Source organism: Urocitellus parryii, chromosome 10 (genome assembly GCF_045843805.1).
Source record: "Urocitellus parryii isolate mUroPar1 chromosome 10, mUroPar1.hap1, whole genome shotgun sequence".
NCBI lineage: Eukaryota > Metazoa > Chordata > Mammalia > Rodentia > Sciuridae > Urocitellus > Urocitellus parryii.
This window is the reverse complement of record NC_135540.1, coordinates 78,419,605-78,563,783: the sequence shown is the minus strand read 5'-3', so window position 1 is coordinate 78,563,783 and position 144,179 is coordinate 78,419,605. Positions and strand designations below refer to the sequence as shown.

General features: G+C 37.3%; 2 protein-coding genes and 1 pseudogene across 5 annotated transcripts; 1 reads left to right on the top strand and 2 right to left on the bottom strand.

Moving 5' to 3' along the window:
* Positions 1 to 11,504: 11,504 nt before the first annotated feature.
* Positions 11,505 to 12,251, bottom strand: LOC113177245 (tricarboxylate transport protein, mitochondrial pseudogene; annotated as a pseudogene).
* A 16,471-nt stretch (positions 12,252 to 28,722) lies between these two features.
* LOC113177246 (ALF transcription elongation factor 1) lies at positions 28,723 to 83,978 on the top strand. The gene is made up of 17 exons (XM_026381788.2): positions 28,723 to 28,763; positions 33,823 to 33,909; positions 34,982 to 35,018; positions 38,355 to 38,406; positions 49,644 to 49,698; positions 49,823 to 49,860; positions 51,931 to 52,087; positions 57,564 to 58,496; positions 68,128 to 68,234; positions 69,188 to 69,434; positions 70,102 to 70,193; positions 70,408 to 70,468; positions 73,610 to 73,746; positions 74,390 to 74,461; positions 74,862 to 74,999; positions 77,347 to 77,570; positions 78,586 to 83,978. The coding sequence occupies exons 2-17, from the start codon at positions 33,826 to 33,828 to the stop codon at positions 78,705 to 78,707; spliced, it is 2,556 nt and encodes an 851-aa protein (XP_026237573.2). The 5' UTR covers positions 28,723 to 28,763; positions 33,823 to 33,825; the 3' UTR covers positions 78,708 to 83,978.
* Positions 83,979 to 95,811: 11,833 nt separating this feature from the next.
* On the bottom strand, positions 95,812 to 141,371 carry Klhl8 (kelch like family member 8). Of its 4 annotated transcripts, none has more exons than XM_077803178.1 (11): positions 141,164 to 141,370; positions 126,545 to 126,893; positions 116,346 to 116,894; positions 114,506 to 114,692; positions 110,003 to 110,146; positions 108,992 to 109,103; positions 104,824 to 104,992; positions 104,443 to 104,602; positions 101,294 to 101,495; positions 100,247 to 100,362; positions 95,812 to 95,882 (listed from the first exon to the last, which is right to left on the bottom strand). In XM_077803178.1, the coding sequence occupies exons 2-11, from the start codon at positions 126,755 to 126,757 to the stop codon at positions 95,842 to 95,844; spliced, it is 1,893 nt and encodes a 630-aa protein (XP_077659304.1). In that variant the 5' UTR covers positions 126,758 to 126,893; positions 141,164 to 141,370; the 3' UTR covers positions 95,812 to 95,841. The 4 variants fall into 4 exon arrangements, with proteins under 4 accessions (XP_077659304.1, XP_077659306.1, XP_077659307.1 ...); XM_077803180.1 differs by having other exon boundaries at positions 116,496 to 116,894; positions 141,164 to 141,369; XM_077803179.1 differs by lacking the exon at positions 95,812 to 95,882 and having other exon boundaries at positions 99,060 to 100,362; positions 141,164 to 141,368.
* Between the last annotated feature and the right edge of the window lie 2,808 nt (positions 141,372 to 144,179).

Genomic DNA, 144,179 nt, shown 5'->3' with positions numbered 1-144,179 from the left:
GTTGCAGTGGACAAGGAGGAAGTGGACACACTGGATACATTTGTCAGGAAACTGGTAAGGTTTTGTGATTGATTGGAGGTGGGAGTAGCCTGAAGTGAGAGGAAATGAAGACTGGTGACACTTTTGTGAACCACCAGCCTAACACTGTGAATTAACTCATGGTGGAAAACAGTGACAGTGATTCGCTTTGCATTCTCATGTGCAGGCATTCTTTCCTACTTCCATATTTAGCTCTTCAATTTTTGAACTTCAGAGAGACTTCCCTATTATGAAATGATTTAAAGGTGGTTTCCTTTTGGGTATGCATGTCCCTGCTATATACTGCCTATCCTACTGGTTCCCCACTCAGAATAGAGTTAAGCAGCTCATCTTTTGCATGTATATCAACATTGCAGCAGCTTTTAACTACAACATGTTGAGCTTCTGCTGTATGCCAGTCCTAGTACTGCCAATGGGGTGAGCACATCCAGATGGTCCTCCTGGACCTTAATTCTCCAGTTAATTCTCATGTTCTTCAAATGGCCACTCAGATCATTTTGTATATGCAGATATTCTAAAATCAAAACAAACAAACAAAAAACAATAACAAACTTAAGTATCTGAAACAGGACTGGTCCTAAGCATTTTGTATAAGGGATCCTGAACCTATATAACAAATCTAGATTTGATTCCATGAGCTAGAGCTCAGTGAGCTTGATCAGACCCACATGACCTAAATGTTTACCTTAGGAAATGGAGGACAAAGCAGGAAGCTTATCCCTGTGCAGTATTTCCTGGGGTTGTTGTATGCTGGAGCATAAGACATCCACATCATGTTCAGGAGAGAACCAAGATGATCTGGATCTATGTAGAGCCTTTAGTTTTAGACCACCAAGTATCTACATATAGAAGTTAAAAGTTAGTAGTAAGTAATAGACTTTTTGAGCACAAACTAGCAGCAGGTATCCTGAAAATTTAATTGGGCCAGAGGGCTGTTTTGTTTTGCCTGTAGTGTGTGTGTGTGTGTGTGTGTGTGTGTGTGTGTGTGTGTGTGTCTATGTCTATCTGTCGATCTGTCTAACCAACCCCAGCCCCCCACCCTCACCCTCTCTACCCTAAGCCAGTGTTTACAAACTAAAGAACCTAAGTGACAAATCAGATTTTTAGTCACCTTCCCCCACACCCAAATGTTAGTACTGAGTAGAGGCTTCCACTTTTAATTTCTAGAACCTGGCAAGTTTTTGAAAAACACTTTTAAACTCTGAAGGAAACATTTTAAGTAATGTAGGAAAATATTTCAGAAAAAATTGCTTCAAATGAGTACAAAGAATAGAATTGCTTGTAGTAGTAGCCCATGAGGAAAGCATAAAATTGAAACTGGAAGATCTTTTTGGGTAGTATTAATTGGAATTGTTTTCTACTTTCTGTTCCTTCTCGAAAATGCCAGAAGTACATTTGGTACCAGGATAAGAAATTCCTGTTCCTCCTTGTTGTTTTCACACTTGAGATGTTTGTGGATGGATATTGGATCTCCCCTGGGTCTCTCAAGAACAGACTCTGCCAAGACAGAGACGTGCAACTCTTGGACTCTGCCTGGACTGCATGCTCTCCCAGGCTCTCCCAGAGCCACCCAGTCATTTTAGCTCTTTCCTAGGTTGTGTTTTATTTTGAGCCAGCTGATAGTCTTCAGAGACAGAAAAGAAGATATTCTAAGTAGAATGCTGTTGAAGATTGAGTTAGTGGTTTGACTTTGGCTGTTTGGTGGGGTGTCCAGTACTTATGAGACATTTGAACAGAATTCCTCCTGAGAGAGGATCCTAGTTCATGTTATCATAACAAGCTTATTTTTTGGCCTTGTATTTCTCCTCTTCAGTTGCCAAAAGCTACAGTATTTGAAAATCATTATTTTCCAAGGGTAATTTTGCTGCATGTTCACATTTTCCAAGAACTCTTTAAGCAGATATTTTTATACTAATTTTGTTCTTTTCTTTAATTGTTGAAATCACAGATTGGCGTTTTTTTCCCCCAAAGAAATTCAGGTACACACACACCATTAGTTTTCTCTTGAACTTCATTTCATTCCCGTTTAAGCTTGGCCTACTTTCTGCATTTTTCCCCCAGCCCCGTGGTAATTTGTCAAGCCCACTCTAATCTGCTTAATCCCTTTGGCTGAAGGGTTTTGAGGCTTAATGGTTTAATCTAGGGTGCCTCAGTATTTAAGTAATTAGAGGTCCTATTTCTAGCTCTATCCTTCAGATAAATCACCTTTTTTTTTAATTCCAATTTGCAAATAATAGAATTCTAAGAAATTAGAAGAATTTGAACTTTGAATTGAACTGCATGCATTTAGAAAGGAGCATATCCTATGATGTTTATTTCTTGCAGTCATCCCTACAGCTTCAAGCTTTATGGATTCTCTTTTTCCTTGGAACTCAATCTTTAAATTGTTTTGTAAAATTATTACTTTATGCATATTTATAGGGTACAGTGTGATCATTTAAATATGTATACAGTATGTAATAATCAAATTGGGTTAGTTTGCATTTCCATCTCCTTAAACATTTAAAATTTTTTTATTAACATGATTTTACATATTAATGAGGTTAATACATGTATGTAAACAGCATGTACTGATCAAATCAAAGCAAATAACATTTCCATTATTTGTGTTTGGAGCTTCTCACGAGAGCTCAATATTTATTTATACATACATACATACACACATACTGAGGATTGAACCCAGGGGTGCTTTACCACTGAAGGACATCCTCAGCTCTTCTTTTATGAGACAGTTTCTTGCTAAGTTGCTGAGACTTGCCTCAAACTTGTGATCTTCCTGCCTCAGCCTCCTGAGTCATTAGGATTATAGGCTTTTGCCCCTGTGCCTGGTTTGGGGCTCAATTTTTAAAAATACCTCAGAGCAAATATTTGCTATTGCAATTTACAAGTGTTTTTCTTTTTTTTTTTTTAAATAAAATTCTATGGTATACTTAGAATTTTTTTATGATGCTTCCAACATTTTTTCATGCTTGAGAGCATGTGAATTTTTGAAAGAGTTCTTTTGCCTTTCATCAAATAATGTGAACATTCTTACAAAATGTTACAAAAATTGGTTCAGGTGAGGAACAATTTAGTTATAGAAGAATTCACATTTTAGCATTCTGTGTTTCTGCCTTTTCAGTTCAACCAATATTCGAACCCCAGTAGGTATAAAGGGAGCTTCCAGGAGATACATGCACAATAAATTTATTATGACACAGCATTAAAAATGCAAAGTGTAGTGAGTATGCAAAGGTAGTTTGGAACTGTTAATACTAGCCCTATAATGCTGGCCCTGTCCCACCCCCACCACTTTTGCTTTATGATGGGAACTGTTCTGAATGCTATGTATGGACTCACTTTATCCTCACATTGATCAATGTGGTAGATGCTTTCTCCATCCTGTTTTATTGAGATGCTTACAGAGGCACAGGGATTCGTTTCTCCAAGCTTCCTGATGCTTCAATGGGAAATCTGGAATCCAGTCCCAAGTAGTCTGGTTCCATAGTTCACACCCTTAGATGCAGTACCTACATTATGGTACCTTTGAGAAGTAGAAGCTGTACTTTTTTTTTTCCTTTTTTTTTTTTTCCCCCAGAGTTGACTTTTGAAGCACTTTTGTATTGATGAAAATACTTTTCAGGCTAAAGGTTTAGGGAGAAAAAAGACAGAAGCAAGTCAGGAAGAGGAGTCTACTAGGAGGAGTGGGGCTGATGGTTCCAGGAGGTTGGGGTACAGGCAAAGCTGAGTCATGGGGAGATAAGCCTGCAGGGAGCCAGTTTCAAAGTTATTTGGTTGCATGTTGAGTAATTCAGACAAGAACAACAGTCATTAATGGGAAGGAGGAATTATTTCGGCTTCAAGGCAGACAGCATAGCCTGGGGTTACAATTCTGTGAGAAGGGGGCAAGAAACTTAGCCTCTCTATGTCTCAGTTTATTCATCTGTGAGCAGGTCTGTTAGACTGAGGTAATCCACAGACAGTGCTTAGAACTCCACGTAGGCAGAGTGCAGGAGGGGTATTGGGACTGATTAGAATTGAACTTTGAAAGAAAAAGAGAATTTGGACAGAGGGTTATCAAGATGAAGAATTTGTGATGTTGGAGAGATGGGAAGACTGAGCATATTGCTAATTTTAGTATTGGCGTATGTTTTAGAAATATAGTGGGATTAGCTCAAGAGGACCATAAATTCCCACTTAAGATTTGTACATGAAAAAAGGCCCCCCCAAATTTTATTTAAAAAAAATGTAAAGTTTTTTTTTCCTCTTTACACATTTTTTTTTTATTGGTACATTATATTTGTGCATAATGATGGGGATTTTATTGCATATTTACACATACACATAACATAACAATATAATTGAGCCAACACTTCCTAGTCCCCCAGATTTTAAGGCATCAAAAGTGAACATGAAGCCCAGGAAAAGAAAGCATTTGATTTGGGGTTACCAGGCGTTCCCCTTCCCTGCCGTCTCATGTCCTGGGGCCAGACAGACTCCTTCCTGAAGAAGCATTCCCAGTCTTGGTAGTCTCTGGGGTAAATATTTCACTTTATAAAAACTATGCATTCTGAAATATTTTACTGCCTCTTTTAACTTCCAAAACACGGGCTTATTTGTTTCCTTCTCAATTGTCACAGCAACCCTGTGAGTTGGGCAGGGCAGTTGCATGAATCACCATTTTACATGCCATGGAACTAAGTCTCTAAGGAGTTTAATGATTTCAGATAGTAAGTGGCAAAATGCAGCAAGAAACCCAGACCTCTGGCTCCTAGTCACCATGCTCCATCTATCACAAGACATGTTTCTGTGGAGTGTGACGATTCATGAAAAACTTGCCTTTAGAGCGTTGAGAGTTCTCTGATTTTCTGTGTGGCTCTGCCGTCGTGTTGACACCCGGTGAGTCATACAAATATGGGATTCGATGGATGATTCAAATGAAAGGATGATTAAAACTAAGTTTTGGTGTTGGTGGTTCTGTGCCTTCCACTGAAGCTTTTAAACGTTGCTTTCTACCTTTCAGAGGTGATAGCCATCAGGTTTAGATTCTTTCAGTTCTTTCTACCTAAAGTGACTCAAAAACAGACCTACGCCTAAACTCACCATTTACCTTTTCCCTTTGATCTCACAGAAGCGGGTGTTTTTCCCTGCTTCCAACTACACCCCCACTCACCACCTCTTTTGGTTACCTTTGCCCATTGCTCATCATCTGTGGTTACTCTTAGGCCTTTCCCAGCATACAGAGCAAAACAAACCCTTCTCCACTCCTGTGTCCTGCTCTCATCACTACTTTTTGTTCCTGTACCGCTAGGGCTCTGGAGACAGAAGTAAGTAAACACTCACATCCACTTCCTCTGGCAATTCTGTCTTGTGCTCTCCACAGTCTCTGCTGGTAGGAGCCACCAGCAGCCTCCTGCTGGATGAATTCAAGAACCTCCCTAGGCCTTATCCTGCTTGACATCTCTGTGGCATCTGACACTGGTCACCACCATCACCTGAAACACTCCTTTGTTGCCACTTCTCCCCCAGCTCTTCTTACAAGCCTTGATCTCCTCCCCTTCCCCAGGGCTCTGCCCTCAGCACCCTCTCTGACTCTGTAGCCTTTCCCCATGACCTCTCTTCTGTGTTAAAGTTTGCACTGCTGAAATACAGAGGGCCAACCAAAGGTTTTTTCCTAACCCAAAGTGCTAAGAAGTCCCCTGAGCTCTAGATCCTTTTGCTCATCTGACCCTGGGACTTCACTCGGAGTTTGCCCGGGCATCTCAGGTTCAACCAGTATAACATGGATTTATTTCATTGTATTTCCCTTTCTCTGTACCTCTTTACACATCCAAAATGTTCTGCTTCGTTTTGATCATCAATCTCAATTTCTGTTACCTACTTCATACATTTGGCAACTGAAGTCCATCTGGAACTTCAGTTCCGTAGAGCGCATCCCCTTTTCTTTCTCCCTCACTGCCCCATCTTTAGTTCAGATTTTTATCATTTTCTTGAACTTCCTTCTAACCTGTCTTCCTACTTTTTTCCATCTTTTCAAAACTGCTACACTAGCTGGGGGCAATAGCATAGTAATCCCACATCCTTGGGAGGCTAAGGTAGGAAGACCACAAGTTGGAGGCCACCCTGGGCAACTCAGCTAGACCTTTCTCAAAATAAAAGTAAAAAGGACTGGGACTGTGGTAAAGTGCCTCTGGGTTCAATCCCCAGTAACCCTCACCCTCACCTCTGCTAACACAAAAAATAGCCATACTATTCTACACAATAGTGATTGAAGATTGATCAGTTTATCTTAAGATCTTTTAGCACCTCTCTCTTGCCTTCAGGATAAAAATCCAAATGTCTTCATTTGACTCCTCCACTCTTTTTTTTTTTTTTTTTTTTTAAGAAATGGAGTCTTTGGGTTAGAGATACAGTTTAGTAGTAGAGCACTTGCCTAGCATGAAGGAGGTCCTGGGTTCAATCCCCAGCACTGGGTGGGGTGAGGTGGGGCATATAGAGACAGGGTCTCACTGTGTTGTCAAACTCCCTGGTCAAGTGGGCCTCCTGTCTCAACCTCCCAAGTAGCTGGGATTACAGGTTTGTACCACCATTCCTGGCTCCGTTTGCCTTCTTAATGGCACTTGTCCTTGTCCTGTCTTCTTGTAGCCCTTCTACTCATACTGCCTTGTTCCCTGGCAGCCTGTTAAGCCTTTAGAGCTGGCTTTCTCCTTTGTGCTCTGCTTCTTGGTCCTCTAGCATCAGCTCTTCTTCCTGTGATGTACTCTGTCTGGGTCTTTCTCCACATGGGAAACATTTTGAGGGCAGAAATCAGTTGTCTGTCCTTCGTGTTTAGCACAAATAAGGCCTGAGGCAAAACCAGAATTTTTGCCACTCTCTGCTCAGCTTGAAGATTTCTTAACTCAATTCATTGTTGGTCTGGAGTGTGAAAGTTAACCTCTTTTTAATATTTGGCTGAATGGTACAGGGGGAACAGTGGCATGTGGGACTGAATTTTCTACTTAGAACAGTTGACTGGGAAACTGTGACAGTAAGTTCAATAATTTTTTAAAGAAACTGTTTTACCATTTTCAGCCTAAGTATTTCTTACGTTGTTGTAGACATTCCTACATGTGAGCTTGAAAATAGGCAGCCTAAGCCATTCATTAGCAGTTCTTAATTGAAATCCAGCCTCATAATTGCTGTACTTCTCAATAGTGAGTCTAGAGATTAATCAGATGGTTTTATGTACTATAAAAATTAGAAAGCAATGGATTTTATGTATATGACACATATATAAGTGCTTTCCTCTGTGTTAAATGAAACACAGGATTTCCTTTAGTCTATTTTTTTTAAAATAAGTGATGCATATAATAGAATCTAGGAAAACATTCAGTCTTAAATATTTTGCCATTGAGTGAGTCACTTTTTTCTGGGAATGAGCCAACAAAATTGGGTGGGGCATTTACTCTTCTCCACCACAAAGGTATCATTAGCTGGTATCCTAGTAACTTAAGAATCATTGACCCTGAAAATGTCTGACTGCAACCTGGGCTTAATTTTCTAGTAAGATTAATGATCTTGCAGTAAAAGGTAAAACAGAGCCCAGGGTCTTTTATCTTCCTTACATTCTGTCAAGATCCCAGTGAACTATTGCTAAGACGGGGAAAACACTGGTCTATTGTTCTGAATCTAATTGAGTCTTTTTATTATGTTATGACTCACCTATATTTCACAGATTTATTCCATACAAGTCATGTAAAGTAATACACTGTGGTTTGTTTTCCCTGCTTGGTTGGTGTTCCTAGTGATCTATCAGGCTGCCTGTGCCAATCCACTGAAGCAGACTTTGGCAAGAGCTTGTGCCAACCTTAGAGGACCATAGGAGTTAGCAGTGAGGTTGCTTCATGCTTTGTCCTTAGAATGAAGTGTCTGTTCAGAATCTTCTTTGGACCCATGGAAGATACCCATAAAGTATCTCCTGTGTAAAGCTGGGGCCATGTTTAGCATAAAAAGAACTTCTTATAAAAATGAACACATCTTTTGATTTCTTACTTCCCCAGCCCTGTCTTGTGAGAGAAGGAAGGATTAAAGCCAAGATTGAAGAGTGGTTTCCCATAAGAGGGGGTGGTACCTTGAATGGTGTATTTAGTTGCCAACATCTAAAAATTAGTATAGTTCACATTGGAATCTGAATTTTGCTGTTTTTCACTAAAAATTGGAAGCTTTGGAAACAAAGGTCTTGCCTTCTTACAAAGCAGTGATTGGTTGACCTCTAAGAGCACATGCCTTGTCTTGCATAGACCTCACAGGGGCCTTCCAATCAGCTTCTTGACCCCTGTGAGTATTGCTATTCTCATCCTATGAATTGAAATATTTGGTGCTGGGGTTGTGGCTCAGTGGTAGAGTGCTCACCTAGCATGTTCGAGGCCCTGGGTTCCATCCTCAACACCACATAAAAATAAGTAAATAAAATAAAGCTATTGTGTCCAACTACAACTAAAAAATAAATATATTTTTAAAAAATTGTCTCCATGTGACTTCTCCTCACTTTGAAGACTTAAGAAATGAGAACCTAGATATGCAAAGAATATGTCTTTTCAGGAAGATGTCTGTTAAAATGTCCATAATGTTATCTAGTTAAAGTAAAATGTGATTACATTGAAAAGAAATTATTATTTAAAGTATGGCCTGGTTTGCTTCTTTTGACTCTGTATCCAAATATGTAGGTGTTTTCCTGTAATCCTTTAAATGTATGATTTAGGTACTTGTTCATATCTTAGTTAAAAAACAAAACACCTACAGTGTTATCCTATTTGATAACTTTACATTTAGAGGGCTTTGTGAAAAATCACGGAATATGGTTTGCTGGCCTCCATCAAGTAGGATTAATTTTTCTATATATGTAGTGAGGAAGTGGATTGTTGTTAGTCTGTGCATCTGTAACAAAATATCTTAGGCTAGGTAATTTATAAATAATAGAAATATATTTCTCATAATTCTAGAGGCTGGGAGATCCAAGATGAAGGCACAAATAGATTTCTGTGAATGGTAACGGGTTCCTTGCTTGTTACAAGGTGTTGTCTCTTGTTGCCATCCTCACGTGGTAGAAGAGGCCAAGTGGGTGAAAATGAATGATTGCTGTCTTCATGTGAAGGAAGAGTTGGGACAAAGAAATGAACTTCCTTCCTCAAGCCCTTTTATTTTTAATTAATTGATTTATTTGAGGGAAGGGGTACTGGGGATTGAACCCAGGGGCACTTGGCCACTGAACCACAACCCCAGCCCTTTGTATTTAGAGACAGGGTTTCACTGAGTTGCTTATCGCCTTGCTATTGCTGAGGCTGGCTTTGAACTTGTGATCTTCCTGCCTCGGCCTCTCAACCACTGGGATTACAGGCGAGTGCCACTGTGCCTGGCATCAAGCCCTTTTATGATGACACTAATCCCATCCATCAGGTAGAGCCCTTAGATTTGATCATCTCCCAGTGATTTTAATACTTCACCTTGGGGTTTAATTCTAACATAGGAATGGGGAGGGGGCACATACATTAGTAAGCTTTTTCGGCTCTTTTTAAAGTTTGATTTCTAGCAGTCATAATCTGATCCTGTTTCCTATACCAAATGCAGCAGTGTATCCTTGAATACTTATATTTTAAATTACTTCTTAAATTTTGTAGTCAAGAATAGAAAGTTTATTTTCAATACTCATTCAGCATTTGAGCTTCTTTCTTCCCTTTGATCTTAGTAATATTGATCCTTTAGGTATATAGATAGCCCGTGTTTAAGTTTCTACAGGTACAGTGGGCATTTATTGTTTAAGGACTGGGTTATAACTAGAAAATCTCCAAACTGTTCTTCCTTGTTGGATGCCATTTGTCCTCTAGAGTTATGACTCTGGAGAATTTCAATGTCCTAATATTTATTTATTATATACTTATGTTTTATTATACACTTATTATTTATAAATAATATCTGTTGAACACTACAGGCTATTTGTATATTGTTGAAGAAGGGATAGTTGGATTCTTTGGCTTACTATTTTTCTTTTCCTTTTTTCTTCTTAGGTAATTACATTGGGTTTCTAGTCACTTTACATAGATAATGGTTAAGAACAGGGAGTTGGGATTAAAGAAGACTTGGGTTTGAATCTTATCTTTTTTTTGTTAGCTGTTATAAAACACATGAATTAATATATTCAACTTTCAATTTCTTATCTGTAAATAGAAATGATAGTATCTTGTTCATAAGGTAGTTGTCAGTTTTAAGTAAGAAAATGTATGTGAAACCCTTAGATTGACATCTGGCATATAGTAAGTACTTAAGAAATAACCAATGTGTGAATATCATTATTATCATAGTTATCTTAACATAGTTTGAACGTGTAAGTGTAGTAGATTCACTTATTTAACTCAGTTTAGAATATGAAGTTTAGAGAATTTAATACAGTTTTGAATATTAATGCTTTAACAAAATACAAGTGAGAAGTAATGTCTCCAGGGGCTGGAGTTATGGACTCAGAAAACATGGATTCATTTTCCTGCACATTTAAATGCTACAGTACTACCTGAACTACAGGACTGTTCTGAAAATTAAATGGGATATATGTGGCTGCTTGTAGTAGACTGTAGGAGGTACCACCTTCCCTTGACATATGAAACAAAAGGAAATTTATACTGTAACAAAAATTTATATTATACATCTTCAAATTGTCTTTATTGACCTTACAGCTATGCTTAGAAGTCACCAGAATCCCCAAAAGTATCCTAATTTTTTGGCTTGGTGTGATGGTGTTTCTCAGTATTTGGTGAAGTAATGAAATTCTATGTCATGGATTTAATTTTAGTTGATTTTTATTTTATCTATCTATCTATTTATTTATTTATTGAGACAGGATCTGGCTTATTATGCCTTGGCAGGGTGGTCCTGACAGTGGTGGGTATCACCCTGTCCTGGGTGGAGGGAAGGTCCAAGAGCTAGTTAAGGCCAATGGCGAGAGAAGTAGGGGGCACACAGCTGCTGGAATGCAGTGAGGCCAGGTGGAGGGCTAGAGGCAGCTGTGGTAGGCCTGGGCAGGGTGCCCCTGCTGCCCAGGGTTGAAGGCATCCAACTGTGATGGGGCCATGGCCTACAAGATTGGGGACCCAGGCCACACCAGTACCCTGGGAAGCAGGTGAAGGATCACATGACACAGAACATAAAACACAGGCACAGAGCTGATAAGTAAGCACATGGACTAATGGGCACAGATTCACAAGCCAGAGGGACACTCACCCCTGGCCAAGCTGGACACAAACACAATGGTAGTGCCACATAAATATCAGGGAGACATGGCACTATGGAATACGTGATGGCTACCATGAATGAACCAAGCCATGGAGTTCAAGGGAAGAGGGAAATGGGCCTTGTGGCATGACTGCACTGGAATTGTGTGAAACATGGGTTGGGGGCTGGTCTGGAGGTGCCTAGGGCAGCCCATCCCGCCTCCCCCACCCCCCAACTTTCTGGGCTTAGTCTGTCTTCCACACTTTGTTGAGCGCTTTACCACCTCATGGTAGATGAGAAGCACAATGGCCACATGCAGGCGGATCCAGCCCAGGCCGGGGACAGTGCCCTTGTAGAAAGCTTTCAGCTCCTCCTTCCTCAGAATTTGCAAGCCACAGTCCCAAGTGTTCCCCGGTATTTGTGTGACTCCAGGCCCTACGTCCGAGTCTTAATCACACCCAGAGGCATGTTTCCGAAGACACTGGCTGCACCAGCAATAGCTCCAAAGACCCTGGTGACCGTCAGTGGGTTCCTGGGCTTGTTGTGGATGTCCCCTCTGTACCAGTTGTGCAGGGAGGTTATCACAAAGAAGCGGATGGCTAGGTTTGAGCCCGTTTTCAGCATAGTGGCAGTGAGGCCCTGGTAGGTCCCCTTCACTCCTTGTTCCTGTACAATCTCCCCAACCCTGTGGAAGAGTCCTTTGTACGTTGGGGGAGGTCTGGTCATGGATGAACTTAACCTTGATGGCCTCCATGGGGCACATGACCACCCCCGCGTGCTGTCCTCCTTCCCTGGGCGTCACGTTTGTGATTGCTGAAGAACTCATTCCGAACCTTGGCCGCCTTGGGGATGGAGCCGTAGAGCAGAGAGCTGAGGCCGAGGTACAGGCCCAGGACCATCTGCGGCACGCAGTTCCCCGGTGTCCCAGTACCATATCGCGGGTGAGCCCCATCCAGCTGTAGCTGTGGATTCACGTACTCCCTTAGGAACATTGTTGTCGTACAGATCTCGATGTCATCTGCCAGGATTGCCTTCCTGGGGTGTGTCAGCTTGGCTTTTCTGGGTGCAGGGTGCAGCTGCCCCCGGAGCTTGGGTTGGGAGGGTGGGAGGTGGGCAGCCTATGGGGCATGGCCATGGTGGGCGGGAGGTGGGCAGCCCAGTGTGGGCCACGTGTCCCAGCCTCCCACACTGGGCAGTAGGTCCGTGGAGTCAGCAGGGGTGACCAGTTATGGCCCCAGGAGTGGGGTGGCCACTTTAGTCAATTTTTTAAACTTGTTTTTTTAATAAAAAAAGACTTAAATATTTTGTATCACTAGTAAGATATATTAGTTGGAGAATTATATTTGGCAGATTCCAGCTAGTAGAGGACTTTCACTTGTATTTGGGCATGATGACAAACAATAAGTGCTAATTTTGCTTTTGGTTCTTATGCTATTGATCAGTACACTATCTTCTCTAAAAGAGATTGGAGATAACAATCTTTTTGACTCTTTAATATAAATTAGAAAAAAATTATACTAGCATATTCAGCCTAGGTAAAAGTAAAAAGATGAGTTGACCATAAACTATTAAAAAATATGTAACACTATGATATGGTGTAATTATCAAAGCAGTGTGGCAACCACTGAAGTATGTTCTGGACTATTCTCTCTAGTGGTAGAACTTCATACATGAAGTATGAAGTTCCAGTTAGAGATGGGAGAGTGTTATAGAAGAAAAATAAACTTGTCTTCACCAGTGAAGGTTTTCCTTATGCTTAAAGAACTTAAATCAGTACAAAATAAAATTTTGCTTATTATTTTCTTCCCTCTTCTTCTCCCCGACCACCTGTTAATAAATGTTTTTACTATTGACAGCTGCTGCTGAAATACGTTACTGAAAAACTTTTTTCTTGAGTGAGGAATATTTTCATGATATCAGCTACTTTAAATGTGTTTTTGACTATGCCATCGATTGTCCTGAAGGTTGTTAGTTTTACTGGACTCAAAGGAGACTGGGTTTAAGAGTCTATTTGAACATTTTCAGAGGTGAAGACAATATAAGGGCCATAAATATTTTCTTTCAGGATATCAGAATAGGGTAGAGTGCTATCATATCACTACGTGGTAATAAAAACATAGATGATTTTTTTTTCTTGTGGTACTGAGGATTGAACCCAGGAGTGTTCTACCACTGAGCTACATACATATCCAACTCTCTTCAGCCCCCTGTAGTTTTTATTTTGAGACAGGGTCTCCCTAAGTAGCCCAGTCTGGCCTTGATCTTGTGATCCTCTTGCCTCAGTCTCCTGAGTAGCTGGGATTACAGGCTTGCACCACCACACCCAGCAAATTGAGAAGATTTTTATAAAAAGGTGTTATATTCTGTGTTTTATTTGCCTTATTGGCCTATAATTTTTAAATTATTGATTAGCAACATGGGATAAATTCCTGGCATTTTTTCCTAAAGAGTAGGACTCATGTCCAAAGCTACAGTATGGAGATTTACTCCAGTAATTGGTTAAATTCCAGTGTTTGGTTTCTATTGGCTCATCACTGCCCTGCAGACTCTGTAAAGGGACAGTCAAGGAGAAAGGTGATACTGACATGGCTAGCCTTGCTTTCTTCTCCCAGCCCCAGGGCTCTTCATAGGCACAGCTGTTTTGTTCTTCTCTTTGTCCAATAAATGGCCAGGCTTGAGGGGTGCCTTGTAGGCATTCTCACCCCAGCCTGCAACGTATATCAGCACTTGTGTGCTGGACAGCGCCACAGCACCTGCCCTGGCTCCCTTTATCCTCCTCACCCCACAAAACCCAGGATCCCAGCCTCTAAGGATATGATGTTTCCCTTACATCAGTTAATTCAGAATTCATTAGGAATGTGTCGCAGATGCAGGTGTCAAGTAGGTGATGGCTTCTTCAGAGCTGAAGGGTCTCTGGTGGTTTCATAGAGGAGGAGGAGAAAAGGGAATATAGCAGAATGAAAGAAAGGAAAGGAATGAGGCTTTCATATCACTGGAAGATAGTGGTAAAAATGATCACATCTATATTTTATTAGGAGTGTCCTTGGTGCCCAAGCACTATGTTCAAGCCATTCCCAAACAGTGCGCTAAATTGTCCGTCTATGGTAGAGCTGTGGCTGGAAGCTCATGTGTCTGACCAAGAATCTTCCTCATAAGCACTACCCTGCATAGCCAGAAAGTAGATGACCTTGGCGAATATCTGAGATTTCTGAGTCCCCCAGTTTTCAAAGTCTGCACATGTTTCTACTATAACATGCAATAAAGGATAACTTAACAAGAAGTACTGTTTGTATTCAGCAAGTAGAGAGTGATGGCCTGTGGCGAGACGTGGATTCTAGAGTGTTGAATGGATGTTTTACTAAAATTCATACATGTTGTGGGGTTTCAGGGACATTGTTAAATGCACAGGGTAAAGGACCTGCTGGATGTATTTTTAATGTCAACAGGTATCACTCAGTCTTTTCTGCTTCTGTAAGCATTCAGATAGAGACTTGATGAGAACAAAAAGGTTAGCCTGCCCTTTATAGTTGGAAGGAACTCAGTTCCGGTAGAATTTCTTTGAAAACATGTGTTTCTAATACGTCAGAATTGGTTTGGCTTAAGCTAAAAGGAAAATTGTAGTCTGATTTGTTTAAAGGAACAAAAAATGTCCACATGCCAAAGTTTGAATGCACAGAGCATAGTTCAGTTCTTAATGGACTTTTATGCTTTTTCTCACTCTGATTTTATTTCCCCATCAATGTGCTAGTAAAATCATATGTAGAACTAGAATACCACCAATAAAAGTTTTAATTTTTGTGTTTTTTTCCCTTATGTATAAAATTATATTGTTATGAGCAACTTTAGTGTTAATGAGTAACCTACATAAAATACTAGGATGACTATGTTGAGAATAAATAATAAACTTAGGAAATTTAGGATATTTTGTTTTGAAATCCATAATATTGAAGTTACATGATTTTTTTCTTCCATGCAATTATGAATTTCCTTTATCAGTGTGCTCTGTGTGTGTGCCTTTACATTTTTGTTTCTGAAGTATGGTTATAATATGAGCCTGAAAATTGTTGTGCCATGAGCTGGGTGTGCAGTCCAGTGGTAGAGAGCTTAGCTAGCACACTTTGGTTCCACGTGTGGACACTTGGGTTCGCTCCCCAACCCCCCAAAAAAGAAAGAAAAAAAATTGTCTGTATCTACTCTGTGAATTTCCTTTGTATCTTAACTAATGATACATTTATCACATAATGCCTTGTGATAGAATTAGTTCTGAAGGAAATTGTTAACTAAATGGGATTTTTATTTCAGACACGTTCTCAGGTGTAATTGTGTAGACACAGTACTTATTAGTTGGAGTTTAATAGGAACTCCCACTGGTGGCCTAAATATTTTGCTTATAGGCTACCAGCTGCCTTAAATCCTGTAGATTGTTCTATTGGCCTTGAAAGCAAACTAAAGAGTAAACCATTTTGGAGTCTTTACGTCCCTGGTTTTGCAGAAAGGCAGGAGGAGTTGAGGGAGCTGCCCATTTCGTAAAGCTGTATGTTTTTAAACTATACACATGGTGCTTTGCACAAGTCAAAATTGCCAAAGGGACAGATGTTGCCAATTTCAAATGTACAGGGGGAAGGCAAATATTGCTAAGCAACGGTATACTTGAGAGAGCATTTTTAGGAGCAGAGCCAGGGGAGTTGTGCCTGGGAGCAATCGCTGCTTCTTATGGCTCAGTACCAGGGAAGACATGCAAAGTTCTCTGTGTCAGGGCCGCCATCACAGTCGCCAGCACAAATGACAGTGGCCTAGTAGCATTGAGTAGGGTTAGCAAGGGGATGTGTGAAACCAGGAAAGCTTTTTTGCCATGTAGGAAGTCAAAAAGGCATGCTCACAGAGGTAAGTGTTTAGCCTCTCCACAGTAAGTACGCAACCTGAGGTTCAGGTGGGGCCACTGGGCATAATGAAATCCGGCAAGAGTGTGAGGCCTTAGAATCTGTGGGTGTGTCTGTCTCCTTTTCTCACCTTCTTCTTTGCTTGCTCTGTTAGTGGTTAACATCAGAGAGGCATCAGAGGATCCTCTGTGGTTTAGTGTGCTGTGTATGAGTTTATAAACAAGGTAAATAGCTTTCCAGCCATAGGTATTTGGCCCCTCCCATGTTCCCTCCTTTTGTACAAACTTGATAGGTAGCACACAGGTGCGGTGGGGTGGCTTTTTTTGGTCAGCCTCTGGAGGTTTGTAATACCTCTTGAGATTTGATGGTTGTTGGTTTGAATTATGGATTCTCCTTGTTTCCCTTCTTCTTGCCTTCTTTCATCCCTCCCTTATGAAATAAAATGGGAGCAACAGTAGAGAAAATATAGTTTTGTATTTGTAGAAAATTATAAGATATTTTTGGCAATGTATTTTAAAGAAATTAAGAAGATAAACATTTAATAATTCCTTACCACTTGATTTTTTTCTTCATCTTTCAAGTTCTGGTCTTAAATTTCTGAATGAGTTGACAAATGTTGATGACTTTTTTTTTTAAAAAGAAGATATATATAATTTAAGTCTGATTTAAAAGATTGAGGAGCCTTCCACCCATGTTTTAACATACAAGTAGTACCAGCTTTCATCAGTATAGGAAAATTTCAAAGTAATCTCACTTGGATGCAGGCAGGTATGCTCGAGAAACTTCAGTGTACTTTAAGCTTTTTGTTCTTACTGACTTATTTGGCGGAGTTTGTGATCACATAGTCTGCATCGGTCAGGGGTGTAAATTTATGTGATGAAAAAGCTAATAAAAGATGACAGTGTTTCCATTTTTCCCTCTTAGAAGACAGATCTTGTTTATTTTATGGTTTAGCTATGGTGAAATCAGCCAAAAAGCAATGAAAAAGGAGAGAGAACCCCCAAATAATTATGGTTTAAATACTTCCTTGATTGAATGTAGTTTAAACTTTCTTTTGGCTTTTTTGAGTAGAGACTATGTCATAAAATGAATTGGAGGACCTATTGTAAGCAGATTTAAGATGCAACAGAGAGTTTTCTAGTGACTTTAAGTTTGCCGCAAGTAATTTCTTTTAAAGACAGGGTTGTTCTTGTGAAGTCCAGAAAACTCGTGTATTTCATTCTACAAAACACTTGAAAGAAATTTTTATTAAAGAAATAAGTATTTGACTTTGAGATGCCTGTATAAAGTAGAACTAAAAGAAATGAGAAAACAGGTAAGACACAGCTATTCAGAAGCCAATCTAAATCTTTTCAGGTTCACTTACTGTATTCAGGCCGGTGCAGCTTGGTAGACAGCATGATTGTGGTTATTTAAAATGATACAGCTCACTTTATGGAGGATGTTACTATATACTTGTAAGAAATTTAATTCAAAAGAACCTCAAAAACATTTTTTTAAAAGGGCATGTGTCCATCTCTGTCCCCCCAGCTGGCCATGTGATTATGATGTCAGGAAGGAAATGCAGTGGACTTCACAAGCATTTTCCCATGGACTGTGTGCCAGGTGTATGAAATATTCAGGAGGGCCAGAGTTGGAGTCATGTACCACTAAGACATAATTTACCTCTGTTGTTTTAAAGGCAGTTTTCAAGGGAGTTGCTTTTGTTATTACTATGAGAGTGGTTGCCTGTTTTCCATATCATCTCTTCTCTGGCATCTAGGTTCTGTATTCTAGAAGAGTATAGGAGGAAAGGTAGAAAATGGGAAAGATAGTAAATGTAAGAATTTTGAAGTTTAGAAGAATGGGATCGAGTTATGTTGTGCCTTGAAATACTCAGGAGGTTGGAGTTCAGAGTCAAGTGCTCTGAGTTACTTTTTAAACTTCTTCATTGCATGTGCCCATATATGAGCCCATATGGGAAGTGAGAAACAGATGGTGAGAGAATTATATTAAAATGGAGAAAGATTTGAGAAGAGTGACAGACTGCTTCATATTTCAAAATGGGGACAAACCCTATTGTTCCCTAACTTTTAGAATCATGATAGCTTTAAATTCAGGAAGAATAGAGTACATTTATTTTATAAGCAATTTTCTCTTTGTCATATATTTGTCTAGTTAGAAAATTAAAAATAATTCTTACTTATATATCTACTCTGCCTTCTGGGTTTATTAAAAAGAACAAGGTGGACGTGGTGGTACATACCTATAATCTCAACTACTTGGGAGGCTGAGGCAGGAGGACCCCAAGTTCTAGACCTACCCTGGCAACTTAGCAAGATTCTTTCTCCAAATAGAAAGAGCTGGGGATGTAGCTCTGTGGTTAGAGCCCTTCCATAATGTGCACAAGGTTCTGGGTTCAATTCCCACTACTGCCACATAAATAAGTAACTGGATGGATAGATAGATAAATCTTGGTGCTCCTTGAGCAACTATTTGTTCAAAACTTTGTTATTAAATATATTTTCACTTTTCACCAATTCGTTAATGCACCAGATAAACTTTGTGGGAAGTCTGATGCAGTTTGTCTATACTCCCAGAACAAATTTACATATAAACATAATGCAGGAAAAGATTATTAATTCTTATTTGGGATTCAGTGAAATTACCAAGTTTTTTTTTTGTTGTTGTTGTTTAATGACTGAATCTGATTTTTAATGGGTTATAGAAAAGCAAAATAGACCCTTAAGTTTAGATGTTCTTTGATAGGATCATATGAATGATCATAACCACTTATAATGTTCTGATAGTAAATGAGTTGTACAATTCTAGAATACATTTTTGTAAACACTAGCAGTTAACCTGGTTGTTTGTTACTCAACATTAAAGTTTGTTTTTGTTTTTTAAAGAGGAACTTGTTGAAATAGTTTAGATTTAAGATAGAAGGGCCAGTCATCTCTATTTGCATTCTCTCTTCTGTTTGTCATAGTATCAGTAATCCCCCTGGGCAATGTAAGCTTGGTTGGTTTCCTCAGAGTATTCTTGCCTCTTGCCTACCACTACAGTAATTTTTTCTTTTCTTTTCTACTGGATTTTGGTTTTTGTTTTTCAAAACAATCCATGCCAGGAGACAGACAACCAACACCTAACCCAGAGGAGGCTGCTGATATTGCTGCTGGGATAAGCCCAGGATAAAATCTTTATGTCCTTTCAGACAAAGCATGGATTAAACGGTTTATTATATTCCTATGACTTCACTTTCTTTCAACCTCCTCCAGAAACTGATGGAAAGTTTTCGGTTTTTTCCTTTCCTGGTACCTCTGAAATCTTAGCTTATGCTCGGCTATGAAAAAAATGTCCAGGCCCCCCTGTGAAACGGAATTAGACATGGCTCCTAAACAGTGTTAACCACTTAAATTTGATAGACACATACACTTTAAAGAGGGAGCAGTAATACAGGTTTATGTATCTATAAATCCTGTCATGGTTGACTAAGTAATTTAGTAGTGTTGTTTTAGACCTAGAACCATCCGTTAATATGATTTGTGAGAGTGAGTGCGTGTGTGCGTGTGCAGGGCAGGCTGGAGGTAGAGAGCATACAGAAGGCATATCCCACTGCAGTTTCACACTCTGCCGTAATGAGGAATTGCAGTTGGAAGGCTGCTTGTACTTCCCACCATTGATGTTTCCACTCTAAAATTAAAAAATCCTTCCTCCAAGTACTTTGAAGGCTGTTTTAATAAGTAGAATTGGTCGTGGATGGGGAAGATCCGATAGTTTAGGCCATTTGAAAGACCTTGTCAGTTTATTACCACTGGGATGGAATGTCTAGACTTGTTCTTTGTGGGGGCTTTTTTCTTTTTTTTTTTTTTTAAATGGTGCCTTTTTAGCCCTGCTTACTAAATCATTCATGGCTGCTATGCCTACAATGGGCTTCATGGGGCCTCATGTGATTTTTCATCAAAGACACAGTGTTTTAGAGCCTGAGACCACTGGGGGATTCCTGATTCCTCCTATTATAAAGTGAATGTAATAGTTCACATCAATAGTTAGGAAGTTGGCGAGTAACTGAGATTAGACACATTTATTCTCAAACAGTGGTAAGAGTTTTTTTTTTTTAAAAAAAAAAAAAAAACAAAAAAACAAAAACAAACAAACCATTTTCCAGTCAAGTACTTGGTTTTTAGTGAATTTAAACCTATCCCAGGTATGTACCCCAACTTCTTAACTTTTGCACTGTGAAGTTAGTTGACATATTGTCATAAATAATAAGTGATGAAAATATTTTTCCATATGATGCATTATCACTAAATAGTATTTTAAAAATGGGTACTGTTTTATGTGACTGTACTTGAAAGCTTGCATACATTTAAAATTGCAAACTCACATATGGTCTTAGGATATGTAGTAGTTTTATTAGCAGTAAAACTGGTGAAACCAGCACTTTTATTACTCTCTCATTATTTGCATATTTGTATCTAGGGAGTGTTCAAGACAGTTCTATATGTAGAGAACGCTACTCCTGGTTTTCAGTTATTTAAACCAGATCCCAAGAACTAGAATCCTTAGGTTTTATAATGATAAATAATGTCTCTTAATAGAGCTCAAAACAGAATTACCAGAATATTTCAAGTAACTCACTTAATACAAATTGAGCTTTTACAAATTTTTACATGCTTTAGAAAAATAAATTATCTTTATGACATTAATTAGAGCAAATATTTCACTGTTATAATCAAAGTAACTAGAAATGAACAACAAATTATCTAATTGTTCATATTGACCCCCCTTCTCTCCTCAAGTACTGAAGATTGAACCCAGGGGTGCTTCTACTACTGAGCTGTGTCCCCAGCCCTTCTTATTTTTTTTAATGTTGAGACAAGTCTCACTAAGTTGTAGAGGTTTCTCCTTGAATTTGAGATCCTCCTTCATCAGCCTTCCCAGTAGCTGGAGTTATAGTTGTGTGCCACTGCACTCAGCCATCATATTGATCTTGAAAGACTAATACTTCAAAAGACTTCTTCCTATAAGGTTTTGTTTGTAAGTTTCAGTAACATTTTAGGTTTTTTTTTTTTTTCCATTTTGAGCCTATTTTTACCTCAGCTGGTGAAAGATAAGGAAATATTGTAGTTTGCTTATAAAATAGCATTTTACTTATACTTTAAAAAATTGGGGCTATAGGCTCTCACTTATTAAATGAATTGGGGTGCTAGTACATCTTTCAAACTTCCAGTATTCTCTCTTAGTGTTTATCTTGGAGTATTTCTTTATCTCCTGTCTCAGGGAGAGACACACCCTTCCTTCACCCTACCTAAGTATACTGCTTGATTTTCCCAACCAGAGATCTGCTGTTACTCTTACATGTGAAAATTTGCTTTATGAGAAATTTACATCCTTAAACTACATTTGGGCAACTACTGTAAGTGAAAACATCTGATTGCAATAGTGGTGGTAATTGATGAATTGTAATTAAAATATTACTTTCTTTTTAAATTGATGATTTCTGTATCTTAAAAAATACCTTTGTTCTCTGAAGTTGCAAATATGAGTACATATATACTGCTTCCCAGGAAAAAATTGAGAGTTCACTATAAAATAACTCTGTAATTCCTTTTTGGTTGGCTTAGTTTCTGAGTTTCATTTGTAATGAGATGAGATGACAAAAATCAAATTCATTCACTTCCCAGATAGTGTTTATCTACGTTAGTCAAGAATTATGCTAAGCCTTGGAGAATATGGAGCTGACTAAAATCCCAGCTTCTGCCTTTAGGAAGCTAGTCTTAGTTATATCTGGGGAGGGATAAAGTGAGATTAATAATTTTAAGGGAGAATTTAATAGTTCAATTTACTTTTGCATATAATAATGGATTCCACCATCGTGTATAATTATAATGCACCAGAAAAGGAAAAAATAAAGTTGATTTTACAATTTAAATGACAACACAGTCTAAGGTGACTTATTCCTTGTTTTCTAGTTTAATATCCCTCCTTCCATATTAATAATCTGTAGCACAGTTGTTGTTGTTGTTGTTGTTCTTGTTTTAATTTGGTCTATAAGCATGCCTGTATATCTGTCCAGGGATCTTAAAAACTCTTATCCTAAAATTCTGGGTGTGGAGGTAAGGCATTTACACAGTTGCCCAAAGGGCATGTTGCTTCTGAAGAAGCAGTACTGCTAGTCCTTTTATACCTGTTCCAGCCGAAGTAGGCACACCCAGCACTTAGGAGCATATTCTTGGAACAGGCTTAGTGTTCAGGGAATTTATTGCATATTCGCAGAATACAATTAATTTTATGTCAAACCTTGCTCAGCCAAGATTTTTGGTCTCTCCCTCTAATCTGTCTCTTAGAAATGATGATTATAGTATCTCCATGTAAACTCATGAATTTATTTGCATAACACTAACTTTAACATGCCTTAATTTTATTTCTTCCTCTTAACAATACTACAAGGCTTTGTGTGTTTCAGATATGTCTGGAGTATTTAAGTTTGGTTTAAAAAAAAAAAGGAGAACCAAAACGTGCTCTCCTTGTTGGTAGTCTAGTTTGGGGAGCAAGAATGATTTAGCAAGCAAGCTTGGGGCCAGGCATTGACCACAAATCAAGTCTACTGGGTAAGGCTGCCTGTGAATATGTAACCGGCAATTCTGGGTGGAAGGTATTAGATGGGACAAGCCCAGAGCACAGAGGAGTGAGCTGGGGAGATTGAGTAGCTACAGAAGTAGCTGAGGATATGCAACTGTCCTTTGAGAAAAAGATTTTTAATCTCTATTTCAAGCTAATATTTGTGTTTTTATTTATGAATAACTAATACATTTTAATGGATATGTAGTGGAAATCTTCCACTTACTCCATTCCTCAGCCACCCTTTTTTTTCTTTCTAGAAGAAATTGATGTTATGAATTTCTTGTGCATTATTCTCAATGGTATGTTATACATAATCAGCCATTCTGCATACATTGTTCTTATCTCACTGACACTTTTTCATTTATACAAATGCTGGCATATAATGACCCTTATTTGGTTTTTTTCCTGCTTAACAATATCGGTTAGAGATTACCTCCTTAAATCAGTATGCAAAGAGTCTCTTCGTTGTTTGTCATAGATGCATAGTATTTCTTTGAAAGTGGTGTGTGCCATAGTTTTTTTTAGTTACCTACAAATAGACATTTAGATTGTTTCTAGTGTCTTATTCTTTGCAAGTTGAAATTACGTGTTGTACTACGTATAGAAGTCAGCAGAGTAAGTCAAAGAGAATATGTAATTAGAACTTGGTAGCTACTGCCAAACTGGTGTCTTTGGAGTTCATACCACTTTGCCCTCCCACCAGTCCCAGTGTTCAAGTGCCTGTTTCCCCACATCTCTCTCATAGGTACAGTATTGTCAATCTTTTGGTTGTTTGCCAGTCTGATCTGGGAGTTTCTTGGTGTAATTTAAATATTCTTGAGGTGAAGACAATGCAAAGCAATTTCCTTTTATCCCTGTTATGTTTATTTCCATTTATTCTGTTAAGATGATCATTTATCATTCAAACACCTGCAGCATCTACTAAGTTTTAAAGCCCTAGATGTTAGAAACTTATTTTCGAATTCTGAGTTCTGAGGGTGAAAACATACCAGCAAATGCTTTTTGTGGCATCTGTGAGGCAGGCAGCATGTGACTGATGAGTCAGTGAGGTCAGCCTGTCCCCTGCTGTCATGGAACTTGTAACCTAGAAGCAGCAGAGATGATACAATGACAGAGTACAGCATTCTGAACATCAGAACACCTGGACAGCTGAGGGGTAAGGGAGTGTTTTCCAAAGGATAGTTTTTCACCTGCAAACCGAAGGCTCAGTGGGAGGGTTGCAGGCATTTGGGGCTAGATAAGCAGCAAATAGATATCAAAAACGGAACAGCAATGCATGAGTGACACATTTGAAGAAAAATAGGCATGTATGTTAATTTTTTAAGTTAAACTTCAAATAGTGAAACTATTGAGGTTTGGTTTTAAAAGCTGTGACACTGTTGAAGAATGTTTTGATGATTAATGTTGGCACTGTGTATTATTCCATAGATATAGATACTTTTGACAGTTTTTAAAGTTCCATGTTTTCACATTTGACCTTCACACCAACCCTGTGAAGTGGTTAGGTTTGGTGTTATTATCCCTTATCACAATGAGGAAATGCTCCCAAAGAGGATGAATCTTATCCAGGATTGCAGAGTGAGTCTGCAGCAGAGCCAGATCTGGGATCTAAGCTCTTTTGGCTTCCTTCTTCTGCCTGCTGCTTGCTGTATTTCCTGGTTAGTGATAACTAAGCCTTTTTGAGAATAGTATTGTTATAAAAATGCTGCTCTGTTGAAACTTGAGAGGCTTAAAATATAATATTGCCAAGAACCTCCCTGTCTCAGTAGTAAGATGTATTTTTTTCCATCCAGGTCTTTTAAGCTTATTATAAACACACTGTATCATGCTTAGAAGACATTTACCAACATATTTTATTTTAATATCAATGTATTTCCTTATGGTTTCACAGTATCATTCCAAGAGAAGCAAGAAATCAGACCCAGGAGAGCTTTCTGCGTTTTCTGGTCTGAAGCACTTGTGGGGATAACAGGTAGTCAAATGTGAATACCAAAATGCTTCTTTGTAGGAACAGATGAAAGATGTTGCTCTTTGAAATAGGGCTTTGGTCATGCATAGGAGGACTGGAATCACACCACCTCCTAAGAAACTGATATGTTAGTCTCCTGCATGAATGTTGGGCTTTTTGGAAAGTCAGTTTGATGGGATAAGGCTTAGCCACTTCAGAACTTTTGTGTGACCTTAGACTTGCAATTCCAATCTCCTTGTTTTCAAAACTGAGATAATATGTATCACAAAGGTTGATCTGAGAATTAAATTGAGCCTTTTACAGCATTCCTGAGACATTTTTATTTCATTCTAAAGCTTCTGTAATAGGGATGTTTCTTACAGTTGATGAACACATTTAGTGTCGTAGCTCTCCTCCCTGCTAAGCTAATAATTAAATTTATAACTGGATTGAAGAATTAATTTACGTACAGAGTTTAATGCAATATGCATTCAGTAAATAACTGCTCCACGAGACCCTCAGCCACTTAATGAGCCCCTATCTCAAAATAAAAACTTTTAGGACTGGGGATGTATCTTGGTGGTAAAGAAACCCAGGGTTCAATTGCCAGTATAAATGAATTAGTGAATGAATATAATTTTTAAAAATTGAGAAGAATTATGGTTCCTGTGTTAAGGCCATACCCCATAGGGGAATTGAGATCTCTGCTGGGCGGTTAGTCTCTATACAGGAAACCAGATATGTGAAGTGACCACAAACAGGCAGAGGGGAGAGCCCACCTGGCCTACATATCTCCCACCTAGATATTGAGGGTGGGAGACAGCAATGAAATTTGTGGTCATAATAGAGTTGGTGTCTATACCATTGGGGGAGAACTAGACAGAAAGGACCTGGTAACTAGAGGTTCCTGATCCATACAGCTGTTATAGATGTTTGTTGTTGCTTTCTTTAAATCATCTCTTGAATTCAGCTGTGATGCAGAGAGACTTGGCAGGACCAATTATATTTTTTTATTCTTTGGTCACAGTGTTAAAGGGAGAGCCTGGTTCTGCTTTGTAGGAGTGACAGTATTGAGGTAAAGACCCTATGAGGAATGTGGATTTTAAGAATGGGATTAGCATGCCATGGTTATTCCAACAACCTCTCCTTCCCTCTTGGGACTTCCCCTTCCAGTGGCCAACTTGGAAATACCAAGTTGTTCTTAAAAGGACAGTTTGTCCTTATATATCTTTCTCTGTAGTCACACCTGACAGACCTATTCTGTAGTTTGACTGCCTCTAATTTGGATGGGGAAAAAAATGGAGATGTCAATTTCAGACAAATGGAAGGTAAAATGGACTCATACTGTATAGACTTGTCTTGTAACTGCCCTCTTTTAACTACAGGCTTAAAAAGTGGCTTGATGAGCATAGAAGTATTTAAGAGTAAAGGGGTCGTAACTAACTTAATCTCAGAGAGCGCTCAGTGTATATGGATGTGAAGATGGGTAGAGAAAAATATAAAGCAAATGTTAATATTTGGGAATCTTGGCAAAGAGCTTATCGAATTCCTGTTAGCATTTTAGCAGTTTTTCCTAAACAAAATCATTTCTAAGGAAAAAAGTTCAAAGTATATTATCTTGAGCACCTTTCCATAAAAGCGCATACTAAGTCTGCATAACATAATTATATGCAGGCATGTATTTTAGCTGTACTCCTGTTGTTGGGCATTTGATCATTTTTAATTATTTGCATTATAAACTGGATTGTTTAGGGTTTTTTTTTTGGGTTGTTTATTGTGGTTTGTTTTTCAGTACTGCAGATTGAATTCAGGACCTCATTTTATGCTAGGCAAGCACTCTGAGCTACAGACCTTTCAAAAATTTATTTTGACTGTTTTTTTTCTAAGTTAATCAGGCTTGCCTTGAATGGGTTATCCTCCCACCTCCCGAATAGCTGGGATCACAGGTGTGTGCCATCACGTCTGGCTGGGACTTTTTTAAAATTAATTAATTAATTTTTATTCTGATTTGTTATATATGACAATGGAATGTATTATAATTCATATTACATATATAAAGCATAATTCTTTATATCTCTGCTTGTATACAAAGTATATTCACACCATTTGTGTCTTCATACATGTAGTTTGGATAATGATGTCCATCACATTCCACCATCATTTCTAACCCCATGCCCCCTCCCTTCCCCTCCCACCCGTTTGCCCTATCTAGAGTTCATCTATTCCTCTGGCTGGGACTTTTAAAAATATGATACTGCCTTATGTGGTTGAAACAGAACCCTTGTTCCACTTTTAAACACCTCTACTCCCATAATGAGACTCCTAGGAAAATTCATAGTAATTTAACCAACTAACTTGAACCCAAGACCTTATTTAGAATTTTTAATGAGTTAATGGGGGCTCTTTATGAGTATCCGTGTAAGGTCAATGTTGCTTATCTGTAGATAAGCTCTAGGAAAATTCCCTCAGTCCTGATTCATCCTATGGAATAAGTGGTGGTTTTTTTTTTTTTTTTTTTTTTTAATGTGTCTTTGGCGATATGAAGCCTTGGTTAAAAGTTGAGTTATTAGGAAGATCAGATAAAAAGTTTTTTCAGTGTCTTGAAGGTATAGTTTTCTCATTCATTCTTTTGGAAACAGTGGATAAATTTTTATCTTATTTTTACCTCTATTCAGTATACTCATTATTTTCATTGATTGCCACATATTATAATTGGATTACCATTTTCATTCCAGTGATAGGTAGAATGAGGGAACTATTTGTCCAGAGTTAATATAATAATACACTCTGTTCTGTCAAGTTATCTCAATATGTATTGTTATTTTTTCTAATAATACGTTAAAACCATGTATATTGTTGTGTTTTACCCTTGGATGAAAACAGCACTCATTTCTCTACCTTTGCTAAAACAGAGCAGTAATGTTGGGTCCAGTTGTTAGATATCTTTTAATGGTTCTGAAAACCAAAAAGCAGATCTAGTTGTTCACATGCAGAATGTCTGAGTGGGTACAGGTTTTAGGGATACCCTCAATTCTTTTTGTTAAACCCCCAAACTTCGTAGCCCTACCTCAACAATAAGAGTATGAAAATTTGAATAAAGCTATTTCCAGGAAACTTAAATGTTTTAAACACACACCTAGGCAGATCAAATTGAAGTTGAATTTTGACATGTCCATTAAATTCAACTACAGGACAGTATGAATGTTGCTTTTTGTCTTGTCTTTTCCTTTCCCTATACGTTTGCTTCCTGGGAAAATTTTGTATGCGTGTGTGTGTGTGTGTGTGTGTGTGTGTGTGTGTGTGTAAGGTGATAATGCTGACTAGGGTGAGAGACATTTTTAACTTTAAAATAAATTTTGGTAGGTTAGGATATTAAAAAACAATACTAATAAAGAGTCTTTTCTTTTTTTTTTAAATTATTTTTTGGTACTGTGGGTTGCACCCAGACCTGTTTTACCCCTGAGCTACATCCTCAGTCCTAAAAGTTCCTATTTTGAGATAGGGTCTCATTAAGTTGCTGAGGCTGGCCTCAAAGTTGCAATCCTTTTACCTCAGCCTCCTGGGTTGCTGGGATTACAGGTGTCCACCACTGTGTGTGGCAATAAAGGGGTATTCTTGATTGAACTACTAAGGAGTTCAGATGATTGCCATTTTTGTATTCATTTAACTTGAATTGGAGTTATCCTGTTTTAATCATTTTGTCTTCATTTATGCTGTATGTGTTATACATCTAAAGGTACTTAGGTACTATTTCTTTAATATACAATTGCTCCATTGATTAAATTTTGACCTGAGGGTCACAGTTGTCTGCCAAGGTCTCTGCTCACTGTTTCCTTGTGCATTTCCCTAAGATCAAGCTAGATGAATCTCTTTTGTCTTATTCATCCAGAATGCAAAGTTCTTAGTGAAATGTGGACCTGGAGGTGAGCTAGCCTTTGAGTGCTACTGTGGACACCAGTGTCAATCATTATCATCACTCCTAGCTGTTGTTTGTTTACTCATCTTTTCCTTCTTTTCACTTTTAGCAGACATACTCCAATGAAGTCCATTGTGTTGAAGAAATTCTAAAGGTGAGCTGATTTTTGTCATTTGAAGACACATGTAAGCAAGCAGACATATATTGCTTTAATGGACAGCTACCATTTCCAACCCTCTTTCAACAGGTTTTTTCCCCTGTATGCCTCCAACTGCCAAATAAACCAGAAGAGTAACAAAGGGAGACTTAGGAATTCTCTAACAGATTTTATTAATTAAAATGACGTTTACAAACTGCAGGGTATTGGGGCCAGAGTTTTATGGTAGTGTTCACATTTTTCTGGTTATCCATGAAGATCAGGTCATAGCTCAGAGAGGAAACCCCTGGGTTGATGTCACCTGGGAGGCAGCAGGGGTCAAACAATGTGGAATCTGTATATCTTGGGGACTAGTGACACCTGGTATGTCTGGCCTTTTGTGTTGTGGTGGTGGTGCTAGGGATGGAACCCCAGGGCCTTATACATGCAAGGCAAGCACGCCACCAACTGAGTTATATCCCCAGCCCCTCTGGGCCTTTTTTTGAATGAGTCATTGAAATTTTAAAGGCCCTCCACTCCCCAAAACAAACAAAAAAGGGGAAATAAATAAACATCTTTAGTTTTACCTTAGAGGTTTTTTAATTTTAATTTTTTGCTCATTTATTGAGACTGTTCCTAACATTTGTGCTGCTTCTACAAATGAGTCTTTGAATATATTATCCACTTGTTTAGTTTTCCTTGTACAAGCATGACAAATTCTTTCTAGAATTCAACTCTAGGAAAAAAAAATATATATATATCCTTCTTAAACTGACATGCTTTCTTTTTATCTGAGAAGAGCTGCATAAACTATCATGTTTCCTATTTTGACTTTAATTTCTAGAAAATCTAGAAATGAATTTTAACACTCAAATATAGTTAAATTGTAGTAACAGTTTTGTGTATATCTTTTATGGTTTCTAAGTATCAGTAAAAATGACATAATTCTTTATCATTTATTATAAAGTTTCTAATTTTTTTCAAATTAGAAGACACATATGACATATTTGCCTATTTTAGTCTCTAATATTCATTGTCCCCTCAATATAAATCTATCCAATCTCTTTAATTTTTCATTAATTGATGGTGGTGACTGCAGCCAGCAAATAAACATATTGATTACTCTATCGGTTACTTTGTCACCTGTGAAATAGATCATTGGAAAACACTTCTATCACTTTTTTTTTTTTTTAAAGAGAGTGAGAGTGAGAGAGAGAGAGAGAGAGAGAGAGAGAATTTTTAATATTTATTTATTTTTTTTTTTAGTTCTCGGCAGACACAACATCTTTGTTGGTATGTGGTGCTGAGGATCGAACCCGGGCCGCACGCATGCCAGGCGAGCGCGCTACCGCTTGAGCCACATCCCCAGCCCCATATCACTTTTGTTTTACAATCTTTTGTCCCTTCTTATATAGTTAGTTTTCTATGAAATTTACCTCTTAAGTAATCCACTTTGAGCTGCTAAGGATTAGAAAATTTTGACAATCAACACGTAAGATTATTAAGCAAATTACCTTTGATCGGGTTTTTGTATCATCTATTCCCTCCCCTTTTTCTGAAATTCTTTCCTATAGTGAGTCATAAAAAGAATAAATGACTGAAGTATAAAAAGCAGCTGCAACAATACAGGTTTATCATCTGCATATTTAAATGTTTCCGTGCTTCTCAGTAGGTTTTGATGTTTCGTTAATGGGAGACAGATCACATCTTTTCTTTAGGAATGATAGCATTGGACAAGTATTTTTAATTTAATAAACCCATCTACTCTCCCTCCCCTTTTATCTAACGTCACTTTAATGAGTTCTTGCCTAGCTGGAAGCACTTGAGAGTAAGTGGTTTATTCCAGTGAAGGTATATGTGTTCATTTGGCAATTGTAAGTGGAGAAAGCAAATAACACGACGCCAGGTCTGAGAAGGTTTGGATCAAAATTTTCACAGGGGAGGCTGTGAATTTGTTCCCTCCTCTGTCTGCGACCTCATTGAAGTCCTACATCTAGCTGGGTTTTAGTTTCTTCATGGTACAATGAAGACTCATGACTAGCAGATGATCTCTAGGATCCACACCAGCTCTCTCTGATGCAGAACCAGACATTATGCCCTGCCTCAAGCTTCCTATTCTTATCTTGTACCAGCAATTTATTAAGACTGTCAGGAATCCAATCGCAGATCTTTCTGATGGGTGCTAGAGGCAGCAAATACTTCCTTAACAGCAAAGGTCAAGCACAGAAGATGTTGTTTGGTTCTCTGAGGGCAACATTTAGAGTGGAAGTATTCTAATGAAGGGGAAGTGGCCTGTCACTTCTACAAGTTGATAGGGTAGGCAGATAGCAGACAGACTGCTAGTAACCAGGAGGTGGTCCGTGTGCTATGGCCAGAAAGGACAGTGTGCCCTCAGCAGGCATATGGAAAATGCTGTTGCTTTCTACTTAGAATAGTTTGGTCTCCATATCTGCTCAACATGCCAGTGAGGCTGGTGTAATGCATGGTAGCATTATTATTTATCATTCATTCAACAAATATCTGTGAAACCTCCAGATACTCTTGTAGGCACTGGGATGCCACAGTGAAGCAAATGGAGTCCTTGATCTCCTGGAGGCATGGTGAGAAAGGAAAACATATAATACAGTGATGGGGCTGTGAGAGAGATGAGAGGCCAGCGAACAGTGGCCTTGAGGGGGAGGGGAAGCCTTGGGATGGGAGAAGTTGGTATATGAGAGGAACAACTAGAACGAGACAGTGCGAGAGTAAATAGCAAGGAGAAGAGATGCAGCTTTGAGCCTTGAAGGTGCCACCTGCCTTGGCTCAGTCTTTGTGATAAATTGTTACTAAGTAGGGAACAAAGTCTCAGTCTCATGGTTCTTTCTGGACAGCTTCCTCTCCCTAGTAATGGCCCCAATTCTCCTCATGCCTAAGTCCCTTTGGCAAGTTAGGTATTTAGGGAAGTATATAAATTCTTTCAGACTACCAGGGAACCACTTAGGGTCTGAAAGAATTTATGTACTTTCCAACTGCCTGATTTAATAGCTGGGACAGCCTTAGGCATTGAGAGCAACAATGGATATTGTTGGGGAATAATTGGTGACTAAAAGTCATAGATAACATCAGGATTCTAAAGAAACTCTTATAAAACATAAGGGTGATGCTTTCAGATGTCTCCTCAACTAATCATTACATGGTTTTATATTATAGCATTATAGTGATTCCATGCCCTAAACTATTGCCAAACGAATAAAACAGTAGGTATCTCTCCTTGGTGCAATATTGAAATTCTTTTAAAACTGGACTTTTAATTAAAGTTGTAATGCTTTCCATTGATTAACTGCCTTCTGTACGTCATGTATCCAAGCACTGTAGTTAAACTGTCCTTATTATACTTTAAAAAAATAAGTCGTTCTAGTCCACCCTTTACTGAGCACTGGAGCCCAGAATTCAGGCAACGTTGCCAGGCTGACACGGCAGATTTGGGTTAGAGTTACAATTCCATTTGAGGTCCCTGGCTGCAGAGCTGTTACTTTCCAGTATGTTTTAGTACAGAACGCCTGTTGTGTACTGAACAAAGCAGATGGCCAGTCAGCAGATAAGAGCATGATTTCACTTTCCACAAAAATTATTCAGAGCCAGCATGAGTTATACTGCTCATCACTGCACAAGGTCTCTCTAGTCTGTCCTGGGGCTATAAGCAACCCAGAGTGGTGGTGGGGAAAGGCAGGGAAAGAAGTGCAGAAGGTGAAAGTACTTTCTTAAACTCCACCTCCCATTGTGGCAAAGATCAGATGGCATATCAGTACAAATAGAGAAGTTAGCTAGCATTTGAAAAGAATGGAGTGTTATGATGCATAATCAGATACCACAGCTCCCCTGGCTCACCAGCTTGCTGGTGGAGAGTTGCCTGTTGATTGTTAAGCTAGTTTGTCCAGCAATTGCAACATGTGTTGTAAGAAAGAGAGGCCTACAAACTGTGCTCTGCAGCCTTCAGCTTTCCTGTGAGGTTTTGGCCCAATCATTTTGGACCTCAGTTTTCTCATCTGTAAAATGCTAGAGTTGGAATTAATGATCTCCAATGCCATTTTAGCCCTTTCAAAAATTGTGTGTGTGCACATGCTCACCCATGTATGTTTGTGATTAGACATGCCCTTTATCTGACATAACTGTTTTCTACCAGTTTGTTAGCAAAGCAAAATCAAGTTCACAAACATGCCTAGGAGAATTTATGTCAATATAAATATATTGGTTTGTAAGCTTTAGAAATCTTGCCTTCATCCAAGAAATTCATGAGAAAAAAAAATTACACTTTTCTTAATGGAAAATGAAGGTGATTTTTAAAGGCCCTTTTCTCCAAAAAGTTCTTATGTGCTATAGTGTGTATCGGGGAAGGGTCAAATCCACTAAAACTCTAAGTGGATCAAGTGGCCTGAATTACTTGTTTGCTTAAGTCAAACAGGAAAGTTCTTCCTTTGAACTTCAGTAATTCCAGGAAATGCAGTAAAGAAGTTGAGGGAGAAAGAAAGCAGAGTGGAGATGTTTGCCCAGCACAGTCTGCTGTTAACATCCTCACGGTTACATAAACTCTGCCAGCACCTGTTACAGTTTGTGTGCATTACAATATTCAGAGGATTGATTCCATTCATCTACATACTTGTTTTTCAAAGTTGATTTTTTTTTTCAGTTTTATAAGTTGGAGTTCTTCAGCTTTTCCACATAACCAGTTTAAATGGTTTTCAAAAAAAGTAAATGACTTTTTCAAGATTGAACTTTTCAGCAGGGTGTGGTGGTACACATTTTGCAATATCAGCAACTCAAGAGGCTGAGCCAGGAAGATCGCAAGTTCGAGGCCAGTCTCAGCACGTTAGTGAGGCCCTAAGCAACTTAGTGAGACTCTGTTTCAAAATAAAAAAAAGTCTGGGGATGTAGCTCAGTGGTAAAACACCTCTGGGTTCCATCCCCAGTACCCCCTCCCCTCTCCAAATGTACTTTTCACTTACCATAAATCCACTGTGTATTAAGTTAAAATTTAATTTATGTAGAAATGAATGTTCTATTTGTAACTTACCATTTCTTCCCTTTCCAAACTTTCCAGGAAATGACCCATTCATGGCCTCCTCCTTTGACAGCAATACATACGCCTAGTACAGCTGAACCATCCAAGTTTCCTTTCCCTACAAAGGTAATTCCTTAAAGTACACAGGCATGGTGTCCACACCAGTGAAAAGTGCGAGGTATTGCTGCAAGGCATGTCTCTGAAGTATTATTTGTTGAAGTCTTTGGAGATTAGGTTAAAATCACAGTGTATCTGGTCCTGCAGTGCTTCCTTATGCTCTCAAACACTTTATCCTCCAACTTATGTTAGGAGGAACATTGTATATTTGCATAGGGCTTTATGGCTTATGTATACAGCTTATCTAGCACTTTGGACTTTTCAATACATTCTCTTCCTATGGAGATGGGAAATTGAGTAGACAATCTGATTCCTAGTTCAGACTTAGAGATATAAATACGTGAACACATCTTACATGTCTCATACTTCCTAAATTTTCTTAAATGTTTAATATGATCAGCTACACTCATGCTGGTTTTCAAAACAGGCAAATGAACTGGCCGCTCACATTTTTTCCATTATAGTATTTGAACAGTGTATTATTCACAGCCATCTTTCCTGATTTGGGCTTCTACATGTGAATGACCTTCCGGCTGTAGCTGTAGCACCTTCAGAACTGTGTTCTTCCCAGCCTACTATGCATGTATTTACAGCTGTTCCTTCCTGTGGTACTTTTTTCAAAAGAATTTATTATGTACACAAACCCAAATTTACCACAAGTTAGATATTACCTATTTATGATGATTCTTTTATAAAAAAGATGATTCATTATTACTGCTTTTAAAATAAAGCTGTAAGCTCTGTAAAAATATCTTTGCTCAATGTCAAAAGAAAAATAAACTCTAGGAAAGAAAACCATTAGGAGCTATTTTATATAAAACATATTAATCAGTGTTTGCAACCTATGCATAAAAAATAAGATTGATTAAGGAGAGGGATGGATAGCTGTAGGGGTTATAGTGAAATATTAATTATAGAATATATGTGGTGGGTAGTATGGGTGTCCTCTGCACTATTATTTGCATTTTTCCAAATATTTGAAAGTTGACTATCTTTTCAGTTTTGAAATCTGTATGGTTTTATTCTTAGATTTATAAGCAACCTTAATATTTTAATAAGTAGTGTTTTGTTTTGTTTTTAGGATTCTCAGCATATCAGTTCTGCAACCCAAAACCAAAGTAAGTAAATGTGTGAAATTGTTTACTGCATTGGAGAACAGGACATAATTTTGTTCATTTAATATAAAACCATTAGTAACATATACCCCAGCAGAAATAAGGCCTTCTTATATGGAAAGAATATGAAAGGAGAGCAAACATTAAGTTGGGCTTTAGGTGGAATTTTAGATTATTGCAAAGAGTTAATGAAGATGTTATAGTAAAATACTAAACAAATATAATTTGGTATTATAGGACACATGATAATTGTCTTGAACATGACGCTCAAAGTATTGTAACTCAGGAATTGTATTCAAGAATAGGCTAGGATATTTTGTGTGATTCTTGTGTTTTTAACATAAGAGATTTTTGTAAGAGTTAGTAGCATACAACTAACTTTTCTATCCCTTGTGTGTCTTTTGGTCATGAAATTTTTTTCTTGGTCCCTTTTTTTATGGATTGTAAATAGTTGATAACTCAGTAGGAAAAAGAAGGAAGCTAACTAGTCCAGGTTTTTTTGTCAACTGTAACCCCTCAGATCAAATTCTTGGTGTCCTGAGCATACACAAGGCATGTCTTGCCTTACGAAGATGACTAGGATATTTGCAGTCCTTTAGTTCATCAGAATATTGTAAAGGCAGTAAGACACTTGCACAGGTTAAGACAACAGGCTGCAGGATGTGGTCGTTGCTAACGGGGTGGGGTGCTGGTCTTCAGAGGACCAAGGGGCCACATGTGGAGTGTAGGAGACGGGTGTGCCTGTTGAAGGAAGGGAACTCATGGATGTCTATAGTGGCGATTCTTTCTTCACGTCTCCTTGTCTCTTTCTTTTCTGGCACTTATATTTTTTTCCTTGATGATTTTATTGTTTGAGTTGCAAGGATATGAGGAGGGGGGAAAAAAGGATTAGAAAAGCAAGAAACAGAATAACCTTCCTCTGAACAAGAATGAACAAACTAAGCTTGTGAGTCAGATCTGCCCTGCAGTTATTTTTTGTAAACAAAGTTTTATTGGGCCATATCCCTTCACACTTAATTATTCTACAAGGCATAGCACCTAAAATACTATATTTATTATCTGACTTTCATATGAAAGGATTGTTGTTCTCTGCTCTAGAGATATGGAATAAGATCTCACAAAAGAACTTATAAAATTTCCCCCAAATGTGGGGAAATAAAGCTGACTCTCTTACCTCAGTATTATTGTATAAGTAGCAAGGTAAAATTAGCTAAACTTTATGGCTGCTTGGGAAAATTGGGAAGTCTTTTTTTCTCAGCATTTTGGCAGCCACTCTAAGGATAGATGCCCAGTGCAATGGCATAGGTCTGAAGGTGGAATGCCAACCCAACTGTGCATAGGGTTGCTATGTGCCTCTTTACCTCTTGCTTCCCCTCCATCTGCTAGGACTGCTCATGCACATTATATGCCCCCTACTGGGTTGGTTGCTCATGGCCTGTGTGCTTGCTGAGTCTTGCTTTAGAAAGAACCTTAAATCCATTGCATTGTTTGAAGATACTTGTAAGCACTTTCTTGATCAGGGATGAATCACCTTTTCAGTCAGTGCAGTGGTATGGGCTGATCCCTTGTTATTCTGATGAGAGGTTGGCAGGCACTGAAGGGTCTCCTCTAGGTATTGACTCACCAGCTGCTTGTGCCAGATCTTTCATGGGGTTTCCCACTTTGCCTCTTGGTATTCTGGGGGTTTGTTTATCTTTTTGAGAATGTGGCCTCTGTGGTCTGGAAAAATGGTATCTTGTTTGTTGGATGAAGAGGGGATGAGGTGTGCATTAAAATGAAGAGTAGAATATACATATTATGTTTCTTAAAGGAAGCCTAGAGTGAATTCAGGTTTCTTCAACAATGATCTTATGGTATTGGTACATGGTAAGGAGGAACAATATAGGAAGTTTATATGTTTGTCCCACTGTTTATGACTGTGTTTGCAAACATGGCTGCTTAAGGCTGCCTAGAACCTGTGATGCATGGATTGCAATCAGGGTGACTATGTGGGAGTCCGGGTGAATGGCCTGAAGAGTGATTTTCATCACTCTGATTTGTATTCCTGATCCAAGCTGTCTAGACAGAAGGGAAGACAATTTGAAAATACCACATAAGAGCTGCTGCCACCCGGAGGATGAAGTGATTAAGTGCAAATATAGAAGGGTCTCTCTAAGGCATTCTTGGGAAGAATCACTCACCCCTGACTAAAAGGAACCCATTTTTCTTTTCCACTTCAGTTCTGTTTCTGCTTCCTGTTACCTCATGTCTAGACAAATAATGGCTACCTTCCAACTGGTTTGTTGCCTCCACACTGGACACTTCCTTCTCCCTTCTAGCTTTACCAGGTAGTGCTGCAGGGTTACTTGTTCTGAGGCACTGCTGTGTCATATCCCTGTTTAGATCATTGATGGCATCTTGTTGCCCAAGTAATAAAGCTACGACTCCCCATCCTGGCATGCAGAGTGCTCTGAAATCTGACTCTTGCCTGTCTTCTAGTGCTGTCCACCACAGATTCTATACTCAGCCTTACCATTTGCAAATCTGGATCGTTTTAACTCCTCCCACTTCTTTACACATATTCACCCCTTCTGCCTGAAGGCCTCCTGTGGTCATTCTGTGAGCATCCCACCTGACCTTAGTACACAATCCATTTTATTCTTTCTTTTAATTTTTCTTGGTTGGTTAATATCAATAGAGTGACTATTGACAGTAAATTTATGCAACTGTTTAGTGTACTTAACTCATACTGCCTAAGAGTGTGGGTATTTGTGCATCTTTTCATGTCCTGAAGTCAACTGTAAGCTCACTGAGGACTGGACCAGATGCCTCAGACTTATTGCTGTCTAGTGGGCAGTCTATAAATAGAGGGTGAGTGAATGAGTTGGGGCATAGGAGCGAATAATGGAGGGACAGGTGGAATGGGAGCACCTTAATCAGGCAAGGACAGAGGCTCTAAAAGGAAAGCTATCCAATCACTGATAGATTTGGGAATCAAGCCACATGGGGGTGGAGAGCAGCCCTGCTGCCATAGGCTTCAGTCAGCTGTCATCAGGAGCAGAAAAGTCTCCCACACTGAGGACAGTTCCTGGCAACATGGGAAGACATGCATACACTGCTTTCCAGAGTGTTTTTCTTCTATTAAGTTGTTTTTCTTCCCCCCATCCTGCTCTCTGCGCAAGCCTTCTCTCTAAAAGCAACATAAATGTTATAATGGTGAAATTATACTAAGTGCCATGGATAGTACTCTGGTGGACGGAATTTATAGGTGAAAGGGAGGAAGGGGCAAAAAGGGAATTTACAACTAATCTCATAACTGTGTGTCACTGTGCTGCTCTGATGATGTCTCCCTCTCCACAGAACAATATGATGCACCTTCAAAAACTCACCCTAATTCTCAGCAAGGAACATCGTAAGTAAAATACTTTCATTTATTAAAAGTTTTTAATATGATATTGCCCTTTCTCATGTCAATCCATTGCTTTGATTCTGCCCCCACCCCCCGCCCCACTTTCAAGTAATGACATTCATAAAATACTGATGCCTTGTAAAGGGAGGAAATGACCCACCTTTATATTTGTATTAAGATCTCCTACTGCAGGTTTATGTACCATATGAAAGTATGCTAAGGGTATTTTTAAGAATGGTTTTTGAGCTGTTATGTATATATTAACTGGGGCAGAAAGAAAGCCTTTGGCTTTTAAAATTTTAGTCTTAAATAGCTTTAGCTTTTAGTAATAAATTTTGGGGGATGTGCACAATTTGAGATTTTCTGCCACCTTTCTGGCCTAGTTTTACTAATGAGGAGCTAGCCTTGTTGCCCAGCTGTTCTTTATTAAGGACAAGCAAATACATATATAATTTGGGATTTGAAATATTTAGATTTCATATTATAGATTTTTAATTCTGCATTTTAGCCTAATTTATTTCTTGAAGGTATTAAACTGTACTTCTTGCTTTCTTACCACTAGCAGTAATTAGTGACTAAATCAAGTGGCCTCTGTCTCCTTCAGAATCTGCTGTTACTAACAGGCTTAGTTGCTAGACCCAGAGGACTGCAGGTACCCCAGGGCTTCAGGCTCCAGCTTTCTTCTATTTTTAGGCACAGTTTTGTTCCATGCATTTTGGAAAGTGGGGATTGCTGTGGATGAGTTTAGAACTGTATAGTTGAGCTGCAGAGGTTATTATATCTTCTGGCCATGATTGAAAGTGGGGCTGGGTTAAGTTATTATTCCCCAGTGCCACCTCCTTAATGTAACTTATTTTAATTTCACTATAGCAAAGTGAGTATGAAAGAATAGTGAGATTTTTAATACAGATAAATTTATTTTTATTTTTTTAAATATTTATTTTTTTTAGTTATAAGTGGACACAATATCTTTAATTTTTTATTTTATGTGGTGCTGAGGGTGGAGCCCAGTGCCTCATACATGCTAGGCAAGCGCTCTACCTCTGAGCCACCACCCAAGCCCTATAAATTGATTATAGTTTGAAGGATGGATTTTTAAAAATATAAATGCAAAGGTTTTATTTGTTTTTAATATCCTTTACTAGGCTAAAAAAAACAAAAACAAACTTATCTGGAGTCATTTATCCCCTTCCTTTTACTGGCTCCTAAGGTCTGAGAGTCTAGAATCACTGCTTTAGATTACATTTATTTAAGGAAGGGAAAGGCTTGTTAAGCCAAGCCTGATAGGTGGTAGGGCACAGAAGCTACCAATCCAGAGACCACAGCTGTGAGAATTCTAAGTGCCCCAAACTTTCACACCTAGTGCTTCCTTGTAGAGGTTGGTAGTCAAGCCTGCAAACCACAAAAGGCCCTGGCCATTATCAGAAGTAGGTGTTGAAACCTGGGCATCCCACTTGGCTGTCAGAGGGGAGCAGAGTGGGCAGAGCAGCTGCCAAGGGAAGAAAGTGGTTGTGTCCCTGGGTGTGGGTGCAAGAGAAATGGCTGCTGGGTCTAAGCAGCCCAGAGTGAGCAGGCAGCCCCCCTGCCATTGCCATCATTGCGGGTTTGTTAGGGACCATTCCTGGACAAGGTGTGACTTTACTACTATATGAAATGGGTGGTTCTAGAAACAGTGCAGTTAAACTAACTCTTGAAACATGAAAATCAAGCAGTGTATAAAATTATCTAGGTAAGAATATGTGATGGTTCTAATAGATGTAGAGAGGGAGTGCAAGTAGGATTTGGTGGAGGTGAGGAGGAGAGGAAGAAGTTGTATAGTAAATTATTACTGAAGCTGGGCAGATAACGAGGGTTAATGATGAGGGACTTGGTGATTATGTGGGGGATGGCGTTGGTGACATTGATGAGTGCCCAAGTGAAATATACGTTGGGTGTAAAGGAATTACTTTTTTATAAACTAACTTTTAATGGAGAGTGGATGAAAGTGGTGTCCCAGTTAATTTGTAAAGTGCAGTCATTGTTTCAGATGTACTGTAGCAAATCTCTTAGTGCTTGTAGATTAATTTGATCTAGTGTCAGCATTCAGGTTCTTTGGCATGCAGTTAAACTATTTGAGTGGCAGATGGAGTGCCAAGGAGATAGTCTTACGCACTCTAAATGTCAGAAAACATTGTTAATTACAGGGTCATTTATACTTTGGTATAAAACAATTAATCTAGGTCTTAACGTTTTTTCTTTCAGAGTTACTAATACTTAGGGATCCTTAGGAAAGTCACCTTAATATATACTAAAGGAATAAAGGGACCCATTAGCAGAGAATAAGCTGTGAACAGTCAGTATTAACTATTACATCTATGTAGACTGTGGTAGCGATAGTGAAGTGGTGGAAGGACGTAGGTGTGAAAGAAATGTATGCTGTATCCATTGCTTTTAATCTCTGCATTAGTTATTTCTCAAATAAAGAATTCCTTCTATGAAGCTCTACAGGTAACATTAACTAGAATATCAGTGCTGATTTCTCCCAAGTTTAGGAGAAGGGTATATTTGTTTAAGGGCCCTTGGCTTTGGAATCCTTTTCCTTTCCAAGGTATAGCTCTGTGAAGTTCTTAGGACAAAGGAGAAAAGTGTTTCCTTTTTCTGTAGTTATTGTGTCCTTTATATAATTGTGGGCAGTTCCTTTCTGTCCACCCAGCTCCATTGCTCAGTTGTCAGTGGACCAGTGAGCTGCTCAGAAGAGATAATGTGGTAGTATTTGATAACCCATAAAGCACTTTATATGTATTATTGTAACCAGTGTTCTTCGGTCTCCTCATTCCTCACCCTTAAATTGCTAAATCCTTAGAAACAGATGCCCTCCTTTATTTATTTGTTTTTGCCTCTGAAATTAACATTTACAAAGAATAAAAGACAATTAGTTATTTGAGCAATTTGAAATGTACTTATGTGAAAAGTTGTTTTGAAATGAGGGAAATACTTGGATGTGGAGGCTAGGATTATGATTGTCCCAGGAGTTGAGTGAGAAGAAATAGTTGGTGTTTAATAAAGACCATGGTGAGTCAGAAATGTCTTAAAAATGAACCTGAGTTTTTAACTTTTCTCAAAACATTATTGGTTTTTAAATATCTAGGTAAAGAACTAAGGCAGGCCCATTCTGTCAGCTTACTGGTTTATGAAATCATCTCCTTAGGACGCAAGTGTCAGCTGAAGTACACTAAGTGTCCTTCAGAATTAAGTTTGAAGATGTGGTTTACTTGTGCCAGTTAATTTAAATCATATTTAGCCTAAGGAAATTAATTGTTTTCTCTCTTTTTTAAAAGGTTTGTTTATATTATTTAAAGGAGTTCTACCTAGATCCTGTATTTCATTGCTTACTCTATGAAAGTGCTCTTTTCTGATAAATAGTATCAAAAGGAAATGGTAGAAACTGCTTCATGGGAGAAACTTATAAATGTTCTGTCATTGAGATATAGCCCCATTCCTTATTCATAGTTCCTCAGCTCTCTGAAGACGAACATGTGCGCTGGTCATTTATACATTTGTGGGACTACATTAAACCTTAATAATTCTCAGTACTCCATAATGATATTGCTAAAAAGATAGACTTTACTTTTAAGGGATTGAGAAACCAGGTGTGTGGGTGTATACATGATTTATTTTTATTTTTATTTTAGTTGTAGATGGACACAACACATTTTTTGATTGATTGATTGTGTGGTGCTGAGGATTGAACCCAGTGCCTCACACATTCGAGACAAGCACCTAACCAATGAGCCACAACCCCAGCCCTATCCGTAATTATTTTAGCAAACTTTTTATAGAAGGAGGTTTTTCATTTATTTTCAAGAGGAAAAGTGCAGATGTAAAATTAAGGAGAATAAGAATTATAGTATATATTCATGTATATATTTATGTATGTATGTTAGCCAGAATAAGGAGAAACGCGAATTTAAAAATTTTGGCATTGAAGAATTTCCATTCTTAAGCACAAGCAAATGAATAGAACCATTCTGTGCAATGTTCAGTAACCTGCTTGATTCAGAATTACATTCACTAGGACATATTAAAGTAATATTTAGGAAACACTGGAATGTAGAATCACCTCATTTCATCATATGCATTGACAAAATAACCATGACTTCAGGTCATGGTAGAATTATAGTGTCTTGGAATAGTCAGTTTAACTCTTGGATTAGCATTATTCTAGTAAATAATATTTTGAGATCTCTTGCAGGACAATATTTCACTTAACATTGTAGATTACATACAGATTTATGCTGGAATGAAGTGATATTCTGATGAGACTATGAAACGAGGCAGATTTTTAAAAAAGTTTTTTTTTTTTTTTGTACTGGAAATGAACTGAAGGGTACTTAACCACTGAGCCACATCCCCAACCACTTTTTATTTTCTAGGTTGAGACAGGGTCTTGCTAGGTTGCTTAGGACCTCACTAAGTTGCTGAGGCTGGCTTTGAACTTGTGATCCTCCTGCCTCAGCCTCCCGAGTCACTGGGATTATAGGTGTGCACAATCATGCCCAACTAAAATAATTTTTTAAAAGGCAGGTAAAATGCTTTTCTTCAGAGTATTTATGATGGAACTGTACTTCCTGGAATTATGCAGCCATTGCTTGAAATACTTTTGAACCTCCAATATTATGTGCTACTGTTTTTGATCTTATACCAAAATGTCAAATAAAATGGAGAAGAGTAAATTTATCAATTGCTTCTTATAAATAGGTAAATGTTAAGTAGATGAATTTTGGTTCTAAAAAGAAAATTTATTCTTGTCATTCTTTAATATACTTTTTACCCAAGTTGTATTAATTAACCTTATTCTGTGGTCTTATCTCCCAGTGACTCAGAGATATTTCCAATATCTTCCATTCAGCTGTAAGTGTCTTGATCTCAGGTTGTGCATTTGGTTCTGCTTTAGGGACTTAGGAAAGTAGTGGGGAATAAGACAAAGTCCTTGTCTTCCATATTTTTTAGCTGAATGGAGGTCCCTACAATAGGGAACAAGATGGTAATGGTAGAGAGATAGGAAGGATGTTTTGGGTGGGGTAATGCTTCAGGGAGTGGGGTCAGGAGAGGTCTGTCAAGAGGAGGTGTCATTTGATCTGAAGCCTTAATGATGAGAGGAAGGCAGAGACTAATTATGCAGAGGTGACTGCTTGTCACCTCTGGATAGGTTATGCTGCGATTCTAAGGGCATTTGAAAAACCTCAGGGAATAATTCTTTTGGCAGCAACTTCTTTGAAGGAATTCATTTGCATATGCAAATCTATTTTCTGGGACTTCTTTTGGTAAATTAAAAATTTGTTCTAATTGGTTATAAGTGACAGTAGAATGCATTTTGACACATTATGACACAAATGGAGCACAACTTCTCATTCCTCTGGATATACATGGTTTAGTCCTTCCCATCCCCACAGCTTTACCCCTCCCCTCATTCCCCTCTGCACAATCCAAAGTTCCTTCATTCCTGCCTACCCCATTCCCCCATTGTGGTCAGCATCTACTTATCAGAGAAAGCATTCGGCTTTTGTTTTGAGGGGATTGGCTTATTTTACTTAGCATGAGATTCTTTAGTTCCATCCATTTACCTGCAAATTATATAATTTCATTCTTTTTAAGGCTAATATTTCATTGTGTATACATACAACATTTTCTTGTGTATATGTACCACATTTTCTTTATCCATTCATCTGTTGAAGGCCACCTTGGTTGGTTCCATAGTTTAGGTATTGTGAATTGAGCTGCTGTCAACGTTGATGTGGCTGTGTCAGTGTAGTATGCTGATTTTAAGTTCTTTGGGTATAAACCAAGGAGTGGGATAACTGGGGTCAAATGGTGGTCCCATTCCAAGTTTTCTGAGGAATCTACATATCACTTTCCATAGTGGTTGCACCAATTTGCAGTCCCACCAGCAACGATTGTACCTTTTCCCCACATCTTTGCCAACGCTTATTGTTACTTGTATTCTTGATAGCTGCCATTCTGACTAGAGTAAGATGAAATCTCAGAGTTGTTTTGATTGATGTTTCTCCTTTTTTTTTATTGGTTGTTCACAACATTACAAAGCTCTTGACATATCATATTTCAAACATTAGATTGAAGTGGGTTATGAACTCCCAATTTTTACCCCAAATGCAGATTGCAGAATCACATCAGTTACACATCCACAATTTTACATTGATTGGTGTTTCTCTAATTGCCAGAGATGATGAACATTTTTTCATGTTTGTTGATTCCTTATATTTCTTCTTCTGTCCAGTTCCTTAGCTCACTTATTGATTGGATTATTTGTGGGGGTTTTTTGGTGTTTTGAGTTTTTTTTTTAATATATATATCTTGGAGATAAATGCTCTGAGATGCATGTGGTAAAGATTTTCTCCCATTCTGTGGGCTCTCCCTGTTATTGGTTGTTTCCTTTGCTGAGAAGAAGCTCTTTAGTTTGAATCCATTCCATTTATTGATTCTTAGTTTTACTTCCTGTGCTTTAAGGAGTCTTATTAAGGAAGTCAGGTCCTAAGCCAACATGACAAAGATCTAGGCCTACTTTTTCTTCTATTAGGATCAGGGTCTCTCTGTTCTAGTGCCTAAATCTTTGATATACTTTGAGTTGATTTTTGTGCAGGGTGAGATATAGAGGTTTAATTTCATCTTGCTACACATGGATTTTTCAGTTTTCCCAGAACCATTTGTTGAACAGGCCATCTTTTCTCCAATGTATGTTTTTGGCATCTTTGTCTAGTATGAGATAACCATTTTCATGTGGGTTTGTCTCTGTCTTCTATTTTGTACCAGTGATCTACGTATCTGTTTTGGTGCCAATACCATGCTGTTTTTGTTACTATTGAAGTGGATTCCTATTGCTGTCAATGACGTAGTAAGTCATTTCTTCTCTGTCCTGTTTTCTGATAATCTCCCCTGGACAGTCTCTTCAGGAATGTGAATTCTGCCTTCTGTCAGCTGTTCCCATGGTTGGAGTCCTGTTATGTGTCGTCACAACTGCCGGAGCTGCTTTTTCCTTTTTTCATTTATTTTATGTGGAGCTGCCTTCATAATTTGTAACTTCCCATCGTTTCTTGCAAGGCATTTGGGGTCCTTATGTTTACTATACCTCCAAAAGCCTGATTTAATTTAAAATTTGGGGAATTAGATATGCTGTTGATTCCCTGCCTTCTTATACTCTGTTCCATCACCCGTCTCTCCCCAGGTCAATTTCAAGTTTAGGATATGGTGTGAGTTTATACATTGTCACATGCTCATCAATGGTTTCTGAAAAGCATTACTTTTTGTACCATTTTAAACACACTGAATACCATGGTTGTGACTTATTAGTTACAAGTAACTACCGTGAGCTTGCCTTCACTTGCCGTTTCTCAGTACGATCATAAGAAATGTTAAGCTGAGAAACAAGTTTACTTAAGTAGTTTTGGGTTCTGAATTGAGATGTTACAGAATATTGGCAGTGAAAGCTCTGGGCAAGCCCAGTACTGAGAAGTGGAAAAGAAAGGCGGGCTTGCCTCTGTGCCTTTGCAGTAAAGATTGGGCTGACTCACAAAATCATGCCTGCCAGAACCTGTACGTGGCTCCTTGGGTTTTGCTGGAGTAGCTGCCTGGAGAATGCATTTATACAAAGGGTTTGGAGGATTGTGTGCAACCTTTAAGAGAAAACTGGTAATGTAAAATGTGGTTAAATCTACGTGATAGTTCAAAGAGTTATTTTACCTGAGCAATTTGGTTTCTTTTGAACAATGCCAAAGTAAGCTGTATCATGCCATATGCTTTGAAATAACTGCTTTGCCTTGGAATTTGGAAATGAAATTAGTCTTTGGCCAGTTAAAACACATAAGGTTTAATTTATTTTCATAAGGAAAAAAATAGCATATTCATTTTAGTCTGAACAGATTTTTTTAATCAATAAAATAAAACAATATTGGGTTCTGAAACTTAGATTTAACTCCATCCATCAGGTTCCTAACCTTTGTGTCGTGTGTTGGCCAGAGCAAGGGGAATCTCGTGTCAGATGGAGAGGACTCTGTGTCCCAGCTCCAGCATCTGCCAACTTCATGATCTTGGGCAGGTTAAGTGACCACTTTCCTTATCTTTAGTCTGTGAGGGGATGGTCACAGCACCACGGAGTTGCATGTGGAGGTTGTGCCTGTGAAGGTCCCTTGTCATGGCTACATGGCACTGTTAATGACCCACCAGAGGGGCTGCTGCTCACTCAGCCAGCTCTTGAGGGCACCTGCCAAGTCCCAGACATAGAGAATGTGAAGGTAAAAGTGAGTTGATCTTGCCCCAGAAAAATTTATGGAGAAGGAGAAGGCAGGACCCTTGGTCCTTCTTTCTCGTGACCTGGATTTTATTGGGATGAGGGGACCAGAGCCAAGAGATTTCAATTCTTACTAACTGGGTGCAAAGGTGCTTGCCTAGGAGTGCTGTAATTCTCTCCTCATCGACAGGTTCAAGGACATGCTTAGCCTCACATATAATTGCTTGTGGGACAAGCAGGGTACTTTGTTACTCATTCCTTTAAAGTTGTTCTTTGTCTCTAAAAATCCTTCACAATCATTTTTGTCTATTAGCAAGACTTAATTATGAGTTGGTTGTGATTTTTAAGAATTTTTTTAAAATTTAGATCTGACACGTCTCTTATCAAAAACTTTGAAAAATACCTTTTCTCACTCCTGTCCTACCCACTAACAGTATGTTACTTTATGTTGAGTTACCTGTCTTTGGTGATGTCTTCAACTTTGGTATCCAGAAGATTTCAGGTTATTGTGGTTGGATCTGCACACATTGACAATTTACCTTTGTCTGCTGATTGTCATGGGAGACATTATTAATTATTAATTATTTATTATTATTATTGTTATTATTATGTAGTACTGAGGATTGAATCCAGGGCCTCACATGTGCTAGGCAAACATTCTAAGTAAATTACACTTTCAAAACTTAATGAAGTGAAATACCAAATAAATAAATCCCACCTACATCTTAAATAAATGATAGATTTCATTGGACCCTACTGGTATATCATATCTTTTTGAGTGTTCTTTGTAGATTGTACTTTTCCCAATTTTCCTTCCAGGGTCACTGTCCCTCCTCTTTAGGCCCTGAATAACTATTGTACCTGCACTTACTTATATTTTATCATTGTCTACGTTATTCTCTGAGGGAGAAATTTCCAGAATCTAGGGCAGCATTTTAATGGTGCTTATTATTCCTCAAGAGCAAAATGGAGCTAGAAGCCAGTACTTTCTCATATGAACTAATTCAAAGCAAGAAGTTAAGGGATTTGTAATCCACTACTTGCAACAGAAGTGTAGTGAAATTACATGATCATTGATGTTACAGTAAATTGAGACAAACTGGTTTTATGCAAAACAAACCTAGTGACTAAGAAACAAAGAAATCCATTTATACAGTTTTGTTGGTGATTAATATTGAATATACTTTGTCAGTTGTTTTTCTATACCTTATACCTTTTCCTAAAGACATGTATTTCATCTTTAATTTTGTGTGTCCCCCAGCCAAGCTACCACTTAGTGGCAAACCTGTTGAGTAACTCTTGCACATGATTATGATTGCTCACTGCCAAATTCTGTGACTGAAGGCTGTTTTTTTTTTTCTAGGCTTGCTAAAATATGAATTTAGCTTCTATTTGATAAATATTGAGTAAGATCTACATTTACAAGTAGCTAGCAGTTTCATCTTATTTAGAAACTTATCACAGGGTGTTTCAGTATATTTGTTGGTGAAAGTAGTTCCTTGGCAGAATTATCACATTGCATGTAGGCGGTCATTTATGAAAGAGCCAAGTTTTATCACTTATTTTCATTAGCAAACACAGTGATTTTTTTTTAAACCAAGGTTTCCCAAAATAATCATGCCTGCTTCTTTCAGTGGCAGTGGTTTCATAGTAAAAATCATTGTTTGGATCATTGAAGAGGTATTTTTAGACATACTGCACGACTTTTACTTCTAATGTAATTTATTTTTTGGAACATAAGTGATACTTAAGCAGATTTTCTTTTCTTTTTCTTTTCTTTTTTTTTCAGTTTATGTGTAACATTTCCTCAAATAGTCATGCTCATAAAATTCAGGGGAAGTGGGAGGGAGTAATTACTGATATTTGGGCATTTCCATGGGAGACTTTGGGGAGGTGTTAAAATTTAAGAAATCATGTTCAGGTTAGAAAATGTTTGATTTTAATATTAAATTGTGTTATAAGCTGGAATGCCTAGAAATGCGTATTAATACACACTTGAGGAAATGAACTTACTTTTTTCCCCTGACTGATAGCAGTAAGGTTAAAACATACTCTCTGGATATCAGTAGTATTCCTACTCTTCCTATTGATTAGTGTTCAAGAAGACAAGAGAGAACAAATTTTTAAATGTGAAAAAAGTTCAATATTAATAACATCCCCTTGACAAAAATGTAAGAGAACCAGTAATAATTGACTTGATAGTTTCATATACCTTACTGTGTTTTTATTTCTTATTTGTCTATTTTATTTTGTGGTTCAGTGAATCACTCCCAGGGGCAGTTTACTCCAGTGTTACATCCCCAGCCCTTTCTATTTTGAGACATGGTCTCACTAAGTTGCCAATGTTGGCCTCGAACTTGTGATCTCCTGCCTCACTCTCCCAGTCACTGGAGTGCACCACTACATGCAATTGTATTTAATTCTTATATAACACCTTTTATAGATCTGCTTGTTTGCTTTACAAATACCATTCAGCATTAACTTATGTAAAGATTAATCATTTATTCCATGTTCAATTAGAGACTGTAGAATAATTTGAGAGTATTCTGTATATTTTTTCTTCTTCCTTTTCTTTTTCAGTTTATTTGTATTGTTTGCATGTTGTTAAATATTTGCATGTTGCTAAATATTTTTCTAGAACCTATCCTCACTGATTAGGAGTTGGATTTTGTATTTCAGGGCTGGCTACAAATCCCTGTGTATGGTAGTCTGTTTTAGTGTTCAGAAAGAACATGTGAAAGGCTGGGTTTTGAGGTGGTGAGAGGCTTGAACTAACCTGGTGTCTGTGTCAAATTGTAAAACTTCCACTTCCAGGAAAACAAAGCATTTGATAAATAAAGAAACTTATTCCTATTTTGCTCCTCTTTGGTAACACTAGCTATATTTTCCATTTATATGCTAAAAAAAAAAGTGGTTAGACATTATCTAAAATTCTGGACTCTGTCCCTGCCTCTTCCAGCATGCTTGAAGATGACCTTCAGCTCAGTGACAGTGAGGACAGTGACAATGAACAAGTAAGTTTTATATACTCCATGGAGCCAAGAATCCTTTTAAATCTATCTACATATCTATCTGAGCTGTGTCCTAACCTGTTTTTGTTCTTTCCTGGTCCTTCTTCCCCTTGTTGTGAATGCCTAGACCCCAGAGAAGCCTCCTTCCTCATCTGCACCTCCAAGGTACTGTCTGCGGGTTTCTTCCTATTTTGTATTTTTACCAAGTTGAAAAAATAAAGCCCTGCCTTAATATTGTCATACAAGGGGAAGGAGACGGAGGATCACAGTTACAGGAGAGTGCCAGTTTAGTATTTTGGAAGGTTAAACCTGCCCCAGGGAGGTTATTAGAACTATATAAGTGAAAGATTTCTGGCTGCACTTACATCATCAGTTTGGAAATAAAACATTTTTGGAATTTAAAAATTTTAAAGTTTATCCTCAGTAATGTATAACCAGTATTTGCAAAAAGTAGACTAGAGAGCCCAAAGTTTTTATGAAGGTGACAGCTTTACTTTGCTTTCAAAATTTATAAAGCTAAATATTTTTCTAGAACTTGTTTTCTGCTCTGCCTGTTTCCTTAGTTTTGTGAATTCTGAAATTGTTTCAGTTGCTTTATAAAAATGACCTACAGTTCATTTTCATGTGATGGAAAATGGCACTGTTTTTGTAAATAAGCCAGCCATCTTTTAGAAAATGTGGTGCTTTAATTTCTGGAAATGAGAACTATTTGAACTTTCCTTACAATATTTCCTACCTGCTTTAATATGACAAATATGTGTCTTTCAAGGACAAAGATTTAAATTATTTTATTCCCTGGAGATGTGCACAGGCATTGTGACAAGGTTAGCAATAAAAACTTGGCTATCACAGAGGTGATGTGTAGTTAGTGTGGAGGAAGGCCATGTAATTATATAGTCTTATAGGTTTAAAAGGTTTACTTGTTTATTATCAAATTTTGTTGGAATTTCTAGAGGGTCTTGTCAACTCATAAAACATGAAAAAGTAGTCTAACCAAAAAATAGAGGTAAAGGACAAAGAAAAAGCACAAGGTGGGAGTCAGTTAGAGGCAGGAGCACTGATTAAAGGCATGTCCCACTCTGATGCCACTGACTTGAGCTGAGCAGCCGCTAGTGTGGAAAGGGCCTTAAAGTTAACCCAGCATTTTATATGAGATTAGGTAGTATTACTGTGTATTTTAAAATTATCTTTACTAGTGATTTTAATTATTTAATAATTTTCATTCTAATATTTTATGTTACTTAAAATTTTATTTTCAAATATTTTAGGTAGATTTGGAAGTGTTCAGAATTATAATCAATGATCACTATATTACCCATGCTTAGAAATTCTACCTGTATCTCACAGTATGCTCAGTGTTTTCTCATTGACTTAAGTTATTACTCAGTTGTTAAAACTGGAGTAATTTTCTCAAGCCACTTATAAAGAATGGCTCATTTTTTAATTCTGTCTAGGAAGCATGAGAATGTAATTTCTGAGCTCACCCTCCAAAGGAACACCATTTTTATTCAGTCGTCTTTGGTTACCATATAGCTAGTTCTCGTACAGAGCATATAGGAAGACTTTAACTTATTAGTTTTTCTTTTACAAACTTTTTGTTTGTTTGTTTGTTTTCTACATCAGGGGCCAGCAAACTTAAAGGGCCAGTTAGTAAATAGTTTAGCCTTTGTGGGCCACGAAAGTTTCTGTTGTAACTACTGCACCCTGCTGTTATGACCTGAAAGCAGCCACAGTTCTTTTTTTTTTTTTTTTAATATTTATTTATTTATTTATTTTAGTTCTCGGCGGACACAACATCTTTGTTGGTATGTGGTGCTGAGGATCGAACCCGGGCCGCACGCATGCCAGGCGAGCGCGCTACCGCTTGAGCCACATCCCCAGCCCCAGCCACAGTTCTTAAGACAACGGGTGTGGGTGTGTTCTAATAAAACTTAGAAAACAGGCAGCCAGCCCAGGCCATGGTTTACCAACCTTTGACATCCAGCACCCAGTATCTGACTTAGCTTTTGTATAGCTTGACATGTTCTAAAGAAGTAAAACTCCAGACTTCTCTTCTGTGCAGTTGTCTGGTGAACTGTTTTAAGGGCTTTTCAGACCATTGTGGGCCCCTCTCTCAACTGAGTGATTAGATAATACTGAGCCCTTCCCAATAGCAGAAAAATGGGCAGGGGGTAAAGAGGGAAGAAATTCGACTTGCATGGTGCCTTCTAATTTTATCCTTTGGTTGCTTTGCAGTGCTCCACAGTCACTTCCAGAACCAGTGGCATCAGCACATTCCAGTAGTGCAGAGTCCGAGAGCACCAGTGACTCAGACAGCTCCTCAGACTCGGAGACTGAGAGCAGTTCAAGTGACAGCGAGGAGAATGAGCCCCTAGAAACCCCAGCTCCTGAGGTACCGTGACCCCTCAAGAAGGCCATTCAAGATGGCAGCGTTCTGTCTTTTAGAGCTGGAGTCAGTGTGGCACTGACCCAGGACGGAGCAGTTCTGCCCCATGGGCAATGCTTTCCTGCTCCTCTGCCATGTAGAACCATCTGTTTCTGTTTACGTGCTTCTTACCAAATACTTGGCAATGGAGGTTTGGGAGAGATGTTTTCTCTCGCCTGGTTAAAATGATACGTTCTTCTCTGTCATTGCTAGTGTTGTTTTTAAGAGCAGCTCATTAAGAATGTTTGCACGCCATTTTATTTTCCCTCCTTTTGAGAAGGAAACTTGTTTTCAGTAGGCTGCTGTTTTAATATTAATGAGAATTCTTTTTGAAATTTCAGGAATGCCTGAATTAAGGAAAGCAAAAGGAGACCTCCTGATTTAGCAAAGGGCAGGAACGTAGAAATAAGTCATCAGTTCTATTTTTGAATCACTAAAAGCCGTGCATTAAATTGATGGCAAAGTGATTTTGCCAGGGCTCTGGTTCTTGTTCCCTTCGGCCCCATATAAAACAGATAACTGTGTGTGCTTGTCACCTACCCTCAGGAGATACTGTAAAGGTGAACAAACTGATGAGACTGAAAATCTCAAGCACTAAATTTATCTAGAGGATTAATGCTATGTACTAGACGGTTGAGTATAAGAAATTGTTATTAGCAACTAACAACGTTGCCAAAAACCTTCAAACCTTGGGTAGGAATGTAAAAATTATGCCGAAGGAAGGTAGTAATGAAAAGGGAAAGACATACTTACTTTTGGTGAATAAGACCAGCCCACATAGAGAAAACTGTCTGCATATTTAAGGTGAAAATACCAGGAAATGAGACTTTCTGATTAGGAAAGTTAAAAATTTTCTCTATTCATCTCTTCTGCTTAGATGAGAGGTAGTTCTGTTACAGCATTAACCAAATACAACTAGAGATCATATAGTGAGATGTAAACATGGGCTTGTCTGAGATCAAGGGAGGCTAAGAAAATAACAGGGTGGCATTTTTTGTTAAATGTTAATCTTTGGCCCAGAATAAATGCTCAGGTTTTTTTTTTTTTTGGAGTGCATGAAAGTGGATCAGCATTAATTGCACTTAAAACACCTTTCAGATTTCAGAAACTTCTCTGTGTTTCTAGGGCTCTTTGTTTTCTTGTGTGATAATAATTGCTATTGAAATAATTTTCTATGCCTCCAAGAAAAGGATGCTGAATATGCTATGTAGACAGATAGTGTGATGTTCATTGTTAATAAGATCTTTGCTGTATGTTTCATTTCAGTAAGAAAAATTTGTATGCTTGTTAGATTATTGATATAAAGAAGCTAATTCAATTAAATGAAATCAAAATAGTACAGCTTTGGTTGGATAATTGAAACTTAAAAATGATTTGATCTGATGTTTCTACTATTGAGATGTGTGTCTCAGTACTCAAGAAGTTATTGGAATTATGTTAATTGAAATTTCTTAACTGAAAAATAAGTGTTCCATCCTGCTTCATGTACATATATATATATATGAAATATAAATATAAATATATATATATGTGTGTGTGTGTGTGTGTGTGTGTATATATATATATATATATATATATATATATATATAGTAGTTGTCAATACCTTTATTTTATTTATTTATTTTTTATGTGGTACTGAGGATTGAACCTGGGGCCTCTCACGTGCTAGGCAAGTGCTCTACTACTAAGCCACAATCTCAGCCCTTCTGCTTCATTTTTTAAAATCACTTTACTAATAGACTTGTATTTGTACATATGTATTGATATGCAAATCCAGGCTTGTGGAGAGTTTGTATGTTATGTACTAAGTTTCATCTTCCCATGAATGTTTTCTTGGTTTACCTTTAATTTTCACTAAGGTATTTAACTCCTTTTTTTCCCCTTTTGGAAACAAATTTCTGTTTTAGTTGAAGGTAATGAGAATTCCATAATCAGCAATAGATACTAGTTTTACTTTCTCATCCACTTCTATTTTTAATGCTGGAAAACTTGGTAGTTATGGCTCCATTTTCATTCATTTCATATGACGAAATAGTTCCAGTGATTTAGGAGATCTGGAGCATTGCATGCATGCCAGTGGGCCGCTGCTGAACTTGGGAACCAGCCACTGTGGATTCCATTTCAGTATCTGCTTTATACTGGGAATCAAAATACAAATCTCAAGTTTTCAGAATATGTAGGACACATTGCCTTTCTGCTACTTATGAAAAATTCAGAAAACATGATTCCATCTGGGTTATTCAGGAATCTACTTCATTTCTTACTCTGTTCATTGTCTAGTCCCTTGGTAGTAAAGGACTTTGTGTTGATTGCCTCCTGCACTCTTGAAGCTTTGTCATAAAATGATTTAACTCTTACCACCTCCATCAGCTCTGTAAGGTTAGCAGTTTTTGTTTTGCCTACAAAGAAGTAGTGGCACTGAAATTCAGACCTATGGTCATTTAACTCTAAAATGTGATTCCCACCCCGCTTAATGTGCCTATTTTTTCGTCTTCTTTGCTATACCTACATTTATTGTAACTCTGCTGTGTCAGTTGAGAGTACCATGAATTCCATGTCAGCCATAGATAACTTTCTCTTCCTTTTGAAATTTATTATATTTTCATTTAAAATTTGTGCATATATTCTCCATACCTATGAACTTATTATTTAAAAGGTAGGTACATATTGCACTTAACTCAAAACCTTTTATTCAGAACCACAATTCATTCTGAAATACACTAATTGACAATTTAAGAGGTTAGGAGAAATAAAAGGACATGTGACCAGACATTTATTAAAACACCTAAAATTTAATCATGTACTTTTTTCCTACTTCCGGTATACAGTCTTTGGGTTGTACCAGCACTTGGCATATAGAAGGGAAATGAGGAAAATCAGAGAAATAAAAGCCTTGCTCCTACCTGGCACTTATCTACTTAAAAATTATTTTACACCTATTTTTAAAATCAATCCCTTATGCAAACTTTTCCCTCTTCCCGGTAACCAAATAATATATCTGACCTTAAAGGGATCTTGTATCCATTTTATAACTTCATATTAAATACACAAAACAATTTTCTCCTTTCTTTCCCTGTGTCTGGGCATACTAACTTAGTTTTGCCATGAAAATGGGCCATAGTCTTCACTTCTGGACATTGAGGACTGTAGTGGAAGTCAATGTGTTATTTTGGTAACCAGGACATTCCTTTAGGGACTACCAAGGTATCTAAATACCTCCCTATTTGGGGGTTGGGGGAGCAGACGTGCCTTACATCAGGAATGATGTCCCTTTGGGTTCACACATAAATACTCTTTTAAGGAACATGTCAGTGATTGGCTGCAGTTATAAACAAAGCTTGTGGTGAGATAGCTCTCCTGAGGAATGATGGGCAGGGTTCTGTACCTGATGCTATTGGCATGTGCTATATCTTATTGCCTTGTCTGGTCAGTTAACCACTAGAGCTATTATACTCCCAGGTCTTTGCAGGAAATCATGCTTGACAAGTTGGTATTGTGCTGATATTTTCTCTACCCTTAACAATCATCTTGCTCTGTTAGAATATTGATTACAAATTTAGATTTACATGTGACAAAATGCCTTGCATGTTACAGTGGTTTTCTTCTTCCCTTTCTCCCTACCCTGAAATTCAAAGGAGAGGATGGATATAAAGTTGCTGGAATTATAGGAAGCTGTCAAGGAGATATGTGATCATAAGCCTCAGTACTGGGGGAGCAGACAGAGAGGAATTTATGCAGTCATCTTTCTGTCCAAAGTATAATCCTAACTAGTTTCTTAAAATTTCTTTTAGTTTTATTCTATTACAGACACACTAAACCCAAACTATCTAACATTTCCCTGGCCCAAAGCCATTATATTATATTCGTAATTTTGCATTGTTAGATTTACATATTTTTGCAGAGTTGAATTATTTAGTATATTTTACTTGGAAAATTGGCAATCATTCCCTTAAAAATCTTCCATGTTGGGGCTGGGAGTGTAGCTCAGTGGTAGAGCACTTGCGTAGTATTTAGGAAGCCTTGGGTTTGATCCCCAGCATTGCAAAACAAAAGTTCCTCCACCTGCCGGAGTGTTCTCCCTTATCTATAATCCTTAAGGCAAATCCTACGTGGACTGTCTTTCCACTTCCTGGTGCTTTGTATATACGATTTAGTTATTCATATAAATCATCTGAGAGAATGGATCTTAAGAAAAACATGTAACAAGCCTGTGATATATGGCCCTTTATCATTGCTCACTCTATTGGATGTGATATGTTTTTATATGATATAAAACTTCGTATGCCTAGGAATACTCAGATATTTTATGTGTATATTCCTGTATCTAAGACACACAGAATTGGAAAGTGGAAATGCAAGCATCTTTTGTTATTCTGTTAAGATCTTATAGTCTAGGTAGAAAGATGTGGTGGTAAGCATCAATAGTTAATTCAGCCACAGTGGTTTTAATTAAAATTACTTAGGAACTTCTGCTGATTTGCCAAATCAGTTGTACAGGCAATCAGTATAACCCCATTGCTCCTACCTGTGTCTTAGAAATACTGGTGCTATTTTAGTCCAGGTTGCCTCAAACAAGAGACTTAATGTCTAACTTTTAAGGAACCTAGGTCAGAGGTTTGGCTAATGTAACTTCACTTGATTATTTTTATTAAAGTATAAAATTTAAAAACAGTATGTATCTGTGATACACTGATAGCTTTATTACATGTAATTTTTTTTATTTAAAAAAATTTTTTTTAGTTGTAATGGACACAATACCTTTATTTTGTTTATCTTTTTGTGGTGTCGAGGATCCAACCTAGTGCCTCATGCATGCTAAGCAGGTGCTCTACCATTGAGTCACAATCCCGCCCTTAAATATTTGTTTTTTAAGTAAATAAGAAAAATGTTGAAGAAAAGTCATTTTCAGTTGAAAAGCATGCCAAAACAAAATATGTATGTATGTATGTATTTATTTTTTAAAAGTGGAAAGCATGCCAAAGAAAGGATAAAGCATGACTCTCGTGGGTAATCACTTAACTCAGTTCATGTATTAGCTGCCTTCTAAAAATTCTTTATAAAGGGAGTCTTTTTATTCCTCGTTCTATTTTTTATTCTCTCATAGAGTAGCCTCCAAGTCAAGACATGTCAGTTCTCTTTAAATTATAGCATAATTCCCATTGGAACCAAAGATTTATGTTACAAAGATTTCTCAGCAGTTGTCAATAACCTATTAGTCAGTATCTACCATAACAAAATCCCCAAATCACAAAAATATTGAAGATTTTTAAAGATTTGTTATAGAGTTCAACTTACAATTTGAGAAGGATAAATAGAATCTAAATTCTTAGACTTGGCATGATTGCCTCTCCTGGGATAGACCTGTTTAATTGGGTGACTATCACAAAAGAATAGTTTGTCATCAATGGTCAGCTAACACTTTTCTTTATTTCCTTATTTTCAGCCTGAACCTCCAACAACAAACAAATGGCAGTTGGACAACTGGCTGACCAAAGTCAGTCAGCCTGTGGTGCCTGCCGAGGCCCTGGGGAACACAGAGCTGCCCCGTCGGCGCCAGGAAAGCAAGGGTGGCAGCGAGAGCACCGCAAGTCAGGAGCATTCTGAGTCCAAAGACCCTCCCCCGAAGAGCTCCAGCAAAGCCCCCCGGGTCCCTTCTGAAGGCCCCCACCCTGGAAAGAGAACCTGTCAGAAGTCCCCTGCACAACAGGAACCCCCACCTAGGCAAACTGTTGGAACCAAACAACCCAAAAAACCTGTCAAGGCCTCTGCCCAGGCCGATTCTCGGGCCAGCTTGCAGGTGGAAAGTGAGCCAGGACTTCTTCCCTATGGCTCAAAGGACCAGACCTCCAAAGATAAGCCCAAGGTGAAGACGAAAGGCAGGCCCCGGGCTGGGGGCAGCAGAGAGCCCAAGCCTGCAGTGCCGGTCCCCAGTGAGAAGAAGAAGCACAAGAGCTCCCCCGCACCCCCCTCCAAGGCGCTCTCAGGCCCAGAACCCACGAAGGACAGTGTGGGAGACCGGAGCCCTGAGCACTTTGCTCTTGTCCCCCTGACTCAGAGCCAGGGCCCGCCCCATAGTGGTGGTGGTGGCAGGACTAGCGGCTGCAGGCAAGCAGTGGTGGTCCAGGAGGACAGCCGCAAAGACAGACTCCCATTGCCTTTGAGAGACACCAAGTTGCTCTCACCGCTCAGGGACACTCCCACCCCACAGAGTTTGATGGTGAAGATAACCCTAGATCTTCTCACTCGGATTCCCCAGCCACCAGGGAGGGGAAGCCGCCCAAAGAAACAGGAAGATAAACAGCTGCCTGTAGGGAAGAAGCAGGACTCTGAGAAGAGAAGCTCAGACAACTCCAGCAAGTTGGCCAAAAAGAGAAAGGTGAGTAAGGGAGACAGGCCTCCTGTGACACTGTGGGGTGGCCCTGGTGCAGGGCTGGGGCCTGGGGGAACTTTAGGGCTCTCAGTTAACACTGGGGTTTTACCACTTGGCCCATTAGATTTTGCCCTAGAAATTAAGATCTTACATAAATTGAAAGGTTAATCAGTATTCTGAATTACTGAAATTCTGTACAAGTTTTATTCTTATAGGATGAACTTTTTAATACCAACATTACATCCATAGTTTATCTCCTGACTCCTCACTAGAGCTGTTAAACGTATGATCAGGATAGCTCGTTGAGTAACATAGGTTTCTGGGTACATTGCAAAGTACTGGACATCTTTCTTTTTTTTTTAATATTTATTTTTCAGTTTTCAGTGGACACAACATCTTTGTTTTATTTTATGTGGTGCTGAGGATTGAACCCAGCGCCCCGTGCATGCCAGGCGAGCGCGTTACCGCTTGAGCCACATCCCCAGCCCACTCCCCCCCCCTTTTATTTTTTTAGTGGTGCTGGGGATTGAACCCAGGGCCTTGTGCATGCGAGGCAAGCACTTTGCTAACTGAGCTGTATCCCCAGTCCCCTACTGGACATCTTTCATTATGATTTTTGGAAATTTCGTTTGACACAGTAAAGGAAAGGAGGAAATCCCTGCATTATTTGAGACCCTCTTACTTGGACACACCACTGTTTGCGTAGTTGTCCTTTCTTCACTTTTAGTTACTGAGCTCTGGACCTATTTATTATTTGCTTCTTTGAGTTGATGAAAGATGAGCGCTTTCCCAGTGGTGTTCCCCACACCAGCCTGCTCGGGATCCCAAGACAAAGGCGCAAGAAGGGCCAGCTCTCTCCTGCTGAGAAGGAATAACATTTTTAACACTCTTATAAGCACATGAAAAATGTCTTACTCAGCTGTGGAACTTGAGCTAAGAATAACAGAGGGGGAAAAAAAAATCATGAAGCCTGCTGTCATGTCTGAGATCCGACTGATTAATCCACTAGCTAAAAATAAAACACAACTTTAACAAACAGCAAAGGGCAACTGTTATCTCTAGAACCTGCTTGCATGGGATGTGAGAGTGTGCACTGCTACCACTGCATTAGCTACAGGTCAAGTGAGCTGGCATCAGGTACTCATTGGTGGTGCTGTTTCAGTTAGAATAGAGCATATTTTCATGCCAAAATGCTTCCAGAATGTTAAAAAATGTAGTGTGTGTGTGTGCATGTGTATACATGTGCAAAGTGTAAAACTTTCAGAAGGAAATTGTCATGGACCTGCTTAGGAAAAAAGGTGCTTTCATCTAATGTTCTTGAGAAAGACTCATGCACTCATTTACCTCCTCCTCCAGGGAAGTCTTTCATCTCCTGTGCCCTCTGGCTACTATGGTTTTGTACGGTCTCCAGTGCTAACCCGTTGCATTTGCTGGAGTGAGGAGAAGCATTCACCTCCATAGCGCTGACTCACTAAGTGGAAATGTTAGATATTGGAGGTTCTCTCACAATTCTTAGCCTTCTCCATCACCCAGTGCAAATCTAGAAGCATTGCTTGTGACTCCAGAAAAACTTCAAACTCTCCCTGTTGGCTATCAGACCTGTGCCCTCAGGTTTTGGCTGAGCTCCTCTAGGGCAGCTCATTTATCTTTCTATTTAGAGCATAGAGAAGTAATGATCCCTCATTTTAATCGAGTGCATGATTTCTTTAAAGCTCTGGCAAGCAGCTGAGAGATCTGGCCTGGAACAGTCTGTCTGTCTTAGTTATTGACAGGGTGGAGGTCTGACCCCTTGCTTCCCAACCCTGGCTACATTACAGTCACCTGGGAAGACCTTGGCAATGATGGCAGGGTGCCCATCCCCACTGATATTTTTGAAATTCCTTAGGTAATCCTAACGCCTAGCAGGGCTTGGAACTACTAGAGCAGTGCTTGACCGCAGTGCGTCAGATCATGCAAACTACCTCTGTGGGCTGAGAAATTCATCAGGTGTGCTGCATTTAGACAGCTCAGATCTGGGCAGCTGGGAACTTGCCTGAAGTATGTCATTAGTTAGTGACTGACTTAGGCGCTCTCAGATGAATAAGTATAATCAACCCTATACTTATCTCCTGAGCATGTGTCCTTTGTTGTTTTGTTTTACTTCCTGCTGGGCTGGGTTATATGTGGGAGGTATTGGACATGTTATATTCATATCCCGTCCTTCCTTGTGTGGGACTGGCTGTCCCCTTCTCCAATACCCTGTTTGTTCAGTGCTTCCTGAATCCAGCCCTGCAGAGCACAGGCATTCCAGGAGGCAGCTTGGCATGGGGGCCTGGATCCTATGGGAGAGGAAAGGCTGTCTGCCTTTTTAACGCTTGGGTATTTCCCCCTAAATATGGATTGTGGAGACTTTTTTTTTTTCATTTTAAGTGTGAACACTTTGAAAAGCTCTCTGAAGATATAGTCAGAGCCACTGAAGAATATGCCCGATCCTTCACATAAGTAGAATTTACAGCTTTTCTTTGAAAGCCCATTAGAGCCTATTTCTCTTCTGGAGCAAAATTTAGCAAATATCTCCTGAGGGTTCACAGGTTCTTATAACTATTTTAGACTTAAGCACATATAAAGAAGAAGGTCATAAAGAGTAGATGGTAGGGGCTGGGGATATAGGTCAGTGGCAGAGCACTTGCCTAGTATTTGTAAGGCCCTGGCTTTGCTCCCTAGCACTACCAAAATGACCCCCACCAAAAAAAGTTAATAATGGTTAACAGCTATGATGAAGCCATCAAATGTAGCACTTGTGAAAAGGTACCCCCTTTTCTGTCTACTTTAAAGGGGAGGGTAAGGAATCATTCTTGAGGAAACATGAAGAAATTTTGAGGGAGAATAGGTATGAACTCCATACATAACTGTTGAGTCTTATCAATCTGATTGCACTTTAGAATTTAAAATAGCACCTATGTTATTTTATACAATTCTTTATTTTTTCAACTTGTTCTAATAAGTTATACATGACAGTAGAATGCATTTTGACGCATTGTACATAAATGGAGCACAACTTCTCATTCCTCTGGATATACATGGTGCAGTCACAGGAGTGGTGCAATCATCCATGTATATAGGATAATAATGTGGGTCTCGTTCTACCATCCTTCCCATCCCTACAGCCCCACCCTTCTCCTCACTCCCCTCGCACAATCCAAAGTTCCTTCAGTCTTCCCTACCCCTAATTATGGATAGCATCTGCTTATCAGCCTTTGGTTTGGGATTGGCTTATTTCACTTGGTATGATATTCTCTAGTTCTATCCGTTTACCTGTAAATTACATAATTTCATTCTTCTTTAAGGCTGAATAATATTCCATTGTGTATACATACCACATTTTTTGTGTGTGTGTTTGTGTGTGGTGCTGGGGATTGAACCCAGGGCCTTGTGCATGCTAGGCAAACACTCTACCAACTGAGCTATAACCCCAGCCCATACCACATTTTCTTTATCCATTCATCTGTTGAAGAGTATCTAGGTTGGTTTCATAGTTTTTAGCTATTGTGAATTGAGCTGCTATCAATATTGATGTGGCTGCATCATTGTAGAATGACAACTTTTAAGTCCTTTGAGTAAAAACGAAGGAGTGGGATAACCAGGTCAAATGGTGGTTCCATTCTAAGTTTTCTGAGGAATCTCTGTACTACTTTCCATAGTGGTTGCACCAGTTTGCAATCCTACAAGCAATGTATGAGTGTGCCTTTTTCCCCACATCCTCACCAACACTTATTGTTGCTTATATTCTTGATAGCTGCCATTCTGACTGGAGTGAGATGAAATCTTAGTGTAGTTTTGATTTGCATTTCTCTAATTGCTAGAGATGATGAACATTTTTTTGTATGCTTGTTGATTGGTCATATTTTTTTTCTTCTGTGAAGTGTCGGTTCAGTTCCTTAGCCCATTTATTGATTGGGTTGTTTGGCATTTTTGATGTTAAGTTTTTTGAGTTCTTTATATATCCTGGATATTAGTGCTCTCTCTGAGATGTGTGTGGTCGATTTTTCACCCATTTTGTAGGCTCTGTCTTCACATTATTGATTTTTCCTTTGCTGAGAAGAAGCTCTTATTCTTAAGCCAAGTTCACATTTTCCAGATTTGGAAGAAAAATTGGAGTTGAGAATCATGGTATGATACACAACTCAGTCCAGTGCAATTGGAATGTACTACAGATGTACCTAACAGGCATGGAGCTATTGTGTAAACCCTGCTGGGTGCTAGGCATATGTGTAGCTAATACTTCTTTACACCCAGTCATCTTATAGGTGGATAACCTGTCTTCAGTCATTTAGACAAATAACTGAACAAGGGATACATTTATAAATAAATGCTTTACTAACTAAGAAACTTTAACATTAGGTGGGGGAGTGCAGAATTTCAGTGATATTTAATAGTGTTTTACACAGTGGGGAAGGTAAGTTGTATGTGGTAGGAAAAAGCATGTTTCTATTGCTTGAGATGATTGATCCTTTATTTCCCTTCCATTCAAAATCTGTCTTTTCTTGGCTTTTTTCTCCTCAGATTTTAATCCTTAAAACCAAGGGGTTTGAAAGCTCATCCTTTATAATTTTCTGAAGTGGCTTATAGCCATCTCTTCATGCCTGTCAGTTATTCTAAGAGCATCACACCCATAGGCCTGTGCAAGCTGAGGCTGTTTCTAGACATTCCAGTGCCTTTGTGTGTGCGTGTCCTCACCAAGGAGGAAGAGTGATGGATTTTCCTTTTCTGCAGCATTTGCTCAGTGAACATGACCTGTCTTATTAAGTCCCTTCCCATGTTCTTGGTGTGAACTGGCCTGGGTAGCCCCGTGTCTTTCTCGATTAAATCCCCTTCAGAGGGAATTGCCTGACTTTTCCAGAGTATTGTCTGTTTCTCCACTTTTCCTCTGCTTCATGTGCTACCAAGCTCATTTGCTTTTCTTTGGGAGAATATAGAAGATAGTAGAGTTTTGGACTTGGTTGAAAGAACCTAGCAGTCTTCATTAAGGCCGCCCCCTTTTGTATGTGTTTGGTACTGGAGTTTAACCCAGGGTTCTCTACCACTGAGCTACATCCCCAGCCCTTTTTAATTTTTCTTTTGAGACAGGGTCTTGCCAAATTGCTGAAGCGGGAATCTAACTTGCAATCCTCTTGCCCCAGCCTCCTGAGTATGTGGCGTACGGGTGTGTGCCACTGTGCTCCGCAGGCTGCTACCTTTTCATAGATGAGATCTAGAAAGGTGCTAACATCACTTGGCTTCTGAGTAAAAACGGGGTCTGGAGCTCAGGTTTGCTGCCACCTCCCAATCCTGGGAGTTTTTCTCTTTTCCCTCACAAATTTTTGTATACACACGTTGCTGGAGATGCTTGAGAGAGGTACAAGATCAGAGTTCAAGACCCATGTATTGAGTGCAGCCCTTAGGATTAATAGGACAGTTACAATATCGTCCCAGTTTAAGCCATTGCTCCCACCACTGCCACCCTGAGGCCCACGTATACTCTTGTCACCATTTCAGCTTCCCCTTTAGATACTCCTTTCTACCCCCGTCACAGCCAGGCTGTATCTTTCCAACCAGAATCTCTGTGGCCTCAAATAACTGCTGGTCCTGGAAAAAGCCACCTTCGTTTCCCATTGCTACCTGCAAGTGCCTACATGACAAACCAGGTGCTGGGGCAGGCACCTGGCTGCCCTGGAGGCGTTCTCTTACAGAAACCAACTTGGCCAAGCACAGTCCCATCTCTTCCTTTTATGGTCTCAGTTCTTGCCCTTTAGCTCTGTTCTGTAGGTGGAGCAGCACTTGGCAGATCACCCAAGGCTGCCTGACCCAACAGGTTAGGGAAAGCAAACAAGTGAGTTAGGACCCGATTGGCAGCCAACAGTCTCCTCTGTGGTAGGTGCCGGCACTCTTGAGATACTTACCCTCATGGAACAAGAATTTCTGAATCTCAGGCCTTTGACTGGTGTCCCTGAAATAGAGGCAACCTGGGGATAAAACCACCTGGCAAAGAGATTTCATTTTTTCATGCTCATTCAAAGAGCATGTGTTACTGCCTTCTGATTTTTCACGAGACTGCTTGACCCAGAAGAATCTAAAGAATACCATGCCTACTATCTTTCTGCAGTACTTGGAACTTTGAAACTCAAGTCTTAATTTCCTAATACTCAGTATTGCTTGGCCCCACTTTAATGATTCTTCTCCCAGTCGATTCACTTGATTTCACTATGAGGCCCCCTTCCAGGACCTTCACAAATGCTGAGTGCCTGCTCTGAGGAAGCCTCTGACTGGTCCAGACAGAGAAGAACAAAGTTCCAAGTGCATAGTGTACAAGGAAACACTAACCTCAAACCCGCAGACGTGAACTCAATAGTTATGCAGAATCAATAGGATTGCTTTATTTACTTAAGTGGCTCCTTCTGCTAGCTTCTGGAGTATTCTCTGCATCTGAGTTGTTAAATATCAATTTAAAGCATATTATTTCCATAAATCACTAAATGTTAGCATTGTTAAATGCCAGTACTGAAGTTAGTGTCTGGTGATTTGTTTGTTGGCTCTTCTTTTGAGCCTTCAAATGGCACAAGCAGAGTATGTGGGAATTAACTCACCGTGAATCTTATTTTCATGTGTGGTTTATAAGGTCTGCCACTTTTGTTTATAATAATAACTAACATGTCCTAAGCAGCACAAAAACATACAAACAAAAATTAGCTCTCATTTCACCTCTGGACTCCAGTGTTTTCTTGAAGAGGAAACTACTTTATGGATGGTTTATGTTAGTTTTGTCTTGGAGACCTGTGTTATGTCATTAACTAACAGGAAATGACTTTCTCGTGTGTGTGTGTGTGTGTGTGTGTGTGTGTGTGTGTTTTACTATCTCATGTTCTCATGTGCAAGTTAATATTCATCTAGATATTTTAGCAAATTCTGACTTTCCCCCCAAATAATTTTTCCATTTTCTTGCAATGCTTGCTAGGCCAGGTATACCGCATAGAATCTAAAATTTAAGATAATTCCCTGACCCCTTTGGTGACAGTGAACCTGGGTGCAATTAGGTGCTTAATTGACAGGGGGGTTTCCACAACCTGCAGCAGGATTCTATTTTAACCCTGTTGGTGATTCTTTTTCTCTTAACCATGGTTTGCCATCTCTGAAGTGCTACCACTGTAAATTGTTGAACAGGCGTTTGTGTGTTTACAGAGTTTGTCACAGTGTCCCTGCAGGCTTCTCCTGGCCTCTGCCAGTGCCTTTGACTTCTGAACTTTGCTACCCGCTGGTGCTCACAGAACAAACAGCCATGTACTACTTCCTGTGGCATTTCAGTCATGGGTTTAGGCCTTGCTTACATACCTCATATAATACTCATCTCCTTATTAGGACCCACAAGATACATTTCCCCCATTTTCCCATAGTGAATGGTTACATTTCTGCTGATTTATTTGTATCTTATCCCTATAATTCCTTCTTTGTTTGGCTAATTAGAAATTCAGAACCCAATTTATAGCAAACTATGTTTGCTATAGAAATATAGTGTGAACCACATATTAATCTTAAATTTCTTTTTTTAAATAAAAAATGAAAAAAGAAAGCTAATGGCAATAATTTCAATAATTTTACTTGATACAAGATATCTCAAACTTCCATCAACCTGAAAACTGTTAAATTCTCTCTTGGCATCATGTCTTCAGAGTCACTTCTCATTTCAGACCAGCCACGTTCAAGTACAGGTGCTCCCTATGGGCTTACCGCCCAGCCTGCTGGCAGGAGCCTGCAGTGCTGTAAGAACTGATGGCCTTCAGAGAGTATGCACCTTCCCTTGGCTTTAATTCCTCTCCTCCACCCATATTTTCCCTTTATTTAATGTTCTCACTTCTGCACACAAGACTAAAAACAAGTATCTTTGTAAGCCACCATGAATGAATCTATTTTGGAACAAGACAGTACATAAGTGAATAAAAGGGTTTTTCCAGAAGATTCTACGTAGGGCTGGTTGGAAGTACACACAACTAAAGGCACATGTGTTGGCAGAGGGGAGGGATTTTTATTTTTTATTTTTTGTTCTTTTGAGCAGGGCCGGGCTGTTTATTAATGTCTGGGTAGACCTTGAGCCTAAACATCTTAATTTATTAATTTTTCTTGGAGAAGTTCAGGGAAAGAGGAAGACACAGTGGTGAAAAACCAGTACCATGCACCGTCAGTTAATTTGAAGAATGTTGTTCTCTCTTAAGGCCTAAGAGGATTTGGGATTGGTTGAGGATTGTCCTAGATTGACTGGTGGTGACCCAGATTTCTAACTCCGTGAACTCAGTTGGGGAGTCCAGTTCTCTTTGTGTAGCAGAGTTCATTGAAGGACTCCTACTCATCACATCACTGCCACTCGCTGGAGAGAGCGTGGACTCCTCCTTTAGCCAGTCCAGTGGCAAGGAGGCCACTGTGAAGTCCTTATGTTAGACTTCTCGTAGGTAACATAGGTGTCCATGGTCACAAGTAGTACATGAGAACGTGGAGAAGGCTTCATGGTTGGCTCTGAAGACTTGTTCTTCTGATGATTAACCGTGTTTAGCACTTTAGTTGTAAAATGGGTGCTTTTGAATTACTTAAATCCTATAGTTAGGTTCCCTTTATTTCCATATTCCCACTAAAATCATATTTGTAGTCCTTCATTTTTTAGTCAGAATTTTTTGGGAAGATACAAATGTGTAATATGGGGTGGAGGAGAGCAAGATAAAGACAATATTAGGGATGGTGAGAGAATGGAGAGGGAAAAGACAGAATCCCCCAGTAACTATTTTTATTTTGTGAAATATCTGTATAATTCTTTCTGTGAGACATGTAGAGGATTTTATAGTCAGTTTCTTTTTCAGCATTTCTCTGTTCTTCATTAGGAGTAGGTTTTCAATATTCCACTTTGAATTTTATACATAAAATAAGTTGGTGGATGTAAGTGAATGGTTCTTTTGAAATAAGTGGGAGGGGCTTGATAAAATCATCCCTGTGTTGCTTGATGTGAATATGGCATGTTTTATTGATTCTTTACCTTTTTTTTTTTTTGGCACTACAGCCTCATGCATGCTAATTATTGAGTCTTTCAATATTTCGAAAAACATCAATGATGTGTTGAAGTCTGTTCTTGTTGTCATCTATTATTTTAGACTTCACCTACCTTTTTTTTTTTTTTTTTGGTACCAGGGATTGAACTCAGGGGTGCTTAATCACTGAGCCACATCCCTGACCCTTTTTTATATTTTATTTAGAGACAGGGTCTTGCTGAATTGCTTAGGCCTTGCTAAGTTGCTGAGGCTGGCTTTGAACTCAAAATCCTTTTGCTTCAGGGCAAAAGCCACCAGGATCATAGAAGGTGTGTACCACTGTGCCCAGCAGATATCACCCCTTTCTGTGGAATTGGGAATAGTCTCTTTTGTGCAAAGTCTGTTTCAATACAATCCTCATCAAATTTAGATAATGTATCCTCTCTGCTCTCACCCATCACACGTGACCTTTTAAGTTCTAATGGGATTACTTTACACAGATGTCTCCACAAGTTGAATTATTCTCTTTGTTGCTTCTGTATTCTCTTTTCTGTTTTGTTGGTACAATTAACATTTGTAACGTTTTGCCTTGCTTGTTATATCTCCATTAATAGAGCGAAACAGAAAGAGACTGTGATAACAAAAAAATCAGACTGGAGAAAGAAGCCAAATCACAGTCCTCTTCATCCTCATCCTCCCACAAAGAATCTTCTAAAACAAAGTGAGTATGGAGATCCGATTAGGAACAGTACTTAAAAAAGGTGACCAACTCTTCTTGAGTCTTGGAAAGGCAAAAAAAAAAAAAAAAAAAAAGTTTTCTGTGGTAGAACCAGTGGATTAATGAACTCATTCTGGCTATTTTGATGATGTGTTCCTCTCATCATGTGGGAATTGACAATTCAGCAGCAAATTTAGATTTAGCAGGAGCATTTTCAGTAAGGGAAATTTTCTAAATATATGGAATTGTGTTTTCTAAAGGGAAGTAAGAAAGGTGCTATTACTTTCCCTACTTTGCAGGGTGAGCAGTGGAGGCACAGAGGGAAAACAGTTCGATCAGAGGCACAGAATTTCTGCTGGGTGCTATAGCCAGTATTTAGACACCACGGGGAGCCTAGGTTCAGTGTTCTTTCTTTTAGAGATGAGTAAGAATCTGAAGGCCAACCAGCCTCTGTCACTAGGGAGACAGATGAGAATGGTAGTGCTAAGAAGGTGAATAAACAAAAAAGTAACTGAGATTTACTGATTTATTCAAGAAATTGCCTCACAGTGACTTGGCCAAAACAGATATAGAGTGCCATGATTGGGAGCCCACGGGGAGGTGGGAGAGGGAGAAGAAGGTGGCAGGCCTGGAGGCAGCCGTAGGGTTTGCCCTTCTGTTGGCCAGGGCAGGCTATAGGCTAGGGAGCCACTGAAAGGTAGGAACATCTGGGGTGAGTTAGGACCATTGTCATGATCAGCAAGCTAAGTGAAAAGTTATACAGCTTCATTTGTTATTAATGAATAGGGAAAGATTTCTCAAGGCATGAAAAGTCCCTTAAATTTTCTACAACATGATTTCATGCTCAGTAGCCCTGCAGTTTTTCATGCCAGCGGCCATTTTATCCTTTAAAATGAAACTAAGCTGTGTGATTTGTGTTCTGCCTCAGTTTAGTTTTGTGTGATGTTTCACTCCAGGACACCTAGGCCCTCCTCAGAGCCCGCAAAAAAGGAAATGCTTCCCCCTCCACCTGTGTCGTCCTCATCCTCGTCCTCCCAGAAACCAGCCAAGCCAGCACACAAGAGGTCAAGGCAAGAAGCAGACATTTGTGGCCACGACCCTCCCAAAAGTGCCAGTAGTACCAAGAGCAACCATAAAGACCCTTCTGTTTCAAAGCACAGAAAAGTACAGGGGAAAGGCTCTGGAAGCTCCGCTGAACACAAAGTAAGTAGGGAAGGTAGTAATTGTGCAAAATGGGATGTATTGGTGTGTCTGTGAGTTCTCAAAGTAAGTTCCTAATGATGGAACTTCAGAGCTGTGCCTCTGTTTTAATATGGCAATGATAAGTTCTCTTTAGAGTCATAATTTTGGGAGGGGGAATAATAGGTAGTTAATATTAAATGTTAAGGTCAATTTGTTCTTAGTAATTCAAAGGCAGAAAATTCAATAGGTTTTTGTATTAATTCTTTACCAGATATTTTGTAGCAAAAAAAAAAAAAATGGTTACCCCAGTTCTTCCTTTGACTATTTGATCACAAATGTTTTGATTATTGGTTATAATGGGAAAAAAATTAACAGCTTTCTCAAACATTACTTCTTCCTATTAATCTGGTCCCTCTGTGTTTGTATTGACTAAGAGAAAATGTTCTCTTTGGCTCTGTGAATGACCTGTTCTTTGGGACTTACTTAACATTGTTTTGAGTTTACAACCAGAACCTAAAAGCTTCAGTTGCATCTGCAGCTGGAAAAGTGTGTGGCCCAGTTCACTTGTGCAGTGATTGACTTAAAATTTCTTTTTCAAACTACTGTTTTGGGATGCTTAAGAGGGATGTTCTTTTAGGACGTTGATCTTAGGGTTATAGTATAATTTGTCTCTGATTTTTTTTTAAAGGGATCTTCTGGAGACGCTGCAAATCCTTTTCCAGTGCCTTTTTTGCCAAATGGTAACTCTAAACCAGGGAAGCCTCAAGTGAAGTTTGACAAGTAAGAGTTCGGGTGCTTTCTTATTTTTCTTTCTCCTGGTTTCCCTCTCCTCTGCTTCTTCCCTTTCTCTTTACCTCTTGTCCTTCATTATTTACTTCATCTTCTTCCCTTTCTCCTCCTATCTTCTATCATCTCTCAGTTTTAAGTTACGTTACCCTCATCTAGTAATTTTAGGTTCCTGTGACCATCTCTGCTTTTTCCTCTTCTTTTTCAGACAGCAAGCTGATTTTCACATGAGGGAGGCCAAAAAGTTGAAGTGCAAAGCAGAGTCAATGGTCAGTCTTGGCTTTTATTCCCTTCGTTGAATGGGTTTTTTTATTATTAAAAAAAAAGAAGAAAGAAGAAGAAGAAGAAGAAATGAAGCCAGGCATGGTGGGCTTTAATTCCAGCTAATTAGGAGACTAAGGCAAGAGGGTTGCAAGTTCTAGGCCATCCTGGGCAACTTGGTGAGATCCTGTCTCAAAAAATGTCAAGAGGTGGGGATGCATGTTCAGTGGTAGAGAACCCAAGTTCAATCCCCAGAACCGGAATCGGGTGGGGGATGCTATAGTGTTTATGGTCTCTCTTTTACTACATTCTACATCATTAAACATGTGCATGGGGCATTTTGGGGTGGGAGTCACCAGGAGAAAGAAGTATATGGTCTTGCTATTGGTCATAATACAATCAGAAGAACCAGGATTTTAATGACCAAAGGATAGGGAGTTCAGTGGGATTATTTTCTTTGGTTCTGTTGATTCAGTATGATCATGGGCCAATTTACACATACTTAGTCATAAGTAGTCTATCTAAATGAATGAAAGTTGATCTACTTGGTGGTGATTTAATATATGAGTGAGTTTTTTTGTCCCATTGAGTCAATTCTTTGGATGTGAAAAATGAGTCCGGCTTTTGAAAGTCGGTCAATTTGTGCCCACCCTGACAGTTGACAAGGTGAGGAAGCCTGTTTGCATTCCAACATTACCTAAAATCCCTGCAAGACTGACCTGAAGGAATATTTGACCAAGGCCAGTAGATGAAAATTTGAGATAAAGGTGATGATTGTACTGTTGGTAAACATGCTTGAAGATGTGAACTCTCTTTACTAATTGGCCTATGGATTTTCTGGAAGGTGGTGGTTTGATGTTAATGATATATGTAACTGAGTATGCTTTTACATCTTTACTGCAATATAATGAGATCATGTTTGCCCTTTGTCATATTTAAACACCCAAGACCCTATGGCTTTTATTTATTGAGCATGTCCCTCAAGCCTAAACCAAACTGCATGTGGCAGGGTCCACAGGAACCTGAATCTGGCCACTCTGCAGGAGTCATTCAGACCTTGGCTTGGTGCTCTCACCCTAGGCTGCAGATGAGCATCCATTCTCCTGCTCTCTAGAGGGGAAACAACTGAGACCTTTTAGCAGGTCCCATTGCTAAAGGGTCCCATGCTGGATGCCATGAGGGTGCTCAGGACAAGATGCTCTGTCCCTATCCTACAGCACCCTGTGTCAGGATGACCTGAGTCAGACCATGGCTGCACCACACAATGGTGCTCTTTCAGCTGCCTCCTTACAGGAACTGTATGACTCTTGTGAGTTTTATAAAAGAGTAAATATTTAGCACTATTATCCAGTTATCTGAAACCTATCTTGACATTGGACATGTTCCACACTAGATTCCCTCATTCAAACAGTATTCCAGGTATTTGCTTGAATCCATACATAGGCATATCTTCTCTCTACAAAAGGCAGCCATACGACCCAGTGTTCCAGGACAGTCCTGCGTATCCCATTGCAGTAATTATACCCATTTTGCTCTCAAAGTCTGCCAGTTTGGACAATAACCTGTCTGGTCACCTTTTTCATAATATTCTGTCTTAATGGCATAATATCTCAAAGATGTGCACTTGGCATCCAGAGAGCTAAGAAGTGCTCAGCCGAGAGCAGGAGAGTGTATTTCATCTTTACGTGCACTTATCTTGTTGAGTAGGGAAATCAGAGCTGCACTGCTGTTGCCCTGTTTGGGGAGAGTGACCACAGGGATAATGCTTCTTAGCCTTGCAAAGTACTTGAGGAAGTCGATATTCCCTAATCAGCTTGTTAGCTGACAGTTTCATTTGCTTCTGCCCTAAGGCCAATATTAATTTCAGAAATTCCATGAAATAGATGGTTTTATGTAAGATAATTTTGAGAATTAGATTCCCATCAGTGAAGCAAATGAATGTGTCCTATCCTGCTCATTGAGGCATACTAATTTGACTTCTATTTTTTTTTTGGTCACTTATCTTCTGAGCCTTGGCTCTCTAGGAAAGAAATTTTGAAGCTGTTATTTTTAAAAGTTAAAATTTTTTAGAGCACTAAGATTGAGTGTTCTGAAGTATATGTCTGCATATAAACGTCTACGCATCTGTCACATGAAGTCGTGTTTCATATGTATGTCTGTGTAGCAACTCCATTTGTTCCACTGCTGGTTAGATACAGAACAGTATGTGCCCTGAGGGAAGCACACAGCAGTGCACTAAGGGGAAGAGCTGTTCCTGCTCTTGCCTGTGGTGTGTAACAGCAGCCGGTAAATTAAATAACACTCCTAAGCTACCTGATAGGTCACTGCCCTCATGTATTGCTATTTTAATTCTTTTTTAACATATCAAATTGAGAGCATTGGGGAAAACTACAGACTTGCAATTGTTAGCTGCTCTCAGTATGTGGTGTGTATGCCACAGGTAGAGAAAAAGTGAGTTGCTTATCCCAGTGTCATTAGTTGAATTGGCTGTATGCCACTCAGAAGAACTTTAGGTGACAAAATATATATTTACTTTTAAGGTGGCCACAAGTATCTGATTTCATTTATATTTCTAATTTCTCTAATCCTTCAAAGGAACTTTGAAATTTTGTCCCTATTATCTCAGTACTTAATGTCCCTGATGCCTTGTACTAAATCTAGGTGCCAAAAGAGATTAATCTGTTGGGCTTTAAAATGCTTGAAGATTATTGTTAGGGATTATGTCTAAAATACTCCTAATCTATGATAAATGTATTCTACTTCAGGTAAACCTCAACATCTACCAAAGAAACTTGTGTCTGCCTTTCTTTAGATGTGTAGAATAACCTATTTCTCAAGAAAGTTATGTAATGAATAATTTTGTGTTAATAACAAGGAGTCTTGGTTTGTGTGCTTCCAGAAGGTTGTGAGAGAATAATCTTAATACAGATTTGTTTTCTTATTTCTAATGAATTTTTCCAAAAAAAGAGAAATTTTTTGGTTGGTTAGAGCTGACAGGCTTTAGTTATTTATCACTTTTAGTTGGTTTATTTTCATACTTTTTTTTTTTCTGATGATTAAACCAAGACAGTGGAGGAAAGTTAAAGAATGTGGGAAAGGAACTAAATAAAGCCTGTCTCGGGCCTAACAGTGGCTGTGTTCTTCTACAGACGGACAAGGTTGGAAAGGCCTTCAAGTACTTGGAAGCCATCCTGTCCTTTATCGAGTGTGGGATTGCCATGGAGTCTGAGAGTCCGGCCTCCAAGTCGGCTTATTCAGTGTACTCAGAAACTGTAGATCTCATTAAGTAAGTGCCAAGTCACTTTGCTGTGTTCTCAAGTACTTCTCTTTCCTCACCTTTATTGCTTTAATCTTTCAACCTTAGCGTGAATACAGCTACAGTACAGGGGAGCCTTCAGGTCATGGGAGCTGGGGCTGCAGCTCAGTGTTAGAGCACTTGTTTGGCATGCGAGGCCCTGGGCTCCATCCCAGCACTGCCAAAAAGGTAAAACAATAAGAAGGTATTGGTCCAAGAGCTGAATTAAACTGTGTTCTAACTGAAGTGCTAGCACAGAATTTCTGAATCCAGCCATATCACTTTGCCAAGTGCACTGAGAAATGCTACACCTTGCAGGGACGGGGTGGTTTTTCCAGTTCAGCTTTCTTATCAGATGCCCTCTGGGCTCAGGTGTGTATTTACCTGCATTTCAACAGGGGACTTGGTGAGGGCACAACTGACTGCACTTGGTTTCAAGAGGCAGGAAACCATAGGTCCTGGTTTTCTGAATGGCCTCCATTGTTGCTCACTGTTTCTGTGTGGCTGTCATGATTTCATATCTTCAGGAAAAGTCAATACAAAGAGCACTAAAATACAGTTCCAAGATGCATCTGTGCCTGGGATTTTCATACTGTCTTTGTTTAACCTAGTATATGGTTTTGTCTCCCTATAGATTCGCAATGTCATTAAAATCATTCTCAGATGCCACAGCACCAACACAAGAGAAAATATTTGCTGTTTTATGGTGTGTATTTTTTTCTTTGTTAAATAGCACTAAATGTGTTTTTGTTTCTTTTGATATTAAAACATTTTGAAATTTGATTCCTTAACCTAATGCTAGTGAGTACTTGGTTGGGGTTAATCCCACTGATGATTACTGGGAAATGGCACCGAATGCTGTTTTACTGAAGACTTGGTAAATGCTTTGGTCTTGTGGTTTGAGCTGTATCTTTGCACATCTATGTCTTTATGCCAATATTGACTTTTGGCAATAGTCTGAACAGTGTAGATTCTTGAGGTATACAACCGGGAGCATACCCAGTGTGCTCATGAGACTTGGGTGCAACGGTTATTTTTCTGTGGTAGAGCTAGTCCTGTCGACAAGGTGATGCACATGTCACTTTAACTTCTGTTCTTTTTCACAGCATGCGTTGCCAGTCCCTTTTGAACATGGCAATGTTTCGTTGTAAAAAAGACGTAGCAATAAAGTATTCCCGTACTCTTAATGAACACTTCAAGAGTTCTTCCAAAGTGGCCCAGGCCCCTTCTCCATGCATTGCAAGGTAATTATAAATCTAATTTCAATAATTTACAAAATTAAGTCATTCTTAATTTACCTCTTTTGCAACTGTCTCCCTTTCCCCCTCCCCACCCCCCATGCGTGTGTGCGTGCACACACATACTCACTCTTTGGCTTTTCAAAACTGAATGCTTCATCTCTGTGCTGATTCGCTCCTTAAAGGTAAATTATTAGCATATTCCTGCCGTTTGAGAATTATTTATAAACCAATATTGAGGCAGATTGGTTAACATAAAAGGTACAGTAGTTCCCTCTTATCCTTGGTTGATACATTTCAAGACCCCCAGTGGATGCCTGAAACTGCAGATTAGTACCAAACACTCTGTATATACTATGCTTTTTCTTATACATATCTATAAAAGTTTAATTTGTAAATCAGGCACAGTAAGAGATTAGCAGTAAGGTCTGTGGGTGTGGCTCAGTGGTAGAACATTTGCCTAGTATGTGCTAGGCCCTGGGTTTGATCCCTAGCATGGCAACAACAAAGAATTAACAATATTAACTAATAATAGAATAATTACAACAACACATTGTAAATAGAAGCTATGTGAATGTGGTCTCTCTTTGGAGTCTAAGCAAGCCCATGGTTGACTGCAGTTAACTTCTGTGGAAAGCAAAATGGTGGATAAGAGGGGGTTAGAATAATTGCAAAGAACATAGAGTCTAAATTTTAGAGCTTTGAGGATCTTAGATATGCCTAAGAACACAAAACCATGAGGGCCAGAACCAGAGCCAATGTGCTTTCTCCTTCTGTGATGTATCTTCTTGATATTTCAATAAACAAGAACTTTCCAGAACCATATACCTTCCACTGTCTTCAGGACCCACACCAGTAATACCAGTGAAGCAATTATGTCTAGCAAAATTATTTCTCCCACTTTGTGAACTGCAATTGTTTATCTGCTGTAAAACATTGAAAAAAAGAATCGTGTTCACTTGCGTTTGTAAGATGAAGGTGGGTTGTTCTACCCTGTAGTCCTTGTCTAGTATTTTCTTTTTTAAAAAAAATTTGGTCATATTCCTTGAGAAGTTCCTAGTTCTGATAGGTTTTGCTATTTTAAGAGCATCACTTAGAAGACTGCCCGATTTCCAGAAATTCTAAAGAAGAGACTCCCATATGGCCTCTCTTAAAAAAGAGAAAGTCCTGGTTGAGAAGCAATTTCTTATTTATGAAAGCTTCACAACTCCCACTCTGAGATATTCTAAGCTAATAGGTTGTCAGTCACATTATTTTAGATAATTCCTGTGGCCATCTGCCCAGCCAGACCACCTAACCCCTGTAGCTGCTGTCGAAACAGCAGTAAACAAAGCAGACAAGAGTTGCTGCCTCAGGAAGCTCTCTCTCCAGTCCTTGAAAGTGTGTGTTCTGCCAGGCATGCTCAGGATCGTGCAGCCCACAGGGCAGATGTCACAGCGTGAAACTGCTGCTGCTGACCCCACCTTCCATCCTATATCCATTTACTTTTTATATCTGAGTGACTTCCCTGGTCTTTTCTCATTTGCTCCACGTTGAGGCACATGTTAACTGGCATGACCAGTTATTTAGCCAAGGGCAGAAAAAACAGTAAGATTGAGTTTCCCAGTGTGTGACACTCCCTGCCCATTTTCCTGCAGTCTACCCACAGCAGTTCATTTGTTGATTCTGTGGGATTCTACTCTTAGCACTTACTTGCCAGGCACTGGGGTGCATCCCAGCAACTTGAGAGGCTGAGGCAGGATCATAGGTTCAAAGCCAACCTAGCGAGACCTTGTCTCAAAAATAAAAAGGGCCGGGGGATAAGTGCCCCTGTGTTCAATCCCTAGTTACCAGCCCCCCTAATCCCTTACCCCTCCCTCAAAAAGCCATTTACTGTGTTAAGTGCTAGCTGTGGAAAGATTAATAAGACATGGTCTCTGCCTCCATGGTGCTGTGACCCAGATAAATGCAAAACAAAAGATAAGTTCAAAGTGGTGTATTGTATCTACAGTGATTAAAAGAGTATCAGATGCAGAGTAAGTGCTCAGTTTAGTGTTTCCTGAGGAGATGAAATGATGATGATGATGATGATGATGTGTGTGTGTGTATGTGGGGTCCTAGCATAAGTTGGAACTGGACATGGTAAGAAGGGATTCCTCCGTGGAAGAGGAGGTAGACTGTTCAAGGGCATGGGAAAGCATATTTGGAATACAGTTAGTGTGCCTAGGTCTTCTTCAACTGTATAGGAGTCACTTTAGCTATAGTTATTTTTTTGGTGGATGCACACTGAAACTTGGTGATGTAGACTGCAGTCTTCGAGATAGGAAACCTGCAATCTGGCAGGCTTTAACCATGTCTTTCTCTAACCTTCCAGAAGCACAGGCACACCATCCCCTCTGTCCCCAATGCCTTCTCCTGCCAGCTCTGCAGGGTCCCAGTCAAGTGCTGGCAGTATGGGGAGCAGTGGAATGACTGCCGCAATCAGTACTCCAGTCACCATCCAGAACATGACCTCTTCCTATGTCACCATCACGTCCCACGTCCTTACTGCCTTTGATCTTTGGGAACAGGCTGAAGTCCTTGCAAGGAAGAATAAAGGTAAAGGTCTCTGGGGTGGTGATTAGTGGGGGCATGGAGGTTGGGAGGAAATGGTGTTGGTTTGTAATCTATGTTCAGTTTCTTAAAGGAAAGGAGGACACGTGTAGCTGTTTCCCTTTTCATTTTCTCCATTTTGCCTTGTTACCTACTTGCAATTCTCCCTGGAACTTTGTGGCTTAGAGCTGGATTTCTGTAGCTAGATTAGCAAGACCAAATTAGCAGTGGTTTTAGCACCTTGCCCCTTCACAAGCTCTGCTGTTATCATTTCAGTCTGAACCAAAATGCTAGCAAAAGGGCAAAGCAAATAAAGAAAGTCACGGCTGTTCCTAGGCTCAACCCATTTAAGACGGGAAGTAGCACAATCCCAGTGCTGAGTTTGTTTTCAGTAGATGTTAAGAAAAACGGTCAGCTACAACAAGAGAAATATAGCATAGTAAACGGTCTTATGACTTGTTTGGGGAAGAAGGCCCTAGGAGTAATCCAGGGTTCAGGAGCAGTAGGACCTGTAGTAGAGGAACTGGTTGGCATCAGGCCAGCTACCACTAAGTAAATGCATACAGCAGCGAGCACCAGAACATGGCTGTGACTTCTCTCTCCCCGGCTAGAGAGTAGAAGGCAGCCAGCTGGCTGTAATCTCTACTTTTCCCCACAGCCTCTTAGAGCTTTATCTGTCTTAGTAAAATAATAATACTTTTAAGGTGGTTGGGGTTGTTTTTGTTTTTGCATCCATTGATGAAATGTATAAAATGGCTATTTTAAAACTGCTAGTCACTACCCTAGGCAGGTGTTATGCATCCAACTCTAAAGCAAACCTGGTTCGTGACCTTCTAGTCTAGAGGAGGGATGTGGAGAGGTAGCAGGCCATTACAGATTATGATTCTTTTTTTTTCTGAGATGAAATGCAGGGTATTGTGGGGGCATAGTTTCTGAACCTTGACTTTTTGTATTTCTATTTTAATTTGTGTGTGCGCATGTGTATTTACTAGTTTGGGGCTTTTTGTTTTTCTTTTTCCAGAATTCTTTGCTCAACTCAGCACAAAAGTATGCACCTTGGCCCTCAACAGCAGTCTGGTGGACCTGGTGCACTATATAAGACAGGGTTTTCAGCGGCTCAAACAAGTAACCAAAACACCTTAATGGAAACCCAAGTTGACTCCATGCCTTGGGGACTTTTTTTTTTTTTTTGCACATTGGAAGCGTAAAAAACAGTCTCGACATTTGTCTCATCAGGATATCAAACTCAAGAAGAGAAGCAGCATAAGATGGCCAGGAGGTTTGTCCACATAAACTCTCAAGAGTCGTGTTTTCATTGGGTGGACACTATGGTTACACAGAAGCAGAGATGGAGGTCAGCCCCAGAGATGATCTTGCCTTTCCTAACTACAGAATAAAAGTGCAATGTAGCCTAATGGGCATGAGAATGGTCTAGAAACATTTCTGTGGTCTTTTGTTTTTGTTTTTTAACCAGTAGGATGGATGTAAGCTGCAAGTGAAATGAGGAACAGTTTCAATTCTGAAAGCAAATTCACATCATCTCAGTAGCCATACTAAGTCCATTCACAGAAGAAAATTTTTTTAAACATTGATTTTTGGTGAAGGGTTTTGTGGATGATTTGTTTTAAAAAATTTAAGTTCTGAGGGAAACTTAACAGATTCTAATGGCCATCTGTAAAATGTTGTGAAGGACTCCACTGTACCCCACTTTCTGCCAGTGAACAGTGACTTTGATAATACCAAGTATTGTCATAATGTATGAAACTGAAGGCAACCCCCTCCCATTGCCCTGTGTACTGCGCGTTCACCCCAGCTCGGATTCTTGATTGTGCTGAAATGCAACCCACAATCCACATCACGCAACGGAGGAAGAACAAGTGCGCATGGGAGCCACCTTGAGAGTCACTTGAGGCCGACTCCTGGAGGACTTGGCGCTGCCATCCCCACTCTTGTTTCCTTGAAGGGTTCTAGCTAACAAGGTAGTCACCATTGATCGAATTCTGTATTTCCTAACTTGGGGAAGAAGGGAACAACATTTATACCTGACCAGATGGCTAACGTGCTTTTTGATTCTTGTTTTAAGTAGAGATGGAATTTGAGGTGCTGATCGGTGGTCGACAGCTATGTGGTAACTCATGTCTAACCAATTCAGTTTTGTCAGTGAAGAAAAACGATATCTACTTCTTAGAGAGGCTATATTTTTCTGCTACAAATTATTTTATATTTATAGCAAAACTAAACTTTGTGAGCCCTTGATTGCCTAGGGGAAATTGACTCCCTGAGAGAATGTGGAGATGTGGGGATTAAGTAGATTTTTAAAAAAATTGTCACCACATGCCTTCACTCCAGAGTGTTCTCAGACAACTGGATTTGAATAGGTTGAAGGGGGAACTGTGGCCTTCCCCTAAGTTAATGTCATACTGTCTGCATTAAACCAGGTTCGTTTTGAATGGCCTAAAATGAAAAAACACAATCAGAATTCCCACATGCCCGCAAGCACAGATTGCTTTTTGAAATTTTGAAGGTTGTTATTGGAAATACTCTTTTGAGTGCAGTGTTTTTAAAAGCCAGTTCTTTTTATCCCTTTTAGAAAGTAGAATTTGCTCATGTGTTAAAATTGAGGAGTGAGCTTCATCTGTGCAACTAATTGGTTTCCTTTTCTCCCGTTAGCCTGTTCTGCACCTCTACACGTTGTTCCCTACCAAGCACGTTTCATGTTTTTTGTATTTATTAGTGAAGGGAGAACCATCTTTATTTATAGTGAAGATGCCCAAGGTCTCTCTGATGAATACTAGGACTTTCTGGTTTCATAAACATGTAAAGGGATGTGTAGATGCTGGAGCCATGGCTGACTTTTCAGTTTAAATTGTGTGAAGCTGCCCCCTGGTCTGTCCTCCAGCCTGTTCTTTGATTGCTAACTAGGTTAAAGCCAGAGAATGACAGTGGAGTTAATATCTGAGCGTTAAACCTTGATGTGTGATGTGTGATCCTGATGAAGCAGTTTCCTTTACTGATGTTCTGAAGCAAAGCTATTGTTTTTTTAAACTACTAGAGAGCCTGTTGTTAAATGGACAGTAATTGCCTGGTAGGTTGTAAGGCCTGCCATTGTGTTTGCTCCTTGTATGGAGGGGACAAGGCACTAGAATCAGCGAGATCACTTACAATCCTTCTGTCTTAACTCCCCTTCCCCGTCTGCTGTGTCAAGCCACCTGTCAATGGTGAAGGGTTCTGTTCTTTATGACAGGTTCTGATCTATGCGGGTTGTACCAGAGCATGTGTGAGTCTGTGGGCAAGCCAACATGCTCCCTTGACTGAAGACATTCCCAAGTGGATTTCTCAGCCAAGTGTAACAGATTGCTTTTTCAGTGGCCTTATTCTTTGTGGGTTTTTTTCCTCCCTGAAATCTATATTAAAATTTTATTTGTCCCTTGGAAAAAATAATGAATCTGGGTAGATCAATTTGTACTACTTTGATCATTGGATATTTCTGATTCTTACTGCAACAGTCCTTATACCTAACAGAGAATTCCTGATGACTACCTTTTTAATAGAGTATGTAAAAGGTAGTGTCTGATGAGTCCTTAATGTTCATAAGCCCTTTTTGCTGTTACAGTTGTATATAGAAATCTGAAGGATTTTTAAACCATTTGCACTTTTTCACTGCATGCTTATAATTCCCAAAGGCAAAAATTTGTACTGAGGTAGATCTTTCAAGAGGATTAGATTATAAAATTAAGCCTTTGTATATGTGAAGTTCTCATGACAACAGTGATAGTGCACACTTCACAGTGAGAAAAATAGAAAAAAATAATCTTAATGAAAACAGTAAATCTTGCCTTTGCCACTACAGGTGTGTGTGTGTGTGTGTGTGTGTGTGTGTGTGTGTGTGTGTGTGTGTGTGTGTGAGAGAGAGAGAGAGAGAGAGAGAGAGAGAGAGAGAATGAATAAGAATGTGGAAGAATACTGCTTTATTTTAAACGAATTGTTCAATATTTCTGCCCTTCTGAAGATAGTGAAAATGTGAATCAACAAATCTTGGAGCCCTATTAAATAATGAAAAAGACTTTTCTGAAATCTACCAGATTATACTTGGGGTTAAGATTATGAATATACAAATGACATGGTAGCAGTGGTACAGTATGAGAGGGTTCAGCATGCAGTAATCAGGAATAAACAATAGGATAATTTGTTTGATATCATAATTTGATAACAATATTAAATGAGAAAAGCAACTTATTTTTTAAACAAAAAGATCTTTTTTTAAAGATCTGTTTTAGCCAAAATGTATAGCTACTTCCTTTAGACACATTGGACATTTACCTCCTTTATTCTTTACTCTTTAGTTCTAGATCTTGGGATGTTCAGAAGCTAATCTACTCTCCCTTTCTAGCTGAAAACTTGCCTTACCTGGTACCTTACATATTAATGTTAGTAGGAGCAGGAGGTTAGTCTTGATCCCACTTTTTAAAGCAAAAAGAAAACCACTGTGTTCTCTACAACTGCTATCTCTGATGTGCAAAAGAATATGTAATCTGTACACAAATAGAGAACAAGAGCTGATTCAGTTGTATATATTTATTGTGCCCTTGTTGACCAAACCTAATTTTGAAATAATGTTGTTTTGCCACAGCTTCAAGGTGTGTTACATGGGTCGTCTTATATCTATCTTCTGCTTTATGAAGTTTGAAGTTTATTTGTGCATATTAAGATAAATGAGTTGGTTTTATTTAGCATACTTTTAAATTCTTCCATGCCTTGTACCAGATTCTTTATTTTTTTCTTAACGATTTATTTTCCCTGACACTACAAAATACCTTTGAAAATTTTTTATCATTTCTTCTGAGACACTCTTTCCCACTGAGTAGCAGGATTTAAATTTTCCAAGACTATTTTGGGCTTCTGGTAGAAACACAGAAGTGTAGATTTTCTTACTGAAAAGTGAGTACACATTGCAGCTGTGAAGAGATGGCCAGGATTGATTATGGTGGTGCTTGCCCCCACCCTTTCTCTTGTGGATTGCCTCTTCTGGTTTTTTCCCACTGGGAAATAATGGGTATAAGGTATTTTTTTTTCTGTGCCTTTATTATTTGTTTTCATGGGGAGAAGTATAATGGCAGAATAGCATGGTGCTGAGGGTCTTCCTTCACACATTACAAGTGGTATTTCTGCCATGTAGTCAGTCCTCCAGTCCACAACCCAGTTATGTTGGTTTCTTGGTGGCTGAGGATGCACATCTCTTTGTGAATTGTGAGCACTAGTCATGTTCTTTAGTTCTTATTTATGATGCGTTGATCAGCACCATCTACTACTTTTCTTGAGGTGACTGTATGTTTCTTATTGTTTTGAGGGAAATCACACTTTATCCTGTCGCTGTGAGTCAGACATTATTAGGTACCATGCTGAGTAGATGTGCCCTTACTTCTACCTAAGGGGATGTCTCAGAGGGCAGGAAGGAAACCCTGCAGCTCCTCATAAGCCTATATGGAAATATATAGGCCCGGGAGGACACGGGAATAAGACCACTGACATCAAGGCTGGCCAAGCTGCACTGTCCAACCAGGTAGTGGCCAACCTAAAGGAGATGACTTGCTTTGCTTAAAAGTAGATATTTAAGCAATGCTCCTCACAGGCAGTATTAAGTTTGCCTTCTGTTCAGGCCATGACATGTATTGTTAAGCTCACTGCACATCCTCCCTTCAGACATCAAGTATACACTGTTCATGTTGGTGTGTGTGTGTGTGTGTGTGTGTGTGTGTCCCAAATCTTGTTTAAAAAAAAATTTTTTTTTCCCGAATGTGATCATGTTTGGATGTTATCTGAGCAGGGTTGCTTTTTTTTATTTATTACCATTATATATTATATTATATTATATATATTTGCTTTCTTATAACTTTAGAAAAGTCAAATCTTGGTGTTAAATTGTTTAAATGAATAATTTTTCCAGTTGATAAATGAAAATCACTGGGCTATCTTTAAAGTAATAAGTTTTTCTTTAATTTCTGTGGAATAATGTGCCAGCTCTTGTCAACACGACAACTTTGTATGTAGGATAGAAAAGCAGCGATGCTCTCAATGGGAAGATGTGCAACACAAATAAGGGGAACTCCACATATTTTATCTACTTCAGCAATGGAACTGCAACTTGGGGCTTTTGTGAATAAAAGTTAGATGCCTTGTATAGTCCTTTGAAAGAGACATATGTGATCTCTGAGAGAATTATAGTTTTTTTTTAGAGGAAAAATTTGCAAAAGATCTTTCCAAAGATAATGTGCCACAGATCTTTTGTTTGCTGTTCTCTGTAATGAGGATTAAGTGCTGTTTTAAAAAAAATGTAATTGATCTGTTCTTTAAATTCTTTCCTTTTCACAAGAGGATCGAGCTGTTGAAAAAATTAATAAAAATTTAGAGAAATCATTGGAGTTGAATCCTTGCTTTTACTACTTTGCCTGAATAAGGTAATTCTTAAAATTGCTATATGATATTGCGTCTGTGGCCAGAGTGTTTCACAGGGAATAGTGTGCTCTCTCCTTCACAGTACTTATTGCTTTTTGGGAGGATGTATATGTGGTCAGAAGGTAGCTTATTCTTCTGTTGAGTTTATTCTCAAAAGCATAAGCACATACAAATTAACCCACTGGGGCTTATCCTGACATCAGGGGCCAGGTACATCAATAACCAAGTTTGCCTCTTTTCAAATTGTTGGGTAAACAGGTTTGTAGAATGTTGGTATTGAATCTAAAGTCTATCTGGTTTTTTTCCTCCCTTTACCCACCCTAAAGAAATCGTACTTCAGTATGGGCCATTAATCTCTGCTAGATGACACTTTTCACAAAAACTTTCCATGTAATGTCTTAGGGAACTGTAAATCTGAATAAAAGTTGTCTGGGTATGGTCATACCAATTTATTTAACCAGCCACATGGGTAGGACTGAGACTATTTCTATTCTAAGGCTATTATAAAGAATGTTCCCTGGCCATCAAATTTGGTCAAATTTTAAACTATTTCCTTGGAATAAACTCCTAGAAGTGGGTTGTGGGGTGAAGATACATTTTCTCCACACTTTATTTTGAAAAATTTCCAGCATATACAGAAAAGCAGAATAAGTAATAATGTTTACATATATACCGCCACCTAGATTTAACAATATTTTACCTTGATTTTTAATGTAACTATGTATATTGGTGCTGAATAAGTAAGCTGAAGACATTTCTCCCCTTTAAAAATTCAGCATATATTTGTTTGAACACTTTCCAGTGTAACCACTGTATCTTTACAGCGTAAGAAAACTTTTCAATCTCTTATAGATTCATATTCAAATTTCTCCAGTTGCCCTCAAAGTGACTTGTAGCTTAATTTTTGAACATGGATTCAGCCATGTTTTGTGTATTACATTTGGTTATCATGTCTCTTTAGTCTGAAAACAGTTCTTGCCTCTCCCTTTTTAGTGTGATGTCCCACTTCCTGGATTTGTTTCCCCAAAGCATCCCCTTAATTCATTCCTTTATCTCCTATAGACTAGTTAGGTCTAGAAGCTTGATTGTATTTCACAAGAATCCTTCACAGGAGATGCTGTGCTTTATGCTGGGTGGAATCCAGAGTTATCAAACAAGGTTTTTCTAGTAGTGATGCTGTCCCTTGCTGATCCAGAGTCACTGGAAGCTGAGAAATGTGTTTCACAGGCTTTTATTGTCAAGTTGCTTGAGAAAATTTCTTAAGTTTTCAGAGTATGTTTCCTTCATTCCTGGGTATTGTTTGGAAAATGGAAAGGGAAAACACTGAATTTGATAGGTGGAAAACGATGTTCCTGGTGTTTATTTTTAGTGCGTGGGTTATTTTACCATTATTCTAGATGCAGTTTGAAGAAGCCCATCTTGGCAGATACGGAGAAAGTTGTTTTTACCTAAATCATATAGAGAATGAGTTATAGGAAGCATTAATGGAGGAGGAAGGTGATGCTGAGCAGTAAACATACAGATGATTCATGCAGGCTAAAGGGAGATAATTTTTAATTTTCATATTCAGGATTTTGATTTTAATTAGCTTATGTATTTCTCTCCAGATATTTTCAGCTTTTATTGCTTTTGACAGTTTTTGAATTTTTAGGTAGGCAGACTTCTACCAGTGTCTGTGGTTTCTGCTGTTGGTGTTTCAATGAGGTAAGTGAAGGATCTTGGTCACTTGTGTAAGAGTTTTACTGCCGCTGAATACTGTGAGGTAAGTAATACTCTCCCTTTGTGTCTTTCTCAGCCTTTTTATTGGAAGAGTTTAGGCATTCTTTGTGCCTGCATTTGCCTAATACTTGCCAGGGTTGTTGGAAATTTAAATTGTCACAATCCAGGATACTTGTAACAGTCATCTCCTGGGTATTTAGAATCCTCAATTCCACTACTCCAAACAACTTTGAAGCCCAATGGATCTTTACCAGAACATAATCGGGGGTTTATACATTGTTACTTTGGTTGTGATTAGGTAACTGTACCGTCTGGCCTGTCTAAGGAACAGGACTCTCCAGCATTTGTGGTTTTCCGGTAGACCGCACTCAGCTGAAAGTAAGACTTCAGCTAGACACTAAGGCTCTGATAATAGAGGCCTTTGCCCTTCTAACAGACTAGAGGGCAAACCTTGAAATACTTTCCAAACAGACAATTCTATTTTAACTTTAAAAGACCACGTACCTACTCTGGATAAGTGCTTTGAGTCACCCCTCTATATTACTGGGCCCAATCCTAACATCTCTTTTACCTTATTTCATGTGTAGGAGGAAGAAACAATTATGGATTTATATATCTCCACTGCTAAGTATTTCTGTAAATTATAAGCAACAACATACACCAAAAACAAAAAAACAGATGCACATGCACATCTTTTTCTACATGTACTCACACTAATGGACATGGAAAACTGACTAAAGAAAAATGCCTGTAATTGACTTTAGTTGCAAGTGAGGAGTCTTGAGCGGTGTGGTTTGATGGAGTGGGTTTGCAGTGGCTCCACAGACACAGCACTGAAGGAATCTGATGCACACACCTTTTGGTATTTTTTCTTCTTGGTACTGGGGATTGAGCCCAGGGATGCTTTACCACTGAGCTATATCTTCAGCTCCCCCTTTTGGAGACATGGTCTTGCTAAGTTGCTGATACTAGTCTCAAACTCTGAAATCTTCTTGCCTCAGCCACCCAAGTTACAGGGATTACAGGCATGGCTGTAGAGTCTTGGAAACAGGATAAATTCCTGTAGGATAGATTCCTGAAAGGGCAATTTCTGAGTCAAAGCACAAGCCAAATTTTAAAAACTTAATGTTACCAAACTACCTTCTGCACCATGGATGAATTTAACATTATTTGCATCCCTTTGATGACAAATGAAGTTGACTGTTTTGTCATAAATTTATAGCCCCCCCCCCAATGGAGCTGGGAATCAAATTCAGGCCTAATGCATGCTAGGCAAGCGCTCTTTCATGGAGCTATAGCCCCAGCCTTTGGCCATTTATTTTCTGATCCTATGGAATGCCTGTGTACTTAGCTCTTTTTCTATGAGATTTGCACCAAATTTCAACCAATTATTAGATTAAGAATGTTACACCAGCTTGACTGCCTACCACCCACTGCAGACTTCCACCTAAGATGCATACAACAGTTCCATATTTTCCCCAAATCCTATAGGTAGTAGTAATAAGCAATCCCCAAGTTAAAACTTTCATGCATGTCACTGCTTTAGGGTCTTCACTTAAATCGTACTACATTTTCAAGGAAATGACATTCATTCTGGATAAGATGGATTCAGATTAAACCAGCAATTTTGGTAAGTTTGGGGTATGTGTGTATTGCTGGATTTTGAACTCAGGACTTCACACATGCTAGGCAAATGGTCTACCCCTGAGTTTATCTCCAGCCCGAAACTGACTATTGTGAAACCCCACTGGATGTAAATTAATTTCAGCATAGTCATCTGTCTCAGAGATAGAAAATCCATTATTAAATGTCAATCCTGAGCTTTACTTGGATGTTTATACATTTGCTTATTTTGAATGAAGTTTAAAAAGTAAGGGAAGATTGGTTACTTGTCCTTGAATGGACTTACATCTATTCAATCATCTGACTGATTCCTTTGTATGAAGTGACATGCTTCAGGCTTATGTGGGCATAAAGCATTGCTCAGGATGCCCAGCTTCTGGATGGCATGTCATCCAGCTTCAGATCAGGTGTTGTGCTATTCAGAGAGCCATTTTCTCTGCTTGACACCCTTCATCTATTTACACAGATGTCACTATTCCAAAGCTACCACCTTGTGTATTGAGTTATTTCAAACCTGACAGTACGGCCTAAGTCAGTTTTTTCTGCTAGGAAGAGGACAGTACCCCTTCTGTGCCTCTATTTGTCCTGAATTCCCTATGGCACAAACCTGATCAAAAAAGTAAAAATATGGAAAAGAGGGAAGGAGTGTATGGTACTCTCCATAGTTTATATTTGAGTCATTTTCATGCTTTATGATGAAATTTGAGTCCAAAGTATGTTATTTTTCCCCTGGTTAAGTAACAAAAAGGTGATGCTGATTATGATACATAATAGTTCATCAACTAAAAAAAAAAAGGATAATTCTGCCCAAAACAACTCATCAGATTTGGATCTAAATTTTTCAAAAGTACTTTTTAAGCTGGGGCATAAGCCTGTAGCCCTGACTACTTGGGAGGCAGGCAGACCACTTGAGCCTAGGATTTCAGGCCAGAATGGGCAACATAGAGAGAGAAACTCCTTTTTATTTTTTTTGAAGTCCCTATTAAATCATTTAAATATTGACTTCAGTTAAATTTCTCATCTTAAAAGTTTAAATCTTAGTCATTTTAATCCCAGAACATTTTAATTTTCCCTCCTTGTATCCAATGCTTATAGTGGAGGTGAACAAACTTAGTTTTACCCTAATCTTTATACCCCTTTATCCACTCCAATTGATAAAAAGTAGATTGGACAATATTTCCATGGACTAGAATCACTAACAAAAATTGTCGCACCATTTGGATGATTAGCCTCTCCTCCTTGCTTCCGTTTGCCTAAATCATAAATCAAACATGGGTAGACCCATTATCAGGAGCTATTTTGTGTTCATGCATTTCTATATGAGTATGTGTATACACTATGATACACATATATTTCTGTAGATGATTCAGACGTGTGAGGACACTGAAATGCCTTGTTGTCTGGAAATCTATGCATAAAAGCTTAGAGAAATTTCATGTATATACATTCTTTCCACTTCCTAAAAAATAAGTGAAATCACTTGTGTGATATCCTGGAAAGCAAAAACTTGTGGGGTCTTAATTACATTAAGTCATTACATGTTTGGTTCTACTGCCCTAATTTCCTGAAGCCACATCTTTCTTTACTTACCAATTGCACATTCCTCAGTCAGTTCCTCATTAGGTTCTTTACTTAGGTCAACTCTTTGCTATTTTTTTTTTTTTAACATGCATTACACACTCTTTTCAACAGAGTCCTAATAGCCTGAGGACAGCTGAGACCCATTCTCCTAAAACTTTACAACTCTCCAGACATTTACAAAGTGTTACCTGAAAAATACCAAGGAGCCACCAGACACTCCATTTGTGTGCTATTCGTTACATTCATTCCACTAGTAAAAATTATTTATTCCTCTGGCTCTGATTTGAAAGAACGTGATTTGAGTCAACAGAACCATCTCTGGCCTTTTCCTCTCATTCTTCATAGGCCTTAGCCACTTTACAGGTATAAACTCTTTTACCAAAAGGAACTTAGTGTATAAAATAGATGAAATCTGAAGCACAAAAACTGAGTTTTGACTATAATGCACTCCTGGGAGTAAGTAAAAGCAATGACCAACCAGCGCAACTCCTAGGTATTAATAGTGGTAATGAGGAAAACATTTTGAAACTGGGCTCAAGTTGCACTCAGTGTGCTAACAGTGCAGGCACACTGAAATGAATTTAAATTTTAACAAGCCAATTTTGAGCTGCAGGCTTCTCATTAGTGCCCTTTATCCAAGTGTAATGTGCAGAACTAGCCACTAGGGGGCGATCACTTCCTTTAGCAAAAAGAAAGCTGTTTCAAGTACATAGATTTAACCACATTAACATTTCATATAATGAAGGACGATAGTAAATGTTAGAGGGAATGAAGAGAAACTAGGAAATTATCATTTTTCTGGTGAGCAATGAGAATGGTTATATAATATGGTACAATCATTTTTGGATAATACTTTGGCAGTTTCTTTTAAAATCAAGTTACCACAAAACCCATGATAAATGGAAACATGTTTATAGATATATGCATATGATGTAATACTATTCAGTATAAATGTAAATGAGGTAAACCTCAAAAATATTATGGTACCTGAAAGAAGCCAGAAATAAAGAACTATAGTATTTTGAATTATATAAAATATCTGGAAAAGGCAAATTTATAGACAGGAAGCAGATCACCTGTGCTGATGAAAGGGGTGTGTGTGAAGATGAACTGTGAAAGGTGTGAAAGGGCTTAAGAGAATTTTGGAGGAATGATGAAAAAGTTCCATATCTGGATTATAGTGAGTCTGTCACAACACTATAAATTTACTGAATTATATATACACTTGGGTGTAATTTGTATAAATTCACCGTAATAAAGGTAACCTAAAAAAACAGGTTAACTTAGTACTGTATTAGATATCAAAAAGGAGATGAAACAAGTAAAAGAAAACTAGAGCACTGTGTATTAGAATGTGATATGAACAGCCACTGTGTCATTCAGTCCTGAGCTCTGGTTTCCAGACAGGAAAAGCGATTGCTGTCTGCAAACAGATGGGGAAATCATGAAATTTATGGTCTGCTAAGAATTTTATTACTTTTGGCAAAAGGCCATTCCATTTGTTATATTAAACAAACATTTGTTTTAAAAAGAAAATCTGTAAAGTGTGCATGTATGACTGCATGAATGGTGCGTGTCTATACCATGTACAACCAGATAATTGAAATGTTGTGTTCCACTGTGTACAATGAATTGAAATGCGTTCTGCTGTCATGTACAACTAAGTAGGACAAATAAAAAAAAGTTTCAGGCAGAATACAATTATTTTCTGAATCTACATCAGTACTTTGGAATCATTTACAAAGTGATTGATAATAAATCAATGTGCTAAGGGCTGGTATACCTAAAATAACTTTTAGATGCAGAATAACTTAGATATTTGAGGCATTCAGGCCACAAAGAAATGTTTGAAGTGACAGGCATATCTACACCAAGTAATCTTATATTTCCTGAATTATCCTTTTATAAACTAGTTTAAATTTACTTAAGAAACTTCAGGTATGAATATAAACATGATTAAAAAGTTCATTCTGTTAAGGTATTCAACAAATAAACTTCATAGAAATAGCATGGTACATCAAGATAATTATCAAGCCAAAACTGCCCTTTGGGCTCTTGCAGATAGGGCAACATTTTGCTTATGGGATAAGAGACCATATAGTCCGAGAAGATCTCCTGTTACTCTTACTTTCTACATTATGCATAACTACTTTTGAATGCTTTACTGGGCTCTCAGGGAAGCAGGGAAACAAACCTCCAAGGGTCAATATATGAGCTGGTACCTGAGCAGGATAGGTAAGCCAACAGAGAAGCCAAGGTCTCCTAGAGGACCAGTACCATTTTAAGCACTGGAATTGGGAGACCAAGCTCTGGGCACAAAGTGAAGAGAACGAAGACATCCCAGGCCATTTTTGTTCCCTGGCCCAGAGAAGCAAATGCAAAATTTCACTGCAAGAGAACATTCCCAATTTAGAACCTCTAGATTCCCATAGGTATACGTTTGTAAATGTATACATTTACAAAATAAAATTCACCAAATACATGTAAAATGACACACCATAAGGAAAAGAAACAGATTTAGAACCTCAGACTTCATATACTAGAAAATTTAACTTATGATGTAACGATAACTATGTATTCAATGCTTAAAGAAATAAAAAACTGAAGAATTAAGCAATATAATTAATAAAAACTGGCCGAGCATATGTAAGACAGAAATAAGATTTTTTAAAATGAAAAACATGGTAAATGAAATAAAAAGTTCAACTGCTTAAGAGCTGATTATACAGAACGGAAGTGAAAATTGGATATTACTTTTCTAATTTCTTTTTCCTGTAACTTGGAACTGTTTTTCTGTATACCAAAGAGTCCATGGTTGCAATTTTTAGAAAAGATCACAAATATAAGAATCAATGTATACTGACTGGCAAATCATATCTAGACACTATAGTGAAACTATACATCAGAACAGATTTTTAAAAAGTAACTTTGAAGTGGCAAAGAGGGAAGAAAAGGAGATTCTACAGGAAGGAAAAGACAATTAGTAGTAAGGTCAGAGTGGAAAAACTTCAAAATATTGGGAAACTATTAACTAAATTTATGCCCAGAAAAAACATCAAGAATGACAGTAAAATAAGGACATTTTCAGATGAATAAAATCTGAATGAGATTACCTTGAGCAGAATATCCTTAAAGTAACCTCTCCTGGAAATACATCCTTAGAAAGAAAATGACCTTCAGATATGTCTTACAAACAAGAAAGAATAATGATCAAAGTAAACATCTAAGTAAACCCAAACCAACAGGGAATAATGTTTTTAAGTGGGTTGGAAACAACTAAAATACAATAAAATTTGCAAAAGAAAGGTGACTGAAATGTTCTGAGATCCTTTTAGTATTCAGGAAGACACCTGGCAACCTAACTTTAGATTTTTCTTATTAGCATACACCTAATCAGATCTCAATATACATACATACTCCTAACACCCACAGAAAAATAAAATGAAATTTCAAAACACTTTCCCTTCTGTTGATAGATTAAACAGTACAAAAGAAAAAATGGCAAATTGTATAAGACTTACACAATACAAATCTAGTTCTGATACAATGTATAAATACACTGAAAACTAGTCATCAGGCTTTTCAAAAATACATAAATAATTACAGAGTTTACATAATAGACCATAAAACAAGTCTCCTAAAAGAAATTGTAGGGTTAACATTCCAGCTTTTAAGTGCAGGCAATAACTACTTCAATTTGACCCCTAAAGCTCAGGAAATAATGCCAATAGAACAGCAAGAAATTAAAGTTTCTGCATAGCAAAGGAAACAGGAATGTGAAGAGGAAACCCATAAAATGAGAGAAAATCTTTACTAGCTATTTTGACAGAGGATTAATATCTAGAACATATTAAGAGCTCAAAAAACTTTACACTAAAAACAAATAACCCAATTAATAAATGGGCAAATGAATTTAACAGACACTTCTCAAAAGAAGAAATGCAAATGACCAACAAATACATGAAAAATATTCAACATCATTAGCAATTAGAGAAATGCAAATCAAAACGACACTGAAATTTCATCTCTGACCATTCAGAATGGCAGTCATCAAGAATATAAATAAAAGGGTTGGAGTTGTAGCTCAGTGGTAGAATGTTTGCCTCACATTGTATGAGGCACAGGGTTCAATCCTCAGCACCACCTTAAAAAATACATAAAATAAAGGTATTGTCCCCATCTAGAACTAAAAAAAATTTTTTTGGAAAGAATACAAATAATAAATGTTAGCTAGAGAGGATATGGAGAAAAAGGAACAATTGCTATGCTGTCAGTGGAGCTGTAAATTAGTATAATCACTATGAAAGTCAGTATGGATGCTTCTCAAAACACAAGGCATGGAACGACCATATGACCCAGCCATACCACTTCTTGGTATTCACCCTGAAGAATTAAAGTCATCTTACTACAGTAAGACATGAATATCCATGTTTATAGAAGCCCAATTCACAAAAGCCAAACTATGGAACAAGATTAGGTGTCCATCAACCAATGAATGGGTGAAGTAAATGTGGTTTATATAGACAATGCAGCTTTATTCTGCCATCTAAAAAAATGAAATTATGGCATTTTCAGGAAAATGGATGGAACCAGAGACTATCATGTTAAGTGAAATAAGTCAAACTCAAATGATTAAGGATCCGATGTTTTCTCTCATATACAAAAGCTAGAGAAGAAAAAGGGAGACAACGGTGGGAGTGGATCTCCTCTAAGAATCAAATGGAGATCATTAGAGGAAAGGGAGAGGCGGAGGGCAGGGAGGGAGGGGAGAAATGCTGGGGAGTGATATTGACCAAATTATATTGTGTGCATATATGCATCTTATAACAACAAATCCCACCAGTATGTACAACTATAATGCACCAATAAAAAATTTAAAAATACAAAAATAATTACAAAGTTTATACAATAGGGCATAAAACAAGTCTCAATAAAATTCCAAGAAATGGATATTATAACATTTAATTAAAAGAAATTTAAAAAGTTTTAAAAATAGTTAACTTAAAAATATACTTTTAAATTCATGGACCAAGGAAAAACTAGTAAGGAATATTTTAGAAATATTTATGAAAATGTTATATATAAAACTTGATATCCAGCAGATAAATTTTTTTTAAAAAAGAAAGCTTACCAAAACTGACTCAAAAAGAAATGAAAGTCTAAAAACCGAAAAGAGGTTGAACTGGTAGCTACAACTTTTCCTCAAAATAAATCCGTAGGTCCAGGTGGTTTTACAAGTAAGTTCTATCAAATGATCAAGAAACCAATTATTTTAATGTTAAAATGCTTTGGGGAATAGAAAATAAATAATACTCTATAAGTTATTCTGGGGCTAGCAAAAGTAAGGAAACAGTCAAAAACACTACTTGAAATAAAAATTAAGAGCAAAAGTAGACAAAATCCAAAGCAAAGCATTAGCAAAATACAGGTGTATATTTCAAAAACTGATCATTAATCAAGTTGGGTTTTATCTCAAGAATATAAACATAACTCAACATTCAAATATCTTTATATGTAATTCATCATACATCACTGAAAAATGCAGAATAAAAAGTGTTTCATAAAATTAAGCACAATAAAATCTTAGCAAACTCAAACCTCCTTGTCCTGATAAAGACTAGAAGATTCTAACCCTTACTAGAATAAGTTATGCTCAGTGTTTGTGTGTCAAAATATACTTTACTATCATGTATATCTAAAAAGAATTTTAAAATAAATTGAAAAAAGAAGACAAGAATATTCAATATTGTAGAACTGTTACTACTCTGTACTATAGATTAAATGTGATGAAAGAGAAGAGGGGAAGTGAAGAAAGAAAAAAGTAAAACTATCTCTTGGAGCTGTTCGCTATTTGTCCCCAAAGAATTTGACAAACTGAGTTTCATGTTTAATAAAACAACAAAAGGCAAAAAACACTCCTTAAGAAAAAAAGAAGCAACTTGCTCTACCAGGTATGAAGACATATAACCAATCCTAATAATTAAATAATCTGCTATATGATTTTTAGGTAGGCAAAATGACCTGCAGAATAGAACAGGAAGTCACCAAAGAGACACTTCCGAAAATTTGCATGTAACTAAAGTTTCTGAGGAAATGATGGATTAGTCAATAAATGATGCAGAGAAACACTAGTTATCTACAGAGTGAAAGATGAGTGATTTTATCATTTCACACATACACAAATTGATTCCAGGTAGAATAAAGACCTATGAGACTTATATTTTTCTTTCTTCAGTGCTGGGATCTAGTCAAGGGCCTCATGAATGCTCTACTACTGAGCTACATCCCTGATCCTGTTAGACACCGTTAATTTTTAGAAAACTATCACTGTGGGACAGGGAAAATTTCTTAAGGCATAGAAAAAACATTTAAAAATATTAAAATTGTTTTGTTTACCAAAAAAAGTGAAAAGATAAGCCACAAATGGGAGAATAGATGTATAACTACAAAAAATTTGACAAAAAGATTAATGTTCTGAATATTACAAAGAACTCTTAAGTAAATAAGGAAAAAAAATGGACCAAACAATAAGGGGTATTTCACAAAACAAACTGGAATAACATCAATCAAAACATGTTCATGTAATCTCAGTGGCTCCGAAGGCAGAGGCAGGAGGATCTTGAGTTCAAAGCAAGCCTCAGCAATTTAGCAAGGGGCTAAGCAACTCAGTGACACCCTGTCTCTAATAAAATATAAAATAGGGTTAAGGACGTGGCTCAGTGGTTAAGTGCCCCTGGGATCAATTCCTTGTACCCAAAAAAAAAAAAAAAAAAAAAAGCAAAAAACCCCCACAAAACTCAAAACTCCCCACTTTTACTGAAATTAAGAACTCTTGGGGGCTGGGGATGTGGCTCAAGCGGTAGCTCACTCGCCTGGCATGCGTGCGGCCCGGGTTCCATCCTTAGCACCACATACAAACAAAGATGTTGTGTCCGCCGAAAACTAAAAAAAAAAAAAAAAAAAAAAACTCTTGGGGTTGGGATGTAGCTTCATGGTAGCACCTATGCCTATTAACATATGCAAGGCCTTAGGTTCAATCCAGCACCAAAATAAACCAAAGCAAAAGAATCCCACTCCCCAAAAGATTCAGATAAAAACTGATAATAAAATCAAGTACAGATCCAAAAAGAGACATTGGAAGAAAATGTAAGGAATTTTTACATGAGATGGCAGATATTTATGCTATGTCAAGGTTATGATCATCTTACCATGTCAAGCTGAAAATGTCACCATTGTCTAGACAACTGGATGTGTTTTATTGGGAATATTATTTTTCTGTGTTCTATGCTCTACAGTAGTAGATAAGCTTAGTTATCAAGTGAAACCTTAAAAAAATTAAGAACAAAAACCCCAGAATTTTTACATTCAAATAAAGTTGCCCTTCAAAGAGGTTACTATATACTCATTTCACTGGTGTTACCATTGCTCAGGATGGTCTCAAAAATCTTTCACTGGGCTGTTTACTTTTGAAAATATTTTGCCAACAGAGGAAAACTTTTCACTGACAGTAGAATTCACTTATGGAAATAGTCACAAAATACTTTTGGAGTCTTGTCTAATGAAGAAATTACACAGGTCCATAATCAAGTTAAGATTCTGGTCAACATTAAAAATTCTCCTGAATGGCTTATAAATAGCTATTTTCAAAGACAAGTTTTAGATAAGTTTTTAGCAATGGCAACATTACTTAAAAAGTCAGAGCTTCAGAGGTTACTACTTGGAAGGACAAACATTCATCTTAATGCATATAGATAGTATCATTTCTGTTCAGTACAAGCCTGAAGAGGCAATTGCTTAAGAATAGAAAAATAAGGGCTGGAGCTGAGGCTCAGCAGTAGCGCACCTGCTTGGCATGTATGAGGCACTGGGTTCAATTCTTGGCACTGCGTATAAATAAATAAAATAAAGGTCTATAAACAACTAAAAAAAATTTTAAGAATTGTGAGGGGCTGGAGTTGTGGCTCAGTAGTAGAGTGCTTGCCTTACATGTTTGAGACACTGGGTTCGATTCTAAGTACCACATATAAAAAAGTGAATAAAATAAAAGTCCATCAACATCTAAAAAATATTTTTTAAAAAATAGTGAAACAGCTTACATTAGTTGCCTTTAACCTTTAATTTTTGTAAAGGTCACAAAAAACTTTAAATTAAATAAAAATCTATTGTATAAAGACAAAAATATTACAATCAACCCACTAAATCAATTTTGAATTTGAGGGATGGACAATAAACAATCACATAGTTTTGATAGGATTCCATCACAGCAAATAATGAGAAAACTACACAGACCTTTGTAGAAAGAAGTTCCTGTTAACATATAGATGCAATATGTTTTGAATTAATAAACTGCACTGATTTGAATCTAGTATCGGTACTTGGTAATACATATGATTATTATGTTGCTGTGCTGGAGTATTATAATTTCAACAGGTACTGATTTACCCTATATTGCACTTTAAAACAAAAACAATTTGAAGCACTTCATAAACAAAATTAATTGACATCATTTTGGACTAATTTCATTATATTCTTGTACAACTAACTATTTGCAAAGTATCTGAAAAAGTTATGTACTCCCTCTAATGAGTGTTACTCATTCTCTTTATTCCCAAATTTTACTAAACTTATAATTCTGTTAAGTGTCCAGATAAGAGATTGTTGAAATTATATAAACTATGTTAATAAATAGTAAATTTGAGAACTTTATTTGTTGCTTTTTTCCTGTGATTTGTATGATAAAGAGAAAATGCATTTAGAATCAAATTCATGTTTTATTAGTTACGAACATTTCTATAATTTTTCATATTAGACTTTAGTAGACTTTGAAAAAAATTATTGGGACGTAACTGGCTATGTTTTTCCCCTTCATGCAAAATCAGAAGTAGTGATAAATTTCCCTGTAGTAATTTCTTAAAAACATTGATAAATTAGTTTTATAATATTCCAGCACAGCAACGACCTTAACATCCAAGGTTAAAGTGACATGCTTCACAAATACTCAAGTAGTCATCTTCTTCTATTTCTTCATTCCTATGAATATAATCTTTCAACTGCACCATTCTTTCAGCCTGATTCTCATTCCTTATATTTTTTAATTTTAATTTAATTTAATTTAATTTTAATTGCTTTTATTTTTAAATCATTCCATATCTTAAAGAATGTATTTTTATTCAACAAACACTGCATACTGACTGTTATTTATCTTTTCCTATTGTTGTCAGGTCCTTCAAGGCTATGCTTCTGACTTCTGGTATATAATGTAACAAAAAGTCACATTTTCCCTTTATTTCACTTTAATTAGGAGTCTATCTTATTTTATGGGTAACTAGAGTAACAACTTCATTGGTTAGATGACCACTGTATAATAAAAATCAGAAATGGAAATGTAACATCCAAATTCCATACGCATAATAGAAACAGAGAGATGTTAAGGAAAATGATTAAAAAAATAATCATAGGAAACAATAAGATCCTCAGTACAGAAAACAAATATACATATAGTAAGCATAGCTAGACAAGCATCATAATACAAAAAAACTCCATCAGACATGAGAAATAGATACTTGAAGCCAGGTTTTGAAACTTAATCATCACACCCATTCAGTTGTAGCCAGTCCAATAAATGCTCTAGAGTTAAATGCTTTGGGGACTGGCTAAAATAGTTATACTAAAGAACACTAGTTCAGATTCAGCCAATGACTTAAGAAACTTGTCCACAGGCTGAAAGTGTAAAAAAGTCATTTGGGAACTTTTAAACTTGCTTCATCAAAGATGCTTATCTCCAGCTTAAGCTGCCTTTTTTTTTTTTTTTTTTTAAAGGTTTGATATGTTCAACAGGCATTGACATTTGGTATATGTCATTCTGTTCTACTGTACTGACAAGTCCAGGATCCCATTTGATAAGGGCTGAATGGATGGAAAAAATATCTCTTAATGTTTCAGCTTCCTTATAAATCAAATAACTTCCCAGCAGTGAACCATAATAAATCCTAAGGAATGACAAAAACAATTTAAAAACGGCTAGAAGAAAGGTGACAAACTATACTGCAAATATAAAACAGGATATTTTAATGTTCTTAATAAATATTTATAAAAATATGTACATATAATAAACAGGTCATTTTATAATGCTAGTTAAAACAATGATGAGCTGTGATATCAGGTTTATCAATATCCAGGCTTCAAATTAATTTATAGAAATATTGTCAACTAAATTTCAATAAACACACTGGAGGTATCAAACATAATGAGAAAAACAATAGTTGCAAGTTTTCTTTTTTTATCAACATCATGTTTTATTGGTTAATGATGAACTTACATAATCAGCCAACTAAATTTAAAAAGGATTTTCGTAAAAAAAAAGTATTTGTTTTTTGAAAATAAATAAATTCAGATCTGTACAATTAGAAAAACCAGGAAAGCTGCAAATAACAAAATAGGAAGATAATAAATCCTGGGTTCAAAATGAAATCAAAGAAGAAAGTTAAAGATATTTTCAGATTCCTTACTGAGAAGTTATATAATCTACACCACTCTTCAAGGTCTTCAACTGGGCACTAGAATAATATTGATCTAAAATCTTCTCAAATAGTTCCTCTGCTTCACTTTTTGCATGGGATGGGAGAACAAAACAAAATAAAAACAAAATTGTAAGCTCCTTCAGATGGAATTAAAATAGCTGTCTTTTGGCGTTCTAGCAATCAAACTGAAATCAAGGTTTTTTTAATACAGTATTCTCAGAGCTTTCAAGAATAGAGCCAAGTGGTACTTAAAAATACAAAAACATTTTCTACTTTTTGTAAATACCCAAGAAATTTTAAAAATCAACATCTAGGAAGAAAAAGCAAGACATAAACTGATCAGCACCAAGTAGAAGTGATCTCTAGGAGGAGCAGGTCTCATATTGTGTTGATGAGCAGAAAAATTCACAGTACCAAAGGTTAATACCTTTAAGCAATAGGAACGGTAAAACTCAACAAATTAAATTTTGAATCATCCCAATGGAGATTTCAAGGGTTTGGTGCTACTTTAAACATTTTCCAGAGTAGATATGGTTTCAAGTTAAAGTGTCTTCCTTCCCTCCTCCATTTGCTAAAGTAGAAAGTATGAAATTTAACTTTATAATTAATAATTCTTTAGCTATAATTCCAAAAGTTGTACTTATTCATAATATAACATTTAACCTTTAAATAAGACTCTGGATATAGTTAAAATTCAAAGGGGATCATTATCAAAATCTTAGTTGTCTTTCTTGCCTATCAAGGTTTATGAATATATTGTTGGTGACTAGAACTCAAATCACATACAGTCAACCACATTACTGGATCCATGACCCACATCTCGAATTTGGCTAGTTAAACAGGCACACACAGCTACTCCTGCTCCAGCTCGGCAGTGAGACACAGATCCAACAAGTTCCCACCTGAAAAGACAGAGAAAGAATGTCATATTGAAACAAAGTATAATTTTCTTTGTTCAAAATACCAAACATATGGGCTGGGGATATAGCTCAGTTGGTAGAGTGCTTGCCTTGCATGCATAAAGCCCTGGGTTCAGTCCCCAGTACCACCACCACCATCACAACAAAAACTTCCTATTGTGGAACTGATTCTAAAAGATAGCAAGCTTCCAGAGGGTGATAAGATATCTCAAAGTTTTGTGTTAACAACTATACCTAGCAGGAAAGTAAGTCTCCCCTTATGTGAAGTTTTACTTTCCACTATGGTTACCTACAGTCAACCAGTCTGAAAATATTAAATGGAAAGTTCCAGAATTAAACAATTCACAAGTTTTAAATTGGACAGTGTTTTGACTAGTATGATGAATCTTACACGGTTTCACTCGGTCCTAACTGGGTGATGCATCAGCCCTTTGTCCAGCACATCCTCTATAGACATTACCTATCCATTAGTCACTTAGTAGCTACCTCAGTTATCAGATTAAAATTAAATGTGGTGATATCAAAGTGCTTGTATTCAAGTAACCTTCATTTACTTAATAATGGTCCCAAAGTACAAAAACAGTGGTGCTGGCAATTTTATTATAGAACACTGTTAAAACTGTTCTATTATTATTATTAGTTATTGTTTGTATTTTCTGTGCCTAGTTTATAAATTAAACTATCATAATATGTTTAGGAGAAAACAATAGATATATAGTCTGGTCGTATCTGTGGTTGTAGGCACCCATCTGGAACATTACCCATGTTTCGAGGAAGGACTACACTATAAATGGAGTAGGGAAGGAAGAAAGTTTAACTTGAAACCATACACGTTGTTATAACACTACAGTGTTATAACACTCGGGAGTCATCTGTTATTGGACTATACCATTGAGAAAAAAATGTAAATTACCTATTCAGTACTGGATCAAATGCTTCTACTGTATTTAAATATGCATTGCCATTATGACCACCGACTGCAAAGATTTTTCCCATCACTGTTGCGATCCCCACTCCACCCCTGGGAGTAGTAAGTGCTGCCACATAATCCCACTTGTTGCTTCGAGGGTCATATCGCTCAACTGAACTCAGAGGAGAATTATCATCAAAACCACCTACATAAAAAATATTTTAAAATAGCATTACCATTCATAGAAATTAACTACTAAATCTTAATTCAATAGCTTCTATAACCCAATCTTTTAAAACTATATAGAATAGTTTAAAGAAAACTAGAAAAAAATTTATCCCAATACCCATTTACCACCAAAAACTATTACTAGACATTTTCTACAATTCAACTTATAAAAATTTAATTGGTATTTTCACCTCAATACTAGAATTAAAAATCTAAAAGTGGGTAAAATTGGAGTCCCCTTATTTAAGCAATTTGGAAATCAAGAAAAAAAGTAATCATTCATATAACTTGTCCTGAGCTTTCTTGAAGCAGACAAGACTAAGATTCTTTCTCTGTTTATTATATTTTTAAAACAGTAAGAAGGCTTGAGAAGAAATAAACTACATTAGGTCATATGGTTCATCCAGATATAAGCTGAAGTTTTTCAGTTGTTCTCCTACATACTATTATTGCCAGCACAATTAGATGGTAGACTACGAATTCTCACCAATTTTTGTCAAAACCACATCTTCCTCCTATATATTCCAAATGACTTTTTTTTCTATAGATCAGTTTAACAATGTATTAATATATTTCTGAGGGTTAAATACAGACTATTATTTTAACAGTGTTCTCTTTTTTTTGACTTCCTCTAAATCTAAATGAATAATCTCTCTTTTTGGTGATTCCACCTACTTTCCTGAGAACAGGAGTGTTGATATTATTATCAGTCTCTTCATAAACAAAGTCAGTTTAAAAAGGAAAAAGAAAAAAATGAAGTGCTCTTCTCTCATAGGTTTTATTAAATCAACTGAATTGAAATAAAAAATCTTCCTAGTTTTTGAGAGTGATCTGATTTTGATTAACGTATAATAATATCACTATAAAATTTTCACTGTAATCATTTAGTTTTAATTATTGCTCATGTTAACATAAAAAAGTTTTTAACAGTTATGTTTTCCATAGCCTTCTTTCACTGATTGCATATCATTTCTCTAGATTATGTACATAAATTGATAATAATAAAAAATTCGGGCTGGGGTTATGGCTCAGTGATAGAGTGCTCACCTAGCACATGTAAGGCCCCGGGTTCAATCCTTAGCACTGTGTAAAAATAAATAAAATAAAGGTATTGTGTCCAACTATAACTAAAATATAAATATTAAAAAAAAAATTCAAGGCAGGGCTGGAGATATAGCTCAGTGGTAGAGCACAGGCCTAGAATGCACAAGGCTCTGGGTTTGAGCCCCAGCAATGCCAAAAAAAAAAAAAAAAAGTAAAAATAATGTAGAGCAGAAGAAGAGACAAAGCAGAATGCAATCAGGTTGTTAGACATGCCCATACCTTCACATTTTTCTTATTTAAATAGGACACAAGTGATCAATAAGGGTTTTTTTTTAATGTCCAACCTGAGTAATTCTTAAATGTTTACCATGTCTATTCTTAACTATAAAGGCCATTCTGTAAGTAAACATGACAAAATCCTGTTGATGTGTAATGTACCAATATCTAAGGAAACAGGGAGCTGAGGATGGTGGCAACAGTGTAAGAATTTCAGATTCAAACAGAACCAAGTTCAAATTTCATCTCTTGTTTAGCCCTGTGACTTTAAATTAGTCACTGTGTTTAAGTCTCTGACTTCCTTATAGAGCCCCTGTTATAATCAGGTGAGATCTAAAGGTAAATTGTGCTATTTCCTTTTTCTTGAACACATATGAGCAATTAAAGAGTCAGTATAATGTCTATTTGCATATATTTAAACATTAAGAATATTCCATTCTCTTATTAAGAACTATAAGTTATACTGGGTTCAATAGTCTGTGCCTGTAACCCTACCAATTTGGGAGGCTGAGGTACACGGATTGTAAATTCTCACTGTTAGCCTGGGCAATACAGTGAAACCCCATTTTTAAAAAAGGAAAGAAAACAACACTATAAATTACATAATACAAATAATGCACACAGTTAAGTGTGACATATGCTAGAGGTAAACTCTGAACTCATTTCCTCATCTGTAAAGGAAGGGATTACTAATCACAACACAACTACTCATTTGTTGGTAATTACAAAGTGCCAGACAGTTTGAGATACTTAACATACATTGCCTCTAATTCTTAGAATAAAACATATATTACCTTCAATAATTAAAATAATTCTGAAAGATGGGCATTATTATTTCTATTTCATAATCATTTAAAGCCTTGCTACTGAATGTGAATGAAGCTGACCTGGAACAGTGTCACTATCATTTGGGAGCTGTCAGAAATACAGAAACTATTGGATCCCTCATTTCCAGATTACTTGAATGCATAGTAGGTTTTTTTGGGGGGAGGGGGGATGGGGACAGATACAGGGGATTGAACTCAGGGGCACTTGATCACTGAGCCACATACCCAGTCCCATTTTGTTTTTATTTAGAGACAGGGTCTAACTGAGTTGCTTAGAGCCTCACTTTTGCTAAAGCTGGCTTCGAACTCATGATCCTCCTGCCTTAGTCTCCAGAGCCACTGGGATTACAGGTGTATGCTACTGTGCCTGGCATAGGAGGGTTTAAAAAAGTACTGCACTGATATTCTTCCAATTCAGTGTTTTAGTAAGTCAAAAAGCAAAACAAAACATTGCATAGCTGTTATTCATGACATATCTATATGTTTACTTAAAAGTTTCAACATAATTTCCTTTGAAATGCAATAGAGAAAAACAAGCCTTAGAAGTATATATATCTACATATAGCCCCCTAGTTTAGGTATATTTCTATTACTAGAAAAAGAAGTTTTAAATGTGAAAGATGAAGATTTAAATAAAAAAGCATGCTATGAAACTTAAGAATTCAAAAACACATCTCAGGACTGATTCCAAAGGTTAAATATAATTTGTTACTGCATTATTTCATGATATTTGTTGTTGTATATCCTGCTACATTTAGAGAAATACAATCCACTCACCAACAACATATAAGCAACCATGAAGCTCACTAACTCCATTGCCTGCTCTTCGTTGACCCATTTCTTTAACTTCTATCCACTTATCCAGATGTGGATCATATCTTTCTACACTAGATAAAGAAGCCACTCCATCATTGCCTCCTACAGCATAAACATAGTTCTAAATGGAGAAAAACAAATATAACATATGACATTAGATTTGAATGGATTTACATATGGTCCTACAGCAGAACACAATGTGCAAGAAAGAAGTATTTCATAAAATAATATGGCATAAAATCAATAACTGTGTACTAGTGATATGACTGTATCAGACTTTCTTTATTTGATTATGGATGTGATTCAATGCAGTTCAATGGGCAAGTTGCCACATTAACTTACTATTAGAGCCACAGAGCCAACTCCTCCACGGGGAGTGTTCATTGGTGCCACTGTACTCCACTGATCAGATTCTATGTCATATCTTTCCACATCATTGAAGCATGTATTGTCATCTAATCCTCCAATTGCATAAATTGGTCCTCCTAAGGAAGCTAAGGCAATTCCTCGCCTGCAAAAGCAATAAAATATACCTTGGCATCTGGGTTGTTTCCAGGAAAAAAAATAGCAAAGAAAATGTGCTAATGCAAGTCATTTATCAAAAATATGGTTGTTTCCATTATTTTGATTTATCAAAGCTTCTAAACAGATAGCTCCGGAGTGCAACTCCAAGAATGTGTAACCTACATAGGCTACTTTAAACTCATATCAAATAGTAAAGTAAAACCCAACAAAATAGTATAAAAAGAATCCAAAATAATCATTTTTTTAAGTAAAACATACAATTGTAAAATTGAGGGGCTAATGGGATGACAGAGTTGGCTATGGAGATCAAAAACCAAATTCTCATATCTGCATCCATGTTATTGCAGAGCTCATTACAGAGTATCATTGCACCATCATACAAAATAATATTCATTTTTTATATTACAAGCTTTTTGTCACAATGCTCTATCTACTTATTTTATTTTTTGCAGTACTAGGGACTGAACCCAGGGGCACTCCACCACTGAGCCACATTCCCTAGCCTTTTTTGAGATAGGGTTTCATTAAATTTCCCAGGCTGACCTCAAAATTATGATTCTCCTGCCTCAGCCTCCCAGTCACTGGGATTAAAGGCATGTGTTACTGTGCCTGGCACAATGCTTTATTTTTTTAAAGAGCATTCATTCATTCATTCATTCATTCATTTATCTATTTATGGGAAGGAAGAGATTCAGCTCCTTTTAAGACTAATTTATTATAATCATCGTCAGAAAAATGTTATTTTCTTTTTGCTATACTGGAGATTGAATCCAGAGATTAACATGATAGGTAAGCACCTTATCACTGAAGTATATGCCAAGTTCCCTTTTTAAGAAATATTACTTTGAGACAGGGTCTCACTAAGTTCATGAGGCTGGCCTGAAATTTCTGATCATCCTGCCTTAGGCACCTGATCTGTTGGTCTTATAAGCCTGAGCCACCATGCCAAGCTTCAATTTCTTAATACACTGTACCAATAAACAATTGAAATATTCTAAAACTACTATCTGTCACTAAAGCTGAAAATAAAGTAGTGTTGTAATTTATTTATTTGCAGGACTGGAGATTGAACCTAGGGCCTTGCAGATGCTAGGCATGTACTCTAACTCTGAGCTACATCCCCAACAGTAGAGAATTTCATAAACCTCAATTATCTTGCTTCTTTATTTGAGACACATCTGTTATTAATGAATTAATATAGATAAAGCACTTAGAATACTGCCTGGCCCATTTTTAGTGCTCTGTATTATTACAGGTTGAACACCCCTCATCTGAAATTTGTGAGACCAGAAGTATATCAGCTTTTGGAATATCAACATAGACTTTACAGGTGGAACATCCTTAATATAAAAATTCAAAATAAAATATACCTCAAAATTAAAGACTTTTTGAATGCTGCTTTAAAAGCCTCAGATTTTAGAACATATTAACTTCAGACTTTCAGAACAGCAATGCTCAATCCGCACCAAAGTGGCTTCTCCAGATTCTAATTCTACATTTACCAAAGAGTATCCCTAGGAAAGAATTATTAAGGATAATGTTATTTCATTCATTTTTAGTCTCCTTTGCTTCTTTCCACTGAGGTATAATGCTGTGACTTACAAAATGCTGTATATCTGTATGAACATGTGCATGTTTACATTATTAAGTTACAAAGTCCATCATTAAGTTAGAAAGTTCCCTAAGGCTCTGTTTCTAAGCCCTCATAGAACCCTATATTCTCTTTCCTCAGCAATCTCATTCTTTCCATGGATTATGTTAGATGACTCAATATACATTCAGACATATTTTCACTTTAAAACTCAAATCTGTCTTTGTGGCTCTTCAACTTTAACTTTAATCTGAAATGAAACCCACTGTTCATCTCCCTGCTGGAGGCAGAATTTCAAGATGCTCCCCCATGACCTTCAGTTCCTGGTGTTACCCAGTGATTATGCTACATTATATGGCAAAAGGAATATTGCCAGAGTGGGCCTAGTCTTGTGATTATACAAGCCCTTTAAAGCAGAGAGATCCTCCAGTTTGTAGTCAGAAACTCAAGGAACAATGTGGGGTCAGCATGCTGATGGTTTACTGAAGATAGAGGGAACATGTGGGAAAAATCTCCTCACCCTGGCCAACTGCCAGTAAAAATAAGCAGTTCAGTCCTACAATATAACTACCAGAAGTCAAATTCTATCAATAAACTGAATAACCTCAGAAGAAGCTTCTTTCACTTGAGACTCCAGAGAAAAGTCTAGCCCCGCCAACACATTGGCTTGGTCTTCTAAAAGCCCAAGCAAACCTGCAGGACTTCTGAACTATGAGCTAATAAATGGATGTTATTTAAAGCTAATTGTGTAGTAATTTGTTATATGGCAACAGAAAACTAACATAACTCCATGAAAAGACAAATAAAAATTTTATGTGGTTGACTAACTTGCTTAATCCAGTCAGAAGTAGCACTACTGCCTGTAATCCTAGTGGCTCTGGAGTCTGAAGCAGGAGGATCACAAATTCAAAGCCAGCCTCAGCAACTTAGTGAGACCCTATCTCTTAAAAAAAATACAAAAAAAGGGCTGGGGAAGTGACTTAGTGGTTGAGTGCCACTGGGTTTGATCCCCAGTACAAAAATAAAATAAAATTAAATTAAAATTAAAATAGCACCACTGTCTATGTAATTGCTTAAGTCAGAAACTGAATTATTTTTACCTGTTTTTCCCACTGCCATATCTAATTGTCATAAAGTTTGTTGACTGTATACCTTTGAACTATTCTTTCTCAAGCATCCTTTTTTCTCTATTTCAATTTTTATCACTTTATTCCAAACTACCATTATTTCTTGACTAAACTATTACAATAACTCTTTTTAATCTGTCAGACTCTTTTTACATTAGGCATTCTCATAACCCTTCTCCCTTTTATATGTAGAGAATCTCTGAAAACAAATCTATCACTTACCTACTAATTAAATGTATTTTATATAAATTTATATTATAAATATAAGCATACATATATGTTTATCTACTCCCATCCAAAGGTTGAACAGGCTAGAGTACTAAATCATATACCTTTAGACTACTTAATATATTTTAATTTATTGTAGGTGAGAATTTAAAATATTAAAGCTCATGTTAAAATCAGTAAAGAAAACATACACTGGGGGATATCTTATTAACACGACAAAATATATGTGCCTTAGTTTTAAAGTCAGCATCTTATTTTACAAAGAGAAACACTAGACATTTACAGTAAGATAAGGAACAAGATAAAAAATACCTACTGTTTCTATTCATATTTGTTGAATTATCAGCAAATAAAATGACAAGAAAAATCAATTAGAAGTTTAATCATGTGTGGACAAAGTTGGCAAAAGCTGAATAGAGTCTGTAGATTAATTAATAGCATTGTATCAATGCTAATTTCAATCATATTGTGGTTGTGTAAGATGTTAACATTATGGAAAGTTTGGTGAAGGGAGTACAGTAAGGTGTATCATCTAACTTTGGCACTACTAGCATTTGGAGCTAGAAAATTCTTTGCTACAGGGGACTACTGAACATTTGTAGGACTGTTAGCAGCATCCCAGACCTATTCCCACTAGATGCTAGTAGCAACTTGCCCACCCTCAAACTAATAACCCAAACTCTGGAGACACTGTCAAGTGTTGCATAGAAGGGGCAAATTATTTTTAGGTGAGAAACAGTGATACATATGAACTCTTCTATTTTTGCATCTTTTCTGAAAAATCTAAAACTATTTCTAACAAAATTTTTTTTAAAAAAGCAATGTTCAGATATAAGTGAAAACCATGATTATAGTATGCTAAAATGTGAGTTCATTCTTAAAAAATATAAAAGTTATAACAAAGCATCACTTGGGATGCTTTAATAAAATGTATTTAAGAAGGTAAAGTATGTAAAAATAGAAATTTAAAATAGATCTTTCAACTTTAGAAACTTTATTTTCTGTCATCAATTCAAAAGAAATTTCCATGCTGATGTACCTCTTTGTGTGCATTGATGCCTTCATCATCCATTTATTAGTGAGAGGATCAAACATCTCCATGCTACCTAAATGTTCATTTCCATCATGTCCACCTACTGCATACACTTTACCTGTCAAATAAAGAGTATTTTCATTTGATTCCAAATAAATAGATATTAATGTTATTTTATATAAACAATATAATTAGAATGTCATAATATATATTCAACAACTGCTGTTCACATCAACATCATGATCATTATAATCATGTTTCAGTAGTCAAATGAAAACCAATGTATATTTTCACTAAACATATTATTCTTTATGAAGTTATTAAACACTCAAACACTACCCTCTTGGGTTTAGTAAATGCAATCACTGTCATGCTCTCAATAATGCTTTATAAAATTGAAAAGCACTCTAAATATGTTGTTTAAAGAAAGTATAAAACTGCCAAAACAATATGATCAATTTTTTTTCCTAAATGAAACACAGAAAAAAGGGAAAGATCATATACTAATATGTTAACTGGTTATGTACAGGTGCTTGGGATGATTATTAATTTTTATTAAATGTTTTTATGTTTTCCCCAAAAAGTATTCATACTATATAATCAGGGGGAAAACTACCTTTTAAAAGTTTGTAACAATTTATTCATGCAATTAATTCATTTTCAGTATGAGTTAAAAAATCTGATTTCAGTAATTAGTTACAGAAAGAAGCTGATACACATTTATAATTACTTCAATAAACATTTTTCCTTAGTTTAATTTTTTGCAAATATAACTCAGATAGTTTATTTTAATTCATATCTCCCTTTTCCCAGATATTAATCTCATCTCAACATTATACACCTATATGCAACAGATTTTATACTGAGCATCTGGAACACAAAGTAAACAATCACTACCAAAATATTTTATTGATATATTAAAAATATCTGACAAAAAGAAAGAAGTTCTCAAAGTTCACAAATTTTTAAAAAGAATACTGTGATCCTGTGATGTGATGTTAGGCAATAGTAGCCCACCTTCCACAGAGATTACACCCACATGTCGCCTTCGGCTATTCATTTCTGGTCCAAAGAACCAACTGTTTTTGTTGATCGAATAGCATTCAATACTTCGAAAGGGGTCACCAGATCCACCTCGACCACCTACACAAAACAGCACACCTACAAATAAAGCCACAAGATAGAGATTAAAATCACAGCTTCCAAACTTTTTTAAATTAGTGTGAGAAAATATTTTAGAAAGTCCAAATTTTGAAGACTGGTTAAAAAAAAGATGAATTATTTGGATAATATTCAATGTAATGTTACTAGAAATCAAATCTAATTGTCCTCCCTCATTTGAACTTCTGAAAAAATAGGAACATTAGCTATTTCTGCTTACTAACATCCTATTACAGTATGTTTTATACCCTCATCCCCTTTGTAAAACTTCTAAGGTCATAACAAAATCAATCAGCTCCTAAGTTAATTTCTTCTTAATGGGCAGAAATGCAACATTTGATACACTAATAATCTTATTTTTTAAATTATTTGCTTTCTTGCTATCTATAATACCAAAGTCTCTTTTTGTCTCCTAACTTTTCTTTCCTTCTATTTTCCAGGATCCATCTTGGCCCATTTCTCACATACTTTATGTTCACATAGGAAAAGTTCATCCCTTTAACTTCTGACTGTATCCTAATAACTTCCAATCCATATTTCATTTTTTTTTCTTTTTTCAGTATCGTGGATTGAGACCAGGGGTGCTTTATCACTGAGCAATACATCCCTAGTTCTTCTTTAAAATTGTTTACTTTTATTTTAAGACAGGGTCTTGCTAAATTACTTAGGCCTTACTAAATTGCTGAGACTGGCTTTGAATTTAATGATCCTCCTACCTTGGCCTCCAGAGTCACTGGGATTACAAGCATGTGCCACCATGCTCAGCCCAATCCACATTTCTAAGCCACATTTCTGGTTATTGTTCTACAAGAACTTCAAAACCCAGTGTGTTCAAAAGTCTCTCCCCTTTTTGTCTACCTTAACAACTTCTTCCTTGACTGGAATGTCCTACTCTTCCCTCTCTATTCCTTCTGCCACCGTCTTACTTCAGGCCCTCATCAAATACTACCCAATTAGAGAATAATGAAATTCTGTCCTTTCTTACTACTTAAAAACCATTTTGCTTTCAGATTGTCAGCAGAATAATCTAAATAAAAGATTCTTTCAATAACTTCCCATTATCTCCATAAAACTTCAATAAATGCCACTGAGTTGTACACTTAATGATGGTTAAAATGACAAATATATGCTATATACCTTCACAATTAAAAAAACAACAACACAAGTTTAGTATGAGTCACAATCATCTAAAGAACTTATAAAAAGATGGCTAGGCTTGACCACCCCCCAGAGTTTCTGATTCAGTAGCCTTGAGGTGGGTTCAAGAGTTTATATTTTTAACAAGTTCCTAACTGACTGCTAATGTTGCTGCTGCACAGTGACCACTTCTTTCACACTTTGAGAAGCACTAACTGCCTTACAGGGTAAAACCTTGGCTCAGCATGAAGGCCCCCCAGGATCAACACTTTCTCTTTTCTTTTTAATACTTCATGTTCCTGCAACATATTTATACTATCATTACTTAGCATACAATAATTTTAAATAATCTATTATGCCACTAGTCTTAAGATAGGTGAAAGGAGTGCATTAAGCATCCCCCCCACCACCACTGTGGTATTGGGGATTAAACACAGAAGTGCTCTACCACTGAAATATATCCCTACCCTTTTTATTTTGATACAGGATCTTACTAAGTTGCTGAGGCTGGCCTTGAACTTGTGATCCTCATGCCTCAGCCTCAACCTCCCAACTCACTGGGATTATAGTGCCACTGTAACTAAGCATTTATGCACTAACAGGGACTAGCACAATGTGAGGTATAGACCAGGCATTCTGTAAATATAAATGAATTGAACATCTTTTCCTTAACTGGCACCCAGAAGACTATCTATTTATTATTCAAAACCAGGAGTGATATTTACTTTCTCTTTAAAGCCTTTTCTGACCTTTCCAAGGTAAAAATAACCATTCTTTATGTGTCTCACTATACTTTGTGATAATATCAAAGTACTTGTAATACTTTATTGAATTTTTTTATTCAAATGTTTTTTCCCTAGACCAGACCACAGGTTTCCCCAGAAATGAACTGCTTATATTCTATTTGTACTTCTAAAGCCTAAGCACAACCTGCCACATGATAGACAGTCAATGTTTGCTTAATGATTACATAGATGAATGACTAGAACAGCTTGTGCTATCTTTTCCAATTGATGCAACAGTTTACAGAATTGTAATCATTTTGCAGTGCTGGGGATTGAACTCAAGGCTTTGTACATTCAAGGCAAATGCTCTAAACACTGAGCAAGACCCCCAGCCCCAATATAATACTTTAAAGTCAGAGAAATTTAAAGTTAGAAGAGACTTTAAAGATCATGGAGTCAAATTATTTATAAATAAAACTGAAGCCTTGAAAGATTAAGAAGTTTGCCCCAGATTACAAATGTTTAATGATATTCCTGGGATTATAAACCCAGAATATAATTATAATCTTTGTTTTATATTTTCTTGAAGTAGAAACTAGTCTTTCAGCTATACAGGTCACCTTAGAACATGACATGAAAGGGGGGGAAAAACTAAAATAGAAGTAAAAATATCTATTTTTGTGTGGTCTTAGCATATTTTTAACCTAATTCTTAGTCTTATCCATAAAATGAAATAATACCATCTATCTTATACTAAAGACTGAATCCTTCACTAAAATCTATGACATAAAGTTTATGCAATCATGTGAGATCACACATGTGATGTTGAATTCAAACCTAGATTTGAATAGTACTTGCCTAGCATGTACAAAGCCCTGGGTTAGATTCCCAGCAGCATCCCCATCCAAAGAAAAAAAACTGGATAAGAATTTTATCAACTTGAATTTATGAAATAGGATTGAAAGTAAAACTCTGAAAATTAATTCTCTCCATTAATATATTAAAAAGGAGAATAAATAACAATCCTTTTCATATTAAACTAATTATTTTTAAAAATTTTTAAATATATATATATTTAGTTGTAAATGAACACACAGTATCTTTTTATTGATTTTTTAAAAATATTTATTTATTTTTTAAGTGCAGATGGACACAACACAATGTCTTTATTTTTATGTGGTGCTGAGGATCAAACTCAGTGCCTCAAGTATGAGAGGCAAGCACTTTACCACTGAGCTACAGCCCCAGCTCCTAAACTAATTATTTAAAATCGGGCAGGTATATGACTTTCAGCCGTTCTATATGCTACCTAGATAAATTCATAATCAAATATTGTCTTTTGCTGTTGTTAGTTAGGTCATATCATAAGATCTCACTATTTGATAATTCTATATTAGGTAGTAGCAAATACAGTGAAAATCTCTATTCCAGGATCTTCCTGAATCATTAAATTTATAGCTTGGATTTGAAATATGTCCCCCAACTGCTCATGTGCTGAAAGCTTAGTCCCTAGAACAGCAATGTTCAGAGGTGGAGATCTTGTGAAGTGATTGGATAATGAAGGCTCAGGCTCAGTAGATTAATACATTGAGGGATTCATAGCTGGACTACTGGGAGGCGGTGAAAACTGTAGAAAGTGAAACCTAGTTGGAGGGACTGCATTCTTGTGGGAGGGCCCTTGTGAACTTGTTTTCCTACCCCTCTCACTTCAATGAGGTGAGAGGCTTTTTTCCCCAAAACAATAGAGCTGGCCAACCATGGACTGAAACCTGAAACCACAAGCCAAGATAAATATTTCCTCCTTTTAAGTTGTTATTCTTAGGTATTTGGTCATAGTGACAAAAAGCTAACACAGTGGACCTCACTTACATTCTCTCATCTCTCAAACAAGCTCCTTTTTATAAAATAAAAAATATAAGAAAACATGAATTATTTTCTTGGGAAAATTTAAAGTCTAAAAATTGTGGCAAATAAAGGTAAAGTTATATGCCTCCTAAAATGTAAGAGCTTTAGATTTTAATATGGTCCATTATACAAATGTCAGACATTTAGTGCCTTTCTTTTGTTTTGATAGAATGCAAAAACAAATATTGAAATACATAAGATAAAACTTAAATAAGATACTCATCTTTGAAGAACTCTAAACATGTCAAATAAATAGATTACAATGCAACATAAAAAAACAAGTTCAAAGTGCTCTAGAGGCCTAGTAAAGGAGCGAATTCTGCCTAGAACAATAAGGGAAGACTTCAAAAACAGATATTTTAGTAGATCTTCAGTATGTATAAGACTTATTATGACTTTTTTTAATGGCTTATTGGTAAAAGTAAATCATGTACCGTAAGAATTATGTATATATATAAATGTATTTGCCAATTATTACTTTAAGGCAATCAGATACTAATTATCTTATAGTTAATTTTGAACACACATAAATAATGCTCAAATACATCAAGGATTTTTCTAGGAAACATGATAAAATAAGGAACTTAATTACCAGCAGTATGCTTCCTTGGGGTAGTCCGAACTGAGTATTCAAAGTCGGGTACTGCTCTGCTACTCAAATGAAGGTGGTAGTTTCTTGCTTCATCCAATAAATCTCTACATTTTAGATTCTGCTTGACAATCTGCTCTTTCGCCACAACACCCATAAGAAAATCAATTGGTAATAATGGCAGACGAACCTAAGATTATGAATAGTTGCAATATAAAATTTAATAGTAATAGAATAACCTTTTCTCTACTTTCTTTAAAGTATGTTCTCTTTTTAAAACTTACATAGGGGTTGATGGTGTGCTCAGTGGTACAGTGCATAGTGTGTGCAAGGCCTTGGGTTCAATCCCCAAAACCACAAAAACAAAAACCAAAAACACAATACTGCCTTAAATGCTTAAAAAACAAAAAACAAACAAAAAAAAAAAAACAAAAAAAAAAATCAATCTAATTATAATCACACTTTGAAAGGTTTACTTATCTTCCTATAAATATTTAAACACTGGTAATTATAAGCAATTTTGTTCTTAATATTTGTTAAAATTTTTGGGGGGAGATGGTACTGGGGATTTACTCAGGGGCGCTGAGCCATATCCCCAGCCCTATTTTGTATTTTATTTAGAGACAGGTTCTCACTGAGTTGCTTAGCACCTCACTTTTGCTGAGACTAGCTTTGAACTTCAGATCCTCCTGCCTCAGCCTTCAGAGCCACTGGGATTACAGGCGTGCACCACCAGCACTCCGCCTGTTAAAATTTTTGATAATACTAGTAAGAAATTTTTAGTAAAAAGTGGCATAATTATCACAGATAATCTAATATTTTAATCTGGCACAAAATTTTAATAAAGCATCTAACTTTGAAAAAAGTAAATAAAACTATTGCTCTTTTAAAAGCAATATCATTTTACTTCTTAGGAATAAATGAAAGGAGGACTGAAAGAAAGGAAAAAGAGAAGAGGGAGAAAGAATAAGAAGCAGAGGGAAGGGGACAGAGAGAGAGAAAATAAAGGAAAAGACACAGATACCGAAGGGCCTATATATTAGTTCCCTATCTGAATAACCCCTGTTGACAGTTTTTAAAATAACAATAATAACAGACACATTTCTGAGGTGAAAAAAGTCTCAAAACTGTGGTAAGGAAAGAAAATGGAAAGTGATGTATGATTTTTTTCCAGAATAAATCAATATGCATTAGGAATAACTGTATTTTTATCAGTAAAATAAATCATTAAAATTTTTTATAGGTTATAAATGATATTACTTTAGAGCTATTTCCTCAGAATCCTTTTCTATTAACATAAACATATTCATTACTGTGATGTTGAAAGACTATTTTAAATATTCAGATTACAAATCATTCAAATGTGACAGATTTATCCTAAAACAGTATAGGAAATGAACTGAAAACAAGAGAGTCTGGGCTGGGGTTGTACCTCAGTGGTGGAGTGCTTGCCTCTCAAGCATGAGGTACTGGGTTCAATCCTCAGCACCACATAAAAAAAAATAAAAATAAAGATATTGTGTCCATCTACAATTAAAACATTAAAAAACAAGAGAATTGGGCTGGGGATGTGGCTCAAGGGGTAGCGCGCTTGCCTGGCATGCTTGCGGCATGGGGTTCGATCCTCAGCACCACATACAAATAAAGATGTTGTGTCCGCCGAAAACTAAAAAAAATATTAAACTCTCTCTCTTAAAAAAAAAACAAGCGAATTTAAGCTATTTTCATCTTTCTATTACATCAATGGTTTCTGTATTCCCTCAAATAAAGTACATTTTCATAATGAATAAAACCTGTTGATCTGCTTCCATAGTACTTCATTTACATACACAATCAGCCCTACCTGTGCCAGTGTTTCATCCAACCATTTAGAATGATGCTGAGGATTGGCAAGAAGCCACTTGATGGCAGCACTATAAACCTGCTTTTCATTCTCAATATTTAAATCGCTGGAGGACAAAAGCTTATGGAGGTGCTGGGGTGACACACTTACAAAGTCTTCACACTCCACAACTTCAGTAAAATGTTCACAGGCATACTGATCTGCCATATCCATTAAGTCTATTCGATTGTGACTTTCAGCAAAGGCTCTTACTGCCAGGCAATTGGAGGGATGAAAATGTAATTTCATGTATTCACAACAAGCTCTAGCCACCAGTTCCACCTGAAGAATACAGGCTGCATATAAGAGAGGCTGGACATTGTCAACAGTCAAAGTGATCCGTGAAGAATAGACAAACTTTACCAAGTCTTCTATTGCATCACCATCAAAATCTCTAATCTCAATCAGAGTTTGTTTGGCTTCAGCCATTTCAGAGAGAAACATGGCTCTGAAATAGGGAATAACACAAGCCAATACCAGCTTGTGACAAGAGATGAGCTTTGAGCCAACCTGTTCAAAACAAATAAAAAAAAAATTAATCAAAATTAGCTTCAGATAAGCACAGAGCATGTATTATAGAACAAAATCTCCAGACAATTTGGATTATTATATTAATAATGTAATTCTCTGGTCACTTACATTCATTTGAGGCCCATTTCTTAAAGTCAGGCAATTTTCACCTCCCAAATTACCCACTTAAATTGTATCTACAACAAACTGATTTTTTTTTCTTTTTTGTGGTGCTAGGGATTGAACCCAGGGCTTGTGTATGCAAGGCAAGCACTCTACCAACTGAGCTATAGCCCCAGCCCCTATATTATCTCATCTTTTAAGAACATTTTGACTCGGGCTGGGGATGTGGCTCAAGCGGTAGCGCGCTCACCTGGCGTGTGTGCGGCCCAGGTTCGATCCTCAGCACCACATACAAATGAAGATGTTGTGTCCGCCGAGAACTAAGAAAAAATAAATAAATGTTAAAATTCTCTCTCTCTGTCCCCCTCTCTCTCACTCTCTCTTTAAAAAAAAAAAAAAAGAACATTTTGACAAAAAAAAAAAAACATCATGTCACTTATACCAAGCATTTTTAAAGTGCTTTTCACATACTAACTCACTTAATCGTCCCAACACCAAAATGAGAAGGTACAACTATTGTCCACAACTTATTAATCAGAAAACTGAACCACACAGTAAATAAAGCAACATTTAGTAGTATTTATTATGAGCTCAACACCAAAATGAGAAGGTACAACTATTGTCCACAACTTATTAATCAGAAAACTGAACCACACAGTAAATAAAGCAACATTTAGTAGTATTTATTATGAGCTCAACTGAGCTCATTTTCTATTTAAATTATTTTGATATGATGTATTTCATATAAAAGCAGTAAAGATAAAATATTGAAATCTTAGTACCTTGTTAAAAAAATTAAAGATTGCTTCCAATAGTGTGTCATTACACTTGTAACTGAATCTTTGTTCACATTCTCTTTATTTCCCACAAAAACTCCTATAAAGAGAAATACTGCTTCAAAGGATAGGTATAATGCGGATACATACCACTAAATTGTCCATTTCTGAGCTACTTAAAATATTTGTTCTATACTCTGGGTATTGTTAAGAAATTGTTGCTAATCTGATTATTGAAAATATTACTCATCTCCTTTTATAAGATTAAATTATCAATAAATTTGAGGCTATTTGTATTCTATGAACTATGAATTTTTTTCTTATTTGTAAGAACTCATACATTTAGAATATTAGGCATTTGTCAAATATATTTCAAATTTTTTGCTTTTACAGATTGTATAAAAATGTATACTGTGGGGACTGGGGTTATGGCTCAGCAATGCTCACCTAGTATGTGTGAGGCGCTAGGTTCAATCCTCAGCACCACATAAAAATAAATAAATAAAACAAAGGTATTGTGTCCAACTACAACTGAAAAAAATATATTAAGTTATAATATCCTGGCACATTATAATAAATAACCAATGAAGAAAATGTAATAACAAAAGCAATTTTCTTTTGTGTGTGTTGGTTATTATATCATAAACTTATAGTTTTGTCTCATTTTTTGAAAGTTAATACTAAAATAAGACCTTCTAAATAAAGAGGCTACAGGAGCATTGTAATGAACAGTTTTGCTTATAAATGTTCCTTGCCCAATCTTTTTTTCACTAATATGAAAACAGAACAAATATCATTTATTTTAACAAATACAAGATGATCATTTCTGTCTGCTATATCATATTGAATTTTTAAGCAGAATTCATCAGGCACAATTTAGATTTGGGACTCAAGTTACAACACAGGCTACTACATAAAGTTTAGCATGCTTTCAAATTAAACTCAGCCTAAAATGGAATCTGAAATCTGATATTTAAAAAAATAGTCTAAAATATCCTTTTAAAAATTATCTGAACATGCCACCACTGAGATTCAGATTCATAGAATAAGTTTTTGTAATATGACATACTTAACTAAATGACTTGCCAACACCTGATTACATGATAGTACTATAAAATAAGATTCTACCATTATTTAAACACTGACTTCCCACCTTACCTGTATAAGTCTATGGTCAAGTTATTTTCATGCTAATTTTAGTAAGACCATGTCCCTTTACAACTCTATTTTAATCTCTTGCTTTAAATAAACAAAAATGTGGCTTTCCCCCCTGTACATCTTAATGTATGCTTTTGTAATAAATATCCACTTTACCTTAAAAAAATGTGAGCTATACATATGAAATATGTACATCTAAGGATATATGTTTTTTGTTTTTTGCTACCAGGGATTGAACTCAGGGGCATTCAACCACTGAGCAACATCTGCAGCCCTATTTTGTATTTTATTTAGAGACAGGGTCTTACTGAGTTGCTTAACACCTCGCTTTTGTTCAGGCTGACTTTGAACTTCGAATCCTCTTGCCTCAGCCTCCCAAGCTGCTAAAGTTACAGGCGTGCACACAGCTATTTATTATGTAGTATTTATTATGAAATATTTATTAGAAATAAATATTATTAGAAATAAATCAAAATCCAAAGATGAAAACTATACAAACCTGGTGTTTAAAACTAGATGAAGAATAAGCTATAAAATACTACAAATTACTGTATAATTTTAAATTATAATACTATACCTGTATGTGTCCTCAATATTAGTGAATTTCCTAACTTAACAATTCTTTTTTCTTGGATCAGTGAAAATATGAATAATTCAAGGTAGCTTAAAATTTAAGTAATAAAATGTCGAATATCAACATTAATAACATGATTCCTTATGTTTTTTAAAAAACTTGAAACATAATAAATCAAAATCCTGAGTAATTTTTCATAATAAAACAAAGACCTTTAGATTATTAAAGCATCCTGCTTTCACCATGGAGATGTAGAGAAAGGGGGGAAATAGGCATCCTTCATTTTTAGTGCTGATTCACATTTAGGTCCAACCAGAAAAATTACATGACAAACTAAGCAGAACTCTGATCAAGATAATTGATCTGCTCAAATATAAATCGAACTAAAAAGGACATAAAAGAACATTAATTAACAAAGAGCATTAAAAATTCCATTAACATTGTTCTGACTTACAATATGAACCTACCTATTGGCCTACAGTAAATGTCATTTATTTCTCCTCCTGACTAAAATACATGTTTAATGTGTGAAATCAAGAAAGCACAGAAAAACTCAAGGGAAAATTTTTTTCATTTATTCAACAACTGTCAATCAGTTGGTGTATTTATATGCAACTTTTTCTACACATTTTGAAACATACCTGAGATTTTCCTGAAATGTGTAATCTTTTCCTAAGTGTCTAATACCTTTTGTAAGCCTCCTGTTTATTGGTGTATGTTTTTCTATTCAGTGGACATAACATTATTGGTCATGTGGACAATACTAACCGTTTTAACCATTGCGTTTAATTTTTTCCACATTTTAAACACAAACGTATCTTAGAAAGATTTTTTTTTTTGGTATATCAGAATATTTCCTTGGGATAAGATATGAAAATCAAAATTTATGAATCAAAGAAATTAGTGTTTTGTAACTTGATATATGCTGCCAAATTGCTCTGACAAAAATACTGGACCAATTTACACATTCAGCAGCAATATTTGGGAAAGCCCCATGAAAATTTGAAAAGCAATAAAAACATGTTTTAAAAATTCAATGTTGAAAGTGAACATTTTTTATTTAATTTTATTTCTCAGCTATTCAATACTTTTCAAAAATGTCACTGTGAACTACTCTTTTGTGTTGTAGTTATTCTCACATAGTTCACTTCATTTCTAGGTATCAGTTTTATAATTCCATTAAGATTGTTAAAATCATACACAAACACACTAAAATGTTTAAATCATTGAAAAAACAAAAACAAAGGTATATTACGCTAAATGTTTATATTATGCTATCTAACAGCCACTGAAGTACCTGTATTACAGGAACTACATTGAAATGACAATGTCCTTTTGGTACCAGAAATTTAACTCAAGGGCACTTTACCACTAAGCCACATCCTTTTTATTTTTTTATTTTTGAGACATGGTCTTGCTAAATTTCTTGGGGCCTCGCTAAATTGCTGAGACCTCTACCTTTCGATCCTCCTGCCTCAGTCTCCTGAGTTGCTGGGATTACGGTATGCTCCACCATGCCAGACAAAGTAGAACAGAAATAAATACTAAAAATAAAATTTAAAAACCCTCTATATCCAAACCTTCTGTACACCATTATAAACTAAACTGTATTCTAATCTTTCAATTTAATCCCTAGTAATTTTGCTCTATAACTACTTTTTCCAATAGTACACCAGTTGGCCAAAATGTGTTTAATTGCCAAGGCCTAAAAGAGAAGGGGTTAAATAGTGGTACCAGACTCAAGGTCTTAACTTGTATTACATTACAATATCTAGCTTCTGTAACAACTAGCTCTATAACTAACATATACTACATCTTGACTAACCTTATATTGCATTCACTTCTTTATTGTTTTTTTTTTCTTTTTGGTTGGTTGTTTTGTGGGTTTTTTTTTTTTGGGGGGGAGGGGGGGTTACTGTCAACCGACCCCAGGGTCACTTGATCACTGAGCCACATCCTGTCTCAACTTATGCTGTCAAGTGGGAGAAATAAAGAATCTCCACACACTTCTGCTCTTTTCAATGCTTTATTCACGCAAGTCACTCAATATAATTTCACCCTATAGGTTCTTAACCAAGAAAACGCCAATCTTTAAATCTAGGCACTGCAATAGACATAATCAATTCACAGCAAAAAAATTCTAGATTAATTCTAAGCACTGCAAACACATGACAGGCTCATTATAGATATTCCCTCTACATGCTAAGCTCAAGTGTCAGATCAAAAGTCTCAAGCCTTAGGCTTTAAGTCCAGCAGATGCACACTTGCTCAGACTGGTGATCAGATCAGAAGCCAAGGCAGGTTTCTCCTGGGGTGGAGCTGACCGTTGACAGAGGTGGTGGTCATAGGGAGAAATCCTTTTTCCACCAAAGTCAAGAGGCTGCTATAGAGTTTGAGAGCAGTGAGAACAACGAGGATCAGACAGATGAGAAGAGTTAGGATATCAATTTAGGTCTCATCAGGCTCTCAGGCTTATGTGTGCAGTGTCGGCTAGCTGCATATCTGTTCATTTGCTCCATCATTTATACTAAATTTTGGGGCTTCAATCTCTATCAGTGCTACAAGATTTCTCAGTGACGTCACTGTCTTGAAGTTAAAGCATCTGGTCTGGTGGTCCCCACCCTGATTCTTCCTTCTTGCTCTTATCTGGGCAACATGGCAACATGCCAGAGATTTCACTCTGAGTTTGTCAGTCTGGGGAGAAGTGACTTATTTGTGGCTGAGGGTCATACTGGAGGGTTCCGTAGGTGTGCCTGGTGAGACTGCAGGTTTCAAAGTGGAATTTTTAAAATGGAGTTGCTTAGGCTAAGGCCTGAGACCATCCTTACACATCCCCAGAGAAAGGATCTCACTGAGTTGCTTATCACCTCCCTACAAGGTCCCTGCTTAGCATCTGGATGGCCTTCTTAAGTGCTGGTCACCATTTTAAGGAAAAAGTTTCCCTTTCCTGCTCAAGGGCATTTCTGAGAAAGGCTCACCACTCCCTCATATCACCCCACCCTTAACCACTAGCATTAGGACCTACCTGGTTCTGATTCCTGAGCCTCCCCCATAAAAGTCCCAGAAATCCTATAGAGAAATGGCCTTTATTTCTCAGCTCTGACAAATAAACTCTCGTGTGTTCTCTGCGTCTTTCAGTCTTTCATTTCTTGTTCCTCCCTTTCCCTTCACTCCTTAAATTGCTAAGGCTGGCTTTGAACTTGTGATCCTCCTGCCTCTGCCGCCCTAGTTGCTGGGATCACAGGGTGTGCGCCACTGCGCCCAGCCTTCCTTATGTTTTAAAACCTACATAATGGTCCTGGCATGATGGCACATTTAACCCCTGGAAATATGTGCATGCCTATATTCCTGGGATTGGGAGGCTGAGGCAGGATGATCACAAATTTGAGGCCAGCCTGGACAACCTTGCAAGACCCTGTTTCCCAAATAAAAAGGGCAATGAATATAGCTCAGTGGCAGAGCTGTTCAACTCCCAGTATGGGGTGGGCATAATGGAAATGAGCTTAGATAGCATTTGGGAGATCAAATAAACAAGGATCTAGGAATATTAATATTTAAATACACTCAACCTACATAATAAAGACAGCAATTTAGGTAGCATTTGAATGTCAAATAAATAAGGACCTAGAAATATTTAAATATCCCCTTTTGAGAAAAATGAAAAGTTAAAAATACTTATTTAATAAATGAATGGACAAAAGTAAAGGTGATTATCAATTAACACAGAACATTAAAAACTTAACATTTTTAAGGACTTCTTAACAGTTAATGCTTAAATGTTAAAAACAGGATCACTTTACATTACATTATTATTTCTATTTTATTAGATTGTAACTGTGCTGAGGTCTGAAAGATCCCCAGTATTCATGTATTAAAACTTAATAATCCCCATTGTGGTAGTATTAAGAGGTTGGACCTTTGGGAAAGTGATAAGATGATAAGGGCTCTGCAGTCAAGAATGGATCAGTGTCAACAAAGGGGCCAGAGGAAACTAAGTTAGGCCCTTTCCACCCTTCTGCCTTCCACTATGTGAGGACAAAGCATTCATCCCCATAAGAGGTGCAGCAGCATGATGTCATCTTGGAAGCAAAGAGAATAGGCCTCACTAGACACTAATGTGGCTTCATCTTGGACTTTCCAGCCTTCAGAACTGTGGGAAATAAATTTCTAATTTTTATAAATTACATGACCTATGGATTAAGGACTCCTGCTTTCGGGTCAGGAGTTATGAGTTAATAATTTCATCCATTTTATTTTGTTTCTCTGCACTCTGAATTTCAGAGTACTTATTCTTACCTGGTCAGTTACAAGCTTAATTCCCTCAAGGAAAATACAGTATAATTTACATTAGAATTAAGAAAAAAGTTAAACAACAGACCTGTTGAATAATTAAACTGTAATTCTTTTTTTCTAATGAATAGGAACAGACTGAGCAACAGCAGAATTACTTAATACTCTCGAAATAATTAATTATATATATAACATGATCATAATAATAACTGATATTATTAAATGTATGCTAAGAACCGTTGTAAATACTCTACATACATTAATTAATTTATTTCTCACAGAAATCTAATCATACTTCTAATTTTGCAGCTGTGGATATAAAAATGATGGTCAATCTCTAGTGAAGCATTTCTCATTTCTAAATAACTTCTGTCACTACTTCAAATACAGTATACTCAAGTCTTCCACTAGATTCTCCTGAAGTATACATGTTAGCCGATCACTGACACTACTACCCAACTGTCTCCTAAACTGCTATTCCTTATTTTTCACTTAAAAGTTTATGTACAGTAATTTGTAAGACTATTCTAAAACCAAGCTGGGTGAAGTGGTGTACACCTGTACACCAATAATTCAAGAGGCTGAGGCAGAAGATCTCAAATTCAGGACCAGCCTTGGCAACTTAGTGAGACTCTGTCTCAAAATAAATAAAAAGGGGTGGGAACGTAGCTCAATGGTACAGCCCTCCTGAATTCAATCCCACAACCAGAAAAAGATTATTCTAAAGCCCAATTTAAAAAGATATTTTTTTAAAAATCAATATTTTATTTAAATGTTTCCATGCAATCACGGATATGTTGAACTAATAACTGATTATATTCAAATAATCTATTTTGATTCTTTTATTTTTGCCAAAGCCAGTGTAGGTTACTGAATTTCACATTAGAGTTGAAAATCAGAAAAATGACATGAGAATAAACATAATGTATCATGTGGATCAAAAAGCTTAAATGGGGTTGGGCTTATGGCTGGGTAGTAAAGCGCTTCCCCAGCATGTTATGAGGCACTGGGTTCAATTCTCAGCACTGCATGTAAATAAATAAAATAAAGGTCCATTGACAGCTAAAAAAAAATAAAAAATAAAAAGTTTGAATTTTCCTCCATTAAAATATATATATATAATTAAATTTTATATAGAACTAGTAGAATTACCTAATTTTTTTCTTCTCTTTATCTTTGAACCTAGAAATATTTAGGGACACTGAGAACCTAAGGAAAAAAGACTATAGATCAGTTATATCCACAGTGTAACATTACATTCCTTCATATTCTGAGCCTGAAACTCAAAGCTTGTATTCTCAGTTTATGGATTTTTGCTGAAATTTGATCTGATTCAAATTATACTCAACTAATTACTATAACACTCTGAGTTCTAACAACTTGTGTGATCAGGAACAGAAAGCAAAATCTAAAAGATCTCAAAGTGGTAAATCTCACATAGAAAATGCTACTTGGATATACATGAATCATCAAGCAAAAATTAATATCAGATAGAGATAAGAATAATTAAGTATTTTAAATGTGTAATGAAGGGGGTCTAAGGGTATAGCTGACTAATAAAGCAATTGCCTATCATGCATGAGGCCCTGGGTAAGATTTCCCAGCAATGAAAAGAAAAAACAAAATTATGACATGTGTAACAGGAAACAATCCAAACATAATGCTTTATCACTTTCCTAATTTAGCTAAACAAAATGATCCTATAGAACATAGACTTAAAAGTCACTCAAGATTCTTCATCAAAGTCTAAATAAACTCTATTTCATTATCAGAGTTAATTTCACTTAGCAGATGTTAAGAGTAGAGGTTAAATTATTAGAATAGGAACATACAGTGTAGTGCAGCTCAGTGAACACCAAGAATTGACTTTTTAAAAAATAATTTGTTCCAATTAGTTATAAATGACAGCAAAATGCATTTTGACACATTGTATACAAATGGAGCACAACTTCTCATTCCTCTGGTTGTACACAATGCAGAATCACACCATTCATATAATTATACATGTACACAGGGTAATGATGGCCGAAGAACTGACTTTTAATCAAGTAAAAAAAAAATCAAGATCTTCAAATTCATAAATTAAAAGTTCATCTGGTGGGGCTGGAGTTGTGGCTCAGTGGTGGAGTGCTCGCCTGGCACGCTTGAGGCACTGAGTTCAATCGTCAGTACCACATAAAATGTAAAATAAAGATATTGTGTCCTCTTAAAACTAAAAAATAAATATTAAAAAAAAAAGTTCATCTGGTAACCAGGGACAGTGGCACATGCCTGTAATTCCAGTGACTTGGTTGGTTGAGGTAGGAAGATAGCAAGTTCAAGGCAAGCCTGTCTGAAAATAAAAGGAACTGGGGATGTAGCTCAGTGGTGGAGTACCCCTGATTCAATCCCCAGCACTACTTAAAAAAAAAAAAAAAAAAAGCTTATCTGGAAAATATTAATTTCACCAATATTCTAAGGTTCCAGAACTCTCAGCAAGTAAATTAACTAAGAATTAATTAATATAAATGTTAAATTAAAATAATAATTTCATCTTTATGCTAACTTTCTTCATTTACACTCCCTTATGGCCTTTTTACTTCAATTTTAAAAAATGGCTGAGATTAAAATCATTCTACTCATAACATATAAGTATAGAACCAAAAGTCTGCCTTGTACAATTATAGAAACCCTCATTTTTCAGAATGCAACAAAAAGGTTGAGTAAAGAAAGAACAAAGGCAGTCTCACCTTTAGTGTTACATCACAGAGTTCTCCATTTTCATAAAATTGAAGGAGAGAACCATGAAAATCTTTCCAAGCTTCATTTGCTTCAAAGATAAAGGAGTCTTCTCCATCACAATCACTAATTGAAGATCTATTCTTCATTTGCTGGTGCTGCTGCCTTTTCCCCTTAGTGAAGTGATTCTTAGTTTGCTTCCCATTCATAGATTCTGAAGCCATTTGCAACACTCTTTTAATATAGCTCTCTTCTCAAACGTGTCATTTATCTTTTTTTTTTAAGGTAAGAAGACAATAGATTCAGCCACTAAACTTCAAACATTTTCCAAAATTTACTCAATTGCCATTGTATGGTTTGCTGAGATTGGAAAAAAAGAGGAAGACAAACGAAAAGAAAAAAACCTTAAATTAGTAACTATAATTAAAACTATATATAAAATAACCATATCAATCATTACTAAAACAGTAACATTGAAGTTTTTATGCTAAATGGCATGAGGCCCTGGGTTTGATCTCAGCACCACACACACAAAAAAATTTAATAAAAGAATTCAAGGGCTGGGAATATAGCTCATTTGGTAGAGTGCTTGTCTCACATGCACAAATCCCTGGGTTCAATCCCCAGCACCACAAAGAGAGAGAGAGAGAAAAAAGAGAGAGGGGGGGGGAGAGAAAATTCAAAAGCACATGACTTTGAGATGTGGAAAGCATCATCTTCAAAGGGAAAGACCATGAACTAAAAATTTTAAGTTTAGAAATTGCTCAGGGATGCAAGGAAAAAAAAACAAAACAGATGGCTGTTTTGATTCAATAAGGTTCATCCTAGATTCTGAGGTCAGACCATGGTTTTACCACTTACTAACTATCTAACCCCGGGCAACTGACAACCTGCTTAAACCTCAGTTATCTTTTCTGTGAAATGGAAATACCACTTGCAGGAATATCTTGAGGATTAGTGATATTAAGTGGCCAGGTGTTAGAAATTGCTACATTATAATATAAAGACTTCATTTTATTCCTATGTAAAATGTATTAGTACTCACATGTAAAATCAAACTTACCTTATCACCAAAGTATGTTTAATGAGTATTCACAAGATCAGCAGTACTATGCCCTAATTCTATTTTGGTGACAAAAACAAAGCAACTATTCAACCACTTATGGGTTGGTGTGATCATTTTTGAAGGCTTTATCTAATCCTCAGTTTTTTCATCTGTAAGCAAAGATACCTACCTATTCACAGGATTATCCTAAGAATTACTTGAAATGCAATAATATATTTACAGATGCGTATAATCTATAAATCATGGTACAAATATTGATATTATTAGAGTGGAAAACTTTAGATATTAAGAAACTTCAGAAAATTATAAATACTTTAACCAAAACGTTAGTTGCATCAGCTTCTTTATTGTTAATCTCTCAATTTCCAGCTTTTGAAGAAACCAAAATGGTCTATGCTAAATTACAAACTGTAGTTCTTAAAGTTTTTGTGGTAGACCCCAATGAGTCATGTCTTCATGTAATCCTGCTGCATGCAGAAAGAACCTATGACTTGCTTCTAATTAGTGGAATATGGGAAAGTGATGAAATATCATGCTCTTAATTATTGTGTTAGTCACCTTTTCACTGCTGTGTCTGAAATACCTGACAAGAACAACTTAGAGGAGGAAAGGTTTACTTTGGGTTCGCAGGTTCAGTCCTTGGTGGGCCAACTCCATTGCTGTAGGCCCAAGAAGTGGCAGAACATAATGACAGAAGAGTGTAACAGAGAAAAGTGGCTCTGTTCATGGCAGCCAAGAAAGAGAGAGGGAGTAGGAAAAGAGAGAAAAGCACTAGGGACAAAATAAAATTTCCAGGACACACCCCCCCAGTGATCTACTACTTCCAGCTATATCTCACCTGCCTACAATTATTACCTAGTAATCCATTCAAATTATTAATCCTTCAAGTGGATCAACCCATTGATTAGGTTATAGCTTTGATAATCTGATCATTTCACCTCTGAACATTCCTGCATTGTTACATAAGCTTTTGGGGAGATACCTCATAACCAAACCATAACAGTTATACTACATTATATAATAGCTGTATGAGTAGACTGGAGTGAGAGGCTCTCTGGCAGGCCTCAAAAAGCGAACTACTATGTGGAGAGCCATATAAGCAGTAAACTACAGGCATTCCCAGGACCTGAAGGAGGCCTCTACCTTAGTAAAAAGTTAAGGACTCATTCATTCAGCTCTGAAGAAATAAATTCTACCAATGACTGGAATGAGTGTCAAAGAAGATTTTCCCATAGTTGAGCATCAACATGGAAATGCAGCCTAACACTTCACTGCAGATTTATGAAACACTAAGCATAAAAAACAACTAAACTATACCAAGAATGCTGGCCCACAGAAAGTTGGAGATATTAATTGTGCATTAAGTCACACTAAGTTTTATGTAATTTTTTACACACCATAGATAGTGCTACAGTTTGGATCTTGAATGTTTACCCAAAGGCCCTTAAAGACTTGGCCAACAGCCTGTGGCACTACTGAGAAGTGATGAAACCTTTCAAAGGTGGGTCCCTACTGGGAGGAAGTTAGGTTACTTGGGGCATGCTCTTAAAATGGATATCAGGACCCCAGTCCTTCCTTTCTCCCTTTTTGCTTCCGGGCTACCATGAGGTGAAGGGCTTCCTCTATTATGCTCTTTCACCATGATTAACTGCCTCTTCACAGGCCCAAAAGCAACAGGACCAAGTGAACCACAGATAAAACTATGAGTCGAAACATATATTTCCTCTTATAAGTGGATCCTCTTGGGTATTTTATTACAGTGATGTAAAGCTATGGTTTGGATATGAGGTATCCACCCCAAAAGGTCATGTGAAAATGCCAGAATGTTCAGATTAAATGATTCAATTATGGGAGCTATAAACTAATCAGTAGATTAATTAATTTGATCTATTAGTAATTTGAATGGATAAACTAGGTGGTTAACTAGGCAGGTGTGTCATGGCTGAAGGAGGTAGATTAGTGGGACATGCTCTTGGGAATTATATCTTGTTCCCCTGGCTCTGCCTGCGCGCATCCTCCCTCTCCCTCTCCCTCTCCCTCCCCCTCCCCCTCCCCCTCCCTCTCTCTCTCCTTCCTGGATGCCAAAAGCAGCTTTCCTCTGCCATGCCCTTCTGTCATGATGTTCTGCCTCACCTCAGGTCCACAGGAATGGAGTCTGCCAACACAGGCTGAACCTCTGAAGCTATGAGCCAAAATAAACTCTTCCTCCTCTAAGTTGTTCATACTGTGTATTTTGGTGCATTGATGAAAAGCTAAGGCCCTAACTAACTAAAACATGTGTTAGGTCTAATATTTTATCTGACAAAGGCATTCATAGATATTCTAATAGCCATCAACTAATAACAAGTATTTAAAGTTCACATTTCTGCTTCAAAATTAAGAGCTTGGGGATGCAGCTCAGTGATAAAGCATTAGTGTAGCATGTACTAAGACTTGGGTTCAGTCTCCAGTACCACACACACATACACAAAAGATACAGACTGGCTAAATGGATTAAAAAATATGCTTCCTATAAGAAACAAATTTCTAGTAAAGATACTGATTAAAAGAATGGAAAGGTAATATCTGAAGCAAATGGTAGAATAGTTATATTGATATCTGATAACTGACAGAATAAACTTCAATATAAATGGTAAGTCACTTCATAATGGTCAGGGGATCAATTTTAAAAGAGGATATAATGACTATTTGATTTATATACCCAACAATAGTATTGTTACAAAACAAACACTGTTATGTCTGGGGACTAGGAGTGTAGTTCAGTGGTAGAACACTTGCTTGCCTGACATTCATGTGTATATGAGACACTGGATTCAAGCCCCAGCATCACACACACAAAAAGTCTCCCAACAAAGAAAAGCAATGCAGGACCAGATGACTTTGCTGATGAATTTTACCAAAGACTATAAAGAAAAACTAACGCTAATTTTTCTCAAACTATTCCATGGAATTCAGAGAGAACATACTTCCAAACTCATTATTTAAGGGACAGCATTACCCAATTACCAAAATCAGACAAGGACATAACCAAAAAACAAAACAAACAATTACAGAATAATACTTCTGAGCAACACAGATGAAAAAACTCAATAAAACACCAGCAAATAGAATTCAACAGCACATCAAAAATACCATTTACCATGACCAAGTTTGTTTTATTCCAGTTAGTCAGCTTTCCATCACTTTAACAAAACACTTAAGAAAATCAAATTAAAGAGAAAAGATTTATTTTGGCTCACAGTTTCAAAGATTTCTGTACAAGTTTAGCTGGCTCCTTGTCTTGGACCTGAAACAAAGAATATCATGGTAGTGGAAGTATGTGGCAGAGAAGGTTGTTCATTCCATCCTAGCAGGAAACAAAGAGAGAGGAAGTATCCAGGGACAAAATATACCCTTCAAAGGCATGCCCTCAATGACCCACCTCTTCCAAGGAACGAGGCTCCATCTATTAAAGTTTCTATTACTTCCCAACAACATTGTCAACTGGGAGCCAAGCCTTCAATACATGATCCTTTGAGAAACATTGAAAATACAAATCATAATACCTGAGACACAAGGATGGTTCAACATTGCAAATCAATAAACATAATACACCACTTCAACAGAATGAAGAATAAAAACCTTGATAGAAGCCAAGAAAGCATTTGATAAAATTCAACATCCCTTCATGCTAAAAGACCTGAACAATTAGATATGGAAGGATTGTATAGTGGGCTATGAATGCAGATCAATGGTAGAGTGCTTGAGTGGCATCTATGAGGCCCTGGGTTAAGTCCCCAGTATGTATGTATGTATCTCTCTCTCTCTCTCTCTCTCTCTCTCTCTCTCTCTCTCTCTCTCACACACACACACACACACACACACACACACACACACACGCGCGCAGCTGTATATGGCAAACCCATAGCCAACATCATACTTTATGGGGAAAAGCTGAAAACATTTCCTCTAAGATCAAGATGAAAACAAGGGTGTCCACTCTCTCACCACTATTATTCAATATAGTACCGAAAGTTTTAGACAAAGCAATTACCCAAGTACAGAAACAAAAGGTAATCCAATAGTAGATGAAGAAGTCAAACTATCCCAGAAAAATCTAAAAAGAGTTCACCAAAAAATTATTAGAACTAACAGTTCAGTTAAGTAGCAGGATAAAAAAATCAACATACAAAAATCTGTAGGTTTGGCTGGGAATGTAGCTCAATGGTAGAATGCTTGCCTAGCATGTGCAAGGCTCTGGATTTAAATCTCCAACAAAGAGGAAAACAAAATCAGTAGCTTTTCAAAATGAATTTGCTAAGAAAGAAATCATGAAAGCAATCCTACTTATAATAGCTAACATATTTGTATATACATATATGTATATATGCATATATATTGTATTTTTATATTTATATGTAAGTTATTTTATCTTATAAATTATTATTTATATATCTAAATTATTACGTATAAAATATATATACATATATACGGGTCTCTGTATAAAGATACACATACACACACATATACATACATGAATAAACTTAACCAAAGAAGTGAAAGATCTCTACAATGAAAATCACAAAACACTGATGAAACAAATTAAAGACACAAAAAGATGGAAAGACCTTCCACGTTCATGGGGTGGTAAATAGTTAATATTTTATACAATGCCCATTAAATACCCATGACATTCTTCATACAACCAGAAAAAATAATCCTAAAATTCATATGGAAGCAAAAAGACCCTAAATAGTCAAAATAATCTTAAGCAAAAAGAACAAAACTGAAGGAATCACAATACCTGATTAGAAAGAGGTATACTACAGAACCATAGTAACCCAAACAATACATTAGCATAAAATTAGACACAGGGGCCAACAGAACAGAGATTCCAAAACACACACACACACACACACCCCTATAGCCAACTGCTTCTTTACAAAAGTGACAAAAACGTGCCGGAGAAACGCCAGCCTCTTCAATAATGGATATCCATACATAGAAGACTAAAATTTGACCCCTATCTCTCACCTTGTACAAAAGTGAACTTAAGTTGGGCATGATGCTACACACTTTATTCCCAGCTACTCAGGAGGCTGAGGCAAGAAGACTTCAAGTTCAAGGTCTGCCTGGGCTACTGAGCAAGATCCTGTCTTATTATTAATTAAATAATAATAATAATAATAATTATTATTATTATTATTATTATTGGCAGGAGACACAACTCAATGGTACACACCAATGTGTTCAATTCCTAGGACTACAAAACTTTAAAAAAGTCAATTCAAAATTGATCAAAGACCTAACTATAAGACCTAAAACACTCAACAGAGTGAAGACACTACGTACAAAATGGGTGAAGATATTTGGTAACTATTCATCTGAGGAAGGGTTAATATTAATATCTAGAATATAGAGCCGGGAGCAGTGGTGCATGCCTGTAATCCCAGCGGCTAAGGAGGATGAGACAGGAGGATCTTGAATTTGAAGCCAGCCTCAGCAAAGGCAAGGTGCTGAACAACTCAATGAGACCCTGTCTCTAAGTAAAATATAAAATAGGGCTGGGGATGTGGTTTAGTAGCCAAGTACTCCTGAGTTCAATCTCCAGCAACCACCCACCCTGCCAAAAAAAGAAAAAGGAAAACCAGAACATATAAGGAATATAAAAAATGTTTAACAAGAAAAACCCAAATAATTCAATTAAAAATAGAAAATGATCTAAGCAGACAATTCTCTAAAGAATACAGATAGAGTGGCTATGAGTGTGGCTCAGCAGTAGTGCACTTACCTGATATGTGTGAGGCACTGGGTTCGATTCTCAGCACCACATATAATAAAATAAAGGTCTATCAACAATAAAAAAAAAAGAATATAGATGGACAACAAATAAAGAAAAAATGTTCACTAGCCATCAGGAAAACGAAAATCAAAACTACAATGAAATAAAGAAGGGGGGAAAAAGCATAATGAGATATTCCCTCACCCCAATTGTAAGAGCTATTATCAAAAATACAAAAAATAATATGCTAGCAAAGGCATGGAGAAAATGGTGGAAATGTAGTGAGTGGATCCATTATGAAGGACAGTATGGAGGTTCCCAAATAACTAAAAATAAATTTTTTAAGTTAAAAAAAAGGAAAGTAGATTCAATCATATAATCCAGCTATTCCACGTCTGAGTATACACCTAAAGGAAATGAAGTCAATATACCAAAGAGATAACTGCACTATTCTCAATACCTAAGATAAGGAACCAGCCAAGGTGCCCATCAACAGTTGAGTGGACAAAGAAAATGTGGTACATATACATAATGAAGTATTATTTAGCCATAAAATCATGTCATTTGCAGCTTTGAAACCTATGCATACAAAAAACTATATGATGTTACCTCTACTAAAGAGATAAACAAAGTATTAAAAATACTAGCAAATACAATTCAGCAGAATATCGACAATTATCACAATAACCAAGTAGATCTTATCTTATCAAAGAGAGTTTATCCTAAGACTGCATGGCTGCTTCAATATTAAAAATAAATAACATCTATTCACAGCATATTAAACCCATAACAACCATAACTACACCACTATAACAACACACTGATAACAACATATTGAAGAAGAAAAATACCACATAAAAAATGTAAGATCTCTCCAGTCAACAATGCATAAAAAGAAGAAAAAAGCACACATTGGAAAGAATTAAAATTGTACCTTTTTGTAGACATAATTATCTATGTAAAACATTCCCAAGGAACACAAGAGAACTAATAAATTTAGATAGGTCATAAAATACAAGGAAAACATACAAAACTATTATATTTCTATATGCTTAAATTGCATAATTGAAAACTGAAATTTAAAAATTCACCATTTCTAGTGGTTCAAGAAAATAAAACATACAGATATAAATCTAACAAGACATATAGAACCTGTATGTTGAAAAGTATTGTTAAAACAAATCAGAGAAAACTAAATAAATGGACATCTACAGGTTCATAGCCTATTAGAAAACATAATAAACGTTAATTTTCTGAAAACTGAAGTTCTGATTTAAAACAATTACAATCAAAATCACACAAAAAATTTTTTCTTAGATATAGATGAGCTAAGTCTAAAATTTACAATAGAAAGTAACCAAAATACATAAAACAATTTTAAGCTGGGCAAGGTGGTGCACGCCTATAATTCCAGTATCTCAGGAGGCTAAGAAAGGAGAATAGAGAGTTCAAAACCAGCCCCAGCAACTTAGTGAGGCTCTAAGCAACACAAACCCTGTCTAAAAACAAAATATAGGGGCTGGGGTTGTGGTTCACAACGTCGCATGTGAGAGGCCCTGGGTTTTATCATCAGCACTACATATAAATAAATAAATAAATAAAGGTATTGTGTCCAACTACAACAAATAAATAAATAGATAAATAAATTTTTAAAAAGGGCTGAGGGTGTGTTTCAGTGGTTAAGCACCCCTGGGTTCAATCCCTGGTATAAATAAATAAATAATAATTTTAAAACAGAATAAAATGTAAGAAATCACACCTGATTTTAAAACAACATATATGCCTTCAGCAACATAAATGTAATAGTATTGGGTTACCAAAGTATAAGAGAAATATAATTTAGTCCATGCCATACTGGTATAAATAAATGATGGAATTAGTAAATAAATAGGAAAGAACAAATTTCCCATGAAAAAGAATCTCAAGGGTGTAGCTCAGTAGTAGAACACTGGCCTGACATGAATGAGGACCTGGATTTAATTCATAGCATCACAGGGAGAAAAAGCAGGATTCTAAGTAAATTATGTAGATACTTAACACTTGAGATGTGGTCTGCATATTATGACATTCTTCTAAGGAATACAGTATGAAAAGAAGCAAAAAAAAAAAGACTAACTTTATAGTGAAGAAACTTGACAAGCACTACCACAGACAAGTGATTAAGGTTAGCATTAACATTAGTATGTCACACTGACAATATGTAGCCTTGATTTAATATAATGTGATGAGAATGGCATTTTATCTCTATGGTATCTACCTCTGCAAAGTGCATAACTGCAGTCTAATCATGAGAAAAAAATCAGACAAATCCCACTTAAGAGGCACTCTATAAAATATCTGACAAGGTGATGAAAAACAAGGGAAAATCTGATTATTGAGAGTCAAGAGGAATCCAAAGAGAAATGACAACTAACTTAAAAACAGCATACTCCAGAGACACAGCCACATCAATGTTTATAGCAGCACAATTCACAATAGCTAAACTGTAGAACCAACCCAGATGCCTTTCAATAGATGGATGGATTAAAAAAAAAATGTGATATATATATATATATATATATATATATATATATATATATATATACACATACACACACACACACACAATGGAATATTACTCAGCAATAAAAGAGAATAAAATCATGGCATTTGCAGGTAAATGGATGGAGATAGAGAAGATAATGCTAAATGAAGTTAGTCAATCCCAGAAAACCAAATGCCAAAAGTTTTCTCTGATATAAGGAGGATGATTCATAGTGGGATAGGGAAAGGGAGCAGGGGAGGAATAGACAAACTCTAGATAGGGCAGACAGGTTGGAGGGGAATGGAATGGGATTAGAAATGATGGTGGAATGTGATGGTCATTATTATTCAAAGTACATGTATGAAGACATGAATTGTTTTGAATATACTCTGTATACAAGCAGAGATATGAAAAATTGTGCTCTATGTGTAGTAAGAATTGTAATGCATTCAGCTGTCATATATAAATTAAAAAGCGGCCTTTAGTTAATAAAAATGCATTAGTATTAGCTCCTTAATTGGTACAAATGTATCATCTAACGTAAAATGTTAATACTAGGAGAAAAGTAGTTGAGGGGGTAAATGGCAATTCTCTGTGCTAGCTTCACAATTTTTCTCTAATTCTAAAATCATTCTAAAATATGGGCTGGGGGTGTAGCTCAGTTGTAGAACACTTTCCTAGCATAGAGGAACAAACTATTTTAAAATTAAAAAAGCTTATTTTTTTAAAAAAGACAAGACTGATAAGCAGAGATATATCAATTACTCAGAAGGGAAAATTCTGAAATAGACCTAATGAAATATGGCTAACTGATTTTTGACAAAGTCCTAAGCAAATTCAATGGGGTAAAGAATTCTTTCAACAAATGATATTAGAATAAGAGGGTGAACATCCATTTTTTAAAAAATCAGACTCTTGGCAATTAACTTAAATGAAAATTTAGGTTTGCACAAAAACTTGAATATAAAAATTTATAGTAGCTCTACTCAAAATTGATAAAACCTGGGCACAGTTTTGGATGTGAGGTGGCCCCCAAAAGCTCATGTGTGAGACAATGCATGTGTGAGAAATGATTGGGGTATGACAGCCTTAACCCAAACAGTGAAATAATCACCTGATAAATTGGGTCTGACATGGAGTCTAATAAAGAAAATAGAGTCCAATCTGAGTCTGGGAAATCAGAAACTACACCTGGGAGATTGAAATGTTAAGGTTCCCAATGTCCCGGCCCATCCTAAAGAACTATTAATGAAGCAGCTCCCAAGCAGATAGGGAGGTGCTAATCAATTCACCCTAGACCTTTATGACCTGGATCACTCTTCCCCTGTCCCAATGGCCCACGTTTTCCACTATTTCCTTTTTGCAAACCCACTTGCATCCCCCATCACAAGCAGGATAAAAGTGTAATGCCAGATTCATGGGACCCTAATAGAGCTGCAGAAGCCGAATCCGAAGCAATCACACAAGAGTCTTTATTGCAAGCTTGAGCTTTTTACCCCTTTTTAAATAAATCCTGCTTTATATGCTTGCCTCATGTGCTTCAGGAACATTATACTTCAACATGTGAGGAAGCAGAACACTCCACACTGGTAACCGGTTGTATCAACATTTCCAGTAAAGCCCCTCAGAATAGAGAAAATAGACTTTAAAAAAAATCTAATGGATCATATTTTATTGTAGACATATCTTGACATGAGTAAACAAAAGTTAATAAATTTAAAATATTTGATTTCCTCTTGCTTCACTGGTTAACATAAAACACATTTTTTTCCCAGAAAGTATTATTATGCTAGTATGGAGATTCCTCAAAAAACTAAGATGGAACCACATGACCCAGCTAGACCAAAAGACCTAAAATCAGCATACTATAGGGATGCACCCACAGCAATGTTTATAGCAACACAACTCACAATAGCCAAGCTAAGGAACCAAACAACGTCCCTTCAACAGATGAACAGATAAAGAAAATGTGGTAAACATATACAATAGAGTATTAGTCATAATTTGTTAGTAAATGGATGGAACTGAAGAGCACCATACTAAATACAAAAAAAAAAAGACCCAGAAAGTCAAAGCCCAAATGTTTTATCTGATATGCAGAAGCTAATCCAAAATAAGAAAGGGGGATGATCCATCAAAATAGAAAAAAAGATAAGGGGAGTAAAGAGGATTCAAAGGGAAAGGAGGAGGGACAGGGATAAGGGAATAAATCTGACCTAAATTTCGTGTGTGTGTGTGTGTGTGTGTGTGTGTGTGTGTGTGTGTGTGTGTGTGAGAGAGAGAGAGAGAGAGAGAGAGAGAGAGAGAGAGAGAGAAAATATATCACATGAATCTCACCATTTTGTATATCCACAAGGCCTAATTTTTTAAAAAGATTATTGTGCTAGTGAGTTTTAGCACTGAAAAATGACATTTTATTATTCCATGAAACATTTCCTTTCCCTCATCTTTTTAGGATTTTTTGTTTGATGGGGATCAAATCCAGGAATTCTTGTACTCTAGGCAAGTGCTCTATCTCTGAGAGACACCTTCAACCCTACTTTTAAATTTTATTTTGAGAGAAGATCTCACTAAATTGCCCTGTTTGCCTTCAACTTGTGATCCTTTTGCCTGAACCTCCTGAGTAGCTGGGATTATAGTCATGCTCAGTAACATACTTGGCTACTACGCCCCCCCACACACACATTTTTAATTGGTGCATTACAGTTAGTTGTACATAATGATGGGATTTGTAGTTACATATTCATACATGCACACAACCTAACAATATCATTTGACCAATATCACTCCCAGACTTTTTTAAAAATATTTTTTAAATTGTCAATAGACCTTTATTTTTTTACTTATTTATATGTAGTGCTGAGGATTGAACCCAGTGCCTCTCCCGTGCCAGGCAAGCATTCTGCCACTGAGCTATAGTCCCAGCACCCCACCCCCCACACTTCTTAATATACAAAAATAAATGATTCTGTGTTGAAAATTCAAAATAAGAAATCAAAAGTGATTTTTAAAACATGGAAGCTATTTGAAATTAAGACATTAAAATACTTTATTTATTTATTTTTAATTACAGTGTCGGGGGGTTAACACAGGGCCTCTGGGTTGCTCTACTGAGCTACAACCCTAGCCTTCTTTAATCTTTTTTTTTTTTTTTTTAAGTTGTAGATGGACACAATACATTTATTTATTTATTTATTTATTTATTTATTTATGTGGTGCTGAGGATCAAATTCAGTGCCTCACACCAGCACTCCACCACTAAGCTATAACCCAGGCCCTCCTTTAATCTTTTGTTAAATGGCAATACCCATTTTAGTTCTCTACATCTCTCAAAAGTTCTTGATAAAACACAAAAGTCATTTGTCAAAACCCACAGAAAGTCTAACACCCAGAGTGAACCCAATGTAATGGACTTTAGAAGATAATAATATGTCAATATAAGTTCATCAATTGTAACAAATGTTACAACTGATAAGGGCTTCTGACTTAGGGAAAAGTTGTTTCTGTGGTGGCAGTAGGCATATGGGAAATTATAATTTCTGCTCAACTTTGCTGTGAACTTATAACTGCTCTAAAAATAAAATGTAATTTTAAAAAGGGTGGTGGATCAAAATTTATCTACCCCTCATTTTTTTTTTTTTCAGTGCTAGGGACCAAACCCTAGCCACCCACATTCCTCTTGAAAAATTTTATTTGAATTTCTGACTGTGAATTGAGTTTTCTATTACAGAATTCGCAATTATTACAAAATATATTTAAAAACCAGTATCAATATGTTAATCAATTGCTAAAAAGAATTAGTAGCCTTAAATGTAAAAATTAGGGCTAGAGATGTAGCTCAGTGGGAAGAGCACTTCTCTAGCATGCACAGGCCCTAGGGTCCATCCCAAGCACTGCACAAAAAATGAAAATGATGATAAGTGTGTAGAGTTAAATACTGCATCTTGAGATTTCTTTTTATATTTAAGTTTACATCATTTAGTATTTTAAAGGTAATGTATAAAGTGACAACAAGTTTTAAGTGGGTCATTCAGATTGACTGACAAACTAAAGGTGACAGGAGGCAGTAGGAAGAAAAGCAGTAGCTAATGCCAAAACTAACTCCGAACAACTTTCCAGGCACCAGCAATAAAAGCAGCTTACCCAAGTGTACCCACCCTGTGGCAGAAGCAGGATACCGAGGAGAAGGAGGAAGAGAGCAAAGATGATGAACACAAGAGTCAAGCAATTATCAATTTATATAGGAGAAAGACAATGCAAAGGGGGAAAAGCGCATCCAACAGATAAAATATTTATCAACCTGGTTCGAAGGACTTTTCCCCAAAGTATTTTCCTGAAGTTAGTTGTAATATTAGCTTAAGGGAAGAGCCCAAACCTAAAGAAATGCAATCAAAACATTTTAAAAGAAATACTGCAAAGTCTTTCCCATAAAAATCAGAAATAAACACTGACAAAAGAAACAATATATAAAGCTTTCCAAACCCGAGACGCTAGGACTATGCAAGTCCAGTAAGGACGAGGCTCAGGTTAGTAAATACAAACTAGGTGGAGAAGTCGCTCTCCCTCAAGAAACCAGCAAGCTAATTATACACCCAGACCTGAGGGATAAAGAGCTGTCATCCCTGGGAGTCAAACAACAAGCAGCCGTGACGTGCTTTGAAGCAGCCTGCAGTTTCAGGTGTCACACCAGGAGGCGCTCTTCCATAGGGTCTGCACCACCGCGACGGAGAAGATACCCCTAGCGCTGGAGCCGGCACCTTCTGAAGGCAAATTGCCAACCGGTGGCGACGACCCCGCACCGGGTCGCGCGGCGAACACCGGGTGGCCGGCGAGTCCCGGGCTACCCAGGTGGACTGCAAGTCCCCGCGCGGCGTGGCCCCAACCCGCCCCCTCTCGCCCACCCCCGCAGGCCGCTAACCCCGCGCCTGCCCCGGCCCTGGACCCGCAAAGCACCTGCCTGCCCTCTCTTCTACGAAGGAAAGGAAAGAAGCCCCCCGCGAGGCTGACCAAACCAGAGGCTGGGGTTCCCCAGAGGAGAACAGCAGGATCCCCTTCCTCCCGCCAACGAGGGCGACAGAAGCAGCACCGGGAAGCAATAGAAGCGGGAGTTCTCGCCGCTCGGGCCCCAAGCCCTCTCAGCTGTGGAGTTTTGGTTGCTGCTTGAGGGCTCGAGTTTCGAGCTGCGTGACGACTAAAGGCTGCGTTGGGGGGAGCGCTCGGAGTAAGCGGAGGCATCGCACGGAGGAAGAGGGGCGTGAGGGAAGCCGCGAGTCGGTTACCTCAGTCGTCGTTCCTCCACTCTGGTCTTCCCAATACCGCCGAGGCTGCAGCCACAACACCCGGCTCCGGAGCCTCGGCGCCTCCAGGCCGCCCCGGGCGGCGTGCTCCAGTCCCGCCCGAGCACTCAGCGGACGCGCGCCTCTCCTGCGCGGCCCCGCGGAGCCCCAGCCGGCGTCTGGCGTCCTCTCGCCTCAGCCTTTAAGAGCCGCGGCCGGCGGGGCGGGGCGCCGAGGGCTGCGCGCGGCACGCTGGGAAGTGTGGTTTTCGGTTACCCCTCGCGGAGTCCATCCCCGCATCCTGGCCACTGCGGCTGGGTCCCCCCGACCGCGGCCACGCGCTGCTGGAGGCCGGCGCTGACGCCCTGCGGGGGAAAGCATCCCTGGGCCCAGGGGACGTGCCCCAGACAGGTCCTTAGGTAGGACACTGAGTCAGTACCGCCGCAGTTACCCACTGCTTCTCTTCCATGGCAGTAGAAAATTTGATTTTTTTATGTGTCTAACAAATTCCTTCCTGCACGATATGAATGTTCTTAGGAGATATGTCTTTAAAAATGAGAAGGGTAAAAAGGCTTGTTGCTTATACTTCTATCTCACTTTCACACATTTTCTCAAAGGATATACAAAACAGCTTATGTTTGTAAATAATAACCACAGTTTATAAGTCTAAGGAAGCAGTTGACTGAATTAAGCACTAGCTAAAACCATTAAGTGTAAAAAAAAAAAAAAAAAAAAAAACCGATGTTGAAATGTTTTTCAATTAAGTGGATTGTCGAGGGGGGATCAAGAAAGCAAACAATTTTTAGAAGGACATTCTAAAAACAATTTTTAGAAGGACAGAACAACCTCATGTTTCACAATCCTAGAAATTTATTTCATGATAAATTTAATCCCAGGACATTTATCAGTGTTAACACATAACTTTGCATTGAGTTTTCTAGAAACACACACATTTTGCAGCATATGTAAAAACCCCCCAAAGGACGATTTGAATTTGAAATTTCACTCTAGAAAAATACTGCTTTTTCTTTTCACATAGAAGCAATTCTTAATGTTTCCAGGTATTCCTCTTCGGAGCAAATTTTACAAATTTACTGTAAATGCCCTTAGAAAAAAAGAGGAAGATCAGTTTTAAAGAAGTGTGCACTGAAGAAAAAAAATGTGTTTCTGTGATATAATAATCTATATTTAATGAGACCGTATTGTAATAGAGAACTGCCTTTTTTTCTCTGTTAAGTGGCCTACAAAATAAAGGCTTGTAGTTACTAACAAATCAAAAATATATACACAGTATTTCAATATTATCACTTATTTGCTCAAGAATATTTGTTGAGCCTCTACTGCATGCCAGGCACTGAATTGGAAATTGAAAAATACGCAATGAACAAAATTGACTAAGCCCTGTTCTTGTGGAGACTTAACATCTAGCAGTGAAGCCAAAGACTAAATAGACAATGAATGATGAAAATGTATACATAGGAACGTCAGGGGTATGGAGAATACATAAGATATACCCAATCTAGAGCATTCTGCTGGGGTAGGAAAAAAAATTAGAAAAATGTTCACACCAAATGGAAAAAAGCCTTTCCCTAAAATGTGATATATTCATAACAATGTTCTTATTTATTTTAAATATATCATATAATATATATATATGAATATCAGAATATATCTAAACTAACACACTTGTTCTAAATCTAAGGAGTATTTTCTTAGCTTTTATTCATTTCTCCCTAGCTTTATTTGAGGATGCTTTAGTCAGTTTTTTCCACTGTTTTGTCTAAAGGGCAGGAGCAGCACAATTATAAAAGGAAGTAAAGTCTATTGGGGGCTCATGGTTTCAGAGGTCTTAGTCCATAAAAGGCTGGCTCCATTCCTCAAGGCTTGAGATGAAGCTGGACATCATGGCTGGAGAGGATGGCAAAGGGAAGCAGCTCATATCACTGGTGATCAGAAAGCAGAGAGAGAGCGAGTACTCCACTTGCCACATACAAATATATACCCCAAAGCTATGTCCCCAATTCCTACCTGCTCCAGACATATTCTACCACTTCAGTTACCACTTACTTAATCCCTACCAAGGGGTTAATTGGCTCGTTGGGTTAAGACTCTCACAAACTAATCGTTTCTCCCCTGAACCATCTTGCATTATCTCACATGGAAGCTTTTGGGGGATACCTCACATCCAAACCATAAAAGAGGATAAACGAGACTGCCCTATAGTAAGAAAGAATGTTAGAAAATTCTTCCCCAAAGTACCATAAGTTAAAACTGGAAAGGATATGATGATATCTGCTGGCTCATTGTCTGAATGCACTTCAGTCAGAATAAATTGCATGTTTTAACCTCAATCGTTGTTTGAATTTTACAAATTAAGTCTTTATCTCTAATCCTGGAATAAAAAGCTTTGTAACCTCCAAAAGAGTCTCAGATGCTGCCTGCAAAGGGATTTGGAAAGCTTAATTAAGAAGGCAGTTTTATCTTTATTTGTTACAGAGGCAAAGTTTGCAGGCAGAGGATAGATCTTAGCTAGCTGCTAAGGATGTTTTTCTATGAAAATGGACATAAAGAGCTTGAACAACACCAACAAACTGCCTCCCTGTCCAGGTCAAATCACTGGCTTACAGTGATTTTTCATCCCACTCCTTCCTATTATCTTCTTCCTCCACAGCCAATATTTTTTTTTAAATTTTTTTATAGTTGTAGATGGACAGAATGTCTTTATTTATTTATTTTTATGTGGTGCTAAGGATCAAACCCAGTGCCTCACACATGCTAGGCAAGCACTCTGCTACTGAGCTACAGCCCCAGCCCTCCACAGCCACACTTTATGTGGTGCTTAAGCTTTTCTTAACAATTTCTTCCTGTCTTCTGCCGCAAGATATACTGGATGGCTATCTTTTCTGCCCTTGCACCATTGGCCCATCTTATGCTATTTTAATAAATAATGACAGTTCTTCCATCCATTGACCTTTTTTTTCACTCATCTCTGAAATATTTGAATTTCCCTCTTTTCTCT

Bases quoted from the DNA above. Each gene is read 5' to 3' on its own strand.
- LOC113177246 (XM_026381788.2), top strand. From the start codon at position 33,826: ATGACCCATTCATGGCCTCCTCCTTTGACAGCAATACATACGCCTAGT. The intron at 49,861-51,930 runs GTACTGTCTGCG...GTTGCTTTGCAG, and splicing joins TCCTCATCTGCACCTCCAAG to TGCTCCACAGTCACTTCCAG. The intron at 68,235-69,187 runs GTGAGTATGGAG...GTTTCACTCCAG, and splicing joins AAAGAATCTTCTAAAACAAA to GACACCTAGGCCCTCCTCAG.
- Klhl8 (XM_077803178.1), bottom strand. From the start codon at position 126,757: ATGGCTTCAGAATCTATGAATGGGAAGCAAACTAAGAATCACTTCACT. The intron at 116,895-126,544 runs GTGAGACTGCCT...TGTTTTGAACAG, and splicing joins TCTGTGATGTAACACTAAAG to GTTGGCTCAAAGCTCATCTC. The intron at 114,693-116,345 runs GTAGGGCTGATT...TCATAATCTTAG, and splicing joins TGGATGAAACACTGGCACAG to GTTCGTCTGCCATTATTACC.